The sequence below is a fragment of the Mytilus californianus genome, unplaced genomic scaffold, assembly GCF_021869535.1.
Source record: "Mytilus californianus isolate M0D057914Y unplaced genomic scaffold, xbMytCali1.0.p SCAF_7, whole genome shotgun sequence".
NCBI lineage: Eukaryota > Metazoa > Mollusca > Bivalvia > Mytilida > Mytilidae > Mytilus > Mytilus californianus.
In genome coordinates, this window is record NW_026262723.1 from 33,409,775 (window position 1) to 33,532,724 (window position 122,950).

Consider the following 122,950-nt stretch of genomic DNA (forward strand, 5'->3'; position numbering starts at 1 on the left):
TAAAAAAAATTGAAAACATTATGGACTCATTATGAACATACAAAATCTAAAGATCTTTCAGGTCACCAATTTTCGGAGTGTTCCACAAAGTTCTTAGCATGTTTAATACAATTTCCCGAAATAAATTTATTTTTAACATCGTATTTTTCGAGTACCCCTGTCTGCCATTGTCACATGAACATTCAATCAATATAGAAATATTGTCTTTTCGTGAAAATAACAATTTAAAAGTTTGTCTGTGCAGGTTAAAAATAATAAAGTTAAATATTTTTATAAAGTAGGTATCTTTTTTGCAATTTTTTATACAATTTTAAGAAAAGTTCCGTCTCGATTTTTGTACATGTATTTGCGGTCTTCTCAATCTGTTCACATTTAATGTTCACATCAGGATAAGGTCCGTTTGAATTTGCTTAGTAACTCAATTTCAAGAGTGTTAATCTTTGCTGCGTATTAATCGATTCCATTGGAATTTTTACCTGGACTTTCTCTGATCTAGCTGCATATATATATGCGGATAATTAGCATGTTCCAGAGAGGTATATATACAGCCAGTAGAACAATAAATTGAAGTTGGTACTCCAGGAATTTATTCGCATATAGCAACATTTTAAACCAGTTTTACATCAAGCTCCGATAGCCTGCTGTACTTGTCGTTTGCTACTTACGGAGGGAAATGATAACATTAAATGAAATTTCGTTTTTATTTCAACTTACTTCTATTTTACTATATACCAGAACGTTTTCCCGTGAATTTATAACTGATAGCGTCCTTGCTTAACTGTGACCGTTGAAACATTGAAAAGGTCTAGGTTTCGTTGTTTACAGGAGAGGTAATTTTTTGTTACTAGATTTCCCACTTATAAAAGAACAAGACTTCTATTTCATTCTAGGCAATGGTTTGTATATATTCAAATGGATTGACAAATTAAGAACATCGGTAAATCGGTAAAACACTATGTCTTTCGTTTCTGTTCTTTTGTAATTATTTTTTTGGAGGGGTGCGTTATAATAAAACTATTATATTTTATATTATCATTTATTTATTAAACGTGGTCCCAGAATTTAATAACATGTGTAAAATAAAAAAAAAAAACAACGGTCCATATTCAGCAAACCAGAGGCGGATTTAGGGGGCACAGGGGGGCCGCCCCCCCCCCCCCTTTTGTGGGAAAAATTTGGTTGAATATATAGGAAATCACTGAAGCATGACTTGAGCGGGCCCCACTTAGACAGTCAGTGGGCCCCCTCTTATGAACATTTCTGGATCCGCCACTGCAAACAACATAAAGCTAAAAACAATCATGGCAGCCAGACTACAACCTCTGGACTACAGGTTCATTGCGTTGTGACAAGCACATGAAGAATGTGATATTTATGAATGTAGGAGAGAAAGTCGCTGGCCAAAATTAATAGTCACAGACAAAAATTAAAGAAAAGTCGTATTGAAATTTGGAAAATCTTCATTTTAGATCAATTAACAATGGTAATCAACAACTGCCTCAACCGAGAAGCATAAATTTATAAAAAAAAAGAAATTATTTCAAAAATTGTTCCTATGTAAAAAAAATAATTGTGACTTTTGTCATTATTAATTTTTACATTCGTCCGGTTAGTTTCTGTCCTTAGAACTATTTTGTAACTATTTAAGAACGGGAATTGTTTACGGGCTGGCGTTACGGGTAATTGATGGTTAATTCAGAATTGTGCATCAAACGCAGCAACAGTAGTTTCCAGACGGTATTCGCTCACCCAAACGCCAATGTTAAGACAGGTTTTAATGTACATTTATATAAATACTTATGTTAAAATAAGAAGATATGGTATGATTGCCTTTGAGACAAATCTCTATACAAGAGACCAAATGACATAGAAAAGATGCCCACTTAAACTCTTAATCTAGTTGTAATTTATGCTCCGCCAAAATATGTATAGTAAGACTATACAAATCCTTGGCTCGGCCAATTCCAGTTCTTTAATACTACTTTAGATTTAAAGAAAACTGAAAATTAGATACTGAAATCAAACGAAATCTGTATTTTCTAATCTCGGACATTTCCATAAGGAGATTGAACATGCAAAAATGTCATACCGAATTTATATTTTTGATAGATGGAGCAGGAACCGGTAACCAATTCCGTTGCACCATAGTGAATTCCTTTATTTTAATGTCCCCGTGATATCTTGCGCCTCTTGTTTAAACCCAACATTTGGTGGTCCTCTGGTTTGTGTTGCTTAATTCATACTTTAGTTTTCAGTGGAGACTGGCCTTTCAACGTCGGGATGTAGTTTCTTTGCTGTTTTTTTTTTCGACTTGTCATTTTAATTGGCAACTTTATCATTTTCTGAGGCAGTTTCCGTTTAGTCTTTATTTGTTTCTTTCTTTCTTCGATTTTTTTTTTGTTTTAAAATTATCCGGAATCTTGCTTATGGAAGACGCTGTCTATTACTTTTATTTGTTTTTTATCAATTAATTAGAATTAATATTTACTAGCACTAGGTCCGGCGGCGATAACACTGCTGGTGTACTGTTAGTCCCCGAGGGTCAGTTCAACGTAAACATATTGAGTCAACTCAGTAATGAATGCTTGTTTTTTTTTACGTGAATTTTAACAAGTTATTTATAAATATCTCCGTTGATAAATTAAGAAATTATTAAGTAACAAAGATTTCAACTCCCTAAAACAAGGCTGACCCAAGATGAATTTGACTCCGAGGGGGCAGTATTTGTATGTCCCTTTTGACAGCTCTTCGCGCGTGTTTAGGTCTAATCATGCCATCCTTGACACAGGCACTTGGGTACAGTATTTGGACATATGTTTCATCCCTCATTTATATTACAATCCATACTAAAAAAACAACTTTATTAAGAAATTAAGGATCCATGCAACCTCCTTGTCACTCAGGCAAAGTTGACCATACCAAGGATCTGTATAGTCTCACTATACAAACCCTTGACTATATGATACCAGAGACATGAGGGGTGGACAGGGGGTACCCTTCTCTCAACTCCCGCCCCTATCCCCCACCTCCCACTTTTAGAATCGTTTTTTCTCTCCCACCTATTTTTGTCTCCCACATTCCTCCTCCCACCTCCCTCAAAAGCTGTCCACCCCCTCAGACATATAATACATGTCTGACCATACGGATGAATTTGGTTATTTTATTATTGTCATTTAGCTCTTTGTGTGTCCTTCACATCCTTGGATATCAAATGTGTGGGTTTGGGTGTTCCTGGTGGCCAATCCAGAAAAGTGTTTCGTTCATGCGGAGGAGTTAAAATAACTTCCAGGTAAAATAATCTAGATACATTTTCTATGATCACCGGATGTGATCGACCAAGCACATGCGCAAATGCGGCACATCATTCCTTTTCCTCTCATCTGGCATGGAAACATGCTGCTCTGTATTCTCGCTGTTTTCTTGAATCTTTTCTACATTTGTCTCTTCTGTTTCTTCCTAAATTCCCTTTCCTAATCCTTTCCTTATTCTTCTTTAATTTCACAGGAACTAAGCAATGTGGAAATACTTCTGGTGTACAGCTTCGGTGAGGACAAAACGGCGCGATTGAGTTGTGTTGTTGCAAGGTTAAAACTTCACTTCGTGGGGTGCAACTTCATGCCATGATTACAAATAGTTTTCAAACTGAGAAGTTTCTGGAAGAATGGAATCATTGCCTAGTTTCCTATCTATCTTGCAATGATGACAATAAGGCGAATGCGATGGGCAGACTATTGTTCTGTTGCACAAAATGCTTCCCAGTCTTTTGACGGGCTCTCGTGTTTTGTGGAATAGAATGAGTACCTCTGTACTGAATGATCGTACACCCTTGTCTGAGAAAGTATTCGCTAAATCCAAGTTCTATTTTCAAGGCTACAGAGTTCCCACTATCTTAACTGTAAAAGTTCAACGAGCTTTTGTTTTGTGACATGCCGACTTTAAATAAAGCTTTTGATTTGAATTCATCCTTCTCATTCAATCTTTTGGTTTCTTAGTATTTTTCTTTCTTTTATTAAACTATATTTGACAATTGTGTTGTCTGTTTTTAATAGGGGACAACCATTTGATACTCCGGTCAGAGGGCAAGATGATTTTTTGCAGATTGACTTTTCATTTGTTGCTATATGTGCTTATTTAATTTTTCCTCAGCTGTGCCGCCAACACTTTGCCCTTTTGTAAGAATAAGAATTTCATTAGTTTTAAATCCAAATAAAAGGATTGTTACTAAATAAAAAAAACCAAACAAAAACAAACAGACAGACAGACACATAAATGACAAAACGATAGACATTAAACAATACAAACATGTAGCATTGAAAAAGAAATAAAGATTACTATTTTTGACAGTATTTTGTATGAAGTGAGCTCCTACCACTCTAGGATATTTATTTTCAAAATCCTCCCCAACCCCCCCCCCCCCCCCCCCCCCCCCCCCGGTCGTGCTCACCTTGTGTGAAAAATCTTCTGCAACTGTTTGCTTATTTTGACTTTTATATGCACATACATGTTACTCTTCAGGGGAGGATTCAGCCATTTTTAAAAAAGGGGGGGGGGGTTCCAACCATAAAAAAAGGCGGTTTCCATTCATATGTCCCCATTCAAAAGTATTGATCGTAAAAAAAGGGAGGTTGGAAACCCCCGCCACTGCTCTTTGTGTTGCTGATCCTTTTTGCAATTTATGATTAACATTGATACTTTAGGGAGCTACCATTTGATTTTTATGGTGGGCAGCTAGGATGAAAAATTTTGTCTTGCATTTTTTTTAGTTGTAATCTCTGTCCTGCCATTTTATTTTTCACTCTATTCAGTCCTGCCTTTTTTTTTTATTAGTTTATCCTGACTTTTTTTTACATAAATTGTCATCCTACTTTTTATTTTGCCTAGTTGCTCATCCTGCCTTTTTTTTACTCAAAACTCCTGTTCTGCCTTTTTTTCTGCCCCCCCCCCCCCCCCCCCATAAAAATCAAATGCTAGCTCCCTTATAGTCTTAACGAAAACTTATCATTGACCAATGAACCATGAGAAAGAGGTCAAGGTCAGATGAGACCTGCTAGTTGGAAATGTTCACTTTACAATCATATACACTAAATTTAGTAGACCTATTGCTTATTATAAATCTTAACTTTTGTTTCAAGTAGTCACTGAACCATGAAAATGAGGTCAAGAACAATGGACTTATGACAGACAGAACTTTCATAACATAAGGCATCTATATACAAAGTATGAAGCTTCCAGGTCTTAGAGCTACCTTGTGAAAAATTAAGCTTTAAGTAATTAGTTCACACTGCCGGCAGATCAATATCTCTAAATACGTCTCACTTTCTGTGACAAGTCACAGGCGAGACAAAAATCATCATTTCAGGGACATTTTCTCCAAAACTTTCAAGGTTATAATAGGTCTTCTTGTGCTGATAATTTTTGCATTAAAACTTTTAACCTAGCTCTTATATCTTTCACAATAACAGCCAAAAACTGAGTATTGGTAGATAGATCTTTTCATGCTGACAATTTTTGCAGTTGACACTTTAGCTCCTATAGTTTTCAAAATAACAGCCCAAAATGCCAAAATTGGAAAACATTTTTTTTTCAGGGGCATTATTACTCAAAAGGGAAACAAATTTTTCTCCAATTTTCAGGTTGGATACATCTTTTGCAGCTCCTTTTTGCATTTACACTTATTAATGGAGTTCCTATTGTGTTCATAATTTAACAGCCAACTGCTAAAAATTGGAAAATAAATAAATCCAAAATGGCTCAGAAAGGCGTAAATAAGGTATAGCAAAATAATGTTTATCAATAATACTAAAGTGCATTAAATTTGATTTATTAAACCATTTATTCATTTAAGCTTGTTCTAAAATTCAAGCTTTTCTTTAGCAATTCAGAGTCTAATTCAGAATATTGCCTGTATGAGAAGACTTAGAAATTTAGTGACGGTTGGGAATTTTTTTGTATGATTAACTTACAAAGTTACTATTGGACCATGACCGAATTCTTTGGATTGTAATGTAAGAAAAACAATTCATAACTTCCAAATTTTTATGGATAACTTAGAGTATGTCTTGGGATATCCACGGCCACCATTAAAAATAGATTAATGTCCTGGTGAATTCCTGGATTTTTTTTGGCAAAAAAGCCTTGCTGTTAGGATAAGAGATAAATAAATGATTGAACAAAGATGAAATGGAAACAGTGGCATAGCTTTCACTGAAGAAGTGAGGCAATGGACTGGGAGTCTCCTTTTTGGTAAAATAGGACTTACTTTAATGTTCATCAATCAATGTACAACAAAGCGATACATGTTGGTATCAACCCCAATTTTCAATATTTAATCTTTGTCCATTGTTGTGCAAATGTAAGATAAAACTAAATAATCTCCTTTTGTTCTTTAATTTTTAATAAATTGTGCTGCTCATCTGATTTGCTGAAGGTTACAGTTTCCTTTTAATATTTAGTTGGTGTTGCATTAATTATAGTTATGCTGAATCTAGAGGCAAAAATTTACCTCCCCTTGAAGGCTTTAAACACTGAGAAAAACTTCTATGTTCGGCAAGTTCTCCACAAGGATGCTACTACCGGTAATTATAAATTCACAGGAAAATATTCTGGTTTATATCTATAATGAAACAAATAAAAAACAGTATGACCATACAATGTTCTTTTTTCCCTCTTAATTTGGCAAGCGATGAGAACAAGAGTGTATGGGAGTTTTGTGTAAAATTGTGTTTGAAACTTTAATTGAAATATAAATCCTGTGTCAGATCTGTATTCTAATCCGATTGGGTTTGAAATGTTGCTATGGGAATACGATTTTTATTTTATTTTCAGAAAGACAAATTTTGTGCATGTACCAAGTCAGGCTATTGGGAATGTGTGTTCGTTGCTTTTTATACGACCTCAAAAAATTTTGCGGTCGTATATTGGTATAATGTCGTCGTCCGAAGACATTTGGTTTCCAGACAATAACTTTAGTATTTGTAAATAGAAATCTATGAAATTTAAACACAAGGTTTATAAGCACAAAAGGAAGGTTGGGATTGATTTTGGGGGTTATGGTCCCAACAGTTTAGGAATTAGGGGCCCAAATAAGCATTTTTCTACTTTCCAGACAATAACTTGTGGAACGGTGTATGGATCTCTCTCAAATTATACCACAAAGGGATGGTTAGGATTGGCTTTGGGGTGTTTTGGCTCAAACCGTTTAGGAATTAGGAATTCGCAACAGCATAGTGTATTGCACAAAAGCAAAAAATTGAATATAAATTCAAATCATAACCAATTCTAAGTTCTTTGATTACAGTTATTCTGTGTCAGAAACCTATTATGTGTCAAATATTGAATTACAATCCAAATTCAGACCTGTATCAAGCACGAATATTGTGTCCATTTTTGCCCCAACTGTTCAGGGTTGGACCTCTGCGGTCGTATCCAGCTGCGCTCGGTGAAGCAATTTATTGTTTTTGTTAGAACAACTATTTTTTCAGATGAGTTGAGGATTGATGGTAGGTGTGGTGTGTTGAACTGTCCAATTTCATTGGTAATTCCTGTTGCCCTTTTTATGTGATATTGTACATTGTACAGACCTCAGTCTATTGTTGAAGATGGTATGTTTTTGTCACTGGGTTGCTGTCTCATTGATGCATACCCCACATCACCTTTTATTCATAATATTGAAATAAGAGATTCAGTCAGTACTCTTAAGCAACATAACTTCATAAATATTTACAATAAAATCAATTATAACTGTTATAAATATTTCCTTTGAACTCGTCATTATAAAAGTATATTTTGTGTAAAGTTTTTATGATAAGTTTATGACACCAACATTAGTCGAATGGATAAAAATATAGGTAAAATTTTCACCAGCAGTTTCAAGATCAGCAACTACCTTTGCTCTGACTTAATGAATTAAAAATTCATCTGACCTATTTGCAATACAATTTATATAAGGGAGCTACCATTTGATTTTTATGGGGGCTAGGATGAAAAATTTTGTCCTGCATTTTTTTTTAAGTTGTAATCTGTCCTGCCTTTTTGTTTTTCACTCTATTCGGTCCTGCCTTTTTTTACCTAAATTGTTATCCTGCTTTTTTTTTTGAAGATGCTCATCCTGCCTTTTTTTTTACTCAAAACTATCCTGCCTTTTTTTTTCAAATTTCATCCTAGCCCCCCCCCCCCCCCCCCCCCCCCCCCCCCCCCCCTAAAAATAAAATGGTAGCTTCCTAAGGTTGGACCATTTTGCTGGAAGTATGACATACATAAAAGTTTGAAACAATACAAGGTGTTTCCAAAAAAAGAAATTGTTAATTGCCAATATTATTTGGTTACACATTTTATTATTGCAAAGCTGACAGCTGTTTATGAAAGTTATGGTTTACAGAATAAAAAATCAAATTTAGCACCACTGTTGCACAAAGATAGAGAACAAGTATTGATATGTAAAAGTTAAGGTTTTAAAATGTTTTACCTGATAATGTAAACAAGTAAAAGAAAACCATGTAAAAATAACACAACCTTTAAACATTCATTTAAAAACGTACATGTACAACAATTTATAAAACAAGAAGAAATCCCTGAAGTGTGAAGTAACTCGATAACAAAATGCATAGTGAAAAACAAGTATTGTAAATTCAGAAACATTTGTATTGTTTTTATTATTGTGAGAATTGCAATGGGATAGGTGTCTCAACTATAAAAACGTGTTATGGTTTTTTCCTAAAAAAATATTCTGATCCCCAATTTGATGAAAAAAAATATTGTGGTCAAGCAGATGACAAAAAAAATATTCTGAATCAGACAAAAAAAACATAAACCCCCTTGGAAGTTAAATGGTTGATCCCTTAATCTTGCATCTTTTTAACATTGTTCAACATTAGCAATAATAAATGTAAAATTTATGAATTTACAGCAGAGGTGGATTTAAGATGGGGTGTTTTCCCCTCACACTTATAGACCTTTATATGAGATAAATGCAAAGCCTTTAAACAAGCTGTCTTGCCAGAGCCTCCCTTTTTTCAAAATCCTAGATCCGCACCTGGACAGTTAAATGGGAACAAAAGCTTTTTTGAGGGCTATGTGCCAGCAGTGGTATCTAGTAAAGTATTGCTATATTTCTATCTTTTTTTACACTGGATGTTACATAAGCAACAACAATTATCTTTCTTTTTGTATATGATTTAAACACTAAGTTACAATTAAAAATCAGAACTGGTTATAGCAGCAAGTGCATTTGTTAGATTAAAAGCGATAGTTACATTTTGAATACAAATACCCCTAAAAATCAGAATTACAGACTAAAACTCTTGGCTACTCAGTATAAGATTGAGATAATTTCTGTTTTACATAATTGTTTAGCAGATGTTGTAACACCTGGCCACTAAAATTGATCTCAATAAAACAACTTTGTATCTGTTACTGGTTCAATTTTAGAGAGAAAGAGTGATAATAATACAATCATACAAAAATGATCAGGAATTTGATAATAATTTTTCAATGTTATAATTAAACTTTTTATAGAAAATAGGTCAAAGCAAAATATCAGTTTACCTTTAATCTGCATTAATAATTAGCCAGACCATAATCAAATTGCAGTCAAATATTTGCAAGTAAAAAAATTGAAACTGACAAACTGTTGAACAAATATCATTATTGAAATTCCCTGCAGACCCTTATATATTGTACCATGGAGCATTCTGAATAGGTTTTTTAAATAAAATTAGTTTTCAACGAGGTGCATTTATCATAGGGAAACTGCTTTGGTGTTACTAGAAAATACTTGGGCACCAGAAGGAAAAGCCTTTCAGAATTTGTTTAATTTTTTTTACAACATTGAAGATTTATGAAGTTTTTTAATGTTTTTCTTGCATAGTGAACATTTGGGTCTTTAAAAATAATCACATGATTAATTCTGGTTTAGATTCCTGTAATGGAATGTCATGAAAAACTTAAAAATATATCTTGACAATATTGCGTATGTATTTCATTTAAATATACCCTTTAAAAAACACAACCAATACCATAAAAAAACAAGCTAGCAAAATGTATGTACACATGTAAAGTTTTACAATTTTGTAGACATACACAAAAATAAAATTCATAAGATCTGACATTTTGATTTTAATAATTTGAACTGATATCCTGATTTTCTCATGTGTATAGAATCAAATATTTTTGCTATTGGCAATCAGTGTTTTCTTGGTCTTTTCAATGTTTTTAACATCTTTACATTATTCATGCATTTATTATGCTTCCTCTTGCATATTCATAAAAGTATTTCATTGTACTTATATTCTACTTCAACAAGTAACATTACAATAATTGATCATATTATTATAAATGGTAATATTACATGGAGATTGCAAAAAAATGTACAAAATTTGTGTATTCAAATTCAACGTTGAAAAAATCAGGATACACATTCAATTTCAGATATGTAAATGAATATAAGATAGACTCTAATATATAAAATATGTTCTCAAATGACAATCTTGTTATTTACATGAATTTATAAAAAGACACTTATAATGTTTCACCGACTAAAATCTACTAAAATACTGATCTATCACAACAAAACATTAAAGACACCAGATGATGCCATGAATTCATTATATATTTTCCTAAAAATGTATAAATATCATTTTAATATTCTTATCACAAAGACCTAATAATACTAGGTAGCATATTAATATTTTCTTTAAATTGATTAAAAGTTTTAAAACAGTTTTGGAAAACAGCTATGGTGAAATAAATATTGAGCTCATTTAATCAGCTACAATATTAATCAGGGGCAGATCCAGCCATTTATAAAAGGAAGGGGGGGGGGGTTCCTAACCCAGGATAAAGGGAGGGGGGGTTCCAACTATATGTCCCCATTCAAATGCACTGATCGTCAAAAAAAAGGGGGGTCCCAACCCCTGGATCCGCCACTGTTAATGTATAGATATGCTATATCAACTTTGTAATAAACAGGGATGGTTCCTGGACCCCCAAAACAATCATAAACATCCTTTTTATCAGAAAATTTTGTAAAAGTTATTTCAATGTCAGCTAATTAGTGTTAATACCATCCAAACTCCTTTTTCTACTAGGTGTAACTCCCCTTCCAATTCTCCCATCCTCCCTTTAAAATAAAGTTTGGTGGGTTCCCTCCCAAAATAAAGAGGCATGCACACTTCATTGATCACAATTGTGATTTACAAAAAGTTTAGATTGAAAATCAAATGATTGGTGACAGGCAAAAATTAGAATTATTGTCTTCATGTCAGAAACACTTAGGTAACTAACAGCTACAAACCCATGATTTTGCGCAAATTTATTTTATTTGTCAAACCCTTTTTTCCCTAGATATATGTACAAAATACTCTTACAACTGAAACATCTTAGGCTTCTGATGAAAGACATAACTATCTCATTTCTAAAATATTTCTTATACGGTCAGTTCTAAAAAAAATCTTTTTTCTACAAAACAAAAATGTTGTACTTTGATACAAAGTGATGAGATTCATCCATGCTGAACTTATAAGAAAAAAGTTCATATAAAACAATCTGATTAAAATACTAATATGCATTCAAGCTTTGCTTACAAGGATCTAATAACGCTCTATTTAATTTCAGTTGTGATTGATTGCTCATGTTGGTATTTAATGCCACTTTCATGTAATTTGGCTATACTATGGGAGCCATATTTAAGGTGGTACCAAACACCTTGACTAACATTAATTTGGCTCGTTTAATTTTCCTAAAATTTTGACAAAATGTTTACTTTGACCCTTTGACAAAAATATAAAAATTTCAAAAAATTTGAACCAACCACTTTATCAGAAAAATTTCTTTGGTTATATAGCAGTTTGACAAACCCTAATTTTGATCATTGAGAAGCTTAATATTTCCTTAACAATAGAACGTGATTAAAACGTTCAGCTGATTTTTACAGAGTTATCTCCCTGTAGTGTTATGTACCACCTTAATTGGTCTAGGAAGCCACTTTCTGTTGTAAAGACCTTTTTCGGATCCCTCAGCAGTTAGTAATAGTATAATGGTGAACTCCTTCAAAAATTTGGAGGCTGAAGTTTCATTAGTTGACAACATAATAATTATCAAAACTGAAAGTAGAAAGGATAGTTGTTTGATCCTTGCAAGGTAAGTGTCTGCACATGGTCAGTATTAAGTAGATGGGAATAGTTATAAAATATCAGACGAACATGATGAAAATGGAATATGATGCTAAGCTGTTATATATATCAGCAAGACACACTGAATTGTTATTATTTAACTATTTATGAGTAAGATATACAGCCTAATTGGTATTCTAAGGAAATACTTTAAAACTGTAAATTCAGAAATTATTGCAACGTTTTTATTTCTGTGAGTAATGCAACTCCTTGAGTATTGCTATAATAACTTGCATTCTGATATATGATACATAAATATGTATGAAGCTTTATCTAAAATTGCAATAATTAAACTTGCATTTTTGTTCATTCTTCAATAATCGCAATAATAAACGTACACAATAATTTCTGAATTTACAGTACATTTGTGGATTACTAGGACTACACTATGTAGATATTCAATAAAATGTTATTTCGTCCTAATTTGATAGATACATCAAAACCTAAAACCTTAAAAGTATCCATGAGAACAAGGTATTTGCACAAATCATTAAAAATAGCCTCAATGATCTTTTACAGTATGAAATTTCTTTACTATATAATATCAATCTTATTACAAACTGTTCACAAGGCTATCAGCACAAACATCTTACAACAACCTCCTGGGGGTCACATGTCAACTCCTGGTAATGAACCTTTACTGGCCAATCATATTCCTGCTTCCAGCTTTTTGGAAATATGATTATAAAAGGGAAATTACTGGTACAGTATCAACTTTATTATTTTGTGGAACTTTCATTTAAGAGCTGGGTTTTGATTGAATTAATGTTTTGTAACAAATATTCATGACCTAGAGTAATTGAAATGTGACCCAGTCAATATGGGATCTTTGTGCCTGAGGTGTAGTGAACGGCAAGCTAAAATGTCATTTTAATAAGACTGATACAATACAATAATGTCATTCAATTGTTATATTAAGAACAATGACAAGTACAGCAGACATTCAATCTAATAAACCTAATCTCCAAACACCCTTCTTTCTTAAAACATAGCCTAGCATGAATTGGTGAATGAGAGTAAACAAAGATCTAGGTTTAATCATATTTGTACACAGTCAAAGCTTTTTGCTACAAAAATAAAATCCCTGAAAAATTTGCACCAATAATCTCTCTGAAAAGATCTGTATATCACAATTTGCAGCTAGATAAAAATGTAAATTTTCAGCAGAAGACAGTTTGATTGATGACTCTGATATTAGACCTCTACTGGATCTGTTGCTTCCTCAGGATTAAAAGGTAACACCTCGTCTTCTGGTAAACTGTCAAGCTCATTGTTATCATTTTCTTCAGCACTGGAAAGGAAAATCACATCTTTTCAAAATGAAAGTTAAAACTCAGGTTTAAGAGTTCTGGATTGCAGATCTCTAATGGTAATGATACAGACTCGTGTCTTGTGAAATCTTGTTGAAGCACGATTTATTAATCTAAGAACATTTGAACATTTTTCTTTGGTCTATTCTTCAAAATTGAAGTAGAACTAGCAGTCCCTGTTTCATTTTTGGAAACAACTTTCCACCCCACTGAAGACTCAAAATTTTATGTCTTGTATAGAATTAAAGAAAAAATTACCAGTGAACCTTAATAATAATCAAACAAAATCTTATTCCTTCATGAATGTCCAAGTTTTCTTCAAGCAAAATTATATTTTAAGAAGAAAATAATTGTTATTTTGTGGATCAGGTAATTTTTGGAGTCAGAATATTTGCCCTTTTTTTGGTAATATAGGTATTACCCAACCATATTATCAAAAGTATTCCTTTTATTCATCATATTCTATTTTCTGTGTGAGAAATATTTTAAAATTCAACAATCCTTTATTAATATTTCATTTATATATATTTCACACAAAATATTCAATAGCTGAAAAAGTCATGACAGTAGATGCTTTAGAAAATGTAAGTCAGTATCATTGAGATGCCTTAAGTTAACAACACTGTTAAAACATTTTGCTGATTTAGAACAATTTTACTTGTAAGTGTTTTGTTTCCTCTAATTACCTAAATTTTAAAAAATATTAAATACATTAAAATTATCATCAAGTAAAAAATTCTTGAAGGACAAGATTGCTAAAGTTTCAAAGAAATTCAAATTTGTAAGGCTGCTGATTCTTTTTAATTTGTCATGATGAAAAAAAAACTATTCTATTTTATTTGCTCACATATTGCACAATTTCTTAGTACTATTAATCATGTTAATAGTATTAAAATAAGGAATTGAGGAATGCAAACACACCGCAAACATTAGTGTGACCAAACCAAACACAATATTAAAGCTTCAACTATAACCCACACTGATGAATATGATATCTATGATGAAATCATTTTTGGCATTGAGATAAGCTAACATTTTTCAAGATACTGTTAACTCAAAGACCTAATTTATTTTTCGAGAGTAGAAAAATAATGCGAATGTAAATCGTTATAAATTTCCATATATAAATACATCCAAGAAAATCTTGAAAATAAATTGCTGTGACGTCAAATAAAAAGGGCTTAGCGGGAAATAAAGTATTGTGAAAATAAATTAATTTACTGTATAAGTTACCTAAAAAAAAAACAAGCTAATTTTCTGAGATAAAATAGTTTAAAATATCTATTTAAAAAATTAAATTGTAGACATAAACAAGCAACATACTCAACATATAATGAGCTGTCTGAAGATGAGGCACTAGAACCTGGGTCCGGTGGAAGATCTGAAAGAAATGTGGACATGACTTTATTGTCACGGTCACTGTAAGAACTTGCAGGTGCATAAACTTCAGGTTTCGGTGAAGGATCATAATACCGTCCATTAGCAAAATAACCCTGTGAATTGTCCCTGGGGTATTGCGCAATATTAGTAGAGCTACGAACAAGCCGAGGATCATGCTTTTTCTGTTTTTTGGAAGTGAATGTGGTGAATGATGAATTGATCTGTGCATGCGGTAGAGTGGTGCTGCGATATTCCACAGGGACGGGAGTACTGCTATAATACCCAGTATCAGAGTGGTGAGACAGGGAACTTTGTTGACTATGATGAAATGGTTGATGATGATGGACAGGCCGTTCCTCTTCCTTTGTTATGTTGTTGAGTTGGGGCACGGCATATTGGTGAGATTTCTGTTGCTCAACAGGAACATCTATGTAAGAGATTTTGCTGACGGGTGTCTCATCTGACCCTCCAGACAGGTGATGATCCTACAAACAAAATAAGAGAATTTACTTACAGGTGAAACATCAGAGCCTTGAGACAGTGGTTGATCCTGCATATAAAATAATGAGAATTTACAGACAAGTGGCGTTTCCGACCCTTCAGGCAAGTAATTGATTGATTCATTGATTGGTTTTTAGCACCACTTTCAGCACTATTGTGCTTTTTTGTGGTGGTCAGTTTTTATTAATGGAGGAAGCTGGAGTGGCCAGAGAGAAATACCGACTTTCAGAGCAAAACTAACAATCCCAGTCAATTAAGATTGGAGTAGAGCGCACCTGCCACGTGCAGGATTTGGAAGTCACAACCGCAGTGTTGACAGGCTAGTGATGCAGTAGTTCGACTACTTAGACCACTCGGCCTCAGATGTCCCTCCACGCAAGTGTTGTTCCAATAATTTTAACTACATGTTCTTATTGGTGAAACTCTTTTTGATTCACTGGATTATCTGTTAGGGAATTCACTGACAATGTCTGTCATTTTATATTATATCATATCTCCCAAAATACTGTACACAGTAATTATTATGTATACCAATTATGCAATTTGTGAAGAATTTACCAAAATGGGAGATTAATTATTGCGATTTCAGGAAAATCTGCATTAAGATATATGTATCAGATATCAGAATGTAAATTCATAATATTGCAATTAATAAATATATATAATTGGCGCATTAATAGAAACCTTGCAATAATTTCTGAATTTATAGTATCAAACCTTTAGTTATTTCAACTGTCAAAGTTAAGATATTCCAGAAAAATAGTATAAGGAATCTCTTTCATTAAATTGAACATGTGATTGCTATAACTTTCTGAGCCGTTTTTTTTTTATTATTATAAAATTAAGGAGATGTGGTATGATTGCCAACTATCCATCACAGTTAAAATGACTTTGATGTTAGCAGTTGTATATCACCTTAGCTGTTTGTTTGAGCTTTTTTCTTTTGGCTATGGTGTTGCTAGTCTTTGACTTTGGCATTTCCCCCCCCCCCCCCCCCCCCCCCCCCCATTTTTTAATACTGATGTTTCTTGTAAAAAAGTTGGGAAAAATTCCACAGATCTTTTATTATTAAAATCCTTCAGACTGTTTTTGTATCAACATTTTTATGTTTCTTCTTAAGCAAACGAATATGATACCTGTACATCCATCTGGTAATCTTCTAACATTTGTTGTGCCCATTGAAGCAGTCCTGGGGCATCTGAAGGAATACTGGCTCTAGGGTCTGTTTTGTTTAATAGCACCAATACTCTACACAGCTGGTGAATTACACCTCTATATATATGTAAAATAGATAAAAAAGATCAGTCACTCTAAAAATAAAATTTTAATTATCAGTCACATCATATACCAAATGTTGCAATCTACATAGATTACATTACCAAGGATGTGTTCCTGTCATAGCCACACCCACACTCCTTTTTTAATTTAACATCAGCAATGGTGACACATCTTTACTTGTAACATGATAGGTACAACTAAAGGAGCAGAAACTCCTTATCCTTACACAGCAACTCATTTTTATCACCGTTTTCTTGGCAGATTATATGTTGCTCTATCAATAGTTTTCCGTGAAGTGTTTTATATAGATATAAGAAGATGTGGTATGACTGCCAATGAGATGACTCTCCATCCATATAGACTATTTTTCTCACTATCCTTTTTCTCTTGACAAAGAGATAATTTCTCAAGCAAAATTTTCAAAATGTTTTTTTTTTCTTCATTTTTTCTGCATTTTAATCATAAATGGACTAGGATTAATAGTTTTAAACGTCATTAACTTTGTTAAACTTGCATGTCATGTTACTTGGACAGAAGCTTCTAAAGTTTAAGTAATAGCATCTGTAGAAAAAATTCCAATTTTTTAAAATTCTTTTCATATTTTACTGATAAATGGACTTACAGCAAGGAGTGTCCTTTCCTAGATTTAGACATTTCAGTTTTACACCAGAAACTCTACACAAACATTTACGACAAAAAGGTCGAATTTTCTTTCCCAATTGTTAATTTTCCTTGTTTGGACGGTGAAGTTCCTCTGGCACCATCTTACGGTGTTTATATATCCCAATTCGTTCCTTATGCCGGTGTCTGTAGTGATGTTTTGGATTTCAATGAGTGTAATCTATGTATTACTGGTAAATTATTAAGTCAGGGATTTCATTTCAACAAATTACTTAAAAACCTTTACTAAATTCTTCCATAGATACAAAGATTTGGTTTGCAAGTTTGGTTGTACCTGTAAAATACTTATTTCAGACCGAATTGCACATCCTTAATTTTACGGTGATGTTGGCAGCACAGAAATTTATATACGATCCAGGTAAACTTATCAATCCTTTAAATAATCTTATTCTAAAATGTTACCAATTCAACACTGTAATCAGATCTTTGAATGTTGTTTTTATTGGTATAAATATTGATTTTGTTATCAGTAAATTAAAATCATACTAAATAGTTTTGTTATAAACATATGCACTTTAACGGTACTACAATCTGTCGATACCTTTATTTTGGCATTGCACAAGATCATGTTTTTCTCTGACTGTTAATGATGCCTTTTACTAAATCCATTGGATGTTGGATATGTACTGATTGATATTTTAGTCTTAGATACATGATTTTTTTTTCGTTAATTGTTATTGACTTTGAACGAGCTGTCAGTAACTGTGAGTACTCTCAGATCTGTACTAAAGTGTCATTTTTGTTGTTAGGGATGAGGGATGGATAAATACCCTGCCATGTCCGGTCTGTGTTTTTGTTTGATTATTCTGATTTGTATCGACCTGATGAGTTGAGCCTTTTCCAACTGATTTTTATAGTTTGTTGTGCTGTTACACCACTGTCCCACTCACAAACATGTTTAAACCTGCAACATTCTTTATGTGCCTGTCCCAAGTCAGGAGCCTGTAGTTCAGTGGTTGTCGTAGGTTCATGTCTGTCATATTTGTTTTTAGTTTATTGTTTTGTTATTAATTAGGCTGTTAGTTTTCTCAATTGAATTGTTTTTCATGTCAGGGTCTTTTATAGCCGACTATAAGGTATGGGTTTTTCTCATTGTTGAAGGCTGTACAGTTGCCAATAGTTGCTTACATCCACTTTATTTGAACTTTGGTGGATAATTGTCTCATTGGCAATCATACCACATCTCCTTATTTTTATATTATTTGTTGGCAGACAATAATACAATTTTACACTGACAGCAACAATCATAGGCAAGACACTTAGACACAGTGTTCTGTGGAACCCTTTATAAATTTTGTTTGTTCCATTTGTATCTTAAATGCTTTCCTTTTTTATTAAATGTCTGATTTGCTATACATTATGTCGATGTGTGGTTAGAATAAAATGTGCCTTTAGCTGACTGGACTAATTTTTACCTGTAGGTAGGAACACGTGGATCATTCAAATCCATGGATCGGAGTCGAGATCTGATATTGTTAAGTATAGCTAATAAGGTTGGTGCTTGTGGCATCAGTTTTTGTAGTTCTTTGTGGTAGTTTTCATTATCTATTGCACTGGATCCCATCAAAACATCATTCTCTAAAAATAGATAGATATTACAGTACAAAAGTAACCATGCAGTTCAAATACAAAAAACTAAAATATATTCATCATGTTCATATGCTAGTTCTATTTTTTTTCTGAATAAATGAAAATTGAAATTAAAACAAGAATATATGTTCATAGGGCACTATATCCTGCTCATACTAGAGGGTAGGAATGCCCTTTATCGTCAGGCGTCAAACGGTCATTTTCGGCTACCGTTAGCGTTAAGCTGGTTAAAATTTTAACGTGATTCGTCATAATATCTTTATCGTGATTCGTCAGAGGTCTCAAAAAATTACCGTTACCGTTATTATTGGAAAAAAATTAACGTGATTCGTCAAAAATAGTCGATATTTTTATCGTCTAAAGGAAAGTGTACATTTTATTGTCATGAACCAAAAATTACCGTTAACGTCATTTGGCAAGAATTTTTACCGTTGTCTGTCATGAAGGTACCCCCATTACAACCCTCATACTAGCACATTGCCATGTTCAGTCAACCATGAAATATGGTATGGACCTGAGTTCAACCTCAGTTTATGGTTGGAATTTGTGTGCCTCTATCTTTAGGTTAATGTATAGCGTTTTGTGGACTGTTAAAAAATTTTGCCAATTTTTTTTATTTTTTTATTTTTCCCTTCATGGTAGCTTCTATCTTCTCCCTTTGAGACTTGAGACTATTTAGTTTAGACCCTTTTTGTAATATTATAACTCCCCAAATATTTTTAATTTCTTGCTTTCACAGCCAGTGTTGATACAACCTTCCTTTTTTTAAATTCAATTTACAATACTCAGCATGGTATATTATATGAAAGGAAATTTTGTAAAGATCTGATAAAAAACACTAATTCACGACAATGTTCAAGCAACCTCTGTCAAAATCATGCAAATATAACCTCCAAATACCATGGTAATAAACAGATTATAATATAATATGAGCTATTACTAAATCAACTATTTCATATTATCGACTTTTGACTCTGGATTATATAATTTTTTGACAGGTTAGACATCCTAGAAATCTGCCAAGTAACAGCAACCAACAGAAAAAAATTCAAACACATAATCCGTGCAATTTGAGGGGAAAGTTTTCTGTTTTCTGATGATTTTATCGTGTTAAGAAAATATAAAGCAGTTAATTTTCCCCATAAATTGTATCGATTAAAAGCTTGATTTTACCTTTTTATGTTGCTCTTACTTGACCGAGTACCAGGATGTCTTATCACAGAGTAGGTAACCTGTCGAAAAAATATAAACTCCGGAGTCAAAAGTCGGTAATATTAAAAAGGTCTATTGCCTTTTGGTTATTCCTGTTGCTGTCTCATTGCACTATATCTATCATGTTTTATTTATTTATAAGTAAATACTAAACAAGAATGTGTCCATCGTACACGGATACCCAACTCGCACTATCATTTTCTATGTTCAGTGGACCGTGAAATTGGGGTCAAAATTCTTATTTGGCATTAAAATTAGAAAGATCATATCATAGGGAACATGTGTACTAAATTTCAAGTTGATAGGGCTTCAACTTCATCAAAAACGACCTTGACCAAAAAATTTAACCTGAAGTGGGACAGACAGACGGATGAACGAACGAACGAACGAACGGATTAACGAACAGACGCACAGACCGAAAAACATAACGCCCCTAGCTAGGTGGGGCAGAAAAATATTACTTCTAAAGAACTGCACACAGCATATACCGGTAATAACTGGTGGAAAAAAATCAGTTCTTAATAAACATGCAATATAAAGAAACAGGAAAAATTAAGATACAAATCATTCAAAAGATTTAGGATCTAATGGACAGAAAAGTTGATAATGAATATGGATGAGATATAACATGCTACAAGATATGAGTGATTACTTGTTTATTAAAGCTACATATGAGTACATGTGAACTGGTACATGTGTATGTTTACAAGGAAAATATATATACTATGTATACTAGAAAAATGCAAATTACAATATACATGATATCTCCCAGTACAAAATAAAACGACCAATCATTAGTTCTTTTTTTTTTATTAGGAATTAGAAAGCTATTGCATGTAATATGCTATTTATATGTTAACGTCAAACTGTGCACCCATTAAATATGTTTTTGAGAAAATTAGCATAATTATCTTTCCACATATCATAGCACTGCATTAGAAAACCGTATTTGCAAAAGCCTTGTATGAAATTAAGTCTTAAAACCAGAATATTACATTATGAAATGAAAATTTACGCAAATTAAACATTTGTTATCAAGGTTATTTCTTTCTATAAACTGTTTTATCACCAGCAATCCTGATTATTTATAAATTTTTGTCAGTACATGTATGAATAACACCATAAAATTTAATGTGATTATTTTTTTAGAAAACAGTCTTCATATTACACACACAAAAACAAATAAGCAACATTCTTATCAAACATGCTTGCTTCAAATGGAAGAAGAGGAAGACTGCAGATGTAAGCTATCAATTCATAAAGAGGAATGCTTAAAAATATAAATTTAAAACCTCAGATATCATCTTTTGCCTAAAATTTAAATTTTTTCTATGATAATGAGATTAAAAATGAAAATATTTTTTTTCAAACACATAAAAGATTTCAAGCATGCATTTCTTTACCAATAAGTGTAATACATGAAAGGTCATGTCTAAATAAAAATCTGGAAATTAAATGCTTTTATTAATACTATGGTTTCATTACTATTCAAGGGGTACTCATTTTCAAAGACAACTTAGGTTAAGATGAACCACTAAATTAAGTGTTTGACAAACAACAAATGTCTATATAGATGAAGGCTTGTATGCAGTATTTGTCAAATCTATGAAATTAAGTTTTTAACATCTTTAAGAATATACATTATTTCCCATTCAGGAAATTTGGTACATTATATATTGTACGTTGTATTCACAAAATAATTGAATCAACAATAGATAAACAGTTATGGGTGTGGTAAACTATAATTTTCCTTAAATATTACATTTGACAAACTACAAGGATGTATTTATGACCTAATATCAGATGGTAAGTATTATAAATAATGATTATGAAATGCTAGAAAACTGGGTCATGTGGAATTCAAGTAGCATTATAACTGGTGCGTGCTAAAACTGTCAAATTGAATTTTATACCATCTTTTTGCTCTTTCTTTACCCTTCCTGTTAAAATAATCACACTAATACATTCAAATGTTTAATAAAACTGTTTACTAAGATAACCAACAATCTTGTTAATTTTCTGAGCTAATTTTTTTTAAATTATGAAATATTACTGATGTAATGTGACTTTAAGTCATGTTAAAACCTTTGAAACTGATTTTTTTTAACCCTCTAACCCTCCCCCTCCTTTCTCTAAAGTTTAAGTTCCATATTAACTTACATCTTCTCTAATTAAATTCACTTTATATGGATATATTCAGTTAAATTTGAACACCACTATAACTACAGTATGTTCTGTTCCAAGGATAACAGAACCTCAAAGTAAAAAATATTGAAACTTACCAAAGCCTTTATTGTCAAACACTGGTATCTGAAATGAATTGATAAACCATGATTTTTTTTTAATACTTTTAGTACATACATACTTTCAATTGAAACCAATAACTAGTTATAATCATGAAAAAGTCATGGTCATCTGTTATGTTAAAACATAGATAGCAGAGAAAGTATGCCACTATTCTGCCTACAATTTATCAATAAAAGCTGGTTGTTGAATAAATGGGCAGAATTTATAAAGAGCCTCCGGGCAATCAAAAATTGAAGTTAAAAGACAGATAACATCATGGCAAAAATAAACAAGACACAAAGATAAACAAACATCAAGAAAAACAAAGCCCACAAGTGTGAACTCGGGTATTCAGGAAGGGTAAGCAGTTTCTACTCCACTACTGCCACCAGTCATGTTGTTAATGGCAAGTAAAGATCCAGTACTAAGTGTCATTCAGATGACTTTATTAATGAGGCTATTAATGCTGATTTTTTAAATTATTTTTTAACAAACAGCTAAATATTATACTTCTTTCAAATATAGAAAAATATTCAACGAGTGATCGAACAACACATTAATTCACGAATGCGTGTAGCGCATGAGCTAATTATCTGTGTTGTTCGGTCACGAGTTGAATATTTTTCAATATTTGAATTCTTTGATTAGTTATTCTTTTAATAACATTGACAATGAGCTTTTTAATGGAATTAAAGAAGAAAATGTAAGGAACTATATCTTTTTCTATGCATTCACAATTTGCTTTGATATGACGTCATCAACAACATCTTGACAACACCTATTGTATGACGAAAGAGGAGTGAAATAACCGAGTTTATTTCACATGTGAAATTATCAGTTTTTCTTTCACTTGGAAATCATGGTTATTCATTTCAACCAAGGTAATAAAAGAATATATCAATCATGAAACAAGCTGTTCAAAATTAAAGCAGAACTGAATTATAAGTAGGAAACTTAATAGTGAAAATCTCAAGAACAGGTTTTGCTTTCTACAAATATCAGCAGAGGCATCATATGCTTTACTTTACATTGTTTGCATTTATTATTGCAATTGTTGAAAGGCAAAATCCATTTTTATGATTTCAATAAATTCTGCATACAAATGATACTATCAAAATTGCTGGTTTTTATTTTTGCACAATCAATCCTGGCCCATTTTTTCCAAAAATGCAAACATCAAAATTGTCTCCAAATTTAAAGTTTATTTAATGGAATAGTGTCTCATACCTGTGTTAGATTTCCTAATTGCATATTTTGTGGTTTATACTTCTGTTGCTGTAGGTTTATCTTCTTTCTGTGGAAGTCAAATACATGGCATATTAAAAAGCATGGATAAAAGTTGGACAAATTTTTCTGAACAGTAAATTTTAATTTTTGATACACGTATCAAAACAAATAACCAAACTATGTGGTTTAATATACAAACATTTTTCTTCTATTTCCCTAACAGTAAAATCTGTGTGTATAACGCCCCATGTCTACCCTGTAGCTTGTAAAATGTACCAAGAAAACTTGTTTTTTTTTATGTCAGGAATCCTGACAAACGTCAGTGTGGGATCCAGGATTAAAATAAACAGACAGGTAAAAATCAGAATAATTGGCGTAGAAATTTTTTGACCATAAGGTTACTTGCATTCACAAGTGGTGGCTGACTTTTTCAACATGCTTTTTGTCATATGAGGAATTTGGTGTAGATGGTAGATGTTGTTAAATTTATTCACAAACTGTCTAGAATTATGGTAATTTTGACATATGGTATAGACACTTGACATTGTCCTCTATGTCTTTCTTGGTTTTGTTGTATTGTTGGCTTGTTGTCCCTCATTTACATGGTTACCAATTTTTCTTAATTGAGGAAAATTGTATTTTTGTGGATATTTGATATTGTAGTTTCAACAAAAACTGCATACATGCCGATTAAAAACTTGCTTTTGTGCTCACTTCAAAATCATGTTTGACCTTTAATCACAAAATCTACAAATATAAGTACTTTGTACATACTAATAAAACTTTAGTCCTCATATTTTTGAGTAGCTATTTAATATTGTTCCATTAAAACATACATGTGCATATTGCTGTATGTTTGTTTATTCCACATTGGTATAGTGGGAAGGTTGAGATCTCACAAAACATTTAACCCCGCCGCATTTTTGCACCTGTCCCAAGTCAGGAACCTCTGGCCTTTGTTAGTCTTGTGTTTTTTAATTTTGGTTCATTTATATGTTTCGGAGTTTATTAGTATTTCTATTTTCACTGAACCAGTATACATCATTGTTTAGGGGGCCAGCTGAAGACTGCCTCCGGGTGCCGGATTTTCTTGCTGTGTTGATGACCCATTGAAGGCCTTGGGCTGTTTTCTGCTCTTTGGTCGGGTTGTTGTCTCTTTGACGCATTCCCCGTTTCCATTCTTAATTTTATGGGACTCAGACACAGCAATTCCAAACTCAACTATTGGTCGGTTGGTTTTGTGTACGGTACACCAAAAGTGTAATAAAAATTCTAAAATTTCCACTATAGATGGTAAACCCATTTAGAAAGTGCCTTCCCGGGGTACCATGTATGTTTTAAATGGGTCAGCCATTACCTTGTATGTTTATAATGACAGTAGAATATTAATGTTACAACTATACAAAGTATAACACCTCCAGCCACACCACATGCCACAGCTATTATTAACTCTGTACTGTCCGTAGATTCTGTCTCTGAAATAAATAATGTATCATATTTATATAAAACCTATTTATGCTATATTCAAGCATGCTACAGCTTTTATTTACTCTGTATTGTCTGTAAATCCTGTCTCTGAAATAAGCAATATCACTTTTAAATTACACATATTCATGTCTGACTACGACACAGATAGCTATAGGGTCTGAATTTTCTATAAATTGGACTATTTGATGATACTCTGAATCAAACCTAATATATCATATCTATTACACAAATTATATAGTTGATTCCTTTGAATCACATGCTGATCTATCTGTACAATGTATACACATCAAGCATCAACTTCACATCATCACCACACTTGGATGATTTAATCAAATGTGTACTGTCTATTGATTTTGTTAAAGAGACATGCATCACGTTTAATTGTTCACTGTGAAAGAGTGTTTTTCCTTGTGAATTGGAATGATAACACTTTGTTTTAAGACCATGTACTTATATTCAATATACCATGTATACAGAGAGATATTTCAAAGTGAATCACAAACCCCACAAGAATTCACTGTAAAATCACCACCAAGAGAGTTTTTTCAGGCCATAAAAAAGAATATGTTTGTTTGCCCTAACCCTACCTACCCAGAAAATAGCTGCCTATAATAATAATAAATCTTTTATTGCCCTGGTGTGAAAAAGTTTTTTTTTAATCAGATAGTCATGAATACTAAAAAACATCTGACACTTCAACTTCTCTTTGCTAAAAAAAAGAAAATGCCTACCTACCTACCTACCCACTGTCTCTTAGTAAGCTTTGGGTAGGGTTTAGGCAAACCAAAATATTTTTAAGTGTGGCCTCAACAAAAATACCTTATGTTGACTGTATATCCATATGCTGGAATTTATACATCAAGAAATTTTGTTCCCACTTATCTGTAGACATAATGTATTTAACCTAAATTTCTAATAAAAGTCTACAAGAACAATGCTTAGCCTGGATTTCTAAAAATTTTTTCAAGATAAAATAGAATTACATTTTTCCCAAGAATGAACAGGATTTCCCCCATGTTCAATGCGAATAATAATGAATTTGTTATGTTTTAGTTATATGGATAGTAATCTGATCAGTTAAAGGCATCTTAATTCAAACTCTTTTAGCTCAAATATCCCACATTCTATGAATGGAACCAATTTTTTTTTTATTTTCCTATCCATTTTTGGCATTTACAGAATTTGGAATTCAGAAAAAATATTTTACAATCTCTGCTGAATTTATTTGCAACTTATCTAGATCAGAATTTAAAACTTTCCATGTGTTTAGGCATTTGGTTATCACGGTAACATTGTTACTTCAAAATGTCTTTTTTTGGAAAACATATTCTTTTGTTACTTTCGCAAAGACATTTACCCCATATCTACCATGTCTACTCTTATTCTTTAAGTTTTAAATTTTGATACATGTAACATGCATATGCCAGAGAGAAAACAATGTACTTTCCCAACTTACGTTTACAAACATTTCCTTGCAGCAGACCATCACTAATAACTTTTGTTTCACCTACACACTTATCTAAACATGCCCTCGTCAATTCATCTATAAACTTTGAACACCTGAAATGAAATAACACAACTAAAATAATACAGTAAGCCATTATACTTACCTCCAGGTCTTTTAGTTTGATTGTTTTTTTTTTATTTTTGGATTGCAGTCTACAAAGTTTTTCTTTCATATATTTCTTATTTGAAGATTTTACCTTTTTTTGTTGATCAATTGCTGTCTCTCATTGATGCACACCCAGTACCTACTTTTCATACATTTGTATAAATATAATCTTTTTATAAAAAGCTGAATTATTTCTTACTGGATATAAGGTAGTTTGTAAGAGACATTTACACGTATTGTAGAAAACACATTATAAAATACCCTTACCCATTTTAAAAACTTGACACTTTGTAAGAGTAATCTGCATTCATTGTGGAGTACAAAAACCCCTCCCCCTTTTTAAACAACTTATCAGAAATGTTTATGCCATATTATATTACCTGATACATCTTAACTGTGAATCACATTCTAAACAATCATCATGTGTGCAACCATCTGCAATACAAAAACTGCAAGTTCAAACTTTTTCAACAATTTCGAAAAAGGCAATCAATTTCATTTAGTGCAAAATACCTCTATCCTTTTATGTTATTTTTAAAACAGTAAAACAAATCAACAAACACAGTTCCTTTTGGCACATTGCTGCTGCATAAAGAATCAATCGTAAAAATTTTCATGATTCTAGATATTTTCTAAATTAGATTTATTAGATTTGTTGGTTAAATTAATTTCGTTGATGACCAATTGTGATTTTTCGTGAATTAAGGAAAAATTCATGGTTATGCGATTTCCAGATTTTGACAAATTCAGCCCACAAGACTTTCCAAAAATTCACAGTTCTTTTGAACACTTAAATTTGTGGTTCACCAAAGATATTCATGAAAACTGGTAATGAATCCACTGTACAAGGGAATATTTTCAAATCCCTTTGAATCTTTTCATTCAAATAAATTGCCTGTATAACATGTATAAGGAGGATATATATTTTTGAACCATTTAATCCAACTGAAACAGAACTTACTAAATAATTAAATAAGATTTTTAAGTATTTTATTTCAATTTTGTGAAATTAAAACACCTTCTAAACAATTAAATTATTTTTTGATGTTTATTGCCACTTCAAATTCTCTTGAGTATATCATGGCAGCCAGTTTTTATGGGCGGAGGAAACCAGAATTCCCAGGGAGAACCACTGACCTTCAGCAGGAATATGGGCAGAGGAAACCAGAATTCCCAGGGAGAACCACTGACCTTCAGCAGGAATACGGGCAATCCTAGTCAATTTAGAATGGAGTCCAACTTACCTACCATCAGGCCACGATCAGGTTTGAACTCACCACCATAGTGAGGAGCTACATGGGCTAGTGATCACTACAACCTTCTTAAAGGTTGGGACTTTAATTAAACAACAATCAATCAATCAAAATGCACAGTTCATAAAAGGCTTTGCATTATTTCAGAACATACAAAGTGCTTTCTTTGTTATGACTTCAGTATCACAGACCATTTTCTCTTCCATAACACGACAATATCATGAACATGTTGTATAACCATAGCAACAGAAAGTGATTACTCTTCCAGGCACCTCCCTGACTAAATATTCAAACTTGTGTTTAATTCAGTGTTTTGTGATGTTGTTTTTTTAACATGGTCATGTTTATATTTTGTCAGCATCCACATTTCAATTTCACTTATATCTTTAAATTATTCTTACTTTGAACACAATCATACTGGTTTGAGTATAATGTATAATTGACAGGACATTCACAACTATTGTTCACACAAGAAGCTTTCCATCCACAGTCTCCATTCTGACATACTGAGTATACTGAAAAATATAAATATTAATAAACCTAATCAAGTTCACGATCTGAAATCAAAACTGAGAACTTAAGTTATTTCTGTAAATTTAATGTTTATAAAATGTTAAATGACTCAAAATACTAAGGGGTTTTCTTCCAATCAAGGCATAGATTGCCTCAGTTGTATTTAATTGTACATTTTTCAGAATTTTCGTTTTTTTAATGCTCTTCAACTTGATCTTGATCTGGCCTTTCAACTTTCAACAACTGATCTAAAAATTCGTAAGGGTTCCGTGGAACCCAGTGTCTCGCCTACTTTTGCTGTTAATCGCAGGCTCAGCAAAAATGAGGAAAAAAAATAATAAAAATATTCCTCTCTGTACTATCTTTTGATTGTAAGAAGCTTCTGTCCAAGTTTGGTAAAAATCCAGGATAGTTTATGAATCTAATAAATGTTTTAAAAACTTAAACTGCAGACTGTATGTAATGTTAACTGGCAGAAAAACTAAGTCCATTTATAAGTAAAATACGGAAAAAATGGAATTTTTTTTTTACAAAATTTACTTCTGGATACTATCTTATGATCATAAACAAACTTCTTTCCAAGTTTGGTACAAATCCAGGATAGTTTAAGAAAGTTATTAAAATTTCAAAAACTTTAACCACAGAGTGAATGTAATGTTAACTGGCAGAAAAACTAAGTCCATTTATAAGTAAAATACGGAAAAAATGGAATTTTTTTTTTAAATTTACTTCGGGATACTATCTTATGATCATAAACAAGCTTCTTTCCAAGTTTGGTACAAATCCAGGATAGTTTAAGAAAGTTATTAAAATTTCAAAAACTTTAACCACAGAGTGAATATTTGTGGACGCCAAAGACGACGACAATGACGACGCCGTCGATGGAATGTAGGATCGCTACCCCATAGAAAATGTCAATGGAATTCCAGTGGAATATCAGTTGATTCCACTGGAATTCCACTGGATTCCAAAGACTCATTGGAATTCCACTGGTAAATCATATAAAACTAAAAATTCCAGTGGGGAATTTGATTGGTGATTCCACTGGAATGACATTGGAATATTTTACCACTGTAACTCCACTGTAATAATGACATTGGAAAATTTTACCACTGTAATTCCACTGGAATACATTGTTCCTTGATTTAAATATATACATGCATTTATAAGTATTTTCATGATATTAAAATACCTTAGAAAACCAAGTGTACATAAAAAAAGCTCATGAGTAGTTTGATTATTTAGTGATGAAAAACCATGAACAAAAACTTGAGTGCACTTTAAAAGATTGTTTTCAAAAATTAAAGCAGGGTTGCGTGATTTATCATTAAGATACTGATGGGCATTATTTTTGGTAGAAAAAAAGTACTTATATTAAATTCTAATAGCTATTATCAGTACAATTCATTTGTACCTAGTCCAAATAATTATGATGTCTTGAAAGGCTATTTAATTGTTGCTTTGACACCTTCTGCAGCAACGTGCAAAGCCAAAAAATAAAATTGCCATTCTGTTGAAAAAAGTTAATGCAACACCCTAATTTGTTTCTTATACATTGAAATTTCTCGATCTGAATACAGTTCTCCCACCATACTGGCCAAATCAAGAAGACCCAGGAGATTTGCGTTTAATTAAATGGTTATTCCTTGAAATCTGGAACCGGCGGGTATTTTTGAATTTAAATAATTAAAATAATTAAAATCAATAAAATTCATCCTCATAAAACGGGCCTTGTCATCTGAAATCACTGATCAGTACGTATCATTTGTAATGTAACCTTCAGATCGTCCGGTCAATCAGGACAACTGAATACTCCGAGGCTGTGATTACTGTTCACCTGTCAATTTAGTTTCAATACCTTCTTTCATTGTGTTATGACAGTTTGTAACAATTACACTTACAGCACACTTACGTACAGGTAATTATGAAACAGTATCGTGAGTACTGATTAGATTGTGGGTCAACAACAAATGGAAGTTTTTAACGACCTAGACTGGCTATACAGCCCTTGCACAGTCGCTTAATTGTGGATCAGTAGAAGATTTTAACTAATTATTTGTGAAATATCATTAATGTATGGTATTTTTATTTTTTATTCCTGCAAAATATTTTTTTTTTAAATAAGTGAAATAGAAGTTGTAGCTGTATTTTACGATAGATATTATTTACAAAACTCAAATTCACAAAGCCAAAGGAAAACGTATATTTTGATTAAGGTAAAATACATTTTCAAATATTCTCAAACACCCATATTAAAGGGAAGTAACTCTTGGTGATTTCAAATTTCAACAAAATGGCAACCCCCGCAATTAAGCCGTTTTTCGTGGTCCAACGGGCCACCGGTATTGGGAAGTTTTACTGGAATACCGTTACGGGGACGAATCAACTTCGGGCCGATATTATATGGGGTGAGATTGACACCTTGACGTAAACGCACTTACATACGTCATCAAAATATGATTACGCTGGATAAACAAAATGGAGAATCCAAACGCAAATGTTTTCAGATAAGTATTTGATTTTACATATGATAATTATAAAATACAATTTGTTGAGGCACTATAAAACATTTAGGATTTTAATCTGAGCAAAACATCAGAAAGTTTTGACAGACAATTAATGGAATGAATATATATATATTGTTGTCACATTCATAACAGACATAAATCTGACATGTAAATGGTATATGATAATCTGATATGTAGAAATTAAATTGTGTAAATTAACTTGGTGAAAATTATAAGTCGCCAGTTTTATCTTCAAGGGATAAAAAAGGGGGGTACTTAATTTGAGTTTAGGCTTCCAATGAATGTAAGATTATGATATATATAATATATATGCATAATACTGTTTCTATTGAATTAATTGCTTCATAGAATCATTAATACCTCTTGAACAATTGATTCTTTGTGGATATTTTTGTACTTTTAGGGGATTAAATATGAGCTGCCAGCAATGATATGAAACAGATTTTATGCAGACTCCATTTGAGTACCTTTATTCGGCAATTCTAGTTGGAAGTACAGAGACAGCAAGTTTTAAATTACAGAAAGGAAGAGAAGTTTATATCTGACACATAATTTTTATATTAGTTAATCAGTTTGTGTGTGCAAAATACCACTGGAATTACATTTGCATTCCACTGGAATAATTTGGCTGGAATTCCACTGGAATACCAGGGAAATAACACTGTAATTTCCACTGGAATTCCAGTGATGCAGTGGAATATTTTGGCTTGAATTCCACTGGAATACCAGTGGAAAAACACTGGATTTTCCACTGTAATTCCATTGGAAAGCCAATGTAGTTCCAGTGGAATTCCAGCCAAATTATTCCACTGAAAATCACTGGAATTCCAGTGGAAATTACAATGGAATATCAGTGGTATTCCAGTGCAATTCCACTGATCTTTTTCTCTAGGGTATGTCTCGCTTTTTTGACAAAAGTCGAAGGCTCGACAAAAATGTACAACAAAAATAGAAAATGTCATTTTATCTTTCTACTTGTACATGTTGTATGTGATACAAGTGTCATTGACGAGTCTAATGCAGATAATATCTCTTTTAATGTGTATATATTTATATAAATTTATATAGGGATCAATCTTCAGAGGTCATAATTTACAACAATTCATGCACTGTACATTGTTTCCTATATGGAACTTATATAAATCAAGTTGAGCATTTGAGTCAACTTGGTTGACATGAATTTGGAAGCTAATAATGGCTAATGCCCCTATAAAATAAGGAAAACCAATATCTAACTGACTAAGTTTAGATTTTAATATTAGATTTCCGTCTTAACACTTTTAAAACTCCTTAAGAAACAATATAGAACCAATTAGTACTGTCTTTACCATATGTTAAAAGGAAATTCCCATCGTCACTTCTTTCCTGACAGTTGTAAAACACTTGATGACATTTTAATATCATAAAGTAAGTACAATATCCACTTCTTTAAACTTAACAATACATATATATATATGCAGTACTTATATTTAGGGTGTTTCAGCTTAAATATATACTCCAAATGGTGTTAATATAATTACTGTCAAATAGGGTGATTTCTTGAGATTTGAAAGGATAATATTGCTATACCAAATTCTCAGGCACTAGTCTCTTATAAATCACTTATACAAAAATGTATAATTATATCGTAACCCTAATATAACACATTAGGGTATATGTATAAAAGTATTTTAGACAAGTGCCTATGACCAAACTGACATAGTTTCTGTACATATTGAATTCACAAATTGGATCACTATAAAACACTAGTATTCACTGTAAAAAGTCACATGGAAAAGCGATATTTGTCTGAATCACCTTGTGTGTGTGCCAGGTGTGCATATTGTGTGTACATAAGAAACAGTAGAAGATTATAATACCTTGTTGAATAAGAAGCACCAATAGTATTACTGGTTGTGAACTTCCCATTTGCAGATTTCTCAAGAGGTTCCTATTGCCATTCTTAACTAATGCCACTTGTAAACTCTATATCTACAAAAATAAAAAAGTTGACATATTTCTGGTGTGGATAAATGAGAGTCTTGATTAGGTAAATCATCAGCTGGAAAGAATGGCTAAACAACACGAACAAAATAATAAATAGAGAATAATCATGATAATGGGAGGCTAGAAAATAAAGAATAGATAATAATGGAATGCTCAAAAATAAAGAATAAAAAATAATGGGCATAAAGAAAGAATAGACAAAACTGGCCTGAAGAATTAAAGAATACAGGCCCAGAACTAGACCCTTATACAATAAAATATTTTATAGTTTTCATATGTTATGTCATTATAAAGATATCAACTCACTTACCTTATCTAGCAAAAATATAATTTAAAACCCACCAGGCAGTAAAAAAGAAATTTTTATAAGTACAATTGTTCTTATTTCAGTCAAAACATAAAATACAAATCTTGTTCTCCTTCTACATGTTACAAAAAATAAGTTACGATCACCTTTCTTAAAGTAGATAAATAAATAATGTTGTCTATTTCATGGAAGGGTCACTAATTACATATAATAGTATGTTGTTAAAGAAAAATGAAAAGTAAGCCCAGGGTAAACATCCATTCAAATCAAAATTGATCATTCAATAAAGTTAAATCTGATTTAAAACTGACAATGGCTGACATTGCAAATTTAAAAGGCAGTAGTTTAAATGTACCAAAGACATTTTTAATTCATCAGATATGAATCCAGAATTTGAAATGGGGTGGAGGGAAATGGCATATTTTAAATAAAAATATTGAAATCTATTTTTTTCAAATTTGTCATTCGTCCTATATAAATATGTGTGCTAAATTTAGGTGTGTTTTAATCTATGACATGTCAACGCTACTAACATAATCACCCCACTGACATTATCAACTCTTGAAATCATATACTGTAAATTCAGAAATTATTGCGATGTTTTTATTATTGCGAAAAATGCGACTGGGTTATAATCGCAATAATTTAAACTTGCATTTTGAAATTTTTTGTATGAATTAAACAGGATTTTTCTCAATATCGCAAAAATTAGAATCGCATTTTAGTCTAAATTGAAAAAATCGCAATAATAAATGCACGCAATAATTTCTGAATTTACAGTAGTATGACTATAACATGCTCATTGACATTATCAACCCTTAGGACTTTGACATGTCTACCGATATTATCAACCCCTTACAACTATCACATGTTCATTGACATTATCAACCCTTAGGACTTTGACATGTCTACCAACATCATCAACCCCTTACAACTATCACATGTTCATTGACAATATCAACCCTAAGGATTGACATGTCTACCGACATAATCAACCCCTTACAACTATCACATGTTCATTGACGTTATCAACCCTTAGGACTTTGACATGTCTACCAACATCATCAACCCCTTACAACTATAACATGTTCATGTGACTTAATGACTTTAAAATTATCAACCCCTTTAACTGTATACAATGTACATTTATATAATCATTGTTCATTGTGACATACATGTTTATTGACAATAATTAACCCTAGCAACTATGACATGAAGTTGGTAATACATCTTGATCTTATGGACTATAATTAGCCATACTAGCAATAATGATGTAACGGTACTCCAGATGAAAGTGTTGTTAAACACCGATAATCAATCAATCAACTCTCAAAATATTATTGAAAGTCTCAGGAAGTTCTTATCCAAAATCATGAAAATCTGAAAATCTCCATTGTGAAGACAAGTCTTCATCCTGTTCATGCAGCCATTAGTCATGCACTGGTAAAATTTCTAATTGGGAATTTTAAATCATATATTATTGTTTGCTTTCATTATCTGCTGTCTTAATTACATGCACATGTAAGTACAAGTCTTTAAATCAATAACCATACAAAATATGGGTAATCTTAGGTTTTTAATCATTGTAACTTATCTCTCTGAGAACCATACCAATCCGACTAAAATCCTCTGGTTACATAACCTAAATGATTTATTGTCTAATTCACAACTCTCTCCATTAAGATTTAATCTTAAAACAATCAATTAAGGTGACAAATTGATTTAAACAATTGTTTCTATATCTTGATAACTAATCAATAAATTATTAATTATTCCTTGCAGGAAATCTAATTTCTCTGTCTGTTTAGTTAAAGCTTGAAAATGACAGCAGACAAAAGAAGATGTAAGTACATGCATGACATGTGTAAACATGTGTCAACCCTTGGGTCTTATTTAAAGACATGTTTAATTGGCAATCTGGCAAGGTAAGATGAACTTTTGAACAGATATATCATGTTAAGGAGGGGTATTTGCGAAAAATACCAGTTGAGAGAATGTTAAATTTCGCGAGCCGTAAGGCGAGGGAAATTCATTCTCAAGACTGGTATTTTTCGCAAATACCCCTCAAGAACATGCTATATCTGTTTAATTACACCGAATGTTAACGTTCAAAAACGCATTGATGATCGAGAAGTTACAAGCGTTCAGTCGGATAGAGTATTTTTTGGCAAATACCATGGCAGAGAGGGTAAAAAAGGCATATCCTTTTTGCAAATACCCCGGCGGCGTTAAAAAATGAACGATATTCATTTGATAACAGTAAATTGGTGAAAAATACACTGGCTATCAACCAATCAAAACCCAGGATTCTTACATAAGGTGTAATTATGCATGTTATACCATCATAACCTTGTAAACAATACACACATGACTATTCAGTGAAATCGTACACTGCATGGTCAAATTCCACAGTGAATTTTTACTGAAAAATTTAATCATCATAATGTTGCAACCGTAGTTTTAGTACATGTACAATTGGATAATATAAATATATCATAAACTGTATAAATTAGGTCAACATTCACTTTCAAAGGTCACAACAGACTACTTTTTCTTTGTGGCAATGTTCACAGATATGATTTCTTCCAACAACATACAAACACTCGCATTTCTCACCCAAAAATGGTCTTTTTTTCAAATTTGATTCCATTCTGAAGTGTACAAAAAGCTTTAAAATGACCAATGTCAACATTTGACACCAATGGGGACCTATAGCAAAAAATTGTTAGGCCACTGCCAAAGACATGAAAAATATTTTGCGGAATCTATTTAACACGAGGAACTTTTTTTACCATATATATATAAGAGAAATAGATTTAACAACATGTCATGCAGCAATGCCTGTCAGAATTAAATATTGCTAAGATCTAATGTCAACTCTTGTTATCTTATTTCAATAATAACAATAATCAGACATGTCAGATGTTATTCAGGTTATGCAAAATATATCTGAGCTTAAATTTAAGGGGTCAATTGACAATTTTGGTCATATTAACTTTTTTGTAGATCTTACTTTGCTGAACATTATTGCTGCTTACAGTTTATATATATATCTATAATAATATTCAAAATAATAACAAAAAACTGCAAAATTTTGTTAAAACTACCAATTTGGTGGCAGCAACCCAACAATGGGTTGTTGTATTCGTCTGATAATTTCAAGGCCGATAGATCTTGACCAATTAAACAATTTTACCCCATGTCACATTTGCTCTAAAAGATTTAGTTTTTGAGATATAAGCCAAAAACTGCATTTGACCCTTATGTTCTATTTTTAGCCGTGGCGGCCATGTTGGTTGATGGATACAAACTTCGGATACAATTTATAAACAAGATACCCTAAGGAACATTTAGTTAAAGTTTGAAGGTATTTGGCCCAGTAGTTTCAGAGGTGGAGATTTTTGAAATAGTTTATGATGACAGACGACGACAGATAAATGACAACAGACGACAGACGACGATGGACGCCAAGTGATGGGGCCCTTCGGGCTCCGGTGAGCTAAAAATGGAGGTGATCCAATTGTGTTACTGTTACAATGTTTACAATTGTAAAATAAATGCAGATTTTTGGATTAAAATAAAATTGAGAATGGAAATGGGGAATATGTCTCAAAGAGACAACAACCCGACCAAAGAGCAGAAAACAGCTGAAGGCCACCAATAAGTCTTCAACACAGCAAGAAAATCCCACATCCGGAGGTGGGCTTCAGCTGGCTCCTAAATAAAAATGTAAACCTGTTAATTGTGTTCCTACTTTGCTTTATATTAATTTGGTTACATGTACTATTTGTTCTGATAGTATCAATACATTTGTTTCCTTACTTGACTTGATAATTTGATAAAAAAGAATCAGAAACTTAAATTTGACAGGCTGTCAATTATAGGTTGACCTCAAATTCTGTTTTAGGGTAACCTTAGGGCGACATCAGCATTTGAAAGGCAACTTCTGGAACCAATTCACCCGGTGTGGTGAGGCTTGAGGTCATCATGGTCATGCAAATTTAGCAACATTTAACCTTTTCATCCATAATCAATGATGCCTTTTGACGCCTTCCCCTTTACTCCATAATGATGCCTCTATGTGGTACCTTTGTTGAAACATTTTGCCTTCAAAAAAATTGTGTCAGACTTAATAAATTTTGTATCCAATTTAAAAAAGAATTTACTTGGAAATATCTGAATCGAATTTCATTGATGAATTATTTTGTTTTTCGCCATGCACTAATCATGCTAATACTTTAATTGTGAGGATTTTTTTTAAATTGCTGTCACCATTTTTTTATACTAAGTTCTTGTTGACAAATAAGTTTTTAGAACACTGACATTGTCATGATCACGATATTCATTGTGAATTATTGATTTCAGCTTTTTATTAAATAAATTTTCAGTTAGTGTACTGTAAAAATAAATTTTCGTAAAAACATGAAGAAATCTTTAAGTTGAAAAAAAGGAGGTCATCGTCTGTGTTCAATCTCGGTTTGGAGATGAAGAATATAGCAACAAAAGCATTTCTATATTTACACTTACAATCAAAAGTTGTCTAATACCACATTTCCCTTGGTTACATTGAATGCAAAACAGTCATCAGAAAAAAACTGTAAAAACCTTATTACACAAATAAAATCACAATTTCCTTTGGTTACTATGGAAATAATTCTGTTGCTATGGGGAAATCGAAGCATCGTTGGTGCTGTGATCCAGCCATTTTTTAGCTACAGTTAGACAGACATTTTTATTTTATATCATTTTCAATATTTTTTTCTTTATACAAGCTTCTGTAACTAAGACATTTATAAAGAGACAACCATCACAACTTTGAATAAGTAATTTTAGCCCAAAATGTGTTAACTTGTGTTTAAACACTTTTAAAAGACAATGAAAGAAACCAAGGGACTTAAAAAAAAAATTTGTAAGGGTTCCGCGGAACCCAGTGTCTCGCCTACTTTTGCTGCTTGTCACACATGTCACAGGCTCAATAAAAATGGAGAAAGAATTATTAAAAATTTTCTTACAGATACTACATGTATCTTTTAATTGTAAGAAGCTTCTGTCCAAGTTTGGTAAAAATCCAGAATGGTTTATGAATCTAATAAATGTTTAAAAACTTTAACTACAGACTGTATGTAATGTTAACTGGAAGAAAAACTAAGTCCATTTATAAGTAATATACGGAAAAACAGGAAATATATTTTTGCAAAACTTCCTTCTAGATACTAGCTTTTGATCATAAACAAGCTTCTGTCTAAGTTTGGTAAAAATCCAGGATAGTTTAAGAAAGTTATTTAATTTCAAAAACTTTAACCACAGAGTGAATATTTGTGGACGCCGCTGCCACCGCTGAAGACCAACGGAATGCAAGATCCCTATGTCTCGCTTTTGCGACAAAAGTCGCAGGCTTGACAAAAGAAGGCAACAAAGGATTGTTATGTAGAACGTGTTATCATTTTCATAAAAAATTACCAGTTATTTTTCTTTTTAAAAATCACCCCTTTCAGCTCATGAAATTCATGAAATGTACTTTTTCTAAGGTCTTCCGACAATCAAAGTAATCAAGGATTTGTATAGTAAGATCCTTGAAGTAATCTAAATCACTGATGGAAAGGCTGGAAGAGTTGTGTGCATAATTTTAAATCCTACTCACAGGTTGGAAAAATTTACTTGTAAAATGGTTGCTTTTGGGAGTATTTCTATGTTTAAACATTGGTATGCAATTTTTCTAACTCATCTTAGGATCACTTATTGATTTTTGATAAAATATCATCTGATCATATGACATTGAAGAGGATCAGTTTTATTTTATTTTCATGATATCACTAAAAAAATTGATTCCAGCAAATTAGAATTTTAACTTGAATTAACCTTTAAATCATTGACTAATATCAGATGATTATAGCACTAATTTTACAAGTACAATATAGACACTGCTTGCATTTTTTATACAGATTTTGTTTTTTCTTTTGCAAAAAAATACATCTTTTTAATTCTTAATCCTTAAATTCTTTTAATCATTCATCTTTGAGACATAATTAACAGAATAATTTGATGTACAAAATGTAGTGTAGATCAAAAGTTATTATAGGTATACTATTGCTGTCAATAATTGACAATAAAATGTGTATTAAGATATGAATTGAGCTGAATAATAAAGTGTCTATTCAATAGTGTAATACATTGTAATACAAGATATTAGCTGTGGTCAATTAAGATTGGCATTGTAGGTGTTCCAATTAAAGCTCACACCTTTGAGTGGTATTGTTTGTAAATAATGACAGTTGTCTATCAAACTGTATATATGGTTTCAGTACTTTTATATATATAATTACTTGTCCAAGGAAAGAATTGGAATAATAGCATTTCAAATAAAATGCTTCGCCAAGCGCAGCTGGATACAACCGCAGAGGTCCAAAACTGACAGTCAAGGGTCTAACTTAAATAAGTTATTAGAGAAAAATAATATACATGTCGTTATTATGGGCTAAAATATCAAAAAACTGTGATAACATATGTATGTTACATGTTTCAAAGAGGCAATATACATCCTTTACTTTGTTAAATTGTATGCAAGTTCTACTGGTATTATTATTGTCTTTATGTATACTAAACTTTAGAAAGATATAACAATTTATAATTTGCTAATCATGTACATGTATAGTACACCTATGTTATTACAGATAAATATATGCCTGTAATAACTAAAGGGTGTTATTACAGCTTTTCTACATCTCTTCAAAGCCATTTCTCAGACATGTATCACAATGTATCCTTTTGTGGTTATAAACCTTGTGTTTAAATTTCATAGATTTCTATTAACTAATACTAAAGTTATTGTCCGGAAACCAAGTGTCGACCAATATACGACCGTAAAAATTTTTTGTGGTCGTATAAAAAGTGCTTCAACAACTTTGATATCAATACACATCTTGTACCAAATTTAATTCAATAACTTACACAAGCAGAAGATATTGATAGAATATTTTAATATTCTTATCAACTGATTAAATTTGATATATTACTTTTTCAAATTAATTCATAAATAGTAATCTATTATAATTTCTTTTTTTACAAAGGAACTATTCTAAAATAAAGTAGCTGTTCAAACAATATTTTCTAAATTCAAGAGCAAATTAAATGCCAAAAGTTAGCAGTAGACATGTTAGATGATTAAAATGGTGTATAAAGTTTCTGCAAGCCATAAAAACACAAAATTAGTTTCATGATATGTCTTCAACAGAATTCTGCACCCTCTCAAAAGCATGGCTGAATAAAAAATGTGACAATTTTATAAAGAAAATAAATTTTCCATTCAGATTATTAAGACAGTTAACCATATCAATTTTTTTTCCATAGAAATGATATTACAAGATCCAACCCTAAATTTAACCCGTTTTCATTGGCAAAAAAATGCAACAAACATTAAACAATTTTTAAGCAAATTGTTTTAAAGAATTTACTAGGAAAAAAATTGTAAAGGGTTCTGCGGAACCCTGTCTCACATGCGATTGCTGCCGTCAGTGTAAAAGAGTTCATATTGACTGTAAAAAGTGAGTCAGTACAATACAGAATTTAATATTTTTTTCCCTTCAGATGCTATATTTTGTACATGTATTTCTTGATCATGAAGAGAGGCGAAAGATACCAAAGGGACATTCAAACTAATAAGTCGAAAATAAACTGACAACGCCATGGCCAAAAAAGAAAAAAGACCAACAGACAAACAAGAGTACACAATACACACCATAGAAAACTTATGACTGAGCAACACAAACCCCACTGAAAACTGGGGGTGAAGATTAGCTTGTGTCTAAGTACAAATGTATAATAACAATCCATAAAGGTATATAAATTTATGACAATTGTCATCATGACATGTCAAAAAAATCTAATCCCAGACTGTCTGTAAATGTTAACTGTAAAAACTATCTAAGATTCTTTTAAGTAAAATATAACATTTGATTATTTATATTCATTTAAATAGTCCAAACTCTCTTTTAAAAATTTTGACAGGGTTGACCATGTTGACATTATAGAAGGTCAGAGTTGACATTCGTTGGTCCAAGTTGTCTGCATACCCAGTTCTCCCATATTCTCGAAGAGTATTGACTGGGGCGTTAAATATAGTCAACCTCCCAATATTGATAGAAACAAGTACCTATTGGTAAACAGGTAAATACCAGGGCGGTATATATATGTATCGCCCAAGCTTGAAGTTGAAGTAACTACATTTATACTGCTTCCAATTTAAATTTGTTTTATGGACACAAACTTGTTTAATAAAGAAAATTAAATGGCAATTTTCAAATAATTAAAACTATTTGTCAGTCTGTCATGCCTGTACTGTAGCAAAGAAATAATAAAAGGGGGGTTCTTTGAATCAAGGGCTTTGAGCTTTGTGTAATGAGTCATAGTTATCAAACAAAGTACAAATAACTAATTGGAAAACAATACAATAAAGGTTCTAAAAATAGGTTTACGTGTTGATTGAGTTATTTAAACGTCACAACGTTTAGAAAAAATAAACAACAAAGAAACTGCACCTCACCTGAATCCGGAAGTGGTTAATTTAAGGTAAATGTGGAAACGGGTCGGAAGTAGGATTGACCTTGTTTATTTTCGTTGAAATGTTGATATAGATTAAAAATATCTACAAATAGATAGATGTTGACATCATGGTCCTAATATTGATGTTTTTATAACATTGTGATCCCCAAAACAACTGTTACTAGTTAAATTAGTAAAGGTTGTAGGCTGTTCTAATGTACACCCACTAACCGGAAGTAAGATTCAATCAACTTCCTGTCAGAAATATTATTCATCGACACTTCATTGTTCAACTGTATTTTGTCAAAAATGTACGCCAATTTCATGAGTATAGCTTAGTCAACATTATAAAGCTTTTAATGTAAATCTTAGGATACAAATTTTTTACACATGATACGATTATTAATTTAAGGAATTGTCTACCTTAGTCTGACAGTGACAGTAGCCGGGTTATGGGTATTAAGAAATACATTTACACTATTTCAGTTTCTTATTTGCTTGTATATTTTTGTATCCAATGTCCTGTAACATAGCTAAGACCGTAAGTTACTGTAGTTTTATACAATTAATTGAAAAAAAACCGTCCTACTACTTTTTTTATATTGATGTGTGTATCATACTTTTATTTAGCATTCATTTGTAAAACCAATTTCGAGTTCCCTTTTATTAATGAGTTACCCAGGTTGATTGAAGGTTAATTGTCATATTTGATGTTATTGAACAATCTTCTTTCAATGTGACATTTCTCTGTTAAGACTTTCAGATTAGTACTTTGAAACAATGAAATCCCTTGAGAATGCACCAAAACTGAGATTTTAAACTGTCAACACTCACTTGCACACTGGAAATAATGGAAACGACTTATTAGGCCAAACAAAACAACCCACTGTGAATATACCCCAACCAACCCTAATTTGTGATAGCCAATTTGCAACCCTTTTTTTTTTTCACTGAAAAATTGGGAAAATTATATTTTCACTGGTATTATTCTTGACAGTGATTTTCTATTTGTTCAACTGCTAGTCTAATACTGAAAATTGCCACCAAGTCTTATAAATTGATTTGTTATAAGTTAGGCCATTAGTTTCCTCAATTGAAATGTTTCATATTTTTCATGTCGGGCCTTTTATAGCTGACTATACGGTATGGTTTTTTCTCACTGTTGAAGGCTGTACGATTGATTATAATTGCTTACATCCACTTCATTTGAACTTGGGTGGATATTTGTCTTATTGTCAATCATCATGATCATACCACATCTCCTTATTTTTATACGACCGCAAAAAAATTTTGCGTCCTATATTGGTATGACGTTGGCGTCGTCGTCGTTGTTGTCGTCGTCCGAAGACACATTGGTTTTTGCACTCTTACTTTAGTTTAAGTGAATGGATCTCTTTGAAATTTTACCATACGGTTCAATACCACAAAAGGAAGGTTGGGATTGATTTTGGGGGTTATGATACCAACAGTTAAGGAATTAGGGGCAAAAAATAAGCATTTTTGTAACTTCCAGACATAACTTGTGTGTTTGTGTATGGATCTCTCTGACATTGTACCACAAGGTTCCATATCACAAAGGGAATGCTGGGATTGATTTTGGGGGTAATTGCTTCAAAATTTGAGGAATAAGGGGGCAAAAAACAAGCATTTTTCTAGTTTCATGACAATAACTTGTGTGTAAGTGTATGGATCGTTCTGATATTGTACTACGAGGTTCCATGTCACAAAGGAAAAGCTGGGTTTCTAGTTTGGGGGTAATTGCCCAAAACGTTTAGGAATAAGGGGCCAAAAGGGGCCAAAAATAAGCATTTTTCTAGTTTCCAGACAATAACTTGTGTTCAAGTGTATGGATCTCTCTGAAATTGTACTGCAAGGTACCATACCACAAAGGGAAGGCTGGGATTGATTTTGGGGGTAATTGCCTCAAAATTTTAGGAATTAAGGGCCAAAAAGGGGCAAAAAACAAGCATTTTTCTAATTTCAGGACAATAACTTGTGTGTAAGTGTATGGATCTTTATGAAATTGTACTACAAGGTTCCATGTCACAAAGGGAAAGCTGGGTTTGAGTTTGGGGGTAATTGCCCTAAACGTTTAGGAATTTGGGGCCAAAAAACAAGTATTTTTCTAGTTTCCAGACAATAACTTGTGTTCAAGTGTGTGGATCTCTCTGAAATTGTACTGCAAGGTACCATACCACAAAGGGAAGGCTGGGATTGAGTTTGGGGGTGATGAATCATAAGGGGGTTAAAAAAATTGGGGGGGGGGGATTGTTTTTCCTTTTTTTTTCTTTAAAATTTTCCATTTTAAATTGTTTATTTCTGATTTATATATAAAAGCAAATGATAATGATATGGTTTGAATAGGTAAATTAAAATTTTTTAAGTTCTTAGACCACATTCATTCTGTGTCAGAAACCTATGCTGTGTCAAATATTTAATCACAATCCAAATTCAGTGCTGTATCAAGCTTGAATGTTGTGTCCATACTTGCCCCAACTGTTCAGGGTTCGACCTCTGCGGTTGTATCAAGCTGCGCCCAGCGGAGCATTTTATTATATTATGTTAAACCTGAGTAAAATCATATCTGAGTTTAATATCTTATGTGACAAAAATAACTTAGACAAGTGTTCACTAAAAAGAAACATAGGTAAATAAAACACTGGATCTGATACTTGTGATAAGGCTATATATCTAGGCCCTCAAACAAATGCCGCAGCAGAGGGGGCATTAAGTTTTACCCTTGTCCGTCTGTACGTACGTCCCTCCGTATGCCCCAAAGTTGGTTTCCATTCTCTAACTTTAATCTTTTGCTTCAACAAAATATTATGAAACTTATAAAAAATGCTTACTATCACAAAACACAGACCAAGTTTGAATTTTGGTGGCTTCACTTTAACCGTTCTAGAGTTATGCCCCTTAACAAATGGAATAAACTGCTTCGCTAAGCGCAGCTGGATACGACTGCAGATGTCCAACCCTGAAAAGTTGGGCCAAAATGGACACAATATTCACGCTTGATACATGTGTGTACAGGTCTGAATTTGGATTGGAACTAAATTTTTGACACATAATAGGTTTCTGACACAGAATAACTGTAGTCAAAGAACTTCCAATTGGTTATATGATTTGAATTTATATTCAATTTATTGCTTTTGTGCAATACACTATGGTGTTGTGAATTGACCCCTACCAAATTTTTTTTATTTTACCCTGGTTTTTTGCTTTTGTGCAATACACTATGCTGTTGAATATTAACCCCCCAAAAAAAATATTTGTAGAAATTTTCTTTTAATTTCTGAAATCTGAAATGAGAAAAATTGTCCCCCCCTCCATTTTTTTTTCACCTCCCCCCTTTCCCTTATTCCCCAAAAAATTCTTTCTCTCAAGATATGGTCAGTATCTCAATTCAAATTTCTAATGCAGTTTGCAACCAAAATTACCCATCTAAATACATCATAAAAGTTTTAAAATATAAAATGACATACATAGTCATGGCTAAAATTAATATTAATTAATAGTAACTGCTAAAAATAAATTGACAGCTAATCACCTCAAGACAATCATCATTTCTTAATACATAATTTACAAGCAGTGTGAGGGAGGTAATCAAACAGTGTTCTTTAATTTGAATTGGATTACCTCCCTTACACTGCTTTTAAATTGTCTCAATTGTCCTTTAACCAGAAAAACCCTTGTTTTTCCCCCTTTTTTTGCCCCTAATTACTAAATGGTTTGAGCCATAACCCCCCAAAGTCAATCCTAACCATCCCTTTGTTGTATGGAAGTTTGTGGTATAATTTCAGAGAGATTCATACACTTTAACACAAGTTATTGTCTGGAAACAACAAAAATGCTTATTTGGGCCCCTTTTTTGGCCCCTAATTCCTAAACAGTTAGGACCATAACCCCCAAAATCAATCCCAACCTTCCTTTAGTGGTTATAAACCTTGTGTTAAAATTTTATTGATTTCTATTCACTTATACTAAAGTTATTATCCGGAAACCATCTGTCTTCAAACGACACTGACGATGACGACAACGTGATACCAATATACGACCAAAAATTTTTTTATTTTTGTGGTCGTATAAAAACTGCTCAATTTTTCGTTTTCGTTCTCTAACTTAAGTTTGCCTCAACCAAATGTTATGAAACTTATACACAATACTTATTACCACAAAACTCCGATCAAGTACAAAATTGGGTGGCGTCACTTTTAACGTTCTTCAGTTTTGTCCCTTTATAACTTTATATGATATGCAAGCGGGGGCATGGACATATTCCCCATTTATTTTTTAAATTGCTGACTAACACTATGTCCATAGGTTACAGTAAACACTCATATATTTTTTACATTGTAGCCTAATCAGTTTGGTGTCAGTAATACATTTATTGACCCACAAAAATTCTTTCATGAAAAAATATTTTTTTAGTTCAGATCTTAGATCTTTCTTTTATATAATGATTTTTTGGTTATATGTACATGTACATGTAACATGTGTAAATACATATTCAATTAAAGATAACTATTCATGCTTTTGATGGTAAATTTTCACAATGAACATAGGTATTTTATTCCGTTTCTGTATTCCATAGTTTATATATATGACTGGGTCTTAAATAAGCATTTAATCCCAGTGATCACCCTGTTTCACTATAAATCACTCGGAGTGATTTTAAACAGAATAATCTTGTCAGTGCTATGATTCTTCTGTTACTTTATGGCCAAAATAAGATGTTTATATGCTATCATTTCTATAAAACATGTTAAAAGAGAACAGACCTTTTTATACGACCACAAATTTTTTTTTGCGGTCGTATATTGGTATCACGTTGTCGTCGTCGTCAGCGTTGTCCTAAGACATTTGGTTTCCGGACAATAACTTTAGTAAATGTAAATAGAAATCTATGAAATTTAAACACAAGGTTTATAACCACAAAAGGAAGGATGGGATTGATTTTTGGGGTTATAGTCCTAACAGTTTAGGAATTAGTGGCCAAAAAGGGGCCCAAATAAGCATTTTTCTAGTTTCCAGACAATAACTTGTGTTTAAGTGTATGGATCTCTCTGAAATTATACCACAAGTTTCCATACCACAAAAGGATGGTAATTAAGATTGGCTTTGGTGGGGGGGGCATGGCTCAAACCGTATAGGAATTAGGGGCAAAAAAGAGGGAAAAACAAGGGTTTCCTGGTTAATGGACAATTAAAAAAAAGTACAATGTTAAGTTTGGATTACCTCCCTTACACTGCTTTTAAATTATGTACAAAGAAATGTTGTTGAGGTGATTAGCTGTCAATTTATTTTTAGAAATGCTGATTAAAGGGGCACTAGCTGTCAAATTCATGTTCACCAATTTGACTCAAATTCTCATATTTGATTTATCATGTTTATAACAATGTAAAACATTTATCCAAACTATTTAAAGTCTAAAATAATCAGTTAACAGGACATGGGCATGATAACACGTAGCTTCGTTTCGTGTGTATTTTAGTCTAGACGCCATCTAATTAACTATCGAGTTGACCTCCAAAGTCAACCAATGACCATATAAGCGATGTAAACATAAATAAAGATACAAATACATGTAGATTAAGCGAACTCGTGCTATTGGATTTTTCTAGGTCTGTTTAATTTCATATTATGTTTATCATCGTTTTTACCTGTATTAGAAAGATTTTTTGTGGATCGGATCAGTCAATCAAATGATTTACCTTTGTTTCACTTTCAATGTTGACATTCTTTTCCTTTAAATAACTTTACACATACAATTCTCGTGTTATCCATCTCTAGCTAAGGGGTTAAATTGAAGTTCACATGAATACGGATTCAATGAGGTCATCATTTGCAAGTGAATAATTCATCATCAATGTTTCTTAGCTTATTTTGACAAAATTAAACCATACTGGCGGCTAAAAGCGAATAATTATTTCACTATTTCACTTTCATTAATGATTGAACAAAAAAAAATCATATATTAGATTTTTTATATATCTCGTACGTAGCTAGTGCCCCTTTAAGGAATATTTCATATATTAATTTTAGCCATGATTATGTATGTCATTTTCTATTTTAAGACTTTTATGATGTATTTAAATGGGTAATTATGGTTGCAAACTCCACTGGAAATTTGAATTGAGATTATGACCATATCTTGAGGGAAAGAATCATAGTAGTTCTGATAAAATTATACTAATATGCAAATAAAATAATGTGTAAAAATCCTCAAAGTTGCTTCTTTATACGCCCGTTTACGGGACGTATTATGGTATACCGTTGTCCGTCTGTCCGTCCGTCTGTCCGTCCGTCCGTTGTCGACATGTCGGACATTAATTCAAAAACACTTTAACCAATATGCATGAAACTTTTGTGAATTGTTCATATCTATTGACCTGAGCTCCCTTTCGTTTTTTATAAATTTTGGATTTACCGTTTTTGAGTTTTGGGGTTTTATTCATTAAAAAAAGGGGGGATTTTCCAGTTTTCAGACAATAACTCAAAAAATATATCACCAATTTGCATGAAACTTTTATGAATTGTTCATATCTATTGACGTGAGCTCCCTTTTGTTTTTTATAAATTTCGGATTTACCGTTTTTGAGTTTTGGGGTTTTATTCATTAAAAAAGGGGGGATTTTCCAGTTTTCGGACAATAACTCAAAAACAATTTCACCAATTTGCAAGAAACTTTGGTGAATTGTTTATTTCTATCGACATGAGCTCCCTTTTGATCTTTATGAATTTCAGATAATACGTTTCCGATTTATGGGGTTTTATTCATTACAAAAAGGGGGATTTTCCAGTTTTCAGACAATAACTCAAAAATGCTTTCAGCATTTTTTATGAAACTTTTATAAATTGTTTATATCTATTTTTGTAAGCTCCCTTTTGATTTTTATAAATTTTTGATTTTGCGTTTCCAAGTTATAAGATTTTATTTGTTTATAGTCTGACAACAGATTTACTAAGTATTGCACAACAGCACAGTGTATTGCACAACAGCAAGAAATCTTTCATATAACCAATTTCAAGTTCTTTGACTACATTTATTCAGAAACCTATAATATATCAAATATTTAATTACAATCCAAATTCAGACCTGTATCAAGCTTGAATATTGTGTCCATTTTTGCCCCAACTGTTCAGGGTTGGACCTCTGCGGGCGTATCCAGCTGCGCTCAGCGAAGCAGTTTATTTTGGAAAAAGGGCGGGGGGGGGGGGGGGGGGTAAAAAGAAATTGTGAGGGGGGGACAATTTTTTCTCTTTTCAGATTTCAGAAATTAAAAAGAAAATTTCTTCAAATATCATGAATATTTTTTTTTTTTTTAAAAGGGGGGGGGGGGGGGGTCAATTCGCAACAGCATAGTGTATTGCACAAAAGCCAAAAAAAAAGGGGGGTAAATTTTTTTTTTTGGGGGGGGGGGGGTCAGTTCACAACAGCATAGTGTATTGCACAAAAGCAAAAATATGAATATAAATTCAAATCATATAACCAATTCTAAGTTCCATGACTACAGTTATTCTGTGTCCAAATTCAGACCTATATCAAGCGTGAATATTGTGTCCATTTTTGTCCCAACTGTTCTGGGTTGGACCTCTGCTGGCGTATCCAGCTGCGCTCGGTGAAGCAATTTATTTAGTAATATGTCCTTGACCTGATTAACAATTACAAATAAGTCTATTTTCTGGCAATTTTAAGTTTTTACATTTTGTATTTGACACCTGCCATGAAGCAACTTTGAGGATTTTTACACATTATTTTATTTGCATATTAGTATAATTTTATCAGAACTACATGTACTATGAAGTACACATGTATAACACAGAGACACAAAGCTGTTGAAAAAATAAATGTTGCCTTGAACATGCTGAAAAACATTCCATCCAATGCCAATGGAATTTTTGTTGCAGATCAATTTGAAGTTGTACATGTACAATTTATGTGAGACCCCCAATAATGTTACCACCTTCTGAGTCTAGTCTCCGTCATTATAAACCACCCTATAAACCTCAAGGTTTTGGGGTATATCTTAAATCTGGAAACTACTTTTTATTTTTATTAAAAAGTAGATCTGGCAAATAGGTGAAAGGACTGGCAAAACTTTCTTACAGCACCTAAATTTCACATATATTACACAAAAATTTAAACACTTAGCCACACCTACCCCAACTATAATTAAACTGTAGGGTGATCATATGGGATCTAGAAAGGCAATTAGTTCCTGTCCAACTAGTGACACCAGCTGCAGTTTACATAAGTTTTGAGAAAATACAAAACTGACAGAACGTTTAAAACGGGATACAAATTAAATGTACAATTGCTCGTCAGTGAGTAAACCAAATAAAACAGCTAGCACATATTCTACAAAGAAAGAAACACATTTAAGATGGAAACACATCTGGGGTTGATATAATGTGATTATAACATGCCTAAATATTCAATATTGTGTTGATGAAAAAACCCAATACATTAAGGAGCTTGGTGGTGAAAAACCCAATTTGATATTTGCTTGAGGGGTGAATTGGAATTGATAATGCAATTAAAAAAATTTATCACCCAATTACATAAAAAAATGGTGGGTAAAAACCCCAATTTGTGAATTCTTATCTGGAGCTCTGTTTGTGGGTGTATTTTTAAATCCCTAACTTATCCATCTTCATTAAAGACACTAGTAATACTGTAATAATGATAAGTTAAAGGTGGATGATGATGAAGTAATGATCGAAAGGGGTCTTCAAAATAATTCGAACACATTCTTAATATAGATGATTAAAATATGTGATTTTTTTTTTTTTTTTTAATTTTTTATTAGCAAACCAGTGAAATTTCATGTAACAAAACTTGTTCAAAATCCTCTGGAAATGCTCCAGAACACTGGATTTAGCTTCATTTGTATCAAAATTTTCTGGGGGGGCATGCCCCCAGATCCTCCGGTGGCACGACCGTCCAAGTGCCTTCGGCACTTGGAGGACTAGTAGAATAATAATTTCACTAGCCCTACAGGCTAGTACATACATTTAGTTAGTGTCAAACCCTGTCTACTTATCTTATATATATGGTGTGTAGGGGCCTAGTGGGCGTGTGGTCTAAGTAGTTCAACTACCTTATCACTAGCCTGTCAACACTGAGGTTATGAGTTAGAACCCAGCAGGTGGCAGGTGCATTTGACTCCGATCCTAATTGACTATGACTGTCAGTTTTCCTACTGAAGGTCGCTCGTTCTCTCTGGGCGCCGTGGCTTCCTTTACCAATGGCAATAAAAACTGACCGCCAAGAAATAGCTAATCATCCTAATAATGCTAAAAAAAGTAAAATAATAAAAATATCGAACTCCAAGTAAAATTCAAAACGGAAAGTCCCTTATCAAATGGCAAAATTAAAAGCTCATACACATCAAATGAATGAAAAACAACTGTCATATTCCTGAAAGTGGCTTTAAACACCAATCAATCAATCATCAAGATAAGGTGTTCAAATCAGAGTTGTTAGACCATTCATACATTTTTTTATCTTCTCGTTTGATTTATAACATGTTTTATTTCATATTTTGATATCTTTTTTGTTACAGAAAGGAATACAAAAAAAGACTTATTCCACAAAAGTGTGTTACATTTGTGGATTTGGGAAAAAGCATTTAGTATTATTAGGAAATTATAAGCAGATAGTTATTTAATAAAGGTTGACACATACGGCTTTACAATGTCTAACATGCCACCCATACGTCGGACTGTGAAAAATGTTATTCACAACTATTCCGAGGCGCAGGTTAAAGTGCGAGAAGCAACATCCAATGACCCTTGGGGTCCTTCCAGTACACTGATGTCAGAAATAGCCGATCTAACGTACAATGTTGTTGCATTTACGGAAATTATGCAAATGATCTGGAAGCGACTTAACGATCATGGTAAAAACTGGCGTCATGTTTACAAGTCACTCATGCTCTTGGATTACATTATTAAAACTGGTAGTGAAAAAGTGGCACAACAATGTAAAGAAAATATTTTTGCTATTCAAACATTGAGAGACTTTCAGTATCGTGAGGATAATAAAGATCAAGGAATGAATGTTCGGGAAAAGGCAAAACAGCTGGTAGCTCTTTTAAAGGACGATGAGAGACTGAGAAATGAAAGGGCCAAAGCGTTAAAAGCAAAAGAAAGGTTCGCTCAGAATGCCATGGGAATTGGCAGTGATGATAAGGTAAAGAATTTCCATGGTTACCACACACATTTGCATTAGCATGATTAGGGTGTCAGACTATACAGTATGTAAAACTCTAAATTGCTCCATGTCTATAAGATGTTAATAATTCAAAAGAAACAAAGATCTGTCTGCAGCAATAAATTCTCTGAAAAAAACCCACTATTATACATGAAATATGACGTTGCGTATCTTTTTCAATTTCTTGTTTACTGTTGGCTTAATTTGACCTTTTTATCATATATATATCTTCCAGTTCATCCTACATTTCCTCATGTTCCTGTCAAAAGTGTACTTATTAGTCTGAGTGACATAATTTCAAACTATTGATGTGTAAAAGCTGAATGGCAATTGTTCATGTTGTTACAATGTATGTAGATCATACATACATGTACATATTAAAATACTGGAATTAGACATGGTTATATATTTTTCTGTCATTGTATTATGTAATACAGGGATTACGTAGAGATTTAAATGACTTAAATCAAATATATCTGTCTAAATATTTTAATCGGGTGATATTTAAATTTGGTTACTAGAACTTCAAACTTTCTTGTAATAAAAGTTCAATCTATTGACTATCATTGTCATACAAGTACCTCTCACAAATGACTCACATGTCTCAGAATGTACATTGTATTTGGGATAAAAGGCATAGTAAATGCACTTAAAAAGTATGAGTAATATATTTGAACAGATGAAAAGCGAAATCAATGCACTGTTTTATGAACTCTGTGTTCTTGTTGTGCAAATACATGTACATGTATATCAGTCAGGGATATAACTCTATATAGGGTTATTAGAGAAAAATAACATACTGTTTAGTTACATTTGTTATTTTGGACTAAAAAATCAAAGAACTGTGATAACATATGTACATGTATTTTACATTTTTCAAAGGGTCAATATACATCATTTGTTTTGTTAAAATGTATACAAGTTCTATTGATATTATTATTGTCTTTATGTATACTAAACTATAGAAAGATATAACAGTTCATAGTTTGCCAATCATGCATAGTACACCTATGTTATTACAGAAAAAATATGCCTGTAATAACATGAATAACTAAAAGGTGTTATTATAGCGTCTCTACATCACTTCAAAGCCTTTGCTCAGACATACATCATGCTTAATCACAATGTATTTTAGTTTATTGTAAGAAATAATGATCAGAGCATGTACATGTGTAATGAGGTTCTGCACAAGCTTCCCAGTAATTCCCAAGTGTCTCATATAATAAGTTACATGCCTTTAATAACTAAGCCTTGTTATTACAGCTAAGTTTATCCCTTAAAAGCCTTGTCTCATCGATTTACCATGGTTGATGGAAAATGTATTAATTTAATTCGAAAATTAGTTATCAAGGCTACATATTTAGTTTCTGCGCAAAGTTTCAAGAATTCCCAAGTGCCCACTTAAAATTAGAATATTTATGATTTATTTAACAAATAACCATGATAACAAACATATGTTACTACAGAAAATTTAAGGAATAAAGAGTAGACAACTCATGAAAGTATCTGTAATAACACATGCAAGATATTTTCTCTAATGACCCTATAGAGTTATATCCCTGACTGTATGTATCATGTGTAATTAACATTTGACATTGTTCTTCCTCAGAAATTTCGAATGCCAGAAGTATCCTTGCATAGCCATGGACGTGACATGCATGAGGACATCTTCAAATATCATCAATATATTGCATTTTACAGAATATAGATACATGTAAACCGTTCTTTATTAATTACATTGAAACATTCAAATTTGAATAAATATTTATATATGTCTTTCAAAATATATATTTAAATGTTGTGACTGCAGGTGCGTTACGGAAGAGGAAGTCCCAGTTTGTCCACCGGAGCAGGAGGAGGAGGTTACACTGACTCTTATGGAGGTGGGAGTGAAAGTGTGCACAGTGATGCATGTGAGCAGCTAGAAATTTACATTAACAAATTTGCATAAATAAATATCATGAATATATGGCTTATGTATGGCCAGCTCAACTTGTGCTCCTTTTTGGGGAAAAAAACCCACGCAGACTTAAACACAAAAAATTAACTGAACTGACATGTTTATGCAATTTTGTTGTTCAAAATGCAATAGCAAGTTAATTTATATTTTAAATTGAAAATTAATTTTCTATCAACATTTTTGGTAGGGAATATAGTATTTGTACATACATTGTACTATGAACAGTACAAAATCCCAATTTGTATTTACTCATGTCATTCTTTCCTTTTATAATTAACTTGCTGTTGCATTCTACCATTTATTCAGCAGACTATATATATATATATATATATATGAAAGATTTATCCCTGCTTAAGAGTTTTATCCATTTCAACTCTTATTACTCATCTTTTCTACTAACAATTAGAATGTTTATGACATTTTTAAGTACCCACATTTTACAAATGATATATCTGAATTTTGCTTAAGTATTTTATAAGAAGTGCATTGTGGGAATTCCTAAAATTTAGCATATTAGTTCAAAGGCAATTATTATGATTATCCTGTAAGCATTAGCTTGTAAGTCTGTTAAATCCTGTTCATTTAACCATGTAAATTGTAATATTATGTAAACAAATTGGAAGAGACTTAAAAGACTTGAGGATATAATGTTTTTTTTAAGTTAGAATAATTAGATGGAAGCAACTTTGACCTCTTTCCTTGGCAATTTCTGTATGAAAAAAGTTCATATAATTATAATGTACCAGTAGTAAAAAATATATCCGTTGAATCACAAGATAATGACCTTCTTTTTTATTTGATTCTTTATTTAACATGGTATTTAAATTCTATTTTTCTTTTTTCACTTCCACTCCTGACATTTCAGGAGAAGGGGAGACAATGCATGTAAAATAGTTTATGTTTTCGCCTTGTCACAGGTCTATCAACAAAAAAACAACTCAGTTCCTCTATCATGTTTAAACCACTTAAACTGGTTCCAGGTCATTTACAATGATTAATGAGCTAAGAAAGGATGACTGGTCTTCAATATTTTTGATAAACCAGTAAAACTTACACAGTTATGATAGTGACTTGTTCGTGTTATATCTCCTATAATTCATTATCAGACACTATTGGATAAATTATAACATGTAGCTGAATTTTCTGCATACTTGATTAACATATTTTACTAATATATAAGATTTGCTTGTTTATCCTTAGTGTGTGCTTTATGCAAGCCAGCATTTCCCATAAATTATTATATTGTTTGTACATGAATTATCCTTTAGCAGCCTGCATAGTTGGAATTTTCTTATATCACATTGTTACTGAAATTTATATTATCAGGGTAGATGGAACGTTAACATAATAAGAAAAAAAAAAAAAATTGTAGAAAAAGTCATTTCTGATAGAATCAGGAGGTATATGCTTTAGTATAGGAAAATCACTGCACAAGTTAAGCTAGATAAAATATATTTAAATAGAAAATAAGAAGTTAAAAAATGTTAAAACCTCTGAACATCATACAATGTACCCGAGACTACTATATAGTCTCAGATTGTACAAATCATCTTAAAATTAACTTAATAAAATGTAATGTTGGTTTATGACACATGTTTAAATATGCTCTCTTTAGATATAAAATGAAACAGGGAATATCTGTTTATTAAGTGTTAATAGCGATCTTACATTGATATTTATAAAGTTATTTTAAGGCTTGTTCATGGAAAATGCATGTATTGGAATTAGGTCTATGCTATATCCATGTAACATTTTTTTATAAAGACAAAAACATAAAATATGATTTTCAAGTTATTCCTACATGTCTTACATGCCTTATGCTCCAAAAAATGAAAAGACATATATATATATAATTACTCTAAATATCAGCACAACAATGTTAAATCTGCAAATTTGCAGAAGCAAATTTTTGTTCTTCCCTCGCCGGGATTCAAACTCATGCTATTGGGATATCAAGACAACACCGCCTGCACTGTGTCCAACACTTAATCATAAGAAATCCGATGGACAAGGTATAATTTGCAGTTGTCACTACACATAGGCAGACATATCTATATATAAATGTACAGTGATTGTATGCTTCTAAAAATAGAATAGCATCCTGTAATTATACTGAAGAGCCCCGCTCGGGGAGGAAGTAAAGAATCAGATCTACTCTTGCATTGTTATGTTTATTTTCTAGGCACTTTATGTAAATATATACATTTTAATTGGCTTGATTTAAAAGATAATGGTAATCATCTTCATTTTATTTTTAGCTTCTCCTGTAGAAGTACGGCGTAGGTCAACTGACATGGTGGAATATGCCCGACCATCGTCTGCTGGCGAAGAAGAAATACAGTTACAACTGGCATTGGCAATGAGTAAAGAAGAGCATGATGAAGAACTGAAGAAACAAAAATCAGATGATGTGAAATTAGCCCTGGCCCTGGAAGAAAGTCGAAAACAACAAGATGAAGTGAGTATAAAATTGTCTCAAATTCAAGAGTTTAGCAGTTATTTCTACAAAATCATTCAACAAAAATTGATCCCAAATTATACTGAAATGTTCATGACTTACAAGTGTTTTTTCTTGAAAAGAGTTGTGGGTCAGTTTTGAATCACTGTTTCTAAAGGTTTAATCTCACAGTAATGTCATTATTTAAACTTTATTGAAAACAGCACACTTTGAGTGACATAACTTCAAATAAGTATTGGGAAAGTTTTGGAATCAGCTTTTTATGTACTAATAATTAGATTGCTTTTCTCTGAGAAATTTAAGATTACACCAAGTAATAAATAAATGATAGAGATATGCATGTAGAACAGCATTTTGATAAAATTTGGTGCTGAAATTCATGACATCAGGATTTATATATAAAAGCAAAATTGTATAATAAAACCTTAAAAACTTATTTCTTAATATAAATATTTTTGGGTTAAAAATATGATGCTAAATTGTCTTTATCAACATGATCAATGAGGACAGTAGAAAAATAAAATTAAAAAAAAGCAAGTTAAGAAAAAATATTAGTTTGAATTATAAAATTTGCTCATTCTCAATGTTGAAGGACGAACTCTGACGTTCAGTTGCTTACATCTATACATCATCTCGTTTCTGGTGGATAGATATCTCATTGTGAATCACACTGCATCTTCTTATAATATTCTATTTTTATATATAAATGCTGATTTTATGGTGGAGAAATTTACATATCTGACAGTACATATACATATTGTAACCATAAAATCTTTGATTGATGTTGGCAGGTGTACAAATACAGTTTTCTGGTAAAAGGGACTTTTAATGACAGAAAAAAACAGTTTCAAAATCCATTACATTAAATAGTATATTTCACCGCTAGTCCTCAGCATATCTAGAATGGCAAATATAATCATTCCACAATGTTTCACCATGCCACCATGCAACTGCACAAGACACAGACGTCTTATAATTACTCAGTGCTTAATCACATAAGCTGCACATTTTATCTTTTTGCAAGGGCACAATAAAATAATTTTTTGTCACATGTCACATATTGTTTTGTATTTTGGTATTAAGCATGTATAGTAATTTATTATGAAAAAAAGAACACAAACAGAAAATGTATTCAGACAAAATTTTAAAGTGAACTGGAAACAGGAAAATATTATTGGCTAATATTATTATTATATATATCATGTATATAACTGAAACAACATATACAATGCAAATTATACCTTTAGTGTAATATATTGACAAGTTGAATTATTTTTTTGTGGGTTTTATATTGAGAAGGGGATGGTATTTTTCCATCAGTAGATAATTGTAATTTTATTTAAATAGAAATATTTCTGTTTTGTCATCTTAGAAGTAGTTTTTTTTTTAAAGTTGTTTGTTATTGTTTTTATTTTGTTTAGGAAAGAAGATCTAAAAGTAAAACAACAGTAAGAGATTGATCTTCTGTTTTCAAACTTTCCAAGCATTTGATATGTACATGTTTTCTTAAATTATTACCAGTCATTCCAAAGGTCTACTATTTTATTATACATCTGGTCCTGTACATGTATATCGGGTACCAGTCTTAATTTTGCCATTTCAGAAAGCAAGGGATTATGGGTAATTTCATTTATGATTGTAATAATTGTTCAAACACAAGAACTGAAATAGTCTGGATAACCATGGTTTTAGGTGTTTTTGAAAAATTGCAATGTTTTGGTGTCCACTATTAAAAGTACAAAATGTAGTAAAAAAATGTTGTAAACAAAATGTTTAAAATATTGAAATGGCAAATTATAAAAGACTTCTTATTTTTAGTTAAAATTCTACCAGTAAAGACTTCCCTTTAAATAGACAAAATCAAAATTACTGTATATTGTCCAGTTGACCTTTGAAATTACTGCATTTCATATCCAAGTACTCCCTTATGTAGTCTTGATTGTAACTTTTTAAATTGCATAAATTTATCTATATTGTGGAATGTATTTTATAGTCATGATAGTATAGCATGTTCAGATATTGTGTTTCTTTAAGCATGAATGTACTGAAACCATGTGTTTGCCCTACTGCAACAGTTGCTTAAAATGGCTTGATTGTAATAAAATATTAAATATTTACTTTTAAGGTTTACCCAATGTTAGCTAGAAATTAAAAAGCGTGTAGAGGACGAATAACTTAAAGACTTTTATCAGAGTTTGTTTTGCTTTCTAGTATGAATAACATTACAAAGGTGTGATTGAAGATTGTTTTCTGTTGATGAAACGACTTGCAACAAGTATAAATTGGCTGGATGTTGATGATTTATTGTCTACTAAAATACTGAAGAAAAATTCTGATGATTCCATGTAACACTTTCTTTTTTTCTTCAAAAGAGTAAAGATTTTTATTACATTACCATTACGTATGCAGTATATGTCTTAAATGTATATACATGTACATATATATTAATAATTCATTTAATCTCAAATTTATTTGCTACATTTTTAAAGTGTTAGTACTATGTGACTAGTTTATTGTCTCGCATGGACAAAAGTCGCAGAAAGTGAGACATAGGCTTCGGCGTCAACAATTGTTAAGTTTTCTGCTTAAGTTAGTTTGATGGGAACTACTTGTAATAGATCATTGATATTTAAGTTGCATTACTATCAGTATATATCAGTTTGACAAATATTACGAGGCACTGCCCCCTAGGTCATGGTCCAGCAACTTTGAATTAATTAGCAATTTTCAATGTTAAGTTTTCTGCTTAAGTTATATTAGTTTGATAGGATCTACTTGTGATAGATCAATGATATTTTGTATGCAGTTGCATTACTATCAGTACATATTAGTTTGACAACTTTTTCAAGGCCCTGTCCCCTAGCTCATGATCCAGTGACTTTGAATTTTACTATCAGTAATTGTCAGTTTTACAATTATTTTCAGGCCCTGCCCACTACTAGGCACTAGATAATTTTCCAGCAACTGAATTAATAAACCATGTTGCTATCCATTAGATTGTCTATTTCTGAATGTTATGCCGATAGGTGAAACATATCTCTGTGTCATCAGTTCATATTATTTTTAAATGCTTTTATTGGACCCTGCATATCTTAATTCTGTGCATATTATAATGAATGTGCATGTAGTTTCTGTAATTTTATACATTTTCATAAAATTCTTGCATTTACAAACCAGTTAGACACATAAATGGATTAGGTGCTTGATTGTTTAAGCTTTTATTTGACCCCCTTTTGATTAAATAAAATATCTATATATTTACTGGAAAAACACTCTGGCTGTTTCAACTTTTACTTAAGAGTATTCCCGATTGTCACTGGAAGAGAACATCCGTATGTTATAAATCATGTCAGCACCAAATTTCTGACTACTGAGCTGATGATACCCTTGGGAACTGATAGTCCACCACCAGCTGTATTGACCCAGTGCTGTAAAAACTTTCATGTCTAACTTTACAAATTATATGGACATTTTTGGTCATGCACGGTTATAAAAGTTCAAAATGCACTGTTAAAGCCAAGAAAATATCTGTATATCATTTGTATATCAAGTATATAGTATACTATATCATGTATATGTATATGCATAATACAATTTAAAGAATAAAATCTTTTTACCTACCTACCCATTTTTTCAGCTAGGAGGCAAGAAACAAGTATATATGTTTTGGCCTATGAACATCATGATCAGATGAAGAGCTTTTATCAATAAGAAAAGTATTGATGAATTTTTGATATCAATACTCAGAAGTGCCTGATGGGTTAAAGAACACAAGAAAATACTGTAGATTCATTTATTTTTCGTGGATACCACTTTTCGTAAATTGATTAAAAATTGTAATTCTGCTCGTGTTTAATTGATTTTGTGGTTTTCCTAAAATCTGCATACAAGCCTATAGAAAACAGTACTGTGTTGACCATTTAAATATGTAGTTTTACTATATACCCATGAAATCCATGAAAATTGGTATCCCATAAATAATGAATCTGTAGTTAACTATTAATATCAATAAAAGGCTATTTCATTGCTCTCATTTAGTGTTGATATTTGATATCATTTTAGTTTTGACAAAATACTACTTGGTAGATACTTTAAATCAATAATTCAGAAACTATTTTATTTTTAAAACTTACAGGGACAGCCAGGTGGATTGCTATCATTGGACTCTCCCAAGGCACTGACAACAGATCCATGGGGCGCTCCTATTCCAGCTCCTGTAGCAACTACAGACCCATGGGGAGCCCCAGTACCAGCTCCTGCACCTGCACCTCCTACTTCTGACCCATGGCAATCTCCTGCTAGAACAGTGTCACCAGCACAACAACAACAGATGTCATCAGACCCATGGGGAGCCCCATTGGCAATGCAACAGGCACCACCTCCTTACAGTAGTGTAGCCGCTTCAGGTACAACAAAATTTCAAAATACTGTATTCACTGCAAATATGAACAGTGATATCTGTAATTTTAATTTTACTTTTTTTATGATCAGATAGAATAAGATAACACTTACTTTGCTCAATGGAAAAGAAGAATCAACTGTATGTATATATAACCATAGCAACATCTTATAAATCATGATAAATCTTGTTTACATGGTTAAAGAATACAACTGTAAGTGGTTGATTATTTTGCTGTAAAATGAGAATTTTTTGTGTTTATTTAGTATTGCCATTTCTGAATTTCTGATATTTATTTTGTTTGTGACCTGTTAACAGATCCATGGATAACGCCATCATCAGCTGCTGCAGTTCAGTCACAACCACCTCGACAAAAATCTCCTTGGGATGCCTCACCAACAATGGACAATACAACTGGCTTTGATTCTGGGTTTGGCATGGGAGCAAGTGCAGCTACAACAAATGGACAAAAAGAAGACGATGGATTTGATTTATTGAGTTCCAGAAGTACAGGAAACTCTCCTGCTAAAATTCCTACTAGTCATGGAGCTTTAGACGGATTTGATCCACTTGGAGGTCTGTTTTTAGATCAAGAATCCATTATTTTTTTTAAGTTGGGTAGCTGTCTAACTGTTGTCTATACCTTACATATCTAAAGTGGGAAATATTTTTGGCAGTTTTATTATTGCTGTTTTCATGAGAACCTATTATTTAAAAAAAAAAAAAATTAAATGAAACATGTAAAGTGCTTTTATGATGTGCACAGTACAAACAGCAGAAATTGAGGTTAAATATATAAAATACTGTGTTAAATATGGATGGACTGATAGCTGTTTAATGCCAGCAGCAAAATATTACCTTCAGCACAGGAAAATTTTATGGTCAAGGTACAGTAAATTGGCTATGTCATGGATTTTGGATTTTATTTTGACATACAACTTTAACTTGTTGATTTATTACTGAAAACCGAAAAAATAATGCCTGTATCTCTTTTGTTTTTCTGAAATATTACTAATTGAATTCTTTAGAAATAGGTAACATTTGTAGGGAAAGCACATAAAATTGGCAAAGAAATGTTCTTAAATTTTCTTTCAAATCAACATGTTGTTGATGTTTTAATGCTGTAAGATAATAATAGGGTCAACATAGTAGCCAACATAAACAAACATTGGGGAATCAACATCCATCTTATTTCTTGCTTGTATTACTGTATAATTAGCACCCCTGGTTATAATTGGAATTTTGTAGTAAAACCCACCAGATTAAACATGGCAGAATTTGGTAATTTAAGACAATAACAATAACATCAACGTTACCAATGAAATGCACCAGATGCCGATTTGACAACAAATGTATCTTCAGTGATGCTCAAGGCCAAAATATTTGAAAATCCAAAACTTCAACAAATATGAGGAGCTTATAAGCCAAAAAAGATGAAAAGTATAGTTGTGTTGGGCAAAGAATTACAGCTTTGTATAAGGGAGATATATTCCTTAATTTAAATTATCCTGATATCTTTATAACAGATAAACACTTATCCAAAACAAAACAAATTCTGTTGTTTCTTTGTTTTTTGCAATGCAAAATTTAAAAGAAGATGTGTTATTTGTATTTTTTTAGGTGAGAAAAAAGATCCCTGGTTGCTGGATGGTATGCAAGACACATTACCCACACTACAACAGCAAGAACAGCAGAAGCATCGGAAAACCCCACAAGAATTTTTAGGAGACAATGCAAATTTAGTTAATTTAGATCAACTGGTTACCACAAGTACTAAACAAGGTTTGTTAATGTTTTGACTGTTCTTGTCTGTGGTGATATTAGTTAATGAATAAGTTATAGGGGTTAAAGGAAAATGTATGATTTAAGGGCAAATTTGTCCTCAAATTAAATGTGTGAATTAATAGGTTAATATAGCGATATTACCCATGAAAGTAGATTTTTTTCTCTCTCATTTTTTGTGTGAACTATAGTGAAACTGTAAACAGAAAAAATTGTCAGCAAAATAAGATCTACTAATAAGTCAATATATCAGGAAATCTATAGATAGACAGAAAGTATGAACAATAAAAATGATATTAGATACAAGATCTTAAAGTAGGTCAAATGATCTAAATCATCCTTTCAGGAGTTGTTGCCACCATAAATACTTACAAATTTTTTTTTTCGATTTTGCTCATATCCTTGAAAAAATATAATAGATATAGACAGTCAAGGATATAACTCTATAGGGTTATTAGAGAAAAATAACATATGCTTGTTATTGTGGACAAAAAAATTAAAGAACTGTGATCACATATATGTTACATGTTTCAAAGGGACAATATACATCATTAGTTTTGTTAAAATGTATACAAGTTCTATTGATATTGCTACTGTCGTTATGTATACTTAACTATAGAAAGACATAGCTGAATACAAGGAAAAAATTAATGCTTGAGAAAAAAAGCTTTTTATGTTATTTTTGTAAGAAGATTCAATATTTTTTATGCGTTTATTACATAAACAAAAAAATTTAAACAATTTAAAAAAAATGAGTTTGATAATTTAACTGAATTAAAGTCACAATATTTATCGTTTTGTATGAAGCCATTTACCAGTTGAAAGTTTTATTGCATATTTTTTAATTGGAAATTATTGTTGATAATTTTTTATTTTGAATTTTAGCAACTTTGAATCCATTTGAAGCTCCAGCTACATCAAATCCTTTTGCTGCACAGTTGAGTAATCAGCCTGCACGTATGACATTAAGTCAACTGCAGAGTAATACACAAGGATTTTCACAATCGGCTTCGTCAGGACTTCTGCCGGCACCTTTAGCTCCACTTAATACGACGGGACCAGCACAACCCCAACAACAAAGTTACAACCCATTTTTGTGAAAGTATGAAAAATGTAGAATTTCTGAAAAATTGTATCATTATATATATTCTAGAGAATGGAGAGAGAAAGATGTTTGAAAATGAATGTTTACTCGACGTCTAGAAGTAGCATGACCATGAAGTGATTTTTAAAACGAACTCGGAAGATAAAATATGAAAAGCTACTAATCTGTCATATCTGCAGTTTTTATGTTTTAATCTGTTTGTACATCAGTTGAAATGATTAAGGGCTTTTTCGTTAAAACATACATGGGACCTAGAGAAGGCGCTTCAAAATCTTAACTATTTGTAGGTGTCAAAATACTTTTTGTAAAAATGTAATTGAAATTCTCAATTTTGGTTATTCCATTTTCAAATTGCCTTTCCTTATACCATGTATGATTAAATGGAACAGTCCTAAGAATTCTGTGGCTTTTTTAAATGTTTCTCATAATCTTACAGGGGTTTGTTTTCACTCATGTCCTTAACTCTTTTGCAAAGTATAAAAGAATATAACAGAAAACGGCAATACTGTCACCCATTCATTAAAAAAACGTCACCCATGGATCATTCACATTTTCAAAAACATTGACCATATTCCTCGTTTTTTAAGTTATTTGCTTGGGAATGGGAAATTAAAAAATCTAATGTGTTGTCTCATTGGCAATCATACCACATCCTCTTATTTTTATATTATATGCATATGTTTCATTGTTCCAGTTTTATACATTGAGTTTTGTTTATCGTTAATTAATGTGTTTGTATTTCAAATGTTCATGCTACTGTAGATACTGTTTGGAGACTTGATAATGTGATATATAGCTGTTTTCTAGTATTTAACTTGTAAAAGTGTGAAAAATGGTTTCTTCAATTGTATTCTAAAGGGGACCGGATTTTTGATTTGATGATTGAAAATCACCGTTTCTTCATCACATACAAACATGCAGTGGAGTCACTAAAATAAATTAGTTTGAATTATTGATTTAGAATGGCATGAAAATTAAGATCAGGGAATTAAGATCTTTACAGTTTTGACCATCAGCAGTGGATTTAAGACTGTGTCCTGTATCTAAACATGACATTTAACCCAATCATTCATGCAACAATAAGCTGTAAACAATTTTTTTAAAAATAATTGTATTCCTTGTACATTTTTTAAGAAATTAGACTGTAGGATTTTTTATTAATTTTTCAGATGATGATAATATAGCAATAGTTTTAAAAGACAGTAGGTTTTTTTTACAGTTACCAATTCAGTATGATACATAAGATAAACAAATTGTGCCTTTAGAGTGTTTAGTTATTTCTGTGTAGATTTTTATTTTTTTTTTACACATTTTTAGAGTAGAAAATGAAGGCAAAAGATACATGCTATAGAATGGAACAAAAATGAAAGCAAAAGATACATGCTATAGAATGGAACAAAAATGAAAGCAAAAGATACATGCTATAGAATGGAACAAAAATGAAAGCGAAAGATACATGCTATAGAATGGAACAAAAATGAAAGCAAAAGATACATGCTATAGAATGGAACGGAATTGATATTTACTTAATCTTTACTTTAATGTAAAAGCATAGAGGGGAAGAAACTCTAATCATGGTTAGGTTTGACGCTTTTCAAAACAAAGTCTAACAGTCAAAATTGATCTAAAGTTATACTAAAGACTTGATGATTTTAAAGTATTTCTTATTGAAAGATATTTAGAAAAGAGTCACAGAAATTTTGTAATGTATTTAAAAGAAAAACATTCATTATATAAGCTTAAAAAAACTATTGGCAAATGTACTAGTATTGTATGATGACTTGTTGGAAATGATATTTTATTTTATGAACAATTTGACATTCCAGGTCATTTCCACATTTGTCTCATATTTACTGTAAATATTACAGAAAAGGGGTTATTCCTGTTAAACACTGAAAGAGATTAGTGAAAATGATTTATTTTTTCTCGGAATTAAAATTTTGCAATTTATTGGGCTAAACTTGTTTAACATCTTGTCTGATTCGTCTACCAATTACACAAAAAAAAATTATGAGAAAGTTACTCAGAATGCATGCACATTTCTTTAATAACTTTTGATCGATTTTTGTCAAAAAAAATTCTGAAAACCATGAAAACAGCCGCAATCTTTAGTAAAGATCGAATTTTAGCAAGAGAATATTTTTGCAATTTCATTTTGATGGCTAAATTAGCGGACAATATACGCCGTGCAAAAAATTTGCCTTTTTACTGAAGACTTGTACTTTTATAATCCTGAATTATACCTGCTCAATAACTCCCAATAATTTTTTTTAGTATTTTTTCTCTTATCTCTTAGCCTTAATATACAACAATTGCTTTAGACATGAAATTATTTTCTATTTTATTAATATTTTCATGTTTTTAAGTATAGCGATATTGTAAAGCACTGTTAGGTTTTTATTTGAAACACATACACATATGCAGTGTTGAAATGTTGTAATGTAAAGTTTTGAATAAATCCAGCTATGCAAATATGTGCATTTTTATGCGTAATGGAAACTGTAAATCTTGGTAAACTGCTTTTTGTTTATCCCTTTCAATCAAAGCTGTTATATGTGTATATATGAAAGAAAAGAATTTATTGATAGTCTTTCTCTTGCTTGTTGAATATGTTTTAAGCAATTTTATTTTTTTATAAAGATTTGTTTGCCATGCAAAGAAATGAGTTTTTGTCAACAAATTTTTATTTTAAATGCAGTTGTCGTTGCTTATGCTATTGACCTTAAAACATTTTTTCTGAGGTTTTATAAACTAATAAAAATTACAAGTGAACTTATTCTAAAAAAATCTTACAAGAAAATTACTCGTTCATTATAACTTACAATCAATTTTTTATTTATAGGATTTTTTATGAAAAGAGCTGTTGGTTTTTTTTTAATTCTGAGAACAAATAAAATTTCTGTAAAACCTCTCTAAACAGAACACTGCATAAACTGGACAAATATAAATTGAAAACCAGTGTAAACTGGAGTCTTGTATCAGGATATTCACTGCATATTCATTTTAATTAAACCTGTGTAAAACAAACACCCGTCTTATCAGCACAAAATGTTTAGTGCTGATTGAATTTAGTGTAATAGACAGGTTTCATTGTATATCGTTGTATATTTTTTACTTGATTTTTTCTACGATTGATGGTTAACCAATCTGTGCCAAAGAAATTCAAACATTAAGGTGGTACCAAACACCTTGACCAAAATTAATTTGGCTCGTTTAATTTTCATAAAATTTTGACAAAATATTTACTTTGACCCTTCGACAAAAATTTCTAAAAACTTGAACCACACACTTTATCGGAAAAATTTCATTGGGTATATAGCAGTTTGGCAAACATTAATTTTGATCATTGAGAAGCTTAATATTTCCTTAACAATAGAACATGATTAAAACGTCCAGCTGATTGTTACAGAGTTATCTCCCTGTAGTGTTATGTACCACCTTAATACTATGTTGTGTTTGATAGATTCCAGAATTATGTGACTTGAAAAAGCAAATTGTTCACTAATCATATATTTTGTAACTTAACTTTATATATGGCCTCAGTACCAAGATTGAATAAAATTGAACATGAACATAAATTTAATTTAGAGGTAGATAATTCATTCAAATATTCAGAATTTCAGAATACTGGGGCTCTTTCCCTTCAAAAATCTTATGGTTGAAATTTAGTTATATTAATTAAGTTATACCAAAATGTTTATTACTCACAAGTATTTTTTTCTTGTAAGATTTTTTTGTGAAAAGAGCCACTGGAATTTTTTCTCTTGTTGTAAATGACTTTGTTGGAAAGAAAAAAATGTGAGAATGAATGCCATATTTTCCATCACAAGCTTTGTTCACCATGTTAATTACCTCGTTTGTTATAGTTTATTGTTTAAGTGTGTTGATTTTTATAATTGTGTATTGCACATATTCACATGTTGTTATATATTTTCTTCGTGTATTTTTTTTTTCTTTGAATGTGGCTACTCTAATGATTTAATCATTGTTTCAGATATGGGTAGTATTAATTAAAATGTTATATGTATGCGTTAGAAATAATTTCGTACCCCAAACCTGAAATATTTGTGTCCATTTCTGGTGAAACTTACTTTGAAGATAGGATACAAAAAATTTTTACCAACTTGGAAATAAAGGTTTTTAAATATGCCATTGTAAAATTTTTCCAGGAAAAGTTAACTACTAAATCATATTTCAATACATGCTTTTTTACCTTCACTATATTCTTAAATTATAACAAGTTTAAATGTAGCATTGAAAAATGTTTATCTGATAAAAAGAACATTACCTTATTATAGACTTAGCCACTGGTTCTCACATTTAGTTTGAATGAAAAATATTTGTCATCTTTTAAACAAATTTCATAGATGTGTTTGTAGTCGGTTAATCAGATAATTATAAGTAGCTTTTGTATATATAAATATTTGCTACTGGATGTTAAGCAATCAATCTATCTAAATTTTCAATGCTATTTTTAAACATTTTGTGATTTCAGAGAATAATGTATCATGTGATTAAACATTGAAAGATAACACAGTACCATGTTTGTATATAAAGACTAGATTATTTATTTATGTACTTTATGCTAATGCATCTAATCATGGAAATAAAGGACTAATTTTAGGAATCATTGTTGAAGGGAAAAAAAATCCCATTTTTGATAGTATGAGTATGATATTTTGAGGAAAGATCTGAGGAATAAGATCTGTTAAATTGTTAAACATTTTTTTAGAAAAAAAACCAAATAGAATAGAATTTTAGATAAGTCTAATCGAATGGCTAACAGAAACTTTTTTTCGGTTTGTTGGTTAGGAGACAATCGTCATGCATTGTTTACTGTTTTTCTTACATTTATCTGATTGTTTTTTTTTTGTTAGTAGGAAAAAAGTGTAAGTTTTAAAATGTGATAGGTTATTTTTATTGTTTTTTATTTAACTTCATCTTGTGGAAAAAATTAAGTTGAAGAAGTTTCAAAATGATTGTTCAAGTAATAGAGTCTAAATTATTTTACAAATAGATCACTTGAGGAAATACAGTGCATTTAAAAAAACATTGAAAGGTAATTATTGATACACTTAATTAAATAGAACTTTGTAATAACCAGAGCTTGGATAACAGAACTCATAATTTGTTCATCAAATTCAGAGCTTTTAAATTTTTCATATAATCTTTTAGTTCCACTTTCAACATTTAGCATACAACTTTTAACCACTTTATCTTGCTATTAATCAATACTGCGTGCATTTGTTTAAAAAGCTATCTGAAAATTGTCAGGTAATGAGAACCAACATTGCTCATATGTAACTTGTGTGCATATCTGCATTTCGCTTTTTCACTGAGACAATTGTGATTTTGATACCCTTTTTTTTTTTACACTTAATGAAATTTGGCTGATTGATTGCAAGTCCTTTTGGTCAACACATGAAGGGTTTCAGCTGTATATGATTACAATGTATGAAAGCACAGAATAGGATACAAAAGGACTTTACCTTAATAGATATACTGATTTCCTCATGAACAATTTGCTTTCAACAAAATACTTTTTTAACAGCACCTTGAGCGTTCCTGATGAAGGTAAATCCAAAAAAGCGCTTAGGGCGTATGAAATTTATAAAGCGTTATTTTCATTTTTTTTTTGGATAAAATTTAGGAAAATTTATCACTTGCACAGAAACTGCTTAACACATGATAGGTTGAGCTTTAAATTGTGATAATTCCAGTAGTATATATACAGATGTTGATTTAAATTTTTCTAATGCTTAGCTTGACCATGCAATATAAAAGTGAAAGTTACGTTTTTTAACCTTAAGCTGAAATCATTTATCTTTTAATATATAATAAATAGCTACAGATGTAAATTGCTTTGTAAAATATGTATGTAACATTTGTACATTAATGATGTAACTATACGATAGTAAATGTGATATTGAAAACATTGTAATGAACAAAAATACATTATGATTCTAAAGTAACTGGGGTGTTGTTATTTTTATATTGCCTAAAATGCTTATTGATTGTATCCCCTGCCAGATCAAGTTAAATACTTTACCTTTGTCATTAAGCTGATCACCAATTCAAGCATGTGACATTTAGAAGTATGAAGTAAGAGAACAGATGGGTGCCTAGGCATGGAGTCAGAATAATGTGTATGAGTAAATCAACATATCTTCCTAACCACAGTGAGTTTTCACACAAAAGATCTGGCGAAGTGGGCCAGTTGAAAAATTTGACTTATATAAGCTAAGCCTTTTTAAAAGAGAGGTTGAAGATACCAATTGGATATTCAAAATCATAAGATGAAAAGAAACAGACATTGTCATGGCAAAAAACTGCCAAAAGATAAATAATGGTCCACAAAACAACACAGAAAATCAAAGAACTGGGCAACATAAACCCAATTCGAGGAAAAGAGGTCAACAACTCATGATGGCGACAGTAAAACTTTCCAAAATATGACTAACTTCATCACTTGAAACTCTTGGTTTAAAAGCTTCCTCCTTGTAAGCAGCAACCTTTTATTAAGGAAATGCAAGGTCTGAATATTGTATCAACTTGGAGATATATATATATATATATATACTTCATATGCATATGTTGCTGGAATGTTACTACATGGAAATGTATGAAGTTTGCCTCATATCAATATAAGAACAAGTTGTCTAGAAGAGGAGAACAGTTGGTTCCCATGAGAATGCCAATTGTTTGTTGAAAAAACCTCCATGTGCCAAACGTAACATATATGTTGTCAATCAATGAATCAAAGATCTTGATTTAATACTCAACATTTATTATAATTTCAAACCAGCCACTTATTTGCTTTATCAATTTAAGGAATTTTTCCTGTATATTTTCAGAAATTGCAAAAATTTTGAAAGTTATTGATAACTGCATGAAAATTATAAACAAAAAAAACTATTCAGAATGAAAACAACATGTTATAATTCCTTGCGTATGAAATGTTTTTATGGATTTACCTTCATCAGCCTAATATTTGAAAGCCAAGATGTATAAAAAACGAAACAGTTTAAGAGCTAACCAAAAAGGACCTAAAAACAATAGCCAAATCCATAAAAGATCAACTTTGCCCCGAGGGAGTTGAAACCTTAGTTTCTTTGTAATTTAAAAATTTATAAAAGACAATTTTAGAAACTACATTTTTGATTTAAACACGCATTTAATTACATACAAACATTTCCTTAAATTTTTATCAGATGATTAAGGTGGCTGGGGCGTCTTAAGTAAAATTGATAGAATTTTTTGATAATTTGTCAAAATGATGTTTTTATCATCCTTTTTTCAAAAATATAATAAAAAGTATGGGCCACCGGACTTTTTTTCACGCTACATGTCGTGCAAAATTGTCAGATTTTGTATAGATTATGCATGGAAAATCAAATTTTGTGTGATAAAAAGAAAACTACTTGATAGAACTTTAAGATAAAATGTGAGAAGATAGCTGTTATAACATGCTTTCATATAAGAAAAAGAAAAAATGGGGTCACCGAACTTGTTTTCTTGCTACATATAAAAATAGGTAAATTCACAACACTTTCTATTAAAAAAATTACTTTATCTGAGTTATCTCCCCTTATTTGGCAAAGTTTAAAAAAATCTAATCAAACACAAATAAGGTGTTTTTGAGAAATTACAGCTGTAATTATGATAAAACACACAATTTTCTATATTTACATCAAAAGTCTTTTACATAAATTATATACTACTCTCAAAATTTGCACATTTCATCTAATATCTAGACCAACGTTATCTGCTACTTCAAAATCCAAGATGGAGGAAGACACCCAAGCCACCTTAAGTGGAAACTGAATTACTTAAACTTACTTCTAATCCCAATGTCAAAAAAATGAGTTATTCTAATCAAAAATTTAATACAGGAAAATTGTGCTTCTTAATTTTCTGGTTCATCTCAAAATTAGATATATCATTTGTTTATATACATAACCAACAAGTTTCAGCATCACTGACGAGACATTAATTGTCAAAATGCCTATCTAGTGCCATAAAATTTGTACTGTTAATGTTATTAAAGTTTCTCGGCCATCTCATATTACAGTTAAGTTGATGCTTCCTAAAATAAAGCGATAACCTTTATTTTCTGTAGGGAACACAACCACATGATTAAATATTTTTAGGTGAGAATTTTTCTAAAGGACATCATCAACTCGTTCAATGTGTTTATGAACAGTATACACAACTAAGGGGTTATGATACAACAAGAACCTAAATGTCAAAATAGCATGAATCATTTAATTCATGGTTGGGGGGGGGGGGGTTGGTTTATGGTTTTTTTCCTTAAAAATATTCTGAAAAAATAATGTGGTCAAGCAGATGACCAAAAAATATCCTGAATCCACATTTTCCCCATACCTTATAGTGTTAAATTTGGAAAAAATATTTTGATTGATAGCGTCGAAAAACTACAAAAAAATGTTCACGCTATGTGCGAAAAAAAAATTTCTAACTCAGACAAAAAACCATAACCCTCCCTTGAAGTTAAATGGTTGCTCCCTTAGAGGGTAACCATTTTAAATCAGAACATAAACCAATCATAAATAAAACTGCTCTAAAGGTGACGTTCACACAACTAGTTATATATAAATACTACATATGTAAACCTTTCCTTCCATTTGTTTATTATGGCGGGATTTGAGCAAAAGTCAGACATTCTGATCTTCTAAGGAGCTACCATTTGATTTTAAGGGGGGGGGGGGGGGGGGAAGAAAAAAAGGCAGGACAGGAGTTTTTAGTAAAAAAAAAAGGCAGAATGAGCAACTTTGCCAAAAAAAAAGGCAGGATGACAATTTATGTAAAAAAAAAAGTCAGGATAAACTAATAAAAAAAAAGGCAGGACCGAATAGAGTGAAAAATAAAAAGGCAGGACAGAGATTACAACTAAAAAAAAATGCAGTACACAATTTTTCATCCTAGTAATTCCAAAGGAAACTGTAATACGAGTAAGGAGGCACTTTGGTAGAACATCCCTCCTTCAAGAATTGTACAGTTACCATTGGGGTATATAAGCAGGAGAGATTCCTTGCTCAGGGTCAATTGTCATAAGTCTACGGAGACATAAGACCAAGGTACGGTACGTTGATATTCGAGATCGCTGTCTCGTATATATTAGATATAATAGATACTATTACTAAGTGTAATAAAGAACAGGTTGGTGCCTGTTAGAAATACGGACTTTTACGTTTACGAGCTGAACCGTATTGTTGTACCGTATAGGACAAGTGTGAGTCTGTGTGACCAACTTGTATAATACATAATTGTACCAAGAGAACGAGTGACGAATTGGACAAGTGTGTTAACTTGTAGGGTACATCATCGTACCAGAAGGACAAGTTTGTTCCGGACCCAGGACAAATTTGTAATTATAGTACAAATTTGTACCAGTGTATATATTTTAATTAGAATAGTTATATATAGAATATTAGAGAACGCAAAGAGCAGTTGTACATATTTTGGTTCATTGACGTTAATTTTGAACAGATATATCATGTTATGGAGGGGTATTTGCGAAAAATACCAGTCAAGGGACGGTGAAATTTCCCAACCCGCTAGGCGAGGGAAATTTGGTCCCAAGACTGGTATTTTTCGCAAATACCCCTCCATAACACGATATATCTCATTCTGTTTAATTACACCGAATAGATTTTGATTGAAACTGTCTGAACATGTGAAGGGAAATCGTAGTGCATTACGTATAATTATACATGTACTTATACGCGTTAGTGCTATCTTTTTGTAACGTCATTGTTATCCCATCATTAAATCGTCATTTGTATAGACATTTTTTTCCCCTCTTTATATGTATATTTCTGACAGTTTTCGGTTTAACTCAATCAATGCTTAACCATGTTGTCGGGATAAAGTGAGAAAGGTTCCGAATAATTTTGGCGGGAACTGGCTCGCGAGGGCAAAAAAGGAATATCCAAAATGGCAAATACCACGGCAGAGAGGGGAATTTGAGGCAAATTCACCGGCAGTGATGAAAAACAGGCAAATTCGTTTGAAATGAGGAAAAAATGTTAGAATATGCGAAAAATACACTGTCTAACAACCAATCAAAATCTGGCATTCTTATATAAGGTGTAAATAATGAATAAAGTTAACTTGTTATATATTTTGTAAATAGAACATTTCGGATCCAGTATCAAACTGGTAAAGAACTCATTCTAAAATAGAAATAGACACGCTTACCCTGTGTGCACGTTACAGGCTAATAGTATCACACGTTTGTCATTAATACAATTTTCATCTAATTCAACACTTTCGATTGAAAAACATTTTAGTTTTAAACATCCAGATGAAATGGTATGAATCTAAGCATTCGATATACGAATATTTTGAGCATAAGAACATCATATTTTTTTCCAGTAGAGGACAATTCACTGTGAGAGAAACCAATGTAAGCCTTTATCGGTTATGATTTGGCATTGGTGGATCACCAAGACACGTAGTTAACTGCTGACAACGCATAGCCAGACATTGTAAGCCAATGTCAGTTAAACTATCAGAAACAATAATTATTTCCATTAACCGAAACAATGTGTATGATTTGAAAAGAAAAAAACATTGACTGAAACTTTACAACATTGTAATGAAATTATTTCAATATAAGGAAAATTATTGACGATAGTGCAGACTGAAGATTCTGCCAGGGTTCTCCACCATGGAAGTGACAGTTTTCTTAAAGATGACTGACTTCTTGGAAAGATAATCAAGCTGGCCGTCAATTAATGGAGAGAGGACAAAATAAATATACAATGAATATAGTTTAAAACAGAAAGCATGGTAAAGCATTTTGACACACTGTTTCTATAATGTTCTGGTTGTAATGCAAACAGTAGATTTTCCACATTTGGAGTGGTATGAAATATTTATAAGAAACTTGGTATCAGTATATAAATCTCCAAACATATTTAGTGTTTTTTCAAATTTAGTACTTTAATATCTGAATTACATTTAAAAATGTTGTCTAATATAAACGTATCTACCGACAATGTATAAATATTAGGGATGTCAACGAGAACTCGAGTACTCGAGTATCGCTCGGTAATACCGAGTATCGAATACCAAAATGATTTTGGATTAATCTGAAAAAATAATGTGGTCAAGCAGATGACCAAAAAATATCCTGAATCCACATTTTCCCCATACCTTATAGTGTTAAATTTGGAAAAAATATTTTGATTGATAGCGTCGAAAAACTACAAAAAAATGTTCACGCTATGTGCGAAAAAAAAAGTTTCCTGTTAGAATGTTGTTACCGTCTTAAAGAAAAAATATTTTTATTAAGAGCGCCTCCCGGGAAATTAAATATTACTCAAAATTAATCAAAATCTAAATACGTTTCGAATATTTGCGCTTAATTGTTATTAAAAATTCCGCCAAAAAGAGATAGGCTATGAACAAGCGCGCCTTTCCAAGGCTTACACTTTTAGCTAATCGTGTCTTAGTCATTTCTCCACCTCTGTACCATCAGAGCAATTTTTTTATCAGCTGAACTGTTAGTTACGTAACAAAGTTGAGAAATCGACTCTACCCAGAAAAAGTTGACAAGATATTATTTCTAAATAAGACATTCGTTGCACCCCTAGTCGACCCCCAGAAAATGGTTAAAGGCATCAGTAAGTTCTAATCATCACTCCTTGGTCATTAAATGCGTTTCTTTACGATTCCCACATACTGTTGTTTGAGTAATAATTTTTCTATAGATGTTTATTAATTAATTGATTAAATTATTGCCAGTTTACATAATTAGTACATGCAGTAAATGAGCTATTAGTTATGGTATAAAATTCCTAGCCTATGACTATTATCTAGTCTTAGGTAATAATGTTGAGGCTTTTACATCCATAAGACAACGACCCACAATACGTAAAATGGGTAAAATTTTGTGTCTCGGTAAATCCAAAGAGTACTCGATTGGTAAATCTTCACCGAGTTGACATCCCAAATAAATATATCTGTGTATCTCAACTACAAGATCATTTGAAAGTTCATTTATATAAATATTCATCTTTATTTTAGTGTTTGTATATTGTATATTTTGTATATTTGTTTCAAGTATATTGTATACTGTCATTTCTTTACCATTTTAATTGTTCTCTCTATTCTTCCAAAAGTCACAAGTATTATCTGCAAAAATAGTCAAAAGCATACTATTAGATAACTTCGAACTTTTTTTTCTGTGACACTGTAAGTGTAGTTTGTTTTTAGAATTTTACAATTACAACTGTATTTTTATTCTCCTTTATTAGGTTCCATATTGCACCATGCAATTTTATCTGCTGCAAACATTTCAGATCTGTAAGTGCAATTTTATCTATTAATGTCATATGAGACGATTTTCTTGAAATTATAATAAGGAAATCATTGAACCAATGCATGTGTAACCATACAAAACTAAGTCTTCTATCCTCGATTCTTAACATTTATTACGAATCCATAGCATATTATCGACACAAATATTCCATTTGATGATAACATTCGTCTTTTATTGCCGAAGTTTAACGAACGTGACCTTAATAAACTGACAACACAGAATCACGAAGCACGTGACAAATAAGGGAGATGTAAGACATGCATAAGACCGACGTTTACTTTTTTCCCAGGCGTTTCTATTTGTTAATTAAACTTTGTCATAACAGCTGTTAAAACATTTGGTGTATTTAAGTTTTTGTTTCAGAATCAATTAGAACTATCTAACGTCCATGTTTGTTACCTTTTCTATCGGCGAATTAGAGTACGGGAAGACAATAATTCAATAGCAGTTAATTTCTAAAGATAAAGATAAGAAAAAGAATGTTCTTTTAAAAGAAAGTCAATGTACACGTGTTTTATACTACTTAGCCATTCAAGTATATAAATCATATTCAACTTTTATTTCTAAATTTGAAGTATCATATGACTTAAAAAGAATTGAAAGGTTTAAAAGAAAAACAGAATGGAAAAATTGCAATAGTAAAATTACATAAAAAATACTTCATTCTAGCGTCATTTTTATCAAGAATTTAACAACTGCAGTACAATGTTTTTGTGCCGTTTTGATTTCAGAACTTATCCGGATTGGAATAAATAGCAATGGAGTCTATTCATGGTTATTCTTTGTATATGAATGTACAGAAATGTATAATACTTACAAAAATAACTTCTATATTTGGCTGACTTATTATTTCAATAAGAATGTCCCGACAACATGACTTGGATTTAAAATAATAATTTCTATTTTTAGAAATGACTGCGACTGCCAATAGCAACGACTTATTTGCATGACTAGCTTAAAACGATACATAAGATAAGTCAACCGACCTACACAATCTTCTTTGTAATAATTTGCTTTTTCATGAGAGCCAAAAAAATAAATATCATGCGCCCGAAGCGCTTTCTGGATTTAGCTTCATCAGGAACGCTCAAAGCCGAATATTTGAAATCCAAGGATGTATAAGAACCGAAGCAGTTGGAGAGCTATATGAAAAAAAAAGAACCACAAAAAATAGCCAAATCCATCAGAGGTCAACTTTGCCTGAGGGAGTTTAAATAATAAACCTTTTTATAATTTTGTTTCATATCAATCTTTTTCATAACAGGCCCACAGGCCCACAAGGGAGGGGTGATATTCTCAAAGTGTTTGAGATAAAACTTTGCAAAAGCAAAATATTGAACTCCTGAATTATATAAATGGCAAATAAAGAGAAAAAACATATTGTTAGTATATATCTATATATTAAGTATTGCACATTTATTACTACATTTTGACATAATTTTTAACACAATATTGATTAAAAAATGAAACAGAATGTCTGTATACATTGTAAACATGTTGCTACATTTGAATGCATGTGATATATAGTCTGTCCCTTTGTCATATGGAAGTATATTGTTCTATCACTGCATCGCGGTATAGCTCCTAAAGTAAACAAAGTATTAAAATTATCATATATCAGGTTTATAAATTGTAATAGAAAAATATATTTATTAAAAGCAGTAGTGTGGTTTACCAAGTTAGGAATATGACGGTTGTTTTTCACTCGTTCCGTTGGTTGATAACGTTTGATTTTTTTTTTCATTTTTTGTGGACTTCCCCTTTTTGAATTAACCTGAGAGTTCGGAATTTTTATTATACATCATTTACGTTAATAAGATAGCAACACAACAATATGAAAACTCAACATCAGGTAAGTGCAAATATCCAATGTCGAGCTTCAAAGCACCAACATTTTCTCTAAGTTAAGCAAGTAATCGACACAGACTACCACACTCCGCCTTTAAAAATCTTCTTATTTTAGGGAAAAAATTCTACTAAGACGACGAGGTAAAAGGTTCCTGACTGTGTTTAAAAACTAAATGAGCGATTTTTTTGTTTATCAAATTACCGACGTATTGATAGAAAAAAGATAACATTATATAATTTTGTATTACAGAAAAAGAAAAACCAGGATCGAAACTTACATCTGCAAATTCTCCCGATTAAACTCCCACTTGTCTAAACGATACCGGATAAGAAAAGTTTGACAAAAGCAACGACACACAAATCCTGTGTGTACAATTTCGACTTCTGTCTCTCTTGTGTGTATACTACCGTACTTGAATCATTATACGTCATACATATTATGTATAACAACGTGAATATATGAAGCTAAAGTCGAACATAAAACATTAAATTCTCCAAAGACGAAACACAACTCTATTTAGATAAGACAAAAAATAACCACTGACAAGGTTCATTGCTCGAGAAATGCATATGCGGTGTGTGTTAACAGTTCGGTTTCCCTCTTATTTTATGAGCTTACTTACAAAGAATGCTAATTATAAAAATGAAATATAAGTGAGTGAGTGCAGACACCAGAACCAGACTCAACATTTTGAAACTGTATGGTAGACAACAACACTAATGCACAATTAAAACAAAACTTACCACGCCAATGCCAAAAAACAAAACACGACCAAAAGACAAACAACAGTATACAAAACACTAAAGACTAAGCAACACGAACCCGACCAACAAATAAAGGCAACAGTAGTATACCGCTGTTCAGAAGTCATAAATCGATTGAGAGAAAACAAATCCGGGTTACAAACTAAAACCGAGGGAACCACATCAACTACAAGAGGAAAACAACGAAATAACAGATAACAGAACAATCGAGTGTGATTTCAGGTGCCAGGAAGGGTAAGAATATCCTGTTCCACATGTGACACCCATCGTGTTGGTCATGTAAGTCCAATTCGGTGATAAGTCTAACTCGGTAGGTCACATTGGACAGAATTGTGGTTACGACAATTTAACATACCCGGCGTCATCTGTGAAACGGATATTCCATGACGGTCAACCAACTCGTGATGGCGTCCGTTAAATTTCCGAAGGGATGATTTCAACTTCACCACTTTGAACTCTTGGTTTAATTGCTTCTTTGTGAGCAAGGAAATCATGATAGGAAATGCAAGCTCTTGAATACTGTATCAACTGGGAGATATTTCTCCATATGCAGGCGCTGCTGTAAATTTGCTATATATAAATGGAAAGTTCACAAGAAGGAAGCTGAAATCATCTTTGTTGTTGTAAAGTTTTGTTCTCACCGACCAATCATTCGAAACACTATGGGTTGTCTACTTCAATGCTTAGGTGACCAAAGCAACTACTTATGATTTTTGGAATTGGATTTTTGTCAACCTCGTTATTGATTTTTGTTTCTAATCGTTTGATTACAATGCAACTGATAAGTCTTATATAGATTAAAGATGCATCTAGCAATCTCAATTCAAAGCATTGTGCGGTTGTAGATAAAAATAACACTTTATTAAATTGTTGCGACCGAAGTTTTTAAATGCTCCGAATTTAACATACAAAATATTTTTCGAATTTAACAAGTAAAACATGTTGACCGAATGTAATTCGTCATTTGGTTTAAGTTTGAAAAAATTAAAACACTGTTTTTAAAATACAGTTAAAAAACGAAATGAAAAAATACCCCAAAAGCTGCAGTTCAAATAAAATATATGTTATATCATTATAGGTAACATCTACATTTCACGTTTGATATCTCAAACTGTGATGTTGCAAAAAATGCTTTTTAAAATTTTTTTTTTTTAAAAGGTAGATTTTGACATTGCATTTGAATCTCAGTGAGCTGCAAATAAATAAATATGTAAATAAACACTTTAATGCAAACAGTGTATGAAGATTCTGAACACTTTTTGACCTTAGATTGTTTGACTTATTTTTAAGGTCCTTTTTGGTCATGTAGCTTTTAAAATATTTCGGTTCTTATACCTCCTTGGCTTTGAAATATTCGGCTTTGAGCGTTCTTGATGAAGGTAGATCGACAAAAGCGCTTCGGACGCATGAAATGTATAAAGTGTTGTTTTGATTTTTTACATCACTGGATCGATGCCGCTGCTAGTGGACTATCAGTACCCGAGGATACCTTTATAGTAGTAGTTAGTACTCGGTGCTAACATGAATTTTTTTTTTTCTAAAATTGTCCATTAAAAAATTAAGAAATTATAAGGAAACTAACGTTTCAACTCAGTCAGGTAAAGTTGATTTTAGATGATTTTGGTTATTTTCGTAGGTCGTTTTTGGTCAGATAGCTCTTCAACTCTTTCAATTCTTATACATCCTTGGCTTTCAAATATTTGGCTTTGATCGTTCCTAATGAAAGTACCCCAGATAGCACTTCGGACGCATGCAATTTATAAAGTGTTGTTTTCATTTTTTGTTTAATTATCAATTTTATCAATAATATTGCCATAACATATAGGTGAGCTATGAAAACTTGAGTAAATTTCTGACCCCCTTCTATTGTATAGATGATTGGACAGCAAACTTAAATTAAATGAGGCATGCTTTTTATTAGATAACAAACTTAAGTCTTCTTCTTTTAAATTGCGATGGAAACACTAAAAAGGCAAGTCCTATGATTATCTAAAATTTGTTTGATATGGTGAGAATCTTAAATCTTACAGGTAAGAATTTCATTTTTGAAGTCATTATTATTTATACATTTATATATACTTACTTTCTTGACAAAGTTGGGAAGACTAAAACATGCCCTGTGAATATCAGCGTTATAAAACTTGAAATTCATCTCTTCTATTTCTTCATCTGTGTACTTTTTCAAAGGTTCCTTAAAACTAGTATCCTAATAAAGATCATGATATGCTTAATATTGTTTCACCTATTTAGAATTATAACAGTTCTCTTTAGTTGTATGTTTAAAAGATACATCTGTGCACGTAAATTCACGTTAAACCGCGACTTTCCCTAGAAAGTACATTTTGTATATCATGAGTAAGACAGTAAGACTGGTATCATTTATCAAACAAAATTATTTTATGTTGTATTTGAATTTTTCAAAGTTTCTTTTTAATATCTTGAAATTCTAAAATAATATTTTGATGATTTTTTTTACATTAGAAATTAAGAGCATTTTCTTTTTATATTATTTTCTTGAAAATATTGATCTGATAAATACACTATAAGTAAGAAATAAAATTGAGAATGGAAATGGGGAATGTGTCAAAGAGACAACAACCCGACTATAGAGCAGACAACAGCCGAAGGCCACCAATGGGTCTTCAATGCAGCGAGAAACTCCCGCACCCGGAGGCGTCCTTCAGCTGGCCCCTAAACAAATATGTATACTAGTTCAGTGATAATGGACGTCATACTAAACTCCAAATTATACACAAGAAACTAAAATTAAAAATGATACAAGACTAACAAAGGCCAGAGGTTCCTGACTTGGGACAGGCGCAAAAATGAGGCGGGGTTAAACATGTTTTTTGAGATCACAACCCTCCCCCTATACCTCTAGCCAATGTAGAAAAAAACAAACGCACAACAGTACGCACAGTAAAACGCAGTTTAAGAGAAGTCCGAGTCCGATGTCACAATAGGAAACAAAAGAAAATAAACAAAATGACAATAATACATAAATAACAACAGACTACTAGCAGTTACTGACATGCCAGCTCCAGACTTCAAATAAACTGATTGAAAGATTATGTCTTCATCATATGAATATCAGTCACAATCCCTCCTGTTAGGGGTTTAGTATTATACCATCATAAAATATATGAGAAGAACATAACCCGTGTCATGCCAACAACTAGTTTTAGAATAAATATGTTTAATTCCGATGCAAAGACCCTATAAGGGAATCAATATTAAAGCCAAAATATGCAATCTTTAATGACCTGACAACAGTATCGTAACTATATCCCTTCTTAATAAGTCTGTTTAAAGGTTTTGATAGCTTTTGAGGTGAATACTGACATTTTTGTGCTTTGTAAAGAATATTACCATAAAAGATTGGATGTGAAATACCCGAACGTATAAGATGTCTGCATGTTGAGTTATATTTACGAATGATGTCCTTATACCGATGATAAAATTTAGTAAATGTTTTGACTAGTTTATGATATCGAAAACCCTGGTGTAATAATTTGTCAGTAATACAAAAATTTCTCTCGCTAAAATCTAATACGTTGTTACATACACGATCGAATCGTACACGTTAAGATACATAAACACCATAAGATGGTGACAAGGGAACGTCACCATCTAAAAATGGATAATTAACGATAGGAAATGAAAAATCATCTCTTTTATCATAAATTTTTGTATTAAGCTTCCCGTTAAAGATATAGATATCAAGACCGAGGAAAGGACAGTGGTCATTGTTAGTATTAGCTTTATTTAAAGTAAGTTCAACAGGATAAATTTCTTTAGTATACATACTGAAGTCGTCATTATTACGAGCCAATATATCATCCAAATATCTAAAAGTATTGTTAAATGTTTGTATCAGATGTTGTTTCGATGGGTCTTTGCTGATTTTAGTCATAAATTGTAACTCATAACAATACAAAAACAGGTCCGCAATAAGTGGTGCACAGTTAGTCCCCATTGGAATTCCGATAACTTGACGATATACGGAATCTCCAAAGCGAACAAAAATGCTATCAAGTAAAAATTCAAGGGCAGATATAGTATCAAAGCATGTCCAATTGACATAGTTCTTTTGTTTGTTGCTACTAAAAAATGACCTAAAAGAGTTTGAACATATGTATTCGCATTCCGACTTTTTAAATGCCCATTTAATTAGGTGTGTGAATTTTTTCTTAATAAGAATATGAGGCAAAGTGGTATATAGGGTAGACAAATCAAAACTTTGAACAGATTCAAAATCACCAATATATGCATGCAATTTATCAACTAATTCCAACGAGTTTTTGACACTCCAAAAGTAGTTAATTCCACTTTTTTCAAAGGCCTTATTTGAACAATTTATTATCAGGTTTTTGATTGTACCAAGTGTACTAGTAAGTAGAATAGACAATTTAGTAGTGGAACAATGACTTGAAGACGAAATAAATCTATATTTGTAAGGTGATTTGTGTAGTTTCGGAAGTCAGTACATAGTTGGGACTTTCATTGTATTTGGTTCTGCTTGTAAAGAAGTAGCTAATAGTTTATGTTTGTTACAGATATCGTTTTCTGAAAATGAAGTCAGTTGGAATGTTGGTGAATTCGTGATTTCCTTTTGCAGAACCTCAATGTAAAATTTACGTCAAACTATAATGATATTATTAGCAGCTTTATCAGCCGGGACAAAAACAAATTCCTTGGCTAGTTCTTTTAGTTTATGTTTGATACGAGAAATAGGATTTTTATGGTTGCTGTTAAGAGTAAAATGTTCTTTAAAATGTTGTATACGTATATCAACTATCTTCATTACTGAATTAAAAAAAGAGTCCAAAGATTTTTTGTCAGCTTTTTCCCGTTTTATCTATTTCAAACAGTAAGCACGAAGTGAGTCGTGGATGATATTACGACACTCATTCCAATTAATAATTGACGGGGGACGATATTTAGGTCCTTTACTGAGGAATGATTTTAACTCTCGGTCGCGAACGATGTTAAGGTCTCCTGTTATAACATGGGAAATGGGGCCACAAGTGTATTCGGAATTACTACAATTACATGACGTAGGTATATTTTCACTAATATTTACATCTTTACAGACTTGGCTATAATTAAACACAAATTTTCGGGTAGATTTCTTGTAAATATAACAAATAAGAGGGAGTTCAGTATTATCAAAATATCCAGGAATTTGTTCTTTAACAGAATGTCATTAAAAATACCGGCAATATTTACAAAATCAAAACCTTTATTGGCATATTTTATTTTAATAAAATGTTTTTTATGATCTTCAGGGCGATCAATTTTGTGAAACAGTTTAGAATAACAATATGCCATTATAATTTGAACGATTTCATACGTAGGACTCCAATATGAAATTGTTTTGCAATCCTCTAAAATTTTATTTAATTTATTTATAGGTAAAGAACAGAGCTTGGTTAATAGATAATGTCTGCCGTTGTTTTTTGAAATATAAATTAGGTCCGAAATATTTGTATGGTTGGTCCGAAATTTTCTTTGATTGCGATTTTTTCTACGCCCATGAGAACGGCTTTTACGAACAGTTTTAGAAACTATATCCAAAATGTTAACAGAATCGGTTCTTGATATATTACCAATTCCCATGATATTATCATTAAGACCGAGAGGGTAGACTGTCTGTAATTTTTTAATCCAATTTAATTCAATTATTTTCCGTGATCGTACAAACTTTGAATGAGATTCACTAGGCTGCTTATTTACTACTTCTAAAGGTTGAACTGTTAAATATTTAATATGATGATTGTGCTTTTTAAGATGTTGATAAATGATACTTTTGAATTTATTGGGTCTTTTAAAACGAAACAGGTGTTCTTGCGTGCGTTTAGATAAATATCGTCCAGTTTCACCTACGTACTGAATACCGCATCCCGGTTTGTTTCAAGTGAGTAAATAAATAATACTGTTTGTTTTTCAAGTTATATCAGTTTCAAAATTTAAAGAAAAAGTGCGACCATTAAACGTAGACCTTACCGTATTGTTGGTGGAAAGACGGGGACATGTAAGTCATTTTTTGGTACGACACTTATCGATAGAAGGGTAACCACGATTTTTATTGTTAAAAATGTTAGCGATGGTAGTATTTTTAGATAAGCGATTTTGAAGATTGAGACGTGTAGATACCCTTTGAACGAGTTTAGTATTTAATATTTTTCCATTTTTAAGCTTCATATTTGTTTTTTGTTATGTGGATTTTATTAGAAATGAGCAAAGACTGGCGTCCAGAATATGAATCAGCACACAATAAATTGAATTATGTGAATATGATAAAACTGTTCGGCTAAAGACGTCAAACGCTATCCGTGGTAAATTATCCGAAAAATAAAACAAAAGATAGGGTATATCAGGGTAGCGACTGACGTCGGATTAAATAGAAGAATGGGGCTGAATGTGAAAGACTACTTTTTGATAAATATTTCTAAAGTAATGAACATAGAGAAGTTCTCGCTCGGACACACACTCCATAATCTAGTATATTATAAGAGCATAAACCTGAAGCACGGGGAGGCACTCTACTGTCTAACATGTTAAATAACACTTGTCGTTTAAAGAGGCAGACAAAGTGAGTAACAGATCAGTTTAAATTGTATTATGCAGTAGGCAAAAAGTTGAAAATGTTTCTTACTTTGTTTAGACTACATAGAATAAAGCCAAAATGACCACCATTAACTGTTAGCTGAACAGAATATCCAAATTCAACTTTGGGATATATTTTCCTAGATATGGTCATCATCTCTTTAATCAATGGGAGCTCAATGAACATGTTTTCACCTGTAAATTAATAACATACCTAATTTTATATACTAGTATATATTATATCATAACTTTTTAAATGATTTCTGTACGCATATTCTTAAACTTGATAAAAAGGAAATATTTTATCATAAAAGTATTCTGACTATTGTAAATACATATCAACATATCGAAAAACAAAAGCAATATAAAATGTAATGTAAATGTGTTAAAATTTGTGAAGGCTGACATTTTTTTTTATATTACTTAAACGTAGATGCCTTGGATCTACACGAATGGCCCCGCATGCTGTATAACAAAAGGACTCTAATTCCATACAGTAATATGTCATCCGCGAAACACAACTCGCTCTGTAACTTCTTTTGAGTTATGAACAAGAAAGCATCTCAACATTCGCTTGTTTCTTGTGAAATTAACGAGTTCGAAAACCTGTATATTATTTTGTCTTAACGAAACTTCAAATTATTGTTTTTACTGATACTTCTAACGAAAGCATGAGTTCTTTATCTATTTTCAGAGACAAAAATTAAAAATATGTAGATAAATTCGCTACTAGATTTCACAGTCATTTAAGAGAAAACTTATATTATTCATTGTTGGAATTGTAAGCATTTCAAGCTTTAGAAAAGTAATATAACAAATTCAAAGAAAGTCCTTTATCAAATGGCAAAATCAAAAGCTGAAACACATCAAACGAATGGAAAACAACTATCATATTCCTGACTTGGTACTTAATACATTCAAATTACCTTGAAAACATAAAACACCATCTTGTTTTAGCGCCCTTTTCATGCTTTTGAAATATCCATCTGTAAACAATCCTTCGCCAGGTCCTGTAGTTTATTTAACATGTTTAAGTTGAATTGCATTTAAATGTCCTGAAACTATCACTCATCGAATAATAATAAAAAAGATAACCAACAATTAAATGGATAATAATTCTTGTCGAAATCATAGTTAAAGCTGAATTATGGCTAATCAATGATAAACTTCGGCAATTTTCACATTGAAAGGTATATTATTTCAGTGTTTTGTCCTTTTTATATATGCACTAGTATTTGCTTTGCTATATGAAACATACATTTATTATACAAGTTTAAACAATGTGATTTTATACAAATATTTCAACAAAAAGTCACATACCTTCAAAACAAGAGTCTGTAATTATAACATCGAATTCCTCACTGTGTTCTTTCATATAGTGTGCCCCATTTGCAATAAATAGTTCAACGCGGTCATCGTCATAATCCTGTGCCAAACTAGGAAAATACTTCTGACAAACATCCACAACTTTCTTTTAAAAATATACCAAAATTGATATACAAATCCGAGTTGTTTTTTAAAAGGCTACAATGATCTTATATTCAAGTCTAATAAATTCCGGAAGCAAAAGCAGACACTAAGGAAGGTTACTTAGTACTGTTTCTGCTTTTTATTCTACTCACGAGATATACTGTAAGATGACATAACCGTGTGCGCCGCGTGTGATACATATCTTTACAAGGGAAAAATTAACTCACTAATAAGGGGGCTTTATGTTTAGTTTGAAAGTAAAAGGCCGAGTTTACACACAAAAAGTACTGTTAAACTAACTGTCCAACTGATATTTAATTAATGACAATTTAATCGATTCGGACGAACATTTATTTATTATGTTATTTTCATTTTCAGATAAAAACCACATCAAAACTAACAAACCAATTTCGCTATGGGGGAATTTATTTGGCTTGTTATTTAATTAATTAGAAGCAACAGTATTTTTACCGATGATCAAATATGATAAATCCATACAAAACAAGGTAAAAACATGACCTCAGGGCATCGCATGAACTCGTAAAAATAAAAACGCCTCCTGATATGCATGCACCCTCCGCAATTCCCAATAGATTCCACACTCAATCAAAATATCACAATAGATATTTACTATATTGTTGTTTATCTTTTTGGACAGTGATGTTCCTTTGCTAAATTCTTATATTGTGTATATTTCATAACTTAATTGCTATGTCGGTGTCTGTAGCCGTGGTTTAGGTTTCACTGAACGTAATTTATGTATAACTTGTAAATTGATTAAGAATTGAATGTTCTTTTTGTTAATTTATTGGGGTGTAAAAGCGTTGACCGAAGTACATGTTGTATGAAGCGCGGAAGCGCTTCATTCTAAAAATGTGCGCACGGTCAACGCTTTTACAACTCTATAAAATTACTAAAAGAAGCATTCAATACTTATAATTACATTGTTTTTGCTAGGATCATGTAAACACATTGATTGTTTGAATAGACTTATGATTATCGATTTTTAAACAAAGAAAAAATCTTTAAATGTTGTTTTTATTGGTACTAACATTGATTTTGTTTTTGACAAAAATATAACACAACTATATTTATATTGCTATATAATTACAGTTGCGAGTACTCATGATCTTACATCCTGTCGACACTGTTTACTTATACTTTGGCATTGCACATCTGTTAGATTTGTACTGATTGATACTTTAGTCTGGGAATATATGATTTATTTATAAGTTGTAATTGGCTTTGAACAAGCTGTCAGTAACTGCAAGTGCCCTTTTATCGGTGCTTTGTGTCTATTGTTTTTATTTTAGTTGTATTTTTGTGCGTCGTACCGATCTATTGAGTTAAGCCATTTGCAACTAGGTTTTACAGTTTGTTCGTATGTAGTGCTGTTACACGACTGTCCCATGTTAGTTAAAAAGTTGGGTGCCATAAAACATGGTTAAACCCGTCACATTCTTTATGTTTTTGTCCAAAGTCAGGAACATATAATTCAGTTATTGGCGTTGGTTCATGTCAGACAATTTTCTTTTTCGTAAATGGTGTTGTTTTAAATTAGACCGTTAGTTTTCTTGTTCCACATTTTTCAAGTCGGGGCTTTTTAAAGTTGACTATATGGTATTGGTTTTGTTTTCATTGTTGAAGGCATTCTTATAATTGCCTATATCTTTGGTATTTGAAATCCGGTGGATAGACGTTCAATGGCAATGATTATATTTGGTACGCCAGACGCACTTTTCGTTAAACAAGAAACGGAATTTAAGACCGATAAACTTTTTTGGCACAAAGAAGCTCATAAGTTAAATACGACTTAACATACAACTATAAATCATGAGATGAAGGAATCCCCTGTACAATAAGTTATCAAATCGTATAAGTTAACAAAATGTATGTATATTAGTATGTGTGATTGATGACTTAAGTTATAATATACACAACAAGCTGTAGCTCATTAAGGAACATAGAATAAAACAAGCATTTTCCTAAAGAAAATGTAGGACTAGTACCTTATCAATTTCACAAGCGACAACTTTCCGTACAGATTCGTGCTTTAAAACCTCTTTTACAACTCCACCACCACCAGCACCTACAACCAAAACCTAAAAATCAAATAGTAAATACTTAAGAAGAACCAAATGTTAATAATATGCAATTCAACGGAAGAGGAAATCATCAAACCTTTTAGTGAGCTGGAAATTGAAAATTATTTGACCGTTGGTACTATTGATACACAGTACTTATGAACATATTTTGGTATTGAAATTTAGCGAATAATTTTGTTAATAATTTATAAATGATAAAACACATTGTCATCGAATAAATTCATTAGATTGCATTGTAGTCGGAGGATTAATTTGTACAGTTTTCAATTTTGGACAATGTTTCTCTTTCCTTTATTTTACTTGCCAATTTTTTTTTTTAATCTTTGTACATTGCAGCACCCCATTATTCCATATTTTCTATTTTTCGGTTCATTATCATCTATTCTTTTTTTATTATCGTATATAACAACTGATTTGATACCCTGCTAGCATGGTTTATTAATGGAGTTCTTTATATCAATGTGTACTGATATTATGCATATCCTGGTGAAATAAAGTTATACGAAAGAAATAGGTATCTGCTTATATATTCCAATAGAAACTAACACTTACTTACCATATATGACATCCAGTTGCCTCCTTGAATCCTTGAAAAGATTCTTAAATTTGTACAGAATTTTCTGAAAAAAATAAGGATCATACCTTTTCTGGTTTTGGATGACAGTTTAGTGGTAAGTTAGCCATCATTTCCAAATATGTAAACTCATCCCGTTCAGCGGCCGATATAACACCATCTAACACAAGTACATTTCCGAATGATTTACTGCAAATATAGAAAAAAGGCTTTCTTGAAATAACCTTTAGACCATTTTTCTTTATTCTTATGTTTTCTGCCATTAATCTCTTTTCTTTATATATTTGGCCATTTTCCCTATTCTGTATCTTGTGGCCATTATTTTTGCTGATTTAAATAGATAATCAAACAGGTATATTCCGAGAAAAGAAATGACACACAAGCTCATTGCGGTGTAAATTAATTGCATGCACATGTTTTTAGATTGTCCAATAGTTTCAGATAACAAATTGGTCGATTGAATGATGATATAAGAGACTACTAGTACGTACATATCTTGGCTTGTTGATTTCATATGTAGTTTTGATGCCCCTCCTTAACCATTAAAATTTATTTAGAATAATCATCAATTGAACATGCAATATTTGCATTTTTTTAAAAGGGATAAGAAAAGGGGAACGTTTCCACTGATAATTCTGTAAAGAAAGAATGCCACTGCTAAAAGATTTGTTTTGGAAGTAAGAACACCATTCTATGAAAAGTGGGAATGTAATATCCTTTGAAAATATAGCAGTAAAACAGTCTTGTTTATTACTAGTACATCGTCTGCCATTTCAATACTACCTGATATGCTACTAGTATTCTCTTTCCTCACTTTCAATTCACATAATTATGTCAACTTGATTTATCTAGCAGTGTAATACATCAAAAGTATAATACGAAATTAGAAAAAAAGGAAAATACAACAGACAACAACATCCACCAACAACCATCTTTTTCGAAAAAAATAGACGAACAAAATTAAACACTTAACAACACATGGTGCTGATAACTTTACTAGGTACAGACACAAACATCAGTTTTACAAGCGAACAAACCTACCTTGATGTCTATTTAAAACACATGTCGTAAAAGAAAATAAAATGGCCGTTTACGCTGTTTACACTGAAAGTAATTTTCGAGTCGGAAATCTATTAAGCGAAAATAAAATCACAAATCTATTAATGGAATATAAGATCACTTTCAAAGCCAGTAATTGCATACATTGCATATGGAAAAATATCTAAATGGCTAAGGATGATCGCTCCATTCCCTTTTATCAACTTACGAAAAAATAATTAGCCACAGTTAATGTTATTATGACTTGGTGTTCAACAATAGCAAAGTTGGATGTTTGATTTTCAACAAAATTTTCTCTAACAGAGGGTTAATTTAAAACTGCGATCTTTTTCTAATAACGCCTTTCATATATGGATACTTTATGACATACTATTTGATGAAAGCAGGCATTGCATTAAAAATCATTTTTAAGAGTTAATTCCACCAGTAGATAGAAAGGAAAGCTGATAGACGTAACAGCTTTATTTAACAATATTTGTTCTATTTTTAGAATTGAAGGGTTTTTCGTTTACCAAATTAGAGAACACATACTATCAATGCATGAAAAGTGGAAAGTTACATATCTTTTTTTCCGGAACAGACTCACTATTTTACATAAAATAAGACCAAGTTTTGAAAAATATTCATACACGTGTGCAAACACAGCATAAAAAAATGGAAAAAAAAGGCATGAATAAATACTTTATTGTGCAGAACATTTGTATATCAGACGCACAAAATTGATGATTTTATTTTCATTTTGTAATACAAATACAAATACAAATGCAAATATATATTGGCGCAAACTCATTAACAATAAATGATTAAGACCTATTGCTTATATATAATTATATTAATTGACAAGACAATAAAGTAGTATTTGACAGCAATGTTAGCTTTTTGCACAATACAGCTTGACTTAAAGCGAAAATAGCATTATGAAAGATAAATCAGGAGCCCCCTGACCTTGGTTAATATGGGTTACAGTTGCAACTCTTTTGTAATAAAATGAAAACGTCTGCTAAATAATTGTGTTCATACTATAAGTTGATTTTTCAATTGACATCTATAGCTATTTCTCCGGGTACACCGACTCCAATAAAAACTGGCCGTCACGATATAGCTTATAGTACTGAAAGTTGCATTATAACATAAAAAAATCAATCATCCATCAATCAATGCTCAGGCTAATGTTCGTGAACATTTCAGCTTGAAGACATCCGCTAAGGGGCATAATCTAAAATCACTGATACGGTTGTGTCAATAATTTTCTTGAATATATTTCAAGCTTCGAAATAACATATTTTAATTCTTTTTCACAACATTTGGGGAAAATCAATAATAGCAGTGACTTGTATAAAGGCAACAGTAGTATACCGCTGTTCGAAATTCATAAATCGATTGAGAAAAAAAACAGATCCTAAACGTTTTAAATTGATTAAAAGAATTATCTCCCTGAACCGACTTTTATCCGTGTATCATATAATGGCGTAGGAGACATTTTATCAATAATAAATACGATTAATATTTGTTGTGACCTGATTTGAAGGCTGCAAATTATCTAACTTATTAAACAGGATGTTGATTTTGGTGCTTTAACATGTTTACCATAAGCTTAATGATACCGGCTTATAGTACGGTAATGTACGTTAAATTGCTATTTATATTATTCAAAGCATTGAGGACCACTAATGCTTATATATCTGAATAAAAATACACATGTTTTTGAAATAAAAAAATAATTCAATACTTGATAAAAGTGGAAATACGAGATTGAAAGAAACTAATTTTAAAAGTAGGAGAGCTGATGTAAAATTCATGTAGTGAGCTGAAGTTGGATAAGAGTTCATGACGTTTTTTATTTATACAGATTTCTGTTTTTACGTGAACCCCAAATGTTAGGGTTTGTATGGGGTTTTTGTTTCTGTAATCTTTAATTATTTAGGCTTGGTTTCTCTATTTTCAATTACTCGCTATTCTACATATAAACTCATCGAAGATATCAGGCATAAAATTTGGTACACCAAACGCGCCTTTCGTAAAATATATTATTGTATATTGTATATTGTTTTACCCATTTTCTTTCTTTTCAAAAAGTTCACTTGTGAACCTCACTCATCTAGTCCCTAAATGGAAGAAACGGGAGATAAATCAGTGTTCAGATATCTGACCTTTGTTTGATTGTCGGGAGGTTGCGTAAAATGTCCTAAATCAGCGGTGATCTCATGTGCTTATAACATTTGTTTTCAGTTATAGATTATGAGACAATTTGAATACTAGTGTTCATTCCTTTTACTAACCTTTTAATAACCAATATTTCTTGATGCTCTGTTTTTTCAAAGTACAGAATTCTCTCTATTTCTATGCCAATGCTATAACCACTCCATTTGTCGTTTTCCTCTCGAAACCAGTTTCCATCGATATGCTCCATTGTGATAAATTTATGTCTAGTTAGTTTAGAAATAAAGACATGTAACAATAAATGAAAAATTGATCACTAAAGATTTACGTGCAGGATATATATATTGATTACGTTTTCTATAATGCAATTGGTTTTTAAGTGTATTTAAAAAAAACCAGTAAATGACGATCCATTTTACACAAGAAATTTTGTATTATTGTTTCTTTATTATTCAGTTAGTAAAACAACAATGATAAATCTATCAGGTTTATACTTTTTCATTTCATCACAAGATAGATGTATCAACGTACGCTTGAAAAACCATAATCTGATTTGAGTAAACTTGATTCCACATACTAGATAATTGTGGAAGTAATTACATGTACATATTTTACAAAAGCCGAGAAGGATCATTTATATTTCAGAATTCAAAATTCAAGTCATATTTCAAAATTTAAGAATAAGAATTCAGAACTCGCACACCAAGAGAGATAATCCATGTTTCTAGGCTATTGTAGTTAGAATCTAAACACTCCAAATACAATTCTCGAATAATCATAAATATACGATCTTGTTACACGTCAATCCTTTTTCGAATGTGTCATGTTTTTCCTCAGTTCATAACTTTAAACCCGTTCATCAGTTTATATTTTTTCTGTAGTATACACTAAGCCCCTCAGTGAATCTATTAGTAATAAACTGCAATTTTCTAGAACAATAAAATACAATCTTCCGATCCACAATTCACAATACATGTAAAATTTGACCTATAATGGTTTACTTTTATAAATTTTGACTTGGATGGAGAGTTGTCTCATTGGCACTCATACCACATCTTCTTATATATAATACTAGTTGAAAAAAATGGAGCTCCAGTAGGTTACTCCCCTGAGATCACGTTTAGAAAATAACTCCGTTCACCAGGTCACTTTTAATATACCACAGGACTAATAATCCTCATATTGCAACACATCTCCGTAGATAAAAAGAAGACTATTGGATTCGGGAATTGGAAACTGCGACACCATATGGTTGCAATGACAAAATTTATGGTATGGTATTCTATCTACTCCTTCCTGTAGCTCAGTGAATGTGATGGACATTTTGCAACTCTACTCCTCTATGAAGACGAAGTCATGGTCATCGTTAGTATACATCCCCTTCTCTCCATGATGTCTTAATTAATGACCTTCTTCCATTTATACAAAAGCATTTGGGTATTCATCATATTCAAACAAAGCTTTATTCAATATCCCATTCAAAACCCCGTTCTCTGTCCAACGTATGTTTGGCAACTGCTGTTACAAATCCCTATTCAAACCAATACAAACTTACAACTACCATCTCGGGCTATTACCAGTCACAAACTTTTCAAACCAGTTCGCATTGGAAAAGATAAAAGGAGAAAAGATCCTTTCTGAAACTTTCCTTTCCCAACAAAGTTCTCGATGCCATCAACCTGGGCAATGTCCTTCATCATAAATCAGTTCACTCGAAAATACCTCCGTATTTTAAAAATTTCTTATACCTATACAAAACGAAAAATGACTGATTGCAACTAAAATTTTCAATTTCAAACAGGTGTTGTAGGATCTCAATATTGACAACTTCAAGTATCATGAATAAAACCGTGCTAGTTCCCCATTCATATACAATCCGACTAGCCACGTTATTACTGATGACTTAAACATTGCCAATAACACTTCTCAGCGAAATGTGTTATCCAAACAAAGATAAAGAACTGGGTCTTTCTTACTCTTTGGATACTTAAGTTACACAAGTCTCCTTACAAACAACGTTATACGGCTGGGTCTTTCAAATGCTCCACGAAACATCTTTCTAAATTATTAACATCAGTTTTATGAGCAATCAAAGTCTGGCGTCAAAGATATTGTAAAACTATCCATTATAGAGACGACGTTAACCTGGTGTGGATAAACAAAAATCCAAATGTATGTTAGAGTACATACAATCTTAGACTCTTTCATCTTGCAATATTATTTAAACATTTAACTTTTTTCTACACTTTACACAAGTATTCCCCATTCCAAACTAACAGACAAATTGGTCCTGCAATGTTTCATAAAAAATGGCCAACGTAGAGTGATAAATCGTACTTTGTAAAAAATCCCTCTGATTCAAACAAAACATTCTCTGACACTGACATTATCAAGATGCTTGATTCTTAATTGACAAATATTTGTTACGTTTGGAGGACGTGTTTTTCATCAAACAATCGGCATTCCCATGGGAACCACTAACTGTGCACATATTCTTGCCGACTTGTACTTTTATTCATATGAGGCTGACTTCATACAAGAGCTTCTTATGAAGAATAAAAAGAAGCTAGCATTATACTTTAACTTCACTTTCCGCTATATAGATGATGTCCTAACACTAAATAATTCAAAGTTTGGTAACTATGTTGAACGCATCTATCACGTCGAACTTGAAATAAGGGATACAACAGATACAGAAAAGTCTGCCTCATATCTTGACCTACATCTAGAACTAGACAATGAGAGTCGGTTGAGTGTCTGAGCAGAAAGTTGATGAACCAGGGGTATGTCAAAGAACTTCTCGTCCTTTTTCTAAAACCAAGACCTTGTTGATAAATATTCCGTATCAACTTCACAAATAATACACGATGGTCTTGAAGTATAGATTCTGCGTACTGACGTTGTTTATCATCTTGATAACGTGTTATAGTATTCTTTTATTTGTCTTTATTAATATTACTTTTACTGTTAAGTCTGTTTCTTGTGATATCCATTTGACGTGACTCTGTACTTATGTATCCCGTCATACTTTGAACGACACAATTATTTTATATCTACCTATGTGACGTAAAACGCGCGATTCTACGCCAGTACGCCAAAACCTTCCATCCTTTATGGGTGGATTTAACATAGATAAATAAAATCATATAATAAAAAAGCAAAATGAGGATGTTAAATTTGATGTATGACTTTTTGTGCTTCTTTGTTACATTTGTTTGTTTTTATAGTGATTAAGATGATACCACAATGTTGACTGCTGTACCACTATTTTTGACATTTTTACCTATTGTGTCTGTTTGTTTTGTTCACGCATCGTTGTCAATATAATGAAATTCGATGCGACTGTCATACAATAACATAAACGGTACCAATTTTTCTGCTCCTGATGCGCATTTCGACAATCAATGTCTCTTCAGTGATGCTAGGTTTTATAGAAATTAGCTAGATATAAAACCAGGTTCAATCCACCATTTTCTACATAAGAAAATGCCTGTACCAAGTCAGGAATATGACAGTTGTTATCCATTCATTTGATGTGATTGAGCTTTTGATTTTGCCATTTGATTAGGGACTCTCCTTTTTGAATTTTCCTCGGAGTTCAGTATATGTGTGATTTTACTTTTTGAGAACAAACTTTACGACAAAAGAGACGATTTCAGCTTCCCAATTGTGAACTTTCCGTTTCTATGTATCAACAGTCCAGCAGCGCCTGCACTTAGAGTATATTTCTCCCCTTTGATACGATATTCCAGGGCTTGCGTATCATATCACAATTTTCTTGATAGAAGGTTGCTGCTCACAAGGAATCTATAAAACCAAGACTTCCAAGTGGTAAAGTTGAAATCATCCCTTTGAAATTTTTACGGACGCCATCACGAGTTGGTTGACCGTTACGGAATATCTGTTTCACAGATGACGACGGATATGTTCCAATCGTCGTACCCACCATTCTCATCTTTTGCCCCAAATAATACCTACCGAATTATACTTTTGACTGGGTTTGTACTTACATGAGCAACATGATGGGTGCCACATGTGAAGTGGGATCTGCCTACCCTTCCGGAGCACCGGAGATCAGGTTTTTGTAGGGGTTTGTGTTGCTTAGTCTTTAATTTTCTATGTTGTGTTTTGTATACTGTTGTTTGTCTTTCGGTCTTTTTCTTTGAATGCCATAGCGTTGTCACCTTATTTTCGACCTATAAGTTTGAATGCCACTTTTGGTATCTTTCGACTCTCTTTAAAGCAAATTATACAGTTTTAAACTGATCTGATTTTCTGTTTTGGACAATTTCAAAAGTCACGTCACAGGTCATTTTAAATGAGTCGCCAGGTTGGAAGGTCGGCCGCCTACCCCGGCCCCCTTCCCAAGGCTGCAGGTGGGATTTGAGCCACAAAAATAGTAATAAATTAGAGTTACAGGCGTAGAAAGATGGATGTTTAATGGAAAAAATTATTGCATATTTCTTTTAAAAGCAAGATCTTTTCGTTGGTGTGACCTGCTTTTACATTTCAAGGTTAATTGAGGTGTAACGTCATTGCGTTAGAAATAAGATGTTTCTAACGTAACAAATATTTTGTCAATCAAGAACTCAAGCATCTTGATAATGTTAGTATCAATTTTTTGTTTGCATCAGAGTGACTTTTTACAAAGTACGATTTATCCTTCCCTACGACAAGAAACTTGTATCTACGTAGGCCATTCTTTTTTATGAAACAAAGCAGGACCACAACTCTTTCAATTTATCTTTAAGTTTGGAATGGGGAATACTTGTAAAGTGAAAAGTGTAGAAAAGTCAAGTGTTTTAATACTATTGCAAGATGAAAGAGTCTTAGATTGTACGTACTCTTAACGTGTTTGAACATTCATTTGAATTAGGTTAACAATAATCTGTGCTACTTATAAGTATCAGGGTGCGGGATTTTCTCGCTGCATTGAAGACCCATTGGTGGCCTTCGGCTGTTTCTGCTCTATGGTCGGGTTGTTGTCACATTCCACATTTCCATTCTCAATTTTATTTAAACATGCTGTTGGAAATTTTTAACACAAACGTCAAGGTGATTTTATAACCTGTGTCTCTATACCCAGGTTTGATCAAACTCCGAAACATTGTTTCATCGTCCTTGCTAAGTTTCGTTTAGCAAAGCAACGTGACCGCTGTTTCTGAGTTTGAGGTGTTACGTCTTGAATTGCCAATAACTAGAATGGGTGGACAATCAAACAACGTGTCTTTGAACTTTAAACGATACGGAGAGGAACAAAAAAATCAACAATCAAGAATAATGTTTAAAATACTAATCATTATGCATACTGACTTTCTTAATTTTAGATAACAAAGATGAAACAAATCCATTAAAATTGAAATCCACATCTTCGAGTTAAATTTAAACAATATTTTTTTTTTAATTTCTTAAATGTACATTGGAATTGATGTCAGGAGATTACCTTTAATATGATTGAATTAGTGTAACAGTTACATGTGTATTTTCAATTAATGATATAAAAATTGTGTATTTATTTGCATAAGCTTTCTTTGTGGTAATATGACAGCATATCTGATTATATTGAATATAAAACGAACATGACTTGTCAACATAAGTAGGCAACGTCAAACCAAGTTTGTAACGTTGATGTTCTAGATATTGATTTGAGGTATTGCTCATCAGTATGATGTTAAGAGAGTCAGAACTTCTCTTTCACTGGTATTGGCTGCATGTCTTTTAGAAATTAAAACATTTATCAAAAGTTAAATAGATAGTGAAAGTGATACATAAACTACACCTCGGATAAGATTTAAAAATCATGACTTAAGTTAACATCTTAAGTCTTTCTCACAATTGCGGAAAAGCCCTAAAAATAATAACACTTCGATCACCATAAATAAAGCTTAATTGTTCTGCATAAAATTAACCATATGAAATATAAAACGATATACTAAAAAAAAAAAAAGAACTCCGAGGAAATTTCAAAAATGTGAAGTCAATTAAAACTGTTAAACCAAACGCTTGGTTAAATAAACAAACGAAACAACCGGAAAACAATTGTCATGTTCGTGTCTCTGGTATGAGCATTTTCTAAAACAAATGGTGGATTAATATAAAAATAAAGAGATGTGGTATGCTTGCCAATGAGACAAATATCCATCCAAGTTCAAATGAAGTGGATTTAAGCAATTATATGCAACCGTACGGCCTTCAACAATGTGAAAAACCAATTCCGTATTGTCTTCTATAAAAGGCCCCGACATAAAACATATGAAACAATTCAATTGAGAAAACTAAAGTCATTTATAACAAAACAATTAGCAAAAATCAAATACGACAGACATGAACCAACGACAACCACTGAATTACAGGCTCATGACCTAGTTTTGCACCTAGTTAAATCGCCAACTTGCATGCACGATAAAACATGAATAAGTTATTTGCATCTCTATAAATACTAGACATTATCTATATACTTTGTGTGTTTGAGCTGTTTTATATAGATATAAGAAGATGTATAAAATAAAAAACGTTAATTTCAAAACGCAAATGATGTTGAATTTCTTACCTGATATCTTTGATATCTTCAAGTTTAATCACCTAATATGAATATTTTTCTGACCATTCGTAAAAGCCCCCACTTCTCTGTGTTTTAACAGAACTAAATCTTAATATCACCATATTTATATATGTTATAGTCAAACAACAATAAACAATTAATAAATCGAATTGTATAGTAAACCGCCACGTTACAAAGAAGAATCCGAACAATAAAGTTCTATTATTCCGTCTTCAGATGACACAAAAACAAAAAGGTAGGATAAAATGATCCTTTTAAATATAAACAGCTGGCCTTCAGTAACGATTTTGCATATAATTGATGTAGTATTACATACGTGTGACCTTTTTGTATGGTATTGTTAAACGATTTTTTTTCAGTTTTCTTCTCGTTTCCTATAGAATAGATGATAAAAACTGTGACGGCCAATTTGATGTTTTGAGTTAAGATTTATGTATATATGTCACTATATCATTCTATTTACCAGCATGACTATACTTTTGTAAAATATAATTTTAGTTTTGTGAACACAAGTCATTTAAAATCATGTAAAAATAACAAAGTGACATATGGTGTAGATTTAATAAGATAACATTGTTGGACAACAATAATTCATTTAATTTGTGAACGATGAGACCACAAAAATGAAAACAATATTTTACAAATATCAGTCGTTCCAAGCGCTTTTCTGTATTTACCTTCATCAGAAACACTCAAAGCCGAATATTAAAAGCCGAGGTGTATCAGAACCGAAACATATAAAGAGCTATATGACCAAAAAAGAACTCAAAATAATAACCAAATTCAAGTCAACTCTACCCAGGGAGATGAAACCTTAGTTTCCTGATAATTTCAAAATTTAAGATTTTTTTTTTTTTAATCATTTCAGTACCGATTTACTGAACTGATGATAGCCTAGGGGACTGAAAATTCCACCAGCAGCGGTATCGACTCAGTGCTGTAAACTAGAGGATTTAAAGAGCCTAGGTCTGTGCATCTTCAACAATGGATTATCTCCCAAATTGTTGATTAAAATAGAATTCAAGACAAAAATCTCGTTTTTGTTGTTCTTATGTTGCTGATCATTTTATTGTTTACAGTAAACTGTTTCTTTCTATCTTCTTTCGTTTTCGCCCACAACACAAATAAGCCAAACCAGTTGTCATTTAACGGCAATCACTCCTATAAAGAATCATTTCGGCAAAATTTGACTTGTAGATCTTGTCTTGCTGATCATTTGTGTTATTTAAAGTGTCTATCTATCTTTTATTGCTTTCAAGATAATAGACTAACCGTAAAATATTGGAAAAATTTGTGATTAAAGGGCAAGATCTCCAATAAGGAGTCCATGGATGATTTCGGCCAGTATACTTATTTGTAGATCTTGTCTTGCTGTTTGTTGTTGCTTATTCAAGTTTCTATCTATCTATTATATTTATAAGCTATTAGGCAAAACGCAAAATATTGGTTGAGCCCTCACAAACATGTTTAACCCCGTCACATTCTTTATGTGCCTGTCCCAAGTCAGGAGCCTGTAGTTCAGTAGTTGTCGTTGGTTCATGTCTGTCATATTTGTTATGTTATAAATTAGACCGTTAGTTAAACTTTGGCCCATGCGAGCTGACAAATGAAAACAAAACTTCATGCATTCGAAGCGATTTTCTCGATTTACCTTTGCTCAAAGCCAAATATTTGAAAGCAAAGGATGTATAGGAACCGAAACAGTGGAATGGATGTTATTACCCGCTGATAGACGAACGAACAGTTGGATTTGACGTTTACACCTGACTTAAAACGTCAGACTTTTGAAACACCCGTCAAGCATACATAGGATTAAGATGAAAACCTAAGATGGCAAAACACAGAAATAAAATTTAAATTTAACCTCTGAATTTTTAAACATCATTCTTTCCTTGCATTCAAACAAGTAAAGCAAAACTGTGTCATTTAGGTAATGAAATATATAACCATCAATCAATGATCTTGCCAAAGTACGACAAAAGTGAGGATACATCCACCAATAAAGGACTTTCCTTAAAAATAAGCACAATTCCTACTTTATTGGTAATTAATTCTTTGCCTTTCATTAGACTGGCAATCGGGGACACGATTATCATAACTCACTATCATAATACATTGATGGTTTCTTTATAGAAATTTCAAACAGAGTTGAAAAGGCAAAAGTCTATAATGCTAAACGAGGAGATCTGTTTTGTGTGTCGCTTCTCTGTCTTCCAGATCGAGCCAATCAATACGGTTCTCTACTCTTATGATAGTAAGCAAACTGTAGTAGGGTATCATCTTTAATGATCGTGCATTTAGGGTTAGCTGAGAATAAATTTAAAAAAAAAATGATTCCCGGATGCTCTTTCCGTCGATACCATTGGTTTTGGATTTTATGTTATTAGTTGTGTCACCAATTGCATCTACCAAGTTTTACAAATATTATCGGCGGTGGGAAAATTCAATTTCCATAACATATTCTATCAACACTAACTATGGTTGCATGTTAGAATCGTGAGAATATTTTATACACTCGCAAATTTAGATCAATATTGACTCTAGGCAATTGTAGACAAGGCCACATGGATTAATGAATAATGTGTGGTTACTACATAACCGGAACAATTGCGACCATACGTTATAAGTAAGAACGACAACTCAGATGAAATGAGATAATACCCAATGCCTTATATCATATATGATCACATTGCCTTTTGCTACCCAATATCGTCTGTTGTATTACACATGACGAAATGAAACTTGAAAATAATTTTTATCACAGCGAACGGAATGGTAAATTAGTAAAGCCGATGTCGTTTTTATCCGAAATCTAGGGTAGCCGTTACGGAAAATTTATTTGAATTGATATTGGTTCCAAAGATTTTGTTCTCGAAAAAAACCACAATAACAACTGGACCAAAACATGTTCAATTATATGGAGTTTAATTCTTTATTGCGGATTAACTAGCGTATCAATAAGATGGACTGATTTTTCCGCCACAGATGGACTGACTTTTTTTTTAAATATTGGCGCCAATTGGAAAGAAGCAGAAGTAACTGCCCATTGATAAGTTTCACTATCCATGTTGTATATACTATGACGTTTTATTTGTTATGTGAAAACTATGAGACAAACAACGTTTCACTGATTTTAACCAGGAGACAAACAACGTTTTACTGGTATTAACTAGGAGACATATTACGTTAAACTGATATTTTCTATGAGAAAAACTATGTGACAGACTACGTTTAATGGTACATTTTACGAGACAAAGTACGTGTTACTGCTATTTACTATGGGGAAAACTACGTAATTCTGGTATAATCTCCGAGAAAAATACTTTTTACTGCTGTTTACTATGAAACAAACAATTTTTCACTGGAATTAACTATGAGGAAAACTACGTTTTGCTGGTTTTTAGTATTGACAAATTACGTTTAATTGTATACGAAACAAACTATGTGTAACTGCTATTTACTATGAGCCAAACAACGTTTTACTGGTATTTACTTTGGGACAAGCTACGGTTACATGTATATACTACGAGCCAAACAACGTCTAACTGGTATTTACTATGAGACAAACAACGTTTTTCTGGTACAAACTATGAGAAAAATACGGTTTACTGGTATTTTCTATGAGACAAACTAAGATTTTCTGGTAATAATTAAATCGCTCAATCGATTTGACAATACTGATTGATAGGAACGTGTTGTCAAGAGAACACGTGACACGATAGATATTGCAGTCAATCAATTTGCAACTTGAAACTTACAAGTGGGTATCTGTTCTGAAGAGGATGAATTGCGTTATATTGATCTGAAATCAGTGAAAGTTCATTAAATTGTATTTTTGAACACGGTTCAGAGAAGACTGTATTCCATTCGTGTATATTCATGCAATTAAGTTGTGTATACTCATATCGTTTGAAACTACTCTTACATTCCTTCATTTAATAAATGTTCCGCTCTGAAGCATTGTATTTAAGCTGACTTTGTGGACTTGTGGTACCTTTCTTATCATTAGGTCATGTGTATGATTCCTTTAAATTTAAACATAAACTTTGAATTGGTTTTCACCAATCATGTAGAAAGAAGTACACGTTTCGGAGGCTCAAAGTCAGAAATGTTTATTTTATGAATGACATGTCTAATTGTACATGTGGACTGTTTGCATTTTTGTGAGCTAGCATTAAATTCCACTTCAAGTAGTCGATCTGTTAAATGAATGGTTCATATTCATATCATAACAAAATTACTTTTCCAGTTTTCACCATCCTTTGTATGGTAAGACGAATATTTGTCAATTTTCACCATCATTCGTATGGTAAGACGAATATTTGTCAGTTTTCACCATCATTCGTATGGTAAGACGAATATTTGTCAATTTTCACCATCATTCGTATGGTAAGACGAATATTTGTCAATTTTCACCATCATTCGTATGGTAAGACGAATATTTTGTGGACGTTAAAAGTCCATTTGCGGTCTTAAAGTGCATACAATTCTTATCCTGTTAAATAAATGCTACAATATTTGGGTAGGATAAAGATAATATCGTTTAATGCGTTACATATATAGTGGTAGATACATGTATAAACGGAAACCTCATGTTTTCCGACAATTTCAAGGTTATAGTTTTATAACTTACGCTGTTTTAAATAAGATATATAAGCTAAACAAAATAACTGCTAGCTCAATGCTGTCTACAAAATGCCGAAAAAGACATTCCTGAAATTGTTTGTTTTTTTTCCGGCTCTGTTATTTGGAGTCTTTCTGTTAACATCAAGCACGTGTGAACAAATGGAAACAAAAATTGACAAGGTCTTTGAGATTGTACAAGAAATCCACAAAAAGTTATATACAGGTACAAAGTTTAAGTACATTTTTAGTATCCTGTTGTATATATTTTGTTATTGCTTGGGGTGATCTCAGGTGCTCCGGAAGGGTAAGCAAATCCTGCTCCACATGTGGCACCCGTCTTGTTGCTCATGTTAGTACAAACCCGGTGATAAGTCTAATTCGATAGGTTACATTCGGGGAAAAGGGGACAAGATTGTAATTACGACAATTGGAACATATCCGTTGTCATTTGTGAAACGGATATTCCATAACGGTCAACCAACTCATGATGGCGTCCGTAAAATTTACGAAGGGACGATTTCAACTTCACCACTGGGAAATCTTGGTTTAATAGCTTCCTTGTGGGCAGCAACCCTCTACCAAGGAAATCATGATAGGAAATACAAGCCCTAGCATATCGTATCAACTGGGAGATATATACTCCGTATGCAGGCGCTGCTGGAATGTTGCTACATAGAAATGGAAAGTTCACAATTGGAAGCTGAAATCATCTCTTTTGTCGTAAAGTTTTGTTTTCAACCGACCATCATTGTCAATTTATAGTTGTAAGTCAAGATATGAGGCAGACTTAACTGTATCTGTTGTATCCTTTATCTCAAGTTCGATGGGATAGATGCGTTCAACATAGTCACCAAATTTTGATTTAATTAGTGAGAGAACATCATCCAAATAGGGGAAAGTAAAGGTAAAGGATACTTTTCTTCCTAAGAAGTTCCTGTATGAAGTCGGCCTCATATGAATAAAGGAACAAGTCGGCAAGAAGAGGAGCATAATTGGTTCCCATGGGAATGCCGATTGTTTGTTGAAAAAACACGTCCTCTAACGTAGCAGATATGTTGTCAATCAAGAAATCAAGCATCTTGATAATGTCAGTTTCAGAGATCTTTTTGTTTAAATCAGTATATAATATTCTGTGCTATTTAAGAACTAAATGCTTTTTTTGTAATTTTGTAGGGTTGTAAAATCGTTTATTGTGCTTCATACAAAATTTTCAAAGCTTTTACACCCCAAATTACAAAAAGAAGCAAACGAATTTCTGTTTGGTATAAAATGCATTCTAAAAATGTAAACTGAAACATATTGAAAAAAAAATATTTACGACTCTATTGCCGATGAAAAACCCTTCAATGTGTAGAATTGTTGAAAAAAAACAAGAACAATTGTCATATGATTAATAGTAAATTGATTTTTGAAAACGTTTACGGGCGTATCTTATAATTTTACCCTTTCTTCATGCTTTTATAATTGATAAAATATCTTATACATGTTTAAGACGATTGTTGTGAAAATGCATAAAAATATAAGATTGGTTAAGATAATGAAAATTTTAAAACGTGAACTACGATCTTTAATGATTTTAGGGAATGTGAAGAGTTGATACTGATTATGGAAACATTGTTGATTACCTATATGGAAATAAGATAGTGTTAATATTTATTTTGAACAACTTTGGTCCACCTGCAAATTCAAAATTTTCAATTTATGTTTTAGAACTCGCACTGACGAATATAGTTTTAGTTTTATTTTGTCATTATTGCATTATTAATGAGGTTAATTTTGTATGTTAAAATGGCTCTCATTTTTTCATCTTCTGTAAAAGCCTACCCTAAAAATTCCAACCAATTCATTCTACCCTGTATTAATAATAGAACAGGCAAAAATCAAATAGATCATAAATGTACTTTATATTTTAGCTTCTTTTTGCCTTTGCAATTTTAGGGGAAATAAATCTAAATTATAAACCGTTCGTGCGACTGTTACTTGCAACGGTTGCTTAGAAGCATAATCGAGTACACACACTATTGTTTGCTATATATACGAACAATATCCACCTGAAATTAATACCAAGTTGCAGCTGAAATTCCTCTAAATACTTTTGATTATGATAAATAAAACATTAATTTTCATATGAAGAGTATACATCAATTATTTTCAAAAGTTCAATGAAAGCTCCCAGTTCGTTCTACGGTTAGTACGATAGTAAATCGATAACTCAACTAAGTGTAATACGTTGAGTCTGAACGCACATTATTGTAGTCCTATGAAATTGTTTTGGAGTAAAGCAGGAAGCATGGTTTTTAGGTAAGAAAACATAAGTAGTGCACATGTATGTAAAAAAAAAAAAAAAGAATTGAATTGTCAAAAATCATCATACATGCTATTTACATTGCAAATGCTATTTTCAAGGTTGAAACACGCACTACATGTACATGTATACCTTTACTCATAAAGTTTTTACTTCTGAATGCTGATTTGGAGATCTAGAATTCTTGGATCGGTGTTGTTGCAATGTGGAGGCTGAAAAGGTCGTATCGTGTGTCATTTTGTTATGCATCCACCTAGTTTTAACAGGCAAAAAAGTAAATGGCATGATTTATCTAGATTTTCACTTAAAAAATTCGACCACTCTTTGCCATTTTGACCCCTAACCCTGTTTAAAACCTAATATTAGGTCACATCACTCATAATTTGATACAGACGAAGTTGTATTGATCCCAACACTGCATCAATTTCTGACGTTACCACTTGCGTTTTGTGTGTACAATGAAATCGGACACTGAAAAACGTACTACTAGTATTTCTGAACTAGTATGAAAATGAACTGTAAAGACTTGCATCTTTGTTTTTGCAAAAAAAAACCCAACTCATTCATTCGACAGACTGTTGGACACGCATGAAAGTATTGAGTAAAATAAGACTACTGTTTGTCAATAAAAGTTTGCTCTCCAACTGGATCATACTGTTTTAGTTTATCCTCTCTATCTGATTTACTTTTCATTTTGTAGTTGTATTGTTCAGAATGAACTTAAAGACTTTGATGGATCAAAATGTTTGGTTTAGCAAAAGGGGTTTTTTGTGGAGGTGAGAACCTATTCACGAAAATATATGGCAAACAATTTCCGCCGCTAGTGAAGTGACATTATCCTTAGGTTATTGATCCCTATTGGCGAGCATTTTAGTAGTATCATGATTTAAATAAAGCATGTTCAAGTCAAATCATATAATTGTACTATATCTAAGGTTACATCTTAAATTTTCAGACAATTGACCCTTGGTGGCCGATTGGTCTTAGATGTTAACAAAAACGTTAATCTACAGTGATGAAAAGCCTGTAAATACTAATGTTGTGAGTTCAAACCCCGGTTGTGGCAAAACAAGTTTGACACCGATCGTTTGTTTCTTTGCTTGGCAGTTTTCCTGTCAAAGGTCAGTTGCTAAAATGGCGTTAAACACCGGCAATCAGTCAACTAAAAGTCAGGCAATGTTTATTGTATGCTCCGTTTAGCCTTGTTTGGTTCTAATGTTTCGCGAACGTGTTATTTACAAAGCTTGTGAAATCTTTGTTTTTTACCGACACCATAAATAAAACCAATGACATTGTTCTAAAACAGCGAAGAACTATAAACACGACAACCACATTTTTCAGCTCGTTTTCTCTGCTTTCTCGCCATTATTGATTACTCGCAACATATCCTTTTATATGAGTAAAGATACGATAAAATGCATTTATAGGTATCCCAAAAGAAGTGGCTCATAGCAGATCAACATATCAAAGCTCAACATGGAGACCTCAGTTTCCGTCGAGTTTGGCTGTTGATGGAAGTCTTGAAACAATACAACACACAGATATACAGCAAAACCCTTACTGGGTATTAGATCTTGGACAAATGTACAGTATCACAAGCGTAGAAGTTTACAATGAACCAAATGGCAACGGTAAATAATTGATATTTATTTTTGTAAAAAGGGGAGAAAATACTAAGGTGGCAATCAAAAATTAGAAGTCGCAGAAAAACTGACGTAACCAGGGAAAACGAAAATGAAAACAACAGTTCACAAATTACAAAACAGAACACCAATTGCTACTAATCAGCTCCAGACCTGTAGTTTAAATATTGAGATCACCTCTTTGATTGGATTAGACAAAAATCAATCCAGATGATATTGTTTACATTTGTAGTGGTATCATCAATCAATCATAGCTATCTGTTAAGAACATTTTTTTTATCTTTGACATGTACAGTAAACGTGAGTACGTTCTATGAATAGTGTGTTGAGCTAAAATACACCGGACATGAGCAGATATTTAAGCTATCTCAAGTTTTAGCTTAAGAAGGACTAAGGTACAACTGTAGTTGAATATCTTGGACAGTACTATGGCAAAATAAAAACACTTTGAAATATTTGGATAGAAGATTTTAAATTATTTGCACATCTGGTGCAGTAAAATAGGTAACGTTATAGCGCTCTGACATGAGTGTATAGGTAAAAGTAGTATCTTTGGTTACCTTGCTTGCAAGCTCAATCGTTAAATATTAATTTACAAATGGGAGGAGTAAAATGCCATTTACTTATCAACTAAAAACATACCTAGTAATGATCTGTTTATTATTCATATGTATGTTTCAAGCAAAGCTTTACATGGCATAACTTTCAACTATGTAAATGAACTTTCCTTTCTAATATAAGAAGAAGAGAGGCGAAAGATTCCAACGGGACATTCAAACTCATAAGTGGAAAATAAACTGACAACGCCATGGCAATAAAAAAAAACAAAAACAACAGTATTCAAAACACAACATAGAAAACTAACGACTGAGCAACACGAACCCCACCAAAAACTAAGGGTAGAATTTTAAAAAATATAAAAAATGTTTTGATAACTGTTTCAAATAAGGAGGAACAATTCATTAGAACTTTTTACGTTGTGGATAGGCAGTTATAATTAAAGTATCTTTTTTTATATTCCCCACATATAAAAACATGATTTGTTCTGTGTGTCTGTCCATCACACGTGTATAATGTATAATTTGGTTAAAATAATAATAATAATAATTCACATAGAAAAGAGGAAAAAGCAAAAGTACTTGATACAATGTATTGTTGTGAACCTGATATTTAACAGTGAAAATGTAAAAAAAAAAAAAAAGAAGAAAAGTTTCTAAGAACTGCCCATAATAAAAATTATACCTTCTATCTTGTATTTCATTTTATCACATTTTTCTTCTTCTTTTAAAAAGTTTGGCTGGGTAACGTTGTCTAGTAAAATTTCAGAGATTTTATATCCATCTTAAAGACACCAAACTAGAAGCTTTTATGTTTGAGCACATACTGTTTTGTTTTTTAATTTTCAATTGCCTCATTCTGGTCCTTCAACACTACTTATTAGATTTAAATATACATTGTACATGATATAGAGGTATATATGTTTATATCAATTACTTATGAAATCTTAATATAACCCAGATTAACTTAGGATAATAGGTGAACATTGATTTATGTTCAAAATTGATCGAGGTAAATTTTATCCAACCATATTCTATGAACTTAATATAGCAAATTCAACAGTCAAGTATAATACTATTAATTGTAAAATCTGATGAAACGAAAAATATTTTAGTAGTTCAGATTTTCAGAGCTGATCAAACCAAAAAAGGACCTAAAGCATAGCCAAACCCGGACAAAGAATCAGAGTTTTGCATGAGGGAGATATATTCCTTTTTCAAAAAATGATTTCCAAAATCTTATAACATCAAATCGCAATCAAACAATATCAAAATGTTCATGCCAGTGCCGACGTACTCAGGTACTGGCTTCTAGGCTGGTGGTACCCGCGGGAACTAACAGTTCACCATCAGGGATATCGACCCAGTGGTAGTAATAACATAAACGGTACAAATGTTTACTGCACCAATGCGCATTTCGACAATAAACATCTCTTCAGTGATGTTTGAGGCCGAAAATATGAAAAACCTGCTTCACTGAAGAGACATGTATCGTCGAAATCATTATTTGTTGCACTAAAATTGGTACAACTAATGTTATGCTAATCATTTATTAATAGAAATGAGTCAACTGTGTTTGAAAGTCTCTTGGGCAATGATAAAATGAAAATGGGAAGGTCTATTTGAACCATAACATTTAATATTTATAACAGAAATAAGCATATCAGGAAAAAGTTAACAATGATAACAAATTTTCTAATCAATGGTAAAGTTTTCAATAAATTTAGATATATAGACTTCCATTACGTGAATAGCAGCGATGCTAAACTATTTTCTGACATCAATTTCATTATATAAGATGTACACAAACATTGAATATTTTAACACTACTTTTTGCGATCAATAATAACTTAAATATTTCCTACACATAAGAACTTTTCCTAGTACACACCCTCTTCGATGTAATGTACATTTTAAAATTTTAAAATGAACAACATAATAAAGTTTATTTCCTTATCTTTTCATAGGTGAACGATTCCGTGATGTAGATATTTTGGTCGGAGAGCGCCATGATAACCATATGGCGCTGTGCGCACATTATGTAGGACCAAGTCATACAGAAGCCCATCATATATTCGATTGTAACAGAGTTTTGAAAGGCAAATTTGTGAAGATAACAATCAGGCAAAGAGCATACCTACATATGGCTAAAGTGAAAGTGAATGCTTTAGTGTAATGCGATAATATTAGAAAAGGAGCAACACTTGATATCCTTATAAGGGCGTATCGTTTTTTATTTTGTTTCGCGTCAATTTTACATTTTACGTTATTCTTACATATAACACATATAGAAAAGTACGCATGGGTATTAAATTGATTTATTCCATCATCAAAATAATGAATTATTTCGTACATATAAAAAAAAGAAGATGTGGTATGATTGCCAATGAGACAACTCTCGACCAGAGAGTACACTACCTTGGTCTTTAAAAACTGCATGAACAAATACACATATTTATTTTCAAAAGATCATCTAAAATATTTTTTGTGTTTTTTTAATATAAAAAAAATTTACACAAACTGAGAAAAACTCAAAATTTTGCCGAATGTATAAATAACATACATTTTAAATTGAAATGCCACCGTATGCCCATACATGTCAATAGTTAATAACAAACATAACAAAACCAATGAACACATACATAATACAACAACACACTGCTGAGATTCATATAAAATATATGTTCAGTGATTCGCTGCTGTCAGCTGTCTTAGCAACCTTTTAAGTTTTTTTTATTAGCATGCTGCAATGTTGCAGCAATAAATAGAACTTTGCTTCAATTTCATATATATGGTTGATATTATGTTATGTTGCTTTAATAAAAGTCTTTTCTGTATTGTCATTTATACTCGATATTGGTTAAAAAGCAACTAATGAAATTCAATTTTATTTTGAATTAGGATTACACAGTCGTGATTATGTAGTAGCCCCTTCTGTTGTTTAAACAACATTGTCACATTGATTGATGACAATGTCATTTGAAGTGTTTGAGCATCATCGCTCTATAACACGTTTTACAGTAGACCATTTTTTGGAAACCAATCACCGTTTGTCCCGCCTTTATAAATTGAGTGACACCCTATTAGTTTTTGCTGTAATAAAGAGAACATATTATCAAATGTATGTCGTGTGCACATGAAGATAATGGGAAATGGTATTTTCGAGCAGCTTTCTACTTGCTTAAACTATTTTGTGTATTTTGCAGCTATCTACATTTATCATCAAATGGAACATTAACTAATTTACGTGCCACTTGCACATAATAAGGTACCAAACACGCATATTCTGAACGTTTTTAGGGGCTTGAGATTTTAATCTCCGGACAACTTAAATGAAAACATTATGAAAATAAATGAATAAAAGATTAATTTTCAATAGAAACACACTACTTTTTCCATTTTATTTCAAAACAAGCAAAGTATTTTTCAAGATATTTAGAATCAAACATTTAATTAAAAAAAAAACCACACACACCTTACAAAATTGCAAAGGATCGGTCAATTAGAAATAAAATTCCAGCATCTTATAGTCAGTACCGATGTGTCAAAAAGTAATCAACTGTGAATGATATTCTGAGGTCTACGATATTCATTTATTTCATTTAAATATGAATACAGAAGAGATGAAAACATTTAAAGGAGACATGACACGATTTTAAATTTTTGTTCCAAAATGTTTATTGATACATAACTTTCCCCAAATATATACATCGATAGCAGTATAAGTGTCAAATATTTGGTAAAATATGTATTTAAATGCATCAATCTATCGACCTTATAAATATGCATATTTCTATCCCGGAAGTCACTGAGAACGAGGCTACTACGTCACGGGTTCCAAATTCTTCATAATGACAGTAAGGAATTACGCAAATTTATTTTCGATAACAAAAAGCATCACAGTGATAAACATTGATTCTCTGTGATGCCGATGAATTCAACAATATAATTAAAAAAAATAGTGACATGATATTTCCGTTTTTCGATTGATCCGCAGACCTGGGAGGCGTGAAGATGGGACTTTGTATCAACCCCACTACAATCTGTTCCGTCCGCTTTTGCAAGGAATCTAGAGTTGGGGGTCTCGGTGCCATGCCATGAGTTCATCATAGGTCACAGGTGCGCGGTAATGTGAGATGATTCGCCATTTCGAATCTCCATATTGACATCAGGACTAGTGAACACCCACTTTTAGTTTGATTTGGTAGATATATTAAAATACGATAAAAAGATCCGATATGTCTAGTTGGTATAGAATTAGATGATTAAAACCATTTCTTTTTAAATGGAAACTTAATATTAAATGAGGAAAGTGTCGTTGGTATAACCTTAAAGCCTTCAACAATGAGAAAACCCCATACCGTATATTTGTCTATAAAAGGCCCCAACATGAAAAATGTAAAGCAATTTAAACGAGAAAAATAACGGCATAATTTATAACAATATTTCCGAAGAACAAAAACACAGTCATGAATAAACGACAACCACTGAACTACAGGCTCCTTACTAGGAAGAGGTACAGGGTTAAACATGTTTGTGAGCGCTCAGTCCTTCTAACGTGGGACAGTGGTCTAACAGAACAACATAAGAACAGACTGTAAAAATCGATGGCAATTGGCTTAACTCACAAGATCGTTACATAGAAATAATAGACACAAAGCACCGAAATAAGAGTACTCGCAGTTACCGAAAGCTAGTTCAAAGCCAGTTACAACTTATAAATAATTCATGTTCTCCCAGACTGAAGTATGTTACATGCATACATTCAGGTATTTCACATCCAATATTTTATGGTAAGATTCTTTACAAAGCACAAAAATGTCGGCATTCACCTCAAAAGCTAACCAAACCTTTAAACAATCTTATTCGGAAAGGATATAGTTACGATACTGTTGTCAAGTCATTAAGGATTGCATATTTTGGTATTAATATTGAATCACTCATAGGGTCTTTGCATCGGAAATAAACACATTTATTCTAAAACCAGTCGTTGGCATAAAACGGGTTATGTTCTTCTCATATATTTTATGATGGTATGATACTAAACCCCTAACGGGAGGGATTGTAATTGATTTTCATATGATGAAAACATAATCTTTCAGTCAGTTTGATTGAGGTCTGGAGCTGGCATGTCAGTAACTGCTAGTAGTCCTTTGTTCATTTATGTATCATTGTCATTTTGCTTAGTTTCTTTTGTTACCGATTCTGACATCGGACTCTGACTTCTTTTGAACTGAGTTTTACAGTGCGTATTGCTATGTGTTTCTTTATTCTACATTAGCTAGAGGTATAGTGGGAGGGTTGAGATCTCACAAAACATGTTTAACCCCGCCGCAATTTTGCGCCTGTCCCAAGTCAGGAGCCTCTGGCCTTTGTTAGTCTTGTATGTTTTTTTAATTTTAGTTCATTTATATGTTTTGGAGTTTAGTGTGACGTCCATTTACACTGAACTAGTACACAATTTTATTTAGGGGCCAGCTGAGGACCACCTCCGGGTTAAACATGACCCATATAGGAAGAAACATTTTTGACATATATCAAAAAGGGAATTTTGTGTGGCAAATATTTTCCGGGGGATGGAAATATGTGAATTTAATTTTACTGTGCCTATAATTTGGAGTCAGATTCATAAGGGTCTGGCGAAATTGCATACTTTAGAAAATGTAGTATGACAATATTAATTGTTACAACATAAGACATTTTTCTTTAAAATGTTTGGTTTTCACAGGTACATGTAAATAACATTACACGTCACTGAATTACACTACATGTGCCTTATTACCTTTCACCTGGTCAAATATGCTATAGGTGTCAATTTTAATTACTAAAACAACAGCCTCCAAAACATATTCATATACTGGGGAAAAGGTAATAACATTGTATTTGAAAGGTCCTCAAATCAATAAAAATATATCCAGTCTCTTCAACTGTGAGACAACGTGAACAATCTTCCAAATGGAGAAAATATAAAGTGTTATATGACTTATTGTGGTGTCTGGTTTCCAACCAATAAATATATACATTGAGGCATAAGTTTTGATGATAATACATAACTATGAAAAGTTCCTCCGTAACAAAAAAAAATAAATAAATAAGTGTAATTAAAAAGGCATCATTAGCGAACGCCTAATTTGACTTTACTAACTTTTTTCAGCTTTCAGAGCACACTTACTGTAACAGGAAAAAAAAAACGACTATATGATCACCAACGAAAGAAATGTATACTTTCGATCATGACGAAATGAAGTTTTATTTGAGAAAAAAAAAAAGCGCTTTATTAAGTTTGTTCATCAGACGAACCAATATATATGTATGGTAACAAGCCGATCGGTAAATCGACGATGTTGGACTCTTCGCATTTTCTTGTTTATTTTCCGCACCCAATGACTAAAATTGCTGAGGTCAATTGTTTGAATTTGTCAGTAATAGGGAAAACTGCTGTTAATACCGTCCATCGTGTAACTGTGCACAAAAAGTGATTGACATCATCCAGTTTGAGACATTTTCTCAGCTTGTAACCTATGAAATGAGCACGATCACGTGACCGTTATCTAATCAAAAGTCATTGATTATGACAAGCGCTGGATTATATGACCTAAAAATGCCGATTGATTTTAACCAGTAAAATAGTACGAAATATTTTTTTAAGACTTATACTAATTGATTTAGTAAATAAAAATCTTGTCACGTCTCCTTTAAGATAACATGGCACTTGCTTGAAAATATTGTGTAGGAAAGGAAAGAGTGTCAGTAAAAACGTGCCTATTTATGTCGGTTGAAATTTATACATTTTCGCCACGTGCTTGAATACACATTTGTAAAGGAGGCCATTTATTTCACACTAGATTCATAATGAATATCGCTTTCAATCTTTACACAAACTCACGTTGTCTTTTATGAACAAAAATGTGATAAATAAAAAAAAAAAAAAAACAAAAAAAAAACGAAGTTATTTTTCATTTTTTGCTGGTTAACTGATGGAGAGATTTTCTTTCGCAATCTGTTAGCCTGTTAGTCTGAGATTGAAGACGGTTACTGTATTTTATATTTAAAGGATGATTTTTTTTACATATCTTTTTTGTTTTAACAATGTTTAACTGTACGTTTGTTCATTGTGGATTGCTTGCAATTTAATCAGCTAGCACTAAATTCCACTTCAATTTGTCTGGTCAACGAATGGTTCATATTCATATCAGAATATCATGACTTTTTCCGGTTTTCACCACCCTTCTTATAGTTAAGAATATTTGGTTGATGTTAATAGCCCATATTCGGTCTAAAAACGCATACAGTCTTTATCCAGTTACAAACATATTACAATATGGTGGCTGAATACAGATAATATCGTTAAATACGTTATGGTGGTAGAGTTATGAATAAACGAAAATAACAAGTTTGCCGAAATTGTGTAGGTTATAGCGTCATAATTAACGCTGTTTTGAATGAGATAATTAATTTTGGTTAAGTTTTTAACTTTATCTACCAATTTATTTTCAATATTGTCATGCTCCACAAAATTGGAATTGATACAATACTTTCTTTAAAATTTTTCATATGAAAATAAAGAATTATTTTCTTACACCAAATCATTAATTAAAAAGTTCACAATTCCCAATAAATTTGAATCTCAAGATCATCTTGCCATATATTATGATGGTCGAATTCAGCTATAAGACAGTGTCAATATATTAATATTTGTTGTCCAATCTAAACTTATTTTGCAAAACAGACCAGAATATCATACCAAACAAAAAAATTGACTTTCTGAGCTAATTTAGTAATCATCTCGACTTAAATGTCAAATTTTGTCTCCTCCGAATTTCTGTTTATCTAATAGCAAAATTGTCCAAGGTGATTAGTTTTGTGGATCTGGTAATCTAAACAGCAGACATATAATTTACGCTACAGCAAAGAAATATATTTTTATTCTTCAGCAAAAATAACAGATATTAGACTTCTTAAGACATCCATCACAATAATCGTATTGTTTTACTTGATCTGGTTTTTCTTTTCATGAAGAAATTAAAAAAAATATCTTCCGAGGCTCCTTCAGAACCCCTACTGGTTGGATAGGAAGGACAACAGTCAGAACTATAACTCTTCCAATACATGTTAGTTCTCTGTTGCCTTAGTATTTAAAAATGATTTAATACTGTTTATCTTAGCTGTTAAACTACACAGTATTATCCACTTTGTCCAGCTCAAATCATATAGCTAGCTGTATGAACCAACCAGAATGATTCCAAACAAGGATTTTGTCTAGTAAAAGTTTATCCATACTACCTTTTTTGACCCAATTCATTTGGTTTCATTTTGGTCATCATTACATTTTAGACAAGCACATGCTAAAAATTTATCAAACAAATGCAAACATTGATTAGTAATTAAAAAATGAAAACAGCTAAATTGCATGCGTCCGAAGCACTTTTCTGGATTTTCCTTCATTAGGAACGCTCAATGCCGAATAATTGAAAGCCAAGGATAAAATATCTGAATAGCTATATGACGAAAAAGAACCTGAAATTATAACAAGAGCATCATCAGGGTCAGTTGATAGCTACAGTGAGGAATTCAAGCACTTAAAGACTGGAAGAAAGAAGATCTCATTGACGAAAACCCCTTTATAAGGGAAACAATTCTGAAATATTTCCATTATTAAACGCTGCACTTGCGACAGTTACATAACGTTAACCAACTCATAAATATATGATCAAAGCCATTAAACTGCAATGCCTCTAGAATAAAAGACCGTTCTACAAAAAATAAACAAAAAGAAGTAGACAAGGAACGGCATTCACCATATTGTCGATCAAGTCATAACTAAGTCCATTACATTCAACTATATACATACATTTAAAAGAAACGTTTTGTGTTTGGCTAATCATATTTTCCAGCATCTTTTGAATCTATTTACTAGACTTCCTTTATGACTCTTATAAACTACACACAGCAATGTGATACGTCGCCAGTTCTTATGATAACATTTTGACTTACCTTCCTTAAGTATACAAGTGTTGGGCCCCTGTCTTTGAGTGATAGAGAATTTTCCATATTCTAAAAGCCTCATTTTAACATTTTAACAGTGGAATCTTAATTTCATCCATATTTATTTTTTTAACAACTCAACAGACAATGAATCCATATCAAGTGATTTGGAATTCTTAACTTTTTAAAGAGAAGACATACATTCCTGCAATGTTAAAGTCCCTCACAGGGACTCACCTCTTTTCACTAGTCGTAGTAATAAATGGATTGTCCAGTTGAAGAAATGTGTCCCTGTGAGATTCAAGTAACAATGGATTAGAACTTATTAGAAAATATCTAATAAAACTGTTCATTGCTAATATGACTCGAATCTGTTTTACCTGTTAGTTCCAAAAATCAATCAATTAATCTCCAGACAATGTTTATTGTATGCTCAGTGTTGTCTCGTTTGGTTATTATGTTTCATAAACATGTTATTTAAGAAGCTTGCGAAATCTTTGGTTTTACCGACGCCATAATGTTTTAATCAAATTTTAAAAAGACTCAGCCGAATTGATCTATTCTTTTTAATGTCATATATGCACAAGAACTATAAACACATTTGTTATCTCGTGATACGTGTTTACTTGCCTGCCATGGTTGAGTACTTGCAACATTCAAGATGTCTTTTGATATGAATAAGAATGCGATACAATACATTTACAGGTATCCCAAAAGAAGTGCCTCATAGCAGATTAACAAATCAAAGTTCAACATGGAGGCCTCAATTTCCTTCCAGTTTGGCTGTTGTTGGAAGTCTTGAAACAGTACAACACGCATACATACAGCTGAACCATTATTTGGTAGTAGATCTCGAACAAATGTAATGTATCACAAGTGCAGAAGTTTACAATGAACCAAATGGCAACGTTAAGAAATTGATTATTAGTTTTCTTTAAAAAGGGGGGAGGAAGACATTAAAGGGCAATCAGAAACTAGAAGTCGCAGAAAAACAGAGAACACCATCGGAAAGAAAAAACGACGAAAATGCAAACAACAGTCCACAAATCACAAAACAACAAAACAGAAAAAGAAATATGTCAACACCAATTGTTTTTAATCCGCTCTAGACCTGTAACTATTGCAAACTGTATAAATTTATATATATAAAACAATATACAATTGTAGTCTTTGTATGAGGTCGATATATCCTTGTATCGACCTCATACAAAGGTTACCATTGTTATATCATTAATGTCAATAAGCCAGAGGTACAGCAGCAATTGAATTATTCATTTGATTGGTTGTTACGATTGTGTCAGATATTCTAAAAATAACCATGCAATATCACTTTTCTATCTGCTGTTTTAAGTCTACTTTTGAAAATATAGTTGATCATGTGACTCTTTTTAAATCAATCAAATAAATTAGAATATACACAATAATAATATTAACCGATAACGTCTGCAGACTGGTTATCGCAAATACGTTCTGTTTTATAGACAGTAGAAATAGAACGTTATTTTATGAACAATTGTACTCGCACAGTTTTCATAAATAAATATTATGTGATAAAAGTAAGCTTTATTCTTGTTTTATATTTTCTGACTTGTCCTTAGCTTATTTGTATTACTGCATTTATGTGACCTGTTTGGTAACGCTTGGTAACGCTTGATCTAAAATGTGCTAAAGTGGCGTTTTGTTCAAGAATGTTTTGGTTAAAAGACGTTTTTAAACATATCAAATGAACCGTAGAATAAAAAAATAACAAGCCATAAGCATGGTAGGCAAACGTATTTATAATTTCGACCTCGATCATCACTGGAGGGACATTGGTGAAGATGATGATAAAAATAGCACTTGTTAATTGTCGAAACGCGCCTCTGGTGCAGTAAACTTGGTATCGTTTATGTTATTGTTACAAGTGACTCGCGCGTCCGCGTGCAAAATTATAAGCCTAGTATCTTTGAAGAATTATTATGTCCATATCTGTCCTTATTTGAAAGCAACACTACTACATTCAAGTCAACTCAGGTCAAATATTATGTAGGACTTGTTTCTGTCATTAGGCTTACTACTTTTGTCGGTGGCTTACCGGCTGATCCCTTGTTTCACTGTTCAAAGAAGCTACGCATGCCCGGCATATGCAGCCATCAGCCAGATATTTTAATCGCGTTGCAAGTACATGAAGTACATTGATCGTTATTTGACGACATAAGTTATTTATTGTTTTGTTATTAAGACTATAAACATTTCTTGATAAATTATGAAGTTGAATGGAATAACACATGTACGTAATAAATACACCATTGTACAGGAAAGGTGACTTATTCTATGTTAATAGGTTAAATAGTACTTACACAGTGTGCCACTACTTCGTATGACTATTATTATATTGATATTTTGAAGAGATAGTCATTAAACTTGATTTTAATTTCTATTTTCATATAATCACAATATTTCTATTTGATCAATCAAAATATTGGATGAACAAAAGGATAAGATCATACTTTAATTTCATTTTGATTTGTACCTCCTATCCGATTTAAGAGAATTGAACTTCGATAAACTACTATCGCCTTAATTTGGTGTCGAAAATTACTTCCAAATTAAATGTTTGAAAACCTTGATAGTAGGGATTTTCTATAATTTTACATATATATGAATGATATACTAATTTGCATAATCATGTAATTTTGTTAATAAACATTGTCGCAGATTTACCATACTGAACGTGCAACAATCGGCTAGTCGTTTTATTCAGAAACAAGTGCGAGCAGATTCTTACATTCTTTCATTTAAAGAATCTCCTGTCGGCAAGTTAAGCATATAAACTGTGTATACAAATGTTAAAGTCCGCGATAATTTCTATATAATGCATTATATGGATTTTGTGGGGTTCGTTTTGCTCTGCCTTTAGTTTTCTATGTTGTGTTTTGTGTATTATTGTTTGTCTTTTGGTCTTTTTCTTTTTTTTTCATGATGTTGTCAGTTTATTTTCGGCTTATGAGTTTGAATGTCCCTATGGTATCTTTCGCCTCTCTAATATAAAATATGATCCAAATATCATAGTTATGATGCTTGAAATAGATTCCTTCAAATACATTGACATACTGACTATCATGACTATAGCACAATTGAAACACATATTTCATAAATACTGACTTTTTTTTAAATATCATATTTTCGACTATTTGAATTTGAATGCCCCTTGATATGTTCCGCCTCTCTTAGGAATATATATACTTTATGTGCATTGTAGTGATGTATTATAGTAACATTTGTTGCATATATCATACATGAATTTGTTTAATTTCTTGAATGGTACATGTGGTAGTAAATAAGTATTGAACATACAAATGATAAAGAATGGTAATTTCAAATCTTGATTTTTCATTAATTCACTATGACATTAACATTTCAGTTTTTTATAAGGAGTGAAACGTTTGTTGCTTAAGTTATAAAGAGGAAATGTATTACTGGATTATTGATTGGTCCTTTTTATTTGGGCGGTCAGTAGTACAAGTAATGGACTTGATATGTTCAACACTTCTATATTAAAAGAAAATAAGTGATTTTTATTTCGCAAATACACTTTTTAATTTTTAAACAATTGTTAAATTTTACTGATAACAGTATGAATTATACTTGTTTTAGTTTAAACAATATTTTATTTTAAAAAATTACAATTATACATTAGAAAATCGGGGATTTAAAAACAAGAAGAAGTTATATAAATCCGTCTCCCTTAACAAGATGACAATATTGAGAACATGATGTAAAGTAATCCTATATAATATAGTTAGCAATTAGCATAACATGATCATTCTGGGGTTTTTCGGTTGCTCAGAAGTCAGTTTGATTAAAAGATGTTATCAACTGATTTCTAATTGTGGTCTTAGCTGTAAATATAATATGTATATGTTCCACCAAAATAAGGTTAAATTACAAAGTTTCAAAATATAAATCGACATAAAAATCAAAAGATTTATAAACCAAATCTCCCTGTTTCCTTCGTTTTTCTCATCACTGAGGAGTTCTCTTACTGATTATAATATTTGTATATTGACATTTCCTGGTAGTGTGGAAATGCTTTGCGCTCTAATGAGTCTATAACTATGACATTTAAGCAGGTAGCGATTGCTGCTCTCAATTTGTCCACATATACAGAGGCTGGAATGAACAATATTTGTTCTGGAAAAGGTGTTCATTGAAGCCACTGAAGTTCAACCGGAGTTTGGCCTTTTCTACAACCAGTATAATAATATGAAAGAACTTTTTTTATTATAACGATTTAATAATTTTTAAATGTGATTTTTGATGGATTACATTATACATCTTGTGGAAGGCTATTCCATTCACGAATAACAGACGGTAGGAAGGGATTTTGATAAAAAAGTTCAAAGTTTGTGTTTTGAGCATTTAATGCCCTTCTAGTATTATACCAATAAACTTGGCAACGTTGTTGAGGTATGAGATTGTAAAGATAATCAGGAGCTAGATCATGAAACATGTCGTGAAATTTGATAATTTTATGTCTGGATCTTCTTTTACTAAGAGGTACCCAGCCAGTATCACAATAAACTTTAGTTTTCGAACAAAGTTTGGTGGCTCCTTAGACAATACGAGCCGCCACTATTTGGATGCTTTCTAGTTTGTCTTTCAAATAAGTTGGTATGTTATCCCACACAGTATCAAAATATTCGAATATAGGCCTGATGAAACTGATATGAATAACTTCCAGATTATTACGTGATAACTTAAATTCTAATTTTAAGTTTCTAATGAGATTTAAGCGCGGAGTAGCTTTATCGATAATACAATTCACATGACTTTACCAACAGCCTTTTTCTTGAAAAATTAACCCTAAATGTTTATGTTTTTAACCTCTTGTATAAGCGTTTTATTCATATATATTGGTGGGTTATGGGGTATTACTCTTTTGCTTGATATGGTCATGGTTTTAGTTTTTCTTGGACTAAAACTAACGAGCCATTGTTGAGACCATAGGTGAATTTTTTCTATATCTAAGTTCATAATTTTAGCCGTACCATACTCGTCCTCAACAATAATATATAATGATGTGTCGTCACTAAAAAGTCTTATGTTGCATGATTTGTCATATAACATACATGTAATATCATTTATGAATAATAAAAATAATATAGAGCGTAAAATGGAGCACTGGTGACACCGGCTTTAAAACTATAAATGTCAGAGGTCTGTCTTCCTATGACAATATTTTGTTTCCTCTCGGATAAATAAATTTCGAGCCAATTTCAGGAGATCCCTGTTATTCCATATTTTTCTAGTCTATGGAGGTGACCTTTATGCCAGACCCGGTCGAATGCTTTTCTGATATTACAAAACACAACTTTCCATAGTCAAGGGCTTTATCAATATAGTGAGTCATACATGTATATAAATGAATTGATTCACAGTGATAACTCCAGGTATAAAACCTGATTAGAACTGTACAATTATCTGATAGCGGGAAAGAAAATTAGATAAATATTTAAAAACACATTTTACATCGTTTTACCAATAATAGATAACAGAGAGATATGTTTATAG

General features: G+C 31.9%; 3 protein-coding genes and 2 long non-coding RNA genes across 8 annotated transcripts; 2 read left to right on the forward strand and 3 right to left on the reverse strand.

Moving 5' to 3' along the window:
* Window positions 1–8,313: 8,313 nt before the first annotated feature.
* On the reverse strand, window positions 8,314–42,037 carry LOC127708890 (uncharacterized). Of its 2 annotated transcripts, XM_052214051.1 has the most exons (13): window positions 41,859–42,037; window positions 32,886–32,997; window positions 28,387–28,500; window positions 27,113–27,167; window positions 26,577–26,680; window positions 24,990–25,107; window positions 23,633–23,699; window positions 22,402–22,429; window positions 22,033–22,059; window positions 18,733–18,895; window positions 16,495–16,630; window positions 14,801–15,342; window positions 8,314–13,458 (listed from the first exon to the last, which is right to left on the reverse strand). In XM_052214051.1, the coding sequence occupies exons 2-13, from the start codon at window positions 32,932–32,934 to the stop codon at window positions 13,362–13,364; spliced, it is 1,500 nt and encodes a 499-aa protein (XP_052070011.1). In that variant the 5' UTR covers window positions 32,935–32,997; window positions 41,859–42,037; the 3' UTR covers window positions 8,314–13,361. The 2 variants fall into 2 exon arrangements, with proteins under 2 accessions (XP_052070011.1, XP_052070012.1); XM_052214052.1 differs by lacking the exon at window positions 22,033–22,059 and having other exon boundaries at window positions 41,859–42,036.
* Window positions 8,314–67,353, reverse strand: LOC127708892 (uncharacterized). Its single transcript, XR_007985423.1, has 2 exons — window positions 67,219–67,353; window positions 8,314–11,958 (listed from the first exon to the last, which is right to left on the reverse strand). It is a non-coding gene; the product is annotated as an uncharacterized LOC127708892 (long non-coding RNA).
* LOC127708888 (epsin-2-like) lies at window positions 42,089–69,752 on the forward strand. 3 transcript variants are annotated; one of them, XM_052214048.1, is made up of 9 exons: window positions 42,089–42,168; window positions 51,427–52,055; window positions 53,887–53,989; window positions 56,295–56,494; window positions 57,916–57,942; window positions 60,630–60,900; window positions 61,212–61,469; window positions 62,514–62,675; window positions 63,561–69,752. In XM_052214048.1, exons 2-9 carry the CDS (start codon window positions 51,558–51,560, stop codon window positions 63,773–63,775), a joined length of 1,734 nt encoding a protein of 577 aa, XP_052070008.1. In that variant the 5' UTR covers window positions 42,089–42,168; window positions 51,427–51,557; the 3' UTR covers window positions 63,776–69,752. The 3 variants fall into 3 exon arrangements, with proteins under 3 accessions (XP_052070008.1, XP_052070010.1, XP_052070009.1); XM_052214050.1 differs by having other exon boundaries at window positions 53,887–53,959; XM_052214049.1 differs by lacking the exon at window positions 57,916–57,942.
* Window positions 69,753–77,520: 7,768 nt separating this feature from the next.
* On the reverse strand, window positions 77,521–99,391 carry LOC127708899 (spermidine synthase-like). Its single transcript, XM_052214056.1, has 9 exons — window positions 99,270–99,391; window positions 92,839–92,985; window positions 89,569–89,689; window positions 88,831–88,923; window positions 86,672–86,822; window positions 86,278–86,361; window positions 85,401–85,546; window positions 80,826–80,948; window positions 77,521–77,713 (listed from the first exon to the last, which is right to left on the reverse strand). The coding sequence occupies exons 2-9, from the start codon at window positions 92,967–92,969 to the stop codon at window positions 77,669–77,671; spliced, it is 894 nt and encodes a 297-aa protein (XP_052070016.1). The 5' UTR covers window positions 92,970–92,985; window positions 99,270–99,391; the 3' UTR covers window positions 77,521–77,668.
* Window positions 99,392–103,932: 4,541 nt separating this feature from the next.
* On the forward strand, window positions 103,933–111,249 carry LOC127707628 (uncharacterized). The gene is made up of 3 exons (XR_007984973.1): window positions 103,933–104,130; window positions 107,640–107,843; window positions 110,380–111,249. It is a non-coding gene; the product is annotated as an uncharacterized LOC127707628 (long non-coding RNA).
* The last annotated feature ends 11,701 nt before the right edge of the window (window positions 111,250–122,950 follow it).

Bases quoted from the DNA above. Each gene is read 5' to 3' on its own strand.
- LOC127708890 (XM_052214051.1), bottom strand. From the start codon at position 32,934: ATGGGAAGTTCACAACCAGTAATACTATTGGTGCTTCTTATTCAACAA. The intron at 26,681-27,112 runs GTAATATAATAT...ATTTCATTTCAG, and splicing joins TCACAGTTAAGATGTATCAG to GTGTTCAAAGTTTATAGATG. The intron at 22,430-23,632 runs GTATGAGACACT...AATTCATTTCAG, and splicing joins AATTAGGAAATCTAACACAG to ATACCAGTGTTTGACAATAA.
- LOC127708888 (XM_052214048.1), top strand. From the start codon at position 51,558: ATGTCTAACATGCCACCCATACGTCGGACTGTGAAAAATGTTATTCAC. The intron at 52,056-53,886 runs GTAAAGAATTTC...TTGTGACTGCAG, and splicing joins GAATTGGCAGTGATGATAAG to GTGCGTTACGGAAGAGGAAG. The intron at 61,470-62,513 runs GTCTGTTTTTAG...GTATTTTTTTAG, and splicing joins CGGATTTGATCCACTTGGAG to GTGAGAAAAAAGATCCCTGG.
- LOC127708899 (XM_052214056.1), bottom strand. From the start codon at position 92,969: ATGGAGCATATCGATGGAAACTGGTTTCGAGAGGAAAACGACAAATGG. The intron at 86,823-88,830 runs GTACTAGTCCTA...TATTTTTAAAAG, and splicing joins TCGCTTGTGAAATTGATAAG to AAAGTTGTGGATGTTTGTCA. The intron at 77,714-80,825 runs GTAAGTATATAT...TGTTTACTTTAG, and splicing joins TTCCCAACTTTGTCAAGAAA to GAGCTATACCGCGATGCAGT.